The 144,179-nt window shown below is 39.0% G+C and overlaps 1 pseudogene; it reads right to left on the reverse strand.

Moving 5' to 3' along the window:
* Positions 1-82,142: 82,142 nt before the first annotated feature.
* On the reverse strand, positions 82,143-82,996 carry LOC149990765 (protein SET-like; annotated as a pseudogene).
* Between the last annotated feature and the right edge of the window lie 61,183 nt (positions 82,997-144,179).

A 144,179-nucleotide genomic window follows, 5' to 3' on the forward strand; every position in this document is an offset into this window, starting at 1 on the left:
TTGTGGTAGAGCTGAAGTTGGGTCTTGGTTTTTTTGTCTGTTTGCTGAAAGCCCAGGAGAAGAAAGATTTATTGATTGAGAGAGTTGCAGCAAACAAAACAACCCTCAGTCAGGAAACATAATATAGTGGGCCTGAACATGGCATTTGTAGATATTTTCATGAATGTCTAAAGTGTAGTGACAATAAGAGATGTAAGATATATCTGGTTACTGACATGGTATGTTTTTGAGTTGGACAAAATAAATATTGACTCAGATTTTTATCTGGCATTTGCTTTTGAGGCTGAGTAGCAGGGTGTGGTGTATAAGATGCCAATGAGATGCATGGAATTCAGGGCACCCTTTTTTTTGTCAGGTACTATAACAGGGTGCAGAGAGAGGGTCCCCTAAAAATGGAAAACACCCAAAACCCTTGGTAGGGGGAACTGGGTGACATGGCATTTAAAATACTTTGCATAACAATGGCAAGTTAATAGCTCTGTCCTTTGAGAAGGGAGGTGAACTACCGCCCAGGGTGAAATGTGACTTTAAGAGCATACAGTGACTTGTGAAATAGCCAGGGGAGGAAGATTTCCCTGTGTCATGGGGAGCTCTTGCCCTGACCAAGGATGGCAGCCGAAAGAAGGTAAAAGATACTGGAGAACTGGCAAAAGTAGCACATCATAGGAAAGGCCAGATATGAGGTCACATAGGAAGTTCTAGGCCAAGCATTTAAAATAAGGGCGGGCTGAAAGAGAAGGAGGTAGAAGCCATGTGGGCTAAAAGGGTGTAGACAGGAGTTGGTTCAAGGTCTTGAGCAAGAAAGAGACCACAGCAGAACTGATGGAGCTGTGCAGGGACCTGCCTAACCAAGCATGGATTTATGGGTGATGATTGGAGCTGAGCTCTGACCAGAAATGTTAAACTTCAGACTTCTGCTTCTCTGAAGTATGTATGGAGAAGCCACTCTCTTGGGACGTGTGCACTCTGGACTCCACCATGATCCAGTGGAACATGGCACATGTTTTCCTGAACTACTACATGGAGGCTGAGAACAATGTACCCCTAATCCTGAAGGGAAGAGCTGCTGCAAGAGGATGGCAATTCTGAATACCACAGGTGCACATTTCAGAGAGGATGGAGACTTGTTTGCACAGCCAGTTTAAGAAAAAATAAGGATTTGGAAAACAACTGGGCATGGTTTTGGCTTATAGCCTTTTGCGGAGCAAGGAATGAACTGATTCTTGGTGGGAGAGAAGGGTTCTAAGCAGGAGTGCTCTCAGCCTCTCCCAACCCCTGAGGTAGAATCCCTGTAAATAAAAACCTATTTCCTGGAGACGATCCAAGATGGTGGAGGAGTAAGTGGAAACTACACTAACCTCCTCCCAGGACCAGTCTGGATTTACAACTTAATTTTGGAGAGATCATCTGGAATAACCAACTGAACACTAGCTGGAAAGAAGTCTTATAACCACAGAGAGACAGAAAAGGCCGCTACATCACAACGTGACTGGTAGGGAGTGCAGAGACGCGGAAGGGCTGGCTGGGCTCCCAAAGATGGCAGCTGAAGGGACTGAGAAACAGCTCAGAAGCTAGGGGTTCTCCCTTAGAAGGGCAGGGTCTAAACCCCCAGCTGGGCTTCCCAGCCTACAGCAACAGAGTAGAAAGTAAAACAGTATCAGCTGTGAAAAGCTAAAAGCAACAGGGTTTCTTGCTAGCTGGAGAGAAACAGTGGGAGAAAAAGAGCTCTTAAGTGGATTACATATGAAAACATTTTGGCCCCTACTTACCCTGGGCTCAAGAAGAGGGAAGGCAGAGAGGACTAGAGACACTTGGGGAGAGTTTGGCGTGGTGGATTTGAGGGGAGAACTGGGGGAGCAGCCAACCGGGTCCCAGTGCTGACTCATTCCCAGTACTGCAGGCAAACCATTCTCCTCCAAGTGGTGTCAGCCTGAGGAGAAGAAAAAGCCCTGCCTATAGGAATTAAGCTGCCACACCCACGGTCCTTAAGCCTGACGGCTAATCACAGATTGAATAGATTAACAACTAAAGAAGACAGACAAAGGCAGTAGATCCCTGGAAGTTTCCAACAGGCTGCCTAGGACCAGACTGGTACATGATCTGATGCCACCAGAGGCAGATGCAGGAAGTGAAGATTATTCTAAAAAGCACCAACAAACAATAGGAGTCATAAAAATGGGGAAAGAGAGAAACAACCCCCCCATCAAAAAGAAAGGTAGAATCCCCAGAGAGAGTGCTAAATGAAATAGAGGGGAGCAAACTATCAGATATGGAATTCAAAACATGGACTATAGAGAAGCTGAATGAGCTTAGCGGAAACTACCAAGAACTCCAGGGAAACTACAAGGAACTTACTGAGAATTACACCAGCATGAAAAAGGATATAGAAGCTATCAGTAAGAGCAAAGAGGAAATGAAGAATACGATCTCTGAATTGAAGAACACAGTAGAAGAAATGAAAAGCAGGCTAGAGGAAGCAGAAGATCAGATCAGCGAGCTGGAGGACAACGTACACAAAAACTCCCAGACAGTGCAACAAAATGAAAAAAGACTGAACAAGAATGAAGAGGCTCTAAGACAGCTGTAGGACAACATGAAACGTAATAATATCCGTATCATAGGCATTCCAGAAGGCGAAGAAGAAGAGCAAGGGATAGAAAACCTCTTTGAAAAACTAATGACAGAAAACTTCCCTCACATGAGGACAGAGTCACGCAAGCTCAGGAGGCACAGAGGGTCCCAATGAAGATGAACCCCAACAGGCCCACTTCAAGACACATCATAATTAAAATGGCAACATTCAAAGACAACAAGAGAATCCTAAAAGAAGCAAGAGAGAAACAACTAATAACATACAAGGGAGCTCCAATAAGGCTATCATCAGATTTCTCAGCAGAAACACTACAAGCCAGAAGGGAATGGCAAAAAATATTCCAAGAGATGAAAAACAAAAGCCTACAACCAAGAATAATCGACACAGCAAGGTTCTCATTCAAAATGGAAGGTGAAATGAGAAGTTTCCAAGACAAAAGAAGGTTAACAGAATACATCTCCACCAAACCAGCATTGTAAGAAATGCTAAAGGGTCTGCTTTAAGAAGATGAAGAAACAGAGAGAGACAGAGAGAAACACGAGTACAAAGGGGGAAAATGACAATGAATAAGTACTTATCGGTAATAACCTTAAATGTAAATGAATTAAATGCTCCAATCAAAAGACACAGGGTAGCTGAATGGATTAGAAAGAATGACCCACATGTATGCTGTCTACAAGAGTCCCATCTTAGAACAAAAGATCTACAGACTAAAAGTGAAGGGATGGAGAAAAGTATTCCAAGCAAATGGACATGAAAAAAAAGCTGGGGTAGCAATACCTACATCAGACAAAACAGATTTCACAGCAAAGTCCATAAAAAGAGACAAAGAAGGACATTTCATAATACTTAAGGGAAAAATCCATCAAGAAGATATAACCCTTATAAATATATATGCATCCAACTTAGGAGCACCCAGATATGTAAGGAAAATTTTGAAAGACTCCAGGAAAGATATAGACAGTAACACACTCATAGTATAGGACTTCAACACCGATTGTCAACAATGGACAGATCTTCGAAGCAAAGAAACACCAAAGATATTGAGGCACTGAACAACACTAGATCAAATGGACTTCGTCGATATATATATATAGAACTTTTCAACCCAAAGAAGCAAAATATACATTCTTCTCAAGTGCACATAGAAAATTTTCAAAGATAGACCACATGGTAGGACACAAAACAAGCCTCAACAAATTCAAGAAAATTGAAATTATATCAAGCATCTTCTCAGATCACAATGCCTTAAAATTGAAAATCAACCTCAAAGAAAAAACTCAAAAACATTCAAACTCATGAAGAATGAATAACATGCTATTAAATAATGAATGGGTTAACAATGACATCAAGGAAGAAATCAAAAAGTTTCTGTAAACTAATGATAATGAACACACCTATGGGATACAGCGAAAGCAGTCCTGAGAGGAAAGTTCATAGCAATACAGGCCTACCTAAAAAGCTAGAAGAATCTCTAATAAAAAATCTAATCCTAAAGCTACAAGAATTAGAGGAAGAACAACAAGCAAAGCCCAGATCAAGTAGAAGGAAGGAAATGATCAAGATCAGAGCACAATTAAATGACATAGAGACTAAACTAACAATTCAAAAGATCAACATAACTAGGAGCTGATTCTTTGAAAAGATAAATAACATTGACAAGCCTTTAACAAGGCTCATCAATAAAAAAAGAGAGAGGATTCAAATAAACAAAATCAGAAACGAAAGAGAAGAAATCACAACCGATAACACAGAAATACAAAGTATTGTAAGAAATTATTACAAACAACTGTATGGCAAAAAATTTGAAAACCTGGATGAAGTGAACAAATTTCTGGAAACATAATCTTCCAAAACTGAATCAAGAAGAAGCAAAAAGCCTGAACAGACCAATAACAACTAGTGAAATTGAAGCCGTAATCAAAAAACTCCCGGCACACAAAAGCCCTGGAATGAATGAATTTACAGGTGAATTCTACAAAACATTTAGGAAAGAACTGACTCCTATCCTTTTCAAACTATTCCAAAAGATCCAAGAAAAGGGAAGACTCACAAACTCGTTGTATGAAGCCAGTATAGCCCTAATTCCAAAACCAGGTCAAGACTCAACAAAGAAATAAAACTACAGGCCAATATCACTGATGAACATAGATGCTAAAATCCTCAACAAAATATTGGCAAACCGGATCCAGCAACGCATTAGAAAGATCATAAACCACGATCAAGTGGGATCCATCTCAGGGATGCAAGGATGGTTTAATATTCGAAATCAATAAATATAATACACCACATAAACAAAATGAAAGAAAAAACCACATCATACTATCAATAGATGCAGAAAAAGCATTTGATGAAGTGCAACAACCACTTATGATGAAAACTCTCAGCAAAATGGGAATAGAGGGAGCATGCCTCAACCTAAGAAATTCCATATATGAGAAACCTGAAGCCAACATCATACTCAATGGACAAAAACTGAGAGCAATCCCCCTGAGGTCAGAGACAAGACAAGGCTGTCCATTATGTCCACTCCTATTCAACATAGTGTTGGAAGTCCTAGCCACAGCAATCAGAGAAGAAAGAGAAATAAAAGGCATCCAAATTGGAAAAGAGGAAGTAAAACTGTTATTATTTGCAGATAACATGATAGTGTACATAGAAAACCCTATAGACTCCACAAAAAAAAAAAAAAAAAACTACTCGAACTCATAAATAAATTTGACACAATCTCAGGGTACAAAGTCAATATTCAGAAATCAAAGGCATTTCTTTACACCAACAATAAAATCTCAGAGATAGGAACTAAAAGAAAAATCCCATTTACCATAGCAACAAGAAAAATAAAGTACCTAGGAATAAACTTAACTCAGGAAGTAAAAGACCTGTACTCAGAAAAATACATAACACTGAAGAAAGAAATTAAGGAAGATACAAGTAAATGGAAGTATATACCATGCTCATGGATGGGAAGAATCAACATCATTAAAATGTCCATACTACCCAAAGCAATTTATAGATTTAATGCACTCACTCTCAAAATACCAATGACATTTTTCACAGACCTAGAAAAAATACTTCAGAAATTTATATGGAACCAAAAAAGACCCCAAGTAGCCACAGATATCTTGAGCGAAAAAAACACAGTAGGAGGAATCACAATACCTGATATCAAACTATACTATAAAGGCACTATAATCAAAACAGTCTGGTACTGGCATAAGAACAGAGATATAGATCAACTGAACAGAATAGACAGCCCAGAAATAAACGCAGGTCTATATTGTCAACTAATATTTGACAAATGGGGAAGGAACATCAAATGGAGTGAAAAGAGCTTCTTCAAAAATGGTGTTGGAAGAACTGGACAGGGACAGGTAAAACAATGAAACTAGACAACCAACTTACACCATACACCAGAATAAACTCAAAATGGATCAAAGACTTAAATGTAAGCCGTGGCACCATAAAAGTCCTAGAGGAAAAAATAGGCAGGAAATTTTCAGATATCCCACGTAGCAACATTTTCACTGATATATCTCCTAAGGCAAGGGAAATAAAGGAAAGAATAAACAAATGGGACTACATCAAACTAAAAAGTTTCTGCTCAGCTAAAGAAAACATCAGCAAGATGAAAAGGAAACCATCCATATGGAAAAATATATTTGTCAATGACATCTCAGACAAGGACTTGATCTCCAAAATATATAAAGAACTCATATGACTCAACACCAAGAAGACAGACAACCCAATCAAAAAATGGTCAAAGGACCTAAACAAACACTTCTCCAAAGAGGACATATGGAGGGTCCATAGACATATGAAAGAATGCTCAACATCACTAGCCATCAGAGAGATGCAAATAAAAACCACAATGAGATACCACCTCACACCAATCAGAATGGCCATCATCAACAATCAATAAATAACTTGTGCTGGAGAGGATACAGAGAAATGGGAACCCTGGTGCATTTCGGGTGGGAATGCAGACTGGGAAGCCACTATAGAAAGCAGTTTGGAATTTCCTCAAGAAACTAAAAATGGAACTGCCTTTTGAACCAGTAATTCCATTGCTAGGATTATATCCGAAAAATCCTGAAACACCAATTCAAAAGAACCTATGCACCCCTATGTTCATAGCAGCACTATTTACAATAGTCAAGTGCTGGAAACAACCTCAGTGCTCATCTGTAGATGAGTGGATCAAAAAACTGTGGTACATTTACACAATGGAGTACTATGTAGCAGAAAGAAAGAACGAACTTCTACCCTTCGCAACCACATGGATGGAACTAGAGAGAATTATGCTTAGCGAAATAAGCCAGGCAATGGAAGAAAAATACGTTATGCTGTCACCTATTACAGGAAAGTAATGAACAACACAAACAAATGAGCAAAATTGAACCAGAGGTATGTAAACAAGGAGTAGGCTAACAGTAACAAGGGGGTAGGCGGGAGGGAAAGAAGGGGGTAAGAAGGGGAAGGGTCTAGTCAAAGAACATGAATAAATGACCCATGGACATGGACAACTGAGTGGGGACTAAATGTTGGAGAAGGAGGGGACAGGGTGCAAGGAAGCAAAAAGGGGGAAAAAGGTGGGACAACTGTAATGGAAAAACAAAAAAAATTTACTGGGGGAAAAATGAAAATATGATGAATGGAAATGCCAATTCAGTGAATATTAGAAAGACAAGGATTTTCCTTCATGCTGTATATTTTTCTCCCTATCTGATCTCTCCAAGTTTGGCATTCTAAAGAAGTAAATAATCACATAAGTTTCCTTGCATAAAACTAATAAGACCAGTTGTTAATAGAGGTTTTTTTTTTTTTTTTTTGACCAAGACTTTGACTGAAATGTCATGCCTAAAGAAGACATGCTTGGTCTCTGGTTGTTACCAAAAAGCCCTGAGCAATTGCAAATGACTTTTGAAGGTAATAAAAGCCCATGAGATAAAAGACCTGGTACCATGGTTGGTTGTGCGGCCCACAGCAATATTTCCAGGGAAGGAAAAAGGTTGTTTTCCAGAAAGATGGCTAGAAGGGACCTTAAGGCACAATGGAAAAGCAGAATGACTTGGAAAAAACAGGTGTGTAATGGCAAGGCTGAATGCCAGGTATGTGGCTCAGCTTCTGTGCCCTGAAGAGCAGACTGAAGGTCACCCTAAATGTTCCTTGGGTAAGTTCCAGCAAAGAAGAACTAAAGATCATAAGTGATCATTTCCAGCTCTTGTTGTATTTATGCAAATGAACAGGATAAGTTAAATATGGACTTAATGCAGTCCTTTTAATTACAAGAAGGGTAATCTTAGGGAGAAAAAATCATTATTCAAGGAAAATCACTAAGATCAGTGGTAGACTATAAAGTAGTGCAGCTAACCATCTTTAAAGTTTCTTCTCATTTAAAATATGTTTTCACTTGAAAGTTAAACTGTGTCTGTGGTATCATCAAAGATATTTAATTTACAGGCAAGAAGAATGTCAAATGCCTTGCAACTGTATGTCTTTCCAATAAGACAGTCTTACAGATGTAGAGACTTGTTTGTGGGTTATGTTACATAAAGTAACATGTGTTTTCTGTTTTCAAAGGGCATAAGCCTATGATTTCATTACCTGAGTGATTGTCTGTACGTTTAGGCCTCACTTAATCCTGTCTGCAGCACTGCCTCCTGAGACTGAACGGTTTGGCTGAACTAAGTGGCTGGGTTGGTGAAGAATGGAGTGCTCTGTGGGCTTCACTTTAAAACTGGTTTCTCTTTTCTATCCTAATGGCTTGGACCGAAAGGGCCCAGAGGTCTGAGAGGAAGGAAACCTAAACTATTTCCCTCAGCCCAAACTAAGTATAATGGGCAAGAGGATTTTGGACAGGTGAGATGTGCCTGGCACACCTTCCTTCAAAGAATCCTTTTTTTTCCTATCCCTAATGTGGGACATTGAATAATTAATCCCTACCTTTTTCATCTAGTAGTTATGGATTGAATGAAGTCTTTTAACCCTTTTGCCAAATCTGTTGCCCCCAGAATACAACAAGGATGCCATCCTGTTAAACCAAGCACGCCATTGTCTGGGGACAGTCAACTGACATTGAATCTGCACGATCCTTCCCCATGTGGGAAGGCCACCCTCCCCTCCACACCCCCACTGTTATTAGGGATTTCTTGACCCAAGGGTAGGTAGGACGACGACCATGTCCAGCTTGAAGCAGCTAGAGGAGCTTGAGACCTTTGCCCTTTGTCCTTTATAAGATTATAAAGTGTCTTAATATCTGAGAGGGAGAGATTGTTATTTTTTATTGTGAAAATAATTAATCATTTATTTATTAAAAGAAGAAGAAGAATATATGAAATGGTGAAGCAGGAAAGCTTGTATGTACGAACCATGGGCATGGATTTGGTGGGGGATTGCTGGAGGAGGTGGGTTTCTGGGTAGAGGGGAGCAAAGGGGAAAAATTGGAACTATTGTAATAATAAAATTAATAAAATATAATTAAAAAAACATATTTCCCTCAACACTAATTGTCTGATCATGTGGCAAGGCACCACGTGGCTGAGTTCCAATTTGCTTGATTACAGTTACCACTATGGAGCCTATTTTGTGGACAATAGAAAGCTTGCACTAGTATTTTTTCCTTCTCTTTCTAGAATACCCACCATTCGTTTACTGATAAGTTAGAAAGCAAAAGCCACTTCCAGTCAAGGTGGAAGCCTAGATAAACATGCTGTATCTTCCTCCACAACTAAGAAGGAATATAACTACCTCAAAACTAGAGACAACCAGAAGTTACAGAAAATAAAACTGCATGGGAGTCCAACAAAGATATAAAGAAGAAATACTCATCCAGAGAGGTAGGAGGGGTGGAGCCAGGGAGAAGAAGACGCAGTGTGGTGGCAGCAGCAATGGTGGCAGCAGCGGCAGGCCAGCAGAAAGCGCAGTCACACGTTTTAAAAAGTCAGGAGGGACAACTGGGGAGTGTTCCCAGCAGCATACCAGCACCGGGAAAAATGAAGCATCATTGCTCAGTACTGACGAATACCTAAAGCTCCGCCCTTACAACATGACAGGTGCGATAGCTCTACCTAACCCACAGAGGCAAACAAACACGGGAGCCTGTCAAGATGAGGAGACAGAGAAGTAAGGCCCAAAAGAGGGAATGGATCAAGATTCCAGTGGGAGAACTAAGTGATGAGGAGATAGCCAACCTAACAGATGCAGAGTTCAAAGCACTGGTGATAAAGATGCTCACAGATTTGACAGATATGCTTAAGTATGTTGAATGCATAAGGAAAGAAGTGAAGGCTATGCTAAATGAAATGAAGGAAAATCCACACAAAACCAATGATGAAGAGAAAGAAACCGGGGTTCAAATCAATGATTTGGAACATAAGGAAGAAATAAACAGTCAACCAGTATAAAATGAGAAAACAAGAATTGAAAAAAATGAAGAGAGTCTTAGGAACCTTTGGGACAACTTTAAATGTACCAACATCCAAATCATAGGGGTGCCAGAAGGACAAGAGAAAGAGCAAGAATTTAAAAGCTTATGTGAAAAAATAATGAAGAAAAACTTCCCAAATTTGGCCAACGAAATAGACATACAAGTCCAGGAAGCACCGAGAGTTTCAAAGCAGCTAGACCCAAGGAGGACCACACCAAGATACATCATGATTAAAATGCCAAAGCTGAAAGATAAAGAGAGAATCTCAAAAGCAGCAAGAGAAAAGCAGAGTTACCTACAAAGGGGTTCCTATAAGAACCTCAGCTGATTTCTCAAAAGAAACTTTGTAGGCAAGATGGGACTGGCAAGAAGTATTCAATGTGATGTAAAGCAAGGACCTACAACCAAGACTACCCTATCCAGCAAAGCTGTCATTTAGAATGGAAAGCAGATGAAGTGCTACCCAGACAAGGTAAAGCTAAAGGGGTTCATCATCACCAAGCCATTATTATATGAAATGTTAAAGGGACTTATTTAAGAAAAAGATCAACACTGTGGACATTAAAATGACAACAAACTACAACTATCAACTGAATCTAAAAAATGAAAACAAAACAAAAACAAACTAAGCAAACAACCAGAAAAAGAACAGAGTCATAGGTCTAGGGATCATTTGGAGGGTTATCAGCTCAGGTGGGGGGGAGTGGAGGGAAATGGAGGAATGGTGCAAGGACTAAGAAGCATAATTGGTTGGTACAATATATACAGGGAGAAGTTAAAAATAATATAGGAAAGAATGAAGCCAAAGAATTTATATGCACGACTCATGGACATGAACTAAGAGGGTGGGATTGCTAGAGCAAAGGGGGGTAGTGGGAAGAGGGAGCTAAGGGAAAGTAAATTGGGACTACTGTAACAACATAATTAATAAAAATATATTTAAAAAAAGAAAAAGCCTGGGTGTGGTCTCTCCAAAGGACACCACTATATAATCATAGTAATTTATATTAATAATGCTGTTTTATAAAAATAATAACCATAATATAATTAATAGAAAAGTCAAATATAAAGATAGAGTTAACAGTGAGGAGGAAGGGTGCAGAAAACTTCTAAATATTGCTTCCAGTACCATTCTCTGTCAGGATCCTAATCACAAAGTCAAAAAGGCTTTGAATGACCATCGGTCTATAATTTCTCTTTGTTTCTTTCTTTCCAATCTAATTGAGTGGAAATTCCTGTATCACACACTCATGGCTTGAATCCTGTTTTAAACCTGTAAACCAGCGAGCGGTTCTGAACTTGTGGGTCGCGACCCCTATGGGGGTCGAACGATCCTTTCACAGGGGTCGCCTAAGACCATCAGAAAACACATATATAAATTACATATTGTTTTTGTGATTAATCACTATGTTTATTATGTTCAATTTGTAACAATGAAAATACATCCTGCGCATCAGATATTTACATTATAATTCATAACAGCAGCAAAATTACAGTTATGAAGTAGCAATGAAAATAATTTTATGGTTGGGGGTCACCACAACATGAGGAACTGTATTAAAGGGTTGCAGCATTAGGAAGGTTGTGAACCACTGCTGTAAACAAAGGTAAAGGTGGAAAAGAGAATTTATAATTCTCTATGGTACATAAAAATCTAGAATTGAGGATTTCTGATGTTTGTCATGGGTTACAAGGCATCCTCTCATGGCCTAGTTTGAAAATCAATGGATGAGATAAGACATTGGAAAAGATCGTATCAGAGACAATTAGGGGCAATTATTAGAAGTTGTGACTCCAATTAATTTATATTATTTTTTGTGATCTTTCCTCTGCCACAACCCCTTGGTCATATACCTATTGTACCTGGGAGGAGGATATATATAATGGAAGGTGCCTGGGGAAGTGGAGCTTATAAAAACTTTGTGAAAACCTCTCAAAACAGGCTTAAAGTGCAGATGTTGACATTTATGTTGTGGTGTTTGCCATGTGTTGATAATATTGTCATAGATTCTTCCATTTCAATGTCTTTTCAATGATTGCCTTGTATTTATTATGCCAGGATTTTAGATATCATGGGCATCTATAGGGGGGAATGGCTCCTGGTTATGGTAAAACTAAATGACTCTGGATCCTCTCTCATTGATTAATTTTATTTTTATTTCTTTTTTTTTGGATTTTCAATTACAATTGTCCCATTTATTCCCCATTTCTCTCCCCCACCCAGCCCACCCCTTCTCCCACAATCATATCCCTCCCCGTTGTCCATGTCCATGAGTCATTTATACACGTTCTTTGACTAAACCCTTCCCTTACTTATCCCCCTTCTCTCCCTCCCCCCTCCCTCCTATTGACTACTATTCTGCTCTTTGTCCTACTTAGTTCGTTTGTTTGTGTTGTTCTTTAGTTTCCTGTATTAGGTGATATCATATGGTATTTTTCTTTCTTTGCCTGGCTTATTTCACTAAGCATAATTCTATCTAGTTCCATCCATGTTGTTGCAAATGGTAGAAGTTCCTTCTTTCTTTCTGCTACATAGTATTCCGTTGTGTAAATGTACCACAGTTTTTTGATCCACTCATCTACAGATGGGCATTTAGGCTGTTTCCAGCACTTAGCTATTGTAAACAGTGCTGCTATGCACATAGGGGTGTATAAGTTCTTTTGAATTAGTGCTTTAGGATTTTTCAGGTATAGTCCTAGCAGTGGAATCCCTGGTTCAAAAGGCAGTTCCATTTTTAGTTTTTTGAGGTAATTCCATACTGTTTTCCATAGTGGCTGCACCAGTCTGCATTCTCACCAACAGTGCAGTAGGGTTTTCTTTTCTCCACATCCTCTCCAGCACTTGTTGTTTGTTGATTTGTTGATGATGGCCATTCTGACTGGTGTAAAATGGTATCTCATTGTGGTTTTTATTTGCATCTTCCTGATGGCTAATGATGTTGAGCATTTTTTCATGTGTCTATGGACCTTCTGTATGTCCTCGTCGGAGAAGTGTTTGTTCAGGTCCTTTGCCCATTTTTTAATTGGGTTGTTTATTTTCTTGATGTTGAGTTGTATAAGCTCTTTATATATTTTGGAGATCAGTCCCCTGTCTGTGATGTCATTGGCAAATATGTTTTTCCATATGGTTGGTTTCCTTTTCATCTTGCTTATGTTTTCTTTTGCTGAGCAGTAACTCTTTAGTTTGATGTAGTCCCATTTGTTTATTTTTTTCTTTATATCTCATGCCTTAGGAGATGTATCCATGAAGATATTGTTACATGAGATATCTGAAATTTTCCTGCCTATGTTTTCCTCTCGGACTTTTATGGTATCATGACTTACATTTAAGTCTTTGATCCATCTTGAGTTTATTCTCATGTGTGGTATAAGTTGGTGACTTGATTAATTTTATTATGAAGAAGTAACCCAAGATCAGAATGTCGGTTATTTAAATCATTTTTATTTTTCAATTACAGTTAACATACAATATTATATTAATTTCAGGTATATATCTCAGTGATTATACATGCAACTTACTAAGTGATCATCTCAATAAATCTTATACCCATGTCACACCACACATAGTTATTACAATATTATTAACTATATTTCCTATGCTGTACTGTGACTCTCCCCATGACTATTCTGAACAATTATTTTGTACTTCTTAATCCCTTCACCATTTTGCTCCTCTCCCATTCCCTTTCCATCTGTCAACCATCAAAATGTTCTTTGTACCTTTAGATTAAATTGTTGATAGATATGTACTTAATACCATTTTATCACCCATATTTTAAAATTTTTTTCCTTTTTCTTCTTAAGGTGACCCTTTAACATTTCATATAATACTGGTTTTGTGGTGGTGAACTCCTGTACCTTTTTCTTTTCTGGGAAAATTTTTATATGCCCTTTGATTCTAAGTGATAGCTTTGCTTGGAGAGTAATCTTGGCTGTAGATATTTACTTTTCATCAGTTTGAATATTTCTTGCCAATCCCTTTGGTCTGCAAAATTTCTTTTGGCAAATCAGCTGACAGTCTTATGGGAGCTTCCTTGTAGGTAACTAACTGTTTTTATCCTACTGCTTTTAAGAGACTCTCTTTGTCTTTAACCTTTTGCATTTTTAATTATGATATGTCTTGGTGTGGGTCTCTTTGGGTTCATCTTGTTTAGGACTCTCTGCACTTCCTGGACTTGTATATCTTTTCCTTCATCAAGTTATGGAAGTTTTTTGTCATCATGCTTTCAAATAGATTTACAATTATCTTGCTCTTTCTCTTCTCCTTATGACACCCCCATGATGCAAATGTTGGCATGCCTGAAGTTGTCCCAGAGGCTCCTTACACTATCTTCGTTTTTAAATTCTTTTTTATTTTTGTTCTTCTAATTGGGTATTTTTTGCTTCCCTGTATTCCAAATCACTTATTTGATTATTGGCTTCATTTACTCTACTGTTGATTCTGTGTAAATTATTCTTCATTTCAGCTAGTGTAGCTTTCATGTATAATTGGTTATTTTTATGGTTTCCATGTCCTTTTTATGCTGTTGAAGTTCTCTCTAACTTCATCTGCCCTTCCCCTAAGTTCACTGAGCATCCTTATAACCAGTGTTTTGAATTTTGCCTCTAGTAGATTAGTTTACTTATGTTGAAGTGACCCAGTTCAGAATGTGGGTGGTGTGTTAAATTCAAGCTTGAGGGATACCCCTGAATAGTTATTAATACAATGGTTAGGCTTCTGTTCCCCACTTTGTGACACCAGGTTTTTCCTGAAAGGGCCATTGATCCCTTCATCTTAAAGGCACAATGTCTTCCCTCTAGAATATATGTCCCTTCTGATTCCCTCTTTAATTTTGGTTCTTGAGTGTTTATAGTTCACTTGTTTATCCATATTTCCCATGTGAATATCCTGTATCACACTAGTCTCCGCCAGCTAATCATTCTGATATACAAGGTTTAGGGCATTTCTTGACCCTTCCCCCAGAGTCGAAGTTTAATTAGATACCTAATCAGCTGCTGCACAAGTAGTCTAACATGTTAAAAATGCATATAGTACCATTGGTATAAGGGCTGTCTAAGCATAGATATTGCATTGGACCTTTAAACTTTCTGATTGATCTATAAAGGGATTTCTTGTACAGTACTAGTTTATCCCCAACAGATGGTTTATTAAGTAAAAATCAGCTTTAAACAAACATGTCACAATTATTTTGTTCTTTGAAGCAGAATTCTTACTGTTGATGAACTCATAATTGGAATTTGGTCTGGCAAGGAATAAAAAACAGACATACTGTGAGGAAAGAGTGCCAAAAGTAGCATACTTAAAAATACAAAGGACAAGAGCAGCTGTGCCTTGTGTTTTCTTTAGGCCTGCTTCCTTTCTTTTCATATGGAGAGGACCATTTAGCCCCAGTATAATTCCATTTTGGGTTTAGGAGATGGAAACACTGAGAGGCACAATTCAAGCCACCAGTGAGAAAAGATCCAGGATGTTTGATGAGTCCTTCTCTGGGTGTGCTGGAATAAACAATGTCCTAAGCTCAACTTCTCTTAAGTGCCTCTTCCTAGTACCCAGCATTACCATTGCTAAGATGTTTCAAGAACTTCCCTGCTGAAATGCCTACTATACAAGAGAGGGGTGACATCAACAACAACATTAAATGACTAAAAATTACTGGACATTTACTATATGATGGTTTTTGTGCTAAGTGATATACATACATTATCTCATTTAATACTGGCAAAATCCTTGTGAAATTTATACTGGCAAAACCCTTGTGCAATTTGTACTGTTATTCCCTGTTCTTTAGATGAGAAAATGAAGGCACATTGTGGTTAAATGACTCACTCAAGAAGTGGCAGCTAATAGGTGACAGAGCTGGCATCAGAGCCCAGCTCTGCTTGATTCCTAACCACTGTGCTACTATCTGGCATATTTGTGTGTGATCATTAGGCAATTAGTGCACATTAATACATTAGGCTGGACTCAGTTGTTTGATTAGCAATTACTCACCACTGTGCCTGATTCAATGGTACATAGTATAGGGGAGTTTTAGAATGGGGTCTGAGTGTGTGTGTGTGTATGTGTGTGCATGTGCGCACACATGCGCACAGAAGGGTAAGTCCAGAGCAAGGTTACACACCTCATCTATTGAAGTGTAATATTAGAATATCCAAAAGAGTTGCAATGGAAGACATTAGCAGGGGAATTATGAATATCCCTGGAATTAGGTTTTTTTTATAGTGATTTTTGATAAAATAGCTTTTCTGGTTTAAAGACTAAAATCAGTGCAGACTCTATATTGACTGCCTCATTGTTGGCTGCACTAAAAAATTTAGTTTGAAAAATCTACCTATGCTTGACATAGCCATCAGCCCTTGCTGGGGGAAGCAATGCAGTCTCAGGTCCCAATGGATGCTTCAGCATGAGAACCCCAGGTGGTCTGCAAAATTATCAGCTACTGAAAGGTAGCCTTTTCTATGCACTGGGGGTACCAGGCACACTTGGCTTCTAAGTCACCATATGGCATGAGTTATTGGACCAGGCTGTTCCACTCAGTCTCTGGTGCAATGTGGCACTTAATGCTGTGGAATTATTTTCTTACTCAATTAAAATAAACCTTGCTCTAAATCCTCATCTGTTTCTCCTCACAAGCTCCCTTCCCCATCAATCCCGTAGGCACTGAATGCATTTCCTGCTCTGCTCCTTGCTTGTCTTCTTTTTGCTTTTTCTAAACCTTTTCTACTCTTGACTTAAAAGTGCAGCAGGAGAAGGAAGCATCATTGCACACATTGGGCCTGGATTCTCACAAGGCTGCTGATCCCTGAGCTCTGGCCATTCCTTTTCTGAGGAAGGCTTTTGGTTATTTCTCCACTCTCATATTTTTCAGAATCCCACTCTCATCAGTACTCTTGAAGGCAATAAACAAACAAACAAAATGAAAAACAAACAGAAAAACAAAACTAAGTCTAATAGGAGACCTATTAATTTTATTTCTATAGCTTCTCACCTTCTGCTTAGTTTTTGTGAGTATGTAATCTGATCTGCACTCTGGTTGTGCTCACATGTAGTTGCTCAAGAAATCACTTCCAGTGGGCTTTAAAAAAATCACATTGCTTGTCTACTCAGGAACCTTCAGGTGTGTAGGATTTGCTGAAGTCAGGAAGATTCTCAGGCCCAAACATCTCCCCTATGTTTCTACCACATAATTTGGAAGTCCTAATAATTGAAGGGTGCTTCCTGAAGGGCCAATTAACAATGCAAATTGTTACTGGGATAGATCCTGCATGCATTTATGAGCATTCAGAGTGTACATCAGAACTACTTGAGGATCTTGTTATAAAAGTATATTCCTGGGCCCTACCCTAGACCTACAAAATGAAAATTGTGTGTGTGTGCGTGCTCACATGTGTGTGATGGGGAATGCACAAGGATATGCATTTAGAAATAAGCTCCTAAACAGTACACAGAGAAATTTGAGAAGTATTGTTATAAGGTTCTTCTTTTTATACTCACCTGAGGACATTTTTTTCATTGCTTTTAGAGAGAGAGAGAGGAAGAAAGAGAGAGCGAGAAACATCGATGTGAGAGAGAAACATCAATTGGCTGTCTTCTTGTACGCATCCCAACCAGGGATTGAACCCACAACCTGGGTATGTGTTCTGAATGGGAATAAAACCCGTGACCTTTTTGTCTATAGGATAATGCTCCAACCAACTAAGCCACACCAGCCAGGACTGTTATAAGGTTTTTAAGCAAGGAAAAACAATGATCATATTTTAAAAAGAAATAACTAATGATGATATGGAGGTTTTCTTGGCTTGGAAAAAAAGTAAATTTCAGATAGGAAAAGCAACATAAAAAGCTGCTGTAGAGGGGGAAAAATAACAGGTCAAGTATGGGAAACCAGTAGAAGGTTCTGCTTTTAGTTATTAAGATAAAAATAGGAAGTCTGGGATAAATGGCTATAGTCTCCGAAACTCTACCTCGTGTCTCCCTTGAAAGTTACTATATTTAAAAAATCACTTCAGAGGGCTCTTCATTCACACTCATTTATCATGAGAAAGAGCTCACTTATCTCATTTAAACCAGAGATCAGAGGTATAATGTCACATCTGTGTGAAGAAGGATAGCACTGTTGAAGCTGTAGATCCAAATAGTGGTTCTCAAAGTGTGGTCCTCTGATCACCTGCATCCAAGTCAGCTGAAATACTGGTTAAATGCAGATTCCTGGGCCTCATCTCAGAACTACTGAATCAGAATGGGAGCCAACAAATCTGCATTATAACCAGCTTTCCAGGTGACACCGATGTGTAATAAAGTTTGAAAAGCAGTGTTCTACAGTATTTGTGCTGCTCTTACTGGGGAATTCTTTGCCTCCATCTATACCAGTGGAAATCTTGCTTATTTTTATAGTCTCAGCCTTCCCCGATCCAATCACCCTAGCTCCAACAGACTCAACCTCTTCTGTTGTTGTGTAGATGGAAATTATGGGGAGACATCGTGGCTAGGGTTAAGGGGAGAGTTGAGTATCACTGAAATGCAGCAGCTTGACTGAAGGTAGTTGGAGTGAACCAGGGTTTATACACTAAGAACTTGTGCACTTGAGTTGAGCTTGCAAAAAGGCAGGAGGCCCAGGGCAAGCCAACAACAAAATTATGCAGACCAGTTACCTGCTGGGATGAGCTATGAATTCCACCCCCACAAAATTCTTTGTTTGGAGCTGAGAATTAGAGGTCATATCAAGGCAGGTGTCTGGAGTGGAAAATGAGACCAGATGCCCGCCAACCTGACAACTGCACATGGAGGAAAATGATAGGCCAGTCTGGATTCTCCTTTCCCTCTATTTTTACTTGTGGGAACTCTGCCTTGCCTAGGCTGTTTGTGCGGTCCCACTTTGATGGTAACAACTGACCCCTAATGTTCTTCTGCCCCTTCTATTTGAGGACTATGTGAGTACCATGAGGATGCACCTTCCTGGGATATTTTGCTGAAATACTCAGAGAACCTAGGGTAGAAGATACAAAGAGGTAGTCTACATTCCATAGGAGGCCCAGGATACAGCAAGGTTCAAGGCAAAGTGAGGTCTGGGGACCACCTACATCAGCTCAGGCTGCTATAACAAAATTCCAAAGAGTGGGTGACATAAACATTTATTTTCCCACAGTTCTGGGGACTGGAATTCTGAGCTTAGTGTGCCAGCATGGTTGGGCTCCGGTGAGAATTCTCTTCTTTGGTTGTTCACATCTGCCTTTTCCTCACATGGCCTTTTTCTGAGCATGTGCTAAAAGAAAGAGATTGATCTCTCCCTCTTCCTCTTTTTATGGGGCCAGTAATCCTATAGAATTAGAGCCACTCTCCACATGACCTCATTCAACGGTAATTACCTTCTAAATGTCCTATCTCCAGATATAGTCACACTGGGGTTAGGGCTTCAACATATGGATTTGGGGGACACAATTTAATCCACAACACTCAGTATCACGAGTATGCTTGTTTAAAAGGTACCACCCCACATCTCTTCAAATCAGCATCTTTGCTAGAGTAGAGCCAGAGCATCTGCAATCATTTCAGGTAATTCTGATGAACACTGATGTTTAAGAGCCACTGCTTTTAAAGGATACACTGTATTTAGTTCATATGATCACAACATTTTTGAACTGGTTTAATTTTCACCCTGTATTATCACTTGGTAGATAGCACAGTCCCTTTAGGCTGAAGTAGGGCTTTCTTTTTTTTTTTTATGTGTCCTAAACCAGTAGTTATCAAACTTCAGTGTGCATAAAAATCAACTGAAAATCTTAAAATTTAGATTCTGCTCTGGCCAGCGTGGCTCAGTTGGTTGGGCATCATCTCACAAAGCAAAAGGTTACTGGTTCAATTCCTTGTCAGGGTACATGCCTGGGTTGTGGGCCTGGTCCTGGGTTAGGGCACGTGTGAGAGGCAGCCAATGGATGTTTCTCTGTGACATCAATGTTTCTTTCTCTCTCTTTTTCTTTCTACCTTCTCCTCTCAGTAAGTAGGTAAGTAAGTAAATAGATAAAAAGGTAAACAAACAAACAAACAAACAAATAAATAAATACCTTAGATTCTGATTCAACAGGTCTGGGATGGAGCCTTATGTACTGCATTTCTAAAAGCTCCCAGGTAATGCTGTTTCTGCTGGTGCTTGGGCCAGAACATTGAGTAGCAAGACCCCCAATCATTTTTGCAAGTTTTAAAGGTGTGCCTCTAATTCAGGGATAGCAAATTCAAATGTAATCACTGCCCAGACCAGTAAGGAAATGTAAATGTGTGAAACTACTGGGGGTGATATGAATAAGGCTTGATAGAACCTGTAGGCACTTAAGCACACAGTTCTAAAACACACTGGGCTGGCCAATTAGCCTACTGCTTCCATGTGAGGCAACTAATTTGCAACCCCTTTGCTAATACAACTATTTTAAGATTTGTCAATAAGTATTTATTTTTCCATCTAGGTACTTTATGGATTTTCAGATTTCAACCCCAATTTCTTTCACTCTTTCTCTCCCTACTCTTAATTGGTACTGCTTCAGTTGTTTTGTAAGCAGTTTTAAAGGTTATTATTATTTTAAAATGTGTGTCCTATATAAATAACTTAGGTTATAAAACCTCAAGGGTAGGTACTGGTTCTTGCTTCTTCTGTCTCCCCTCAATAATGTTTAGTTCAGTTGTCAGCTTATAGTGGGTCCTCAGTAACCAATGACTAATTGATTCACTGTTAGGGCCAGGACAGCACTTCAGCAAAGAAATGAGCTCAGTAGGATAGTGAGATTTGGAGATAGGGACCACATACTATGTGATCAGCATGCAGTTCCTCCTAGTTGCAAGATAGAAAACCAGGATTTTTTTATTTAAGAAGCATTGGACTTTTCCAATATTAGAACACAAACCAGGTTTCAATTGCTATTGTTTTGAATTTAACAGGATGTATTGTGTGTGCAGCTTCTGGACTTAACTTGATCTGCTATTTTTGGTGCTCTTCATTAAATGGATTATTGATATGTAAATACACAAGTTACTATGAAAAATTACCCTAATTTTCTTGTGAACTTTCTTCCTGCAGCTTGTGGAAAGTCATTATGTTACTTTTTCACATTCAAGAATATTTAAGTACTTGCAGCTAAATTGTACTAAACCAATTGTCAAAACTTGGGAGTGCACCATAAAAGAAAATTGATACAGATATAAACAAATCCATTTGCATGGTCTCCTGTTTATTTATATGCATTCAAATATATCTTTATGTGGCATAGATATATATACACACATTGTGTTGTGGCTAAAGTTTCAACTGGAGTTAATTATCATATAAAGAGAAGAACTATTAGCAAATAAATTCAGAACCTGTCATACTATTATATAACAAAGTTATTTTTTAGCCTAAAGAGAAACTCTTTCCCAGACTTAAAATTGTGATTCTATAGATTAGCTGACTTCTGCTAGAAAAGAGATTTCTGTTTTAATACATAAAAGGTTGTAGAGGACTAGTCAACCAGAGACATGTAAACATGCACTGAATTGAATATTTTTTAAATTATGGTTCCCTACATTTTCTTTTTTTTTCTTTTATTTTTTGGTTTTTCAATTACAGTTGTCCCATTTTTCCCCCATTGCTTCCCCCCACCCAGCCCATCCCTTCTCCCGCAATCATATCCCTCCCCGTTGTCCATGTCCATGAGTCATTTATACACGTTCTTTAACTAAACCCTTCCCTTACTTATCCCCCTTCTCTCCCTCCCCCCTCCCCCCTATTGACTGCTATTCTGCTCTTTGTTCTATTTAGTTCTTTTGTTTGTGTTGTTCTTTAGTTTCCTGTATTAGGTGATGTCATATGGCATTTTTCTTTCTTTGCCTGGCTTATTTCACTAAGCATAATTCTCTCTAGTTCCATCCATGTTGTCGCAAATGGCAGGAGTTCCTCCTTTCATTCTGCTACATAGTATTCCATTGTGTAAATGTACTACAGTTTTGGATGCACTCATCTACAGATGGGAACTTAGGCTGTTTCCTGTACATAGCTATTGTAAACAGGGATGCTATGAACATACGGGTGCATAAGTTCTTTTGAATTAGGGTTTTAGGATTTTTTTTAGTATAAGCCTAGCAGTGGAATCGCTGGTTCAAAAGGCAGTTCCATTTTTACTTTTTTCAGAAAATTCCATACTCTTTTCCATAGTGGCTGCACTAGTCTGCATTCCCACCAACAGTGCACTAGGGTTCCCATTTCTCCACATCCTCGCCAGCACTTGTTGTTTGTTGGTTTGTTGATGATGGCCATTCTGACAGGAGTAAAGTGGTATCTCATTGTGGTTTTTATTTGCATCTCTCTGATGGCCAATGATGTTGAGCATTTTTTCATGTGTTTATGGACCTTCTGTATGTCCTCTTTGGAGAAGTGTTTGTTCAAGTCCTTTGCCCATTTTTTTAATTGGGTTGTTTGTTTTCTTGATGTTGAGTTGTATAAGCTCTTTATATATTTTGGAGATCTGTAATATCATTGGCAAATATGTTTTACCATATGGTTGGTTTCCTTTTCATCTTGCTGATGTTTTATTTTGCTGAGTAGAAACTCTTTAGTTTGATGTAGTTCCATTTGTTTATTTTTTCCTTTATTTCTCTTGCCTTAGGAGATGTATCCATGAAGATAGTTACGTGGGATATCTGAAAGTTTCCTGCCTATGTGTTCCTCTAGGACTGTTATGGTGTCATGGCTGACATTTAAGTCTTTGCTCCATCCTGCGTTTATTCCCATGTGTGGTGTAAGCTGGTGGTCTATTTTGATTTTTTGCAGGTCCCTGTCCAGTTCTCCCAGCACCATTTGTTAAAGAGGCTCTTCTCACTCCACTTTATGGTCCTTCCCTATTTATCAAATATTAGTTGACCATAGAGGCCTGGGTTTATTTATGAGCTCTCTATTCTGTTCCACTGATCTATATGTCTGTTCTTATGCCAGTACCAGACAGTTTTGATCACAGTGGCTTTGTAGTATTGTTTGCTGTCTGCTATCGTGATTCCTCCTGCTGTGTTCTTCTGTTTCAAGATTGCTTTTGCTATTCGGGGTCTTTTTTGGTTCCATATGAAATTTTGGAGTATTTATTCTAGGTCACTGAAATATGTCATTGGTATTTTCATAGGGATTGCATTGAATCTGCATATTGCTTTGGGTAGTATGACCATTTTGATGATGTTGATTCTTCCCATGCAAGAACATGGTATTTGCTTCCATTTATTTGTATCTTCCTTAATTTCTTTCTTAAATGTTGCATAATTTTCAGTGTACAGGTCTTTTATCTCTTTGGTTAAGTTTATTCCTAGGAACTTCTTGTTGCTATAGTAAATGGTATTTCCTTTTTTGACTCTGTCTCTGATATTTTATTGTTGGTGTACAAAAATGCCTTTGATTTCTGTATATTTATTTTGTACCGTGCTATTTTTCCAAATTCACTTATTATATCAAGTAGTCTTTTAGTGGAGTTTATAGGGTTTTCTAGGTACACTATCATGTCATCTGCAAATAATGACAGTTCTACTTCTTCTTTTCCAATTTGGATGCCTTTTATTTCTTTTTGTTGTCTGATTGCTGTGGCTAGGACTTCAAACACTATGTTGAATAGGAGTGGAGAGAGTGGGCAGCCTTGTCTTGTTCCTGATTTCAGGGGGAATGCTTTCAATTTTTGTCCATTGAGTATGATGTTGGCTTCAGGCTTCTCATATACAGCCTTAATTATGTAAAGGTATGCTCCCTCTATTCCCATTTTGCTGAGTGTTTTCATAATAAATGGATGTTGTACTTTATCAAATGCTTTTTCTGCATCTATTGATATGATCATGTGATTTTTATCTCTCATTTTGTTTAGGTGATGTATTATATTTATTGATTTGCGAATATTAAACCATCCTTGCATCCCTGGGATAAATCCCATTTGATAGTGGTGTATTATCTTTTTGATGTATTGCTGGATCCTGTTTGCCAATATTTTACTGAGGATTTTAGCATCTATGATCATCAGTGATATTGGCCTGTAGTTTTCTTTCTTTGATGTGTCTTGACCTGGTTTTGGGATGAGGGTAATACTGGCCTCATAGAAAGTTTGGGATTTTTCCCTCATCTTGGATTTTTCGGAATAGATTGAGGAGGGCAGGAGTTAGTTCTTCCCTAAATGTTTTGTAAAATTCGCCCGTGAAGCCATCCAGTACAGGGCTTTTCTATGCTGGGAGTTTTTTGATTACTGCTTCAGTTTCTTTCTTTGTTATTGGTCTGTTGAGACTTTCTACTTCTTCTTGATTCAGTTTTGGAAAGTTATATGTTTCCATTAAATTTTCCATTTGTTCTAGGTTGTCAAATTTCTTGCCATACAGTTGCTTGTAGTAATTTCTTACAATTGTTTGTATTTCTGAGGTATCGGTGGTGATTTCTCCTCTTTCATTTCTGATTTTGTTTATTTGGGTCTTCTCTCTTTTTTTCTTAATGAGCCTGGCTAGAGGCTTGTCAATTTTGTTTATTTTTTCGAAAAATCAGCTCCTAGTTTTATTGATTTTTTGGATTGTTTGTTTAGTCTCTATGTCACTTAATTCTGTTCTGATCTTGATGATTTCCTTCCTTCTTATTGCCCTAGGCTTTGTTTGTTGTTGTTGTTCTAGTTCTTGTAGCTTTAGGATTAGATTTTTTATTTGAGATTCTTCTATCCTTTTCAGATATGCCTGTACTGCTATGTACTTCTCTCTTAGGACTGCTTTTGCTGTGTCCCATAGGTTTCGGGCTGTTGTGTGTTCATTGTCATTAGTTTCTAGAAATTTTGTGATTTCCTCTTTGATATCATTGTTAACCCATTCATTATTTAATAGCGTGTTATTCATTCTCCATGAGTTTTGGTGTCTTTGATTTTTTTCTCTGAGATTGATTTTTAGTTTCAAGGCATTGTAGTCTGAAAAGATGCTTGATATGATTTCAATTTTCTTGAATTTGTTGAGGCTTGTTTTGTGTCCTATCATGTGGTCTATCTTTGAAAATGTCCCATGTGCCTTTGAAAAGAATGTATATTTTGCTTCTTTGTGGTGAAAACTTCTGTATATATCAGTTAAGTCCATGTGGTTTAGTGTGTTGTTCAATGCCTGTATATCCTTGGTGTTTTTTTGCTTGGATGATCTGTCTATTGTTGATAATGGAGTGTTGAAGTCCCCTACTGTGAGTGTGTTGTTGTTAATATCCTTCTTGTGGTCTTCTAGTATTTGCTTTATGTATTTGGGTGCTCCTATGTTGGGTGCATATATGTTTATCAGTGTTATATCTTCTTGATGGATTGTTCCTTTAAGTATTAAGAAATGTCCTTCTTTGTCTCTTTTTATTGCCCTTGCTTTGAAGTCCGTTTTGTCTGATATGAATACTGCTACCCCAGCTTTTTTTTCAGGTCCATTGGCTTGGAATATTTTTTTTATATCCCTTTACTTTCAGTCTATGTAAATCTTTTGTTTTGAGGTGTGTTTCTTGTAGACAGCAAATATGTGGGTCCTGTTTTCTTATCCATTCCGTTACCCTATATCTTTTAATTGGAGCGTTTAATCCATTTACATTTAAGATTATTATTGACATATATTTATTCATTTCCCTTTGTACCTCTGTTCTTCTACTCTTTTTTGTGTTTTGTTTTTTCTCTTCCTTTTTCTTATAGTATTCCCTTTAGCATCTCTTGCAATGCTGGTTTGGTGAGGATGTATTATTTTAGTCTTCCTTTGTCTGAGAAACTCCTTATTTCATCTTCTATTTTGAATGAGAGCCTTGCTGGGTAGAGTATTCTTGGTTGTAGGCCTTTGTTTTTCATTGCTTGAAATATTTTTGACCATTCCCTTCTGACTTGTAGTGTTTTTGTTGAGAAATCGGTCGATAGCCTTATTGGAGCTCCCTTGTAACTTATTTGCTGTTTTTCTCTTGCTGCTTTTAGGATTCTCTTTGTCTTGGAATGTTGCCATTTTAACTATGATGTGCCTTGGAGTGGGTTTTGGGGGGTTCCTCTTCATTGGCACTCTCTGTTCTTCCTGAACTTGCATAACTTTTTTTCTCATAACGTTGGGAAAATTTTCTGTTATTATTTCTCCTATCAGTTTATCTATTCCTTGTTCCTCTGATCCCTTCTTGATTCCAATTACTCTTATATTGTTCTTCCTTTTGTTATCCTGTAATTCCCTTAACTCTTCTTCATACTTTTTCAGTCTTTTTTTATTTTGCTGTATCGTCTGAGAATTTTTTTCTACGTTATCTTCTAACTCACTAACATGATCCTCTGCTTCATTTAATCTGCTTTTGACTGATTCTACTGTGTTTTTTAGTTCAGAGATTGCATTCTTCATTTCTCCCTGGTTCTTGTTGATAGTTTCTATGTCTTTTTTTATGCTGGTGTAGTTCTCTGCATGTTCCCTGTAATTTTCTTGGAGCTGTTGGTAACTTCCTTGGAGGCTGTCATAGTTGTTTTTAAGGTTGTCGAGTATATTGAGGTTCTTCACCACCATTGTTTTGAATTCCATGTCTGACATTTGTGCTATGTCTATTCCATCTACCTCTCTTTCTGGGGATTCCTCTTTTCTTTTCATTGAGAGGTTGTTTCTGCATCTTACGATGTTGGATTCTTCTTATTTGTTTTTGTTATTTGGATTTGTCTGCTTTGCCTTCCCACCTTTGTGGTATGAGATTGTTTATGGGAGATCTGGGGCTTTCAGGATGCAGTCTCTTTGATCTCCTGAGCCTGATGTTCTTGGGGTACCCTTTATGTCATTTGTTTATGCTGTCTGGTTATATTTCAGATGCTGTTTGTTAGGATATTCCTTCTGGCTAGTTGACTAAGAGTCACTCTGTCCACTTTGTCTTGAATTCTGTTGTGGAGATGTCAGTTCAGCCTTTGTGTGTTGTCTTGTTTTTCTGTGTCCACATCTGGTCTAGCGAGGTGGGTCAGAGGTTCCTGTTCCTTGCAGCAGTGGTGTGCCCTCTCATGGCATGTTCCTTTGGTGCCTGTTGGAGCTAACCAAGGTGCCCTTGCACGCACGCTTGTGAGCCCTTAAGGCAGCCCAAGAGCTTGCCTAAGGCCTGCCGCACCGCGATCCGGGAAAGCTGGGGAGATGCTTTTGCCCTCGCGCACCGGTGGGCGCCCAAAGCGGCCGGGGAGATAGCCTGAGGCCTGCTGCACCACGCTCCGGGAAATGGTTTTCTACATTTTCATTTGTTCAATATCAATTGACCATAAAGCTTTCTATGTGTTAGACATAGTACTATGCACAGGGTGGACAAGGGGTTATAGTAGTGAACAAGACATGTGCGGTCCTTGCCTTCTTAAAACTTACATGCATTCTACAATCTATTATCAGTGTATGTATGTGTGTCTTCGTTCTTTTGGGCTACTATAACAAAAATATCATAGACTCAGTGGCTTAAACAACAAATGTTTCTCACAGTTCTGAAGGCTCAGAAGTCCAAGTTCAAGGTGCCATCAGATTTAATGTCTGATGAGAGCTTTCTTCCTTGTTCATAGATGGCTGCCTTCTTGCTATAACTGGGAAGACTTTTTCTTTGAGAAAAAGTAAAATTCTTTTACAATTTGGTTAATAAAACCCCACTTTTGATTGGGTAATTTCATGGTTTTGTGTAGAGGAATTTTCAGAAAGTTACTCAGTACCTTTTAAGATTATGAAATCTTATTTTATTTTTTAAAAAACTTTAAAGTATATTTTATTGATTATGTTGTTACAGTGATTCCAATTTTTCCTTTTTTCTCCCCTCTGCCCAGTACCCCCGTTCCATCCAGCAATCCCAACCCTCTCAGTTCATGTCTATGGGTTGTGCATATAAATTCTTTCGCTTTACCTCTTCCTATATTATTATTAACATCTCCCTCTTTATTTTCTACCAACCTATTATGTTTCTTAGTCCCTGTACCATTTCCGCATTTCTCACCCTCCCCTCTCCCAGCTGATAACCCTCCAAATGATCCCCACACCTATAATTCTGTTCCTATTCTGGTTTACTTAGTTGGATTTTGTTTTTACTTTTTTAGATTCAGTTGTTGATAGTTGTGAGTTTGCTGTCATTTTACTGTTCATTGTTTTGATCTTCTTTTTTTAAGTAAGTCCCTTTGACATGTCATATAATAATGGCTTGGTGATGATGAACTCCTTTAGCTTTACCTTGTCTGGGAAGCACTTTATCTGCCCTTCCATTCAAAATGATAGCCTTTCTAGATAGAGTAGTCCTGTTTGCAGGTTGCTTTTCATCACATTGAATACTGCTTGCCAGTCCCTTCCTGCTGGAAATGTGTCCTCTGAGAAATCAGCTGATAGTCCCACAGGCACCCCGATGTAGGCAACTCTCTGCCTCTCTCTTGCTGCCCCTAGGACTCTGTCTTTATCTTTCACCTTTGGCATCTCAGTCATGATGCATCCTGGTGTGTTCCCTTCTGGGTCCAACCCGCCCGGGACCCTCAGTGCTTCCCAGATTTGTATGTCCATCTCCTTCGCAAATTTTGGGAAGTCTTCCTCATTTTTTAAAAAAATTCTTGCTTCCTCATTCTGCACTGGTTGACTGTTTTTTTCTTCCTTAGGTTCCAAATTATTAATTTGAACCTTGGTTTCCTTCCCTTCATCATTAGTTTTGTGTGAGTTTTCTTTCGTTTCACTTAGCGTAGCCTTCACTTCTTCTCATGCATTTGCTGTACTCAAGCATATCTGTCAAGCCTTTGAGCGTCTTTATCACCAATGTTTTGAATTCTGTGTCTATTAGGTTGTCTATCTCCTCATCTGTTAAGTTGGCTATCTCCTCTTGCCTTAGTTTTCTCACTGAAATCTTGATCCATCTCTCCTTTTGGGCCATACTTTTCTGTCTCCTCATTCTGACAGGCTCCTGTGTTTGTTTGCCTCCATGTCCCAGGTGGAGCTGTTGCTCCTGTTATGTTTTAAGGGGCGGAGCCTTAAGAATTGTTCAGTACAGGGTGACCTGTTTCAGCACATTGTGACGCTGTATGTGGGGGAGGGGTCCAAGAGGGAACAATGCCACCTGCCCAGCACTTGCCCCTTTTCCAGGTATGTCTTCCACTTCCGCCCTGGACTGGCGCCCCTCTAGCTGCTGCCCTTGCCATAATTCCCAGAGGGGGTGGGTCTGTGGACTCTGGGGGCCCTCTAAAGAAGCAGGCTCTACTGAGAGACCGGCTGTTTCTGCCTCCGCCCCAAACCCCACTGGTCTGCACAGCCAGAAGCAATGAGACTTGATTTTTTTCCAGTGCTAGGACCCTGAGCTGATAGGTCTGGTAAGGAGCTGGGAACACTCCCCAGGTGTCCCTCCTGACTTTAAAATGTGTGACTGCACTTTCTGCCAGCATGCTGTTGCCACCGCTGCTGCCGCCACCACACCGCATCCTCTCCGCCCTGGCTCCACCCCTCCTACCTCTTTGGATGAGTGTTTCTTCTTTATATCTTTGTTTGCTGGACTTCCATGCAGTTTGATTTTCTGGAACTTCTGGTTGTTTCTAGTTTTGAGGTAGTTATATTCCTTCTTAGTTGTGGAGGGAGATGCAGCGTATCTGTCTATGCCTCCATCTTGGCCGGAAGTCTGAAACCTTGTTTTAGAATCTGGCTACCTTTTTAAATCTCTTCCCACCCTTTTGGCTCACAACCCAGGAGTTCCTGGGATAACAGTGTTGGGCTGGATGGATAGAACATAACTTAAAGCTCACCTCGTTTTTTGTTTGTTTCATTTTCTGTTGCTTTTGGTAGCTGTTTTCTCTCACCCACAGCCTATGTCTATTTTTCTCTATCTTAAATGGGAATTTACCCCTAGTTTTATAGACACAGTATCCAGAATTTCCCCTTGCAGTCTCATAAACACGCTGCATGTATTTCCCTTTATTGGTGGTGAGCAAGTCATCTGATTTTTATTAGGCTTAGAGTATTCTAGTCTATGAATAATATAATGAGGGAAATGAAAACAGGCGTGCAACAAAACTGTTGGGCTCATGGGCAAGACTGAAGACTGATAACATGAATTTTTTATACTTGTACATTTTATGTATGTATAGTAAGATTTATGTACTTCTCTTATTTTAATGTTATTCTTCCCTTCAATTCTCTGTAACTGTTAAGATTCTTTCATCTGTGCCCTTGAGGACAGCCATTCTCAGGGCAGGAAGAATAGCAGAAGCCTCATGATTAGAAAGGGGGACTTGACTTCAGTTACTTAAGCCACTGTGTTGTTAGTACTCCATGTTTCCTGCCCCAGTAGCTTGTCTGGACACTTGAACTCTTGCCCTTTTCTACATAGTTATTTGTTCAGGATGTTTGCTTAGACTTTAGACTTTGGATTCCTGTCTTGTGTTTATTTTCTATATTCAATGTCTATTTTTAACTCACTACCTGTAATGAATTCTTGCACATAGTATTGAATAGGTATTCCTTAATATAGGTTATATTCCCTGATTCCTCCTTGCATGCTGCTGCTAAGGCTTATAAGACCTGAGTCTCTGATACTGACTCTAAACCTTATCCTGAACTCATACCCCTGGGTAATTTCTCAGCGCAGGCAGACTCTTCTGCCTACAAGTTCTTTACTCCCAGCCCTACTGCAATTCATTGGAGTTCTACTTCCTTATTTTGTGCCATGATTTGCTGATTTGCTGGCAGTTCAATAAAAATAATGTAACTAGAATGTTCACAATAAAGGAGCAATTTAACAAATCTGAGATACACAATCCTGTTTGCACTTTTATTTTAAAGGATAATTATGTCGTTGCTTAAGTAAGACCCTATGCACTGAGTGCAGATGTCAGAGCAAGAAATTGTTAACTAAGACTAGGTTCCTGCTGTGAAATTCAAGAAGCGTAAAATTCTAGCATATGTGCAGAAATCCAAACCCATCATTTTCTGACAGGCAATAATTACTTTAATGAAGTCAGGATACTATTTCAAACAAGCAATTATAGTTAACAATAAAACTGTAAACAGGACCATAATTAATGAATTTTCAAACTGCACTTCCTCCTCTGTCAAGGCTATGAGCTATAAAAAGAATGAGAAGAATAACTCATATTATTGAATATGTATGTCATACTGGGCACTGTGCCAGGCTCTTTACATATATTGTCTTATTTAATCCTCACAAACTCTGTGCAGTAAATACAAGTATTATTCCCACTTTGTGGATGGAACTGAGGCTCAGAGGTAGAACAACAACAAAAAAAAAACATTGCTCAAAGTCATACAGGTTAATAAATGGTAGATCTGTTATTTAAACATTTGTTAAACTCTAGGACCCAACTTTTTAACCATGATACCTAGACTATCTAGTATATATAACATATATGTAAAACCCACTTGTGTTCATATGTGCTAATAAGAAAATATAGTACATTTAGATTAGGGAATTTGAAGAGAGTCTATTTATAAATGGACTAGTGACAAGGGTGTAGGTATACAGGGCCCCAAGGCGTAGCATAGTAATAACAAGTGGAGCTGTTATTATATTTAAGTTGAAGGAACAAGACGAAGGAGCAGTTATAAATCCCCAGAAAGGAGAGACTCATGTAGAGGAGGCTGATATAAGGGTCCAGTTATCTTTGTTTAGAGGCACAATGAGACCAAGTCAACATAACAGGAAGTAATCCAGGGGAATAAATAACCTCACCTTACCGCCTTCTCTTCTTTTAGTCTCTTTTTTGGGCTCTCCATTGGTCAAACCTAAATCAGACACTGGTCTTATGGGTGACCTGGTAAATGTGTTGCAACAGCACATAAAATATAGAATATGTATATTTGCCTTTGAAATCAAAGAAACCTGCCAAGATTGTGTCCCTTTCTTCATGGTGAGCAGTACAAGGTATAATAACTTATCTCTTTAGAAAGGATATCCAGACATATCCAAGATCACTGAAACTTCTAAAAACACCACCAATGTGGAAAGCCCCTATCTTCTACCCTCTGACATTATATATGTAAGCATGTAGGATCCTTGCTACTTTCAGCTCATCAGGTCATTAGCCATATATTATGTAATGGAGCAGCATGAGATTAAGGCAGCTCTGGACTATAGTATAATATGATGGAGAACAGAATTGACACAACCCTGGGGTGTGATAGTGAAGACACAGTATTGTTTCTACCATGTATTTAAACTGCTTGTAATTTTCCTACTGATTGATATGGAAATGAAAGCAGTTTCTAAGTCAATACCTATATACCAAGTGCCAAGGAGTATTTTGATTTTATCTAGTAAAGATACCATATCTGGAACCACAGTTGTAGATGGCATCACCATGTGATTAAGCTTATGCTATTTGCTATCATTCACAAAGATTCACCTGAGCTTTTATACCAGCCAAACGAGAAAGTTAAGTGGGGATGTGGTAAAAATCACCATCTTTGTGTCTTTCAAGTATTTTCAATTTCCCCAGGGATCAGGGATGCAGTATGTCATTTGGTTTACTGTCATGTTGGGGGAGAGGCAGTTTCAGGAGCTTGCATTTGGCCCATCCCAGCATAATAGCCCTTACCGCATGGATCAGAGAAAAAAGGAGAAAAAGCTTTCAATTACTAACTGTAGTACTCCTACCTCACTCCCCTGAGATTGAGAAAATAGCCACATGATGGAGCCCCTCTATTCCATTGGACTCTTATAAACAGGCCAAGACTGCAGTTACTACCTGACTTCCAGAAGCTTTCTTTTCTGACAGGTGGACCACAGTGGCATTTTGGTTTCTGGGGACCAGGGTATATTAAGAGTCTATATCTAGTAATTCCCAAAAGACCAGGGTATTTTTATTTCCCTAGTACATTGCCACAAGTACCTCTGGGTATGTAAATTGACTTAAGTTTGGGAATTGCCACTATAGTGAGCTGAGTTAGGTTTCTTCTTAGTAGACCAAGATTGTTTTTCTGCCCATATATGCCAAGAAGTATATTTATACCCTGGCTGGTTTGGCTCAGTGGATTGAGCGTCGGCCTGCGAGCTAAGTGTCGCTGGTTCGATCTTCCAGTCAGGGCACATCAGAGAAGGAAAACTCTGACTCCAAAAAACCTCCGCTGCCTTGCGGCATACCTCTTCAGGGGAAAGGCTAAGGGAGTAAACCCCGACAGAAAATCCGGAGCCGGAGTCCCTAAGGCGGTTTGACGTTGTAGTCAACACCGGCAACTCCTGTGGTGCACCTGAAGCCAAGCTGTATTGACTCCGTCTTTCCCTTGGACCCTTCAGCTGCGAAGAGAGGGGGGGTCTGCTGCATGGGCAACAGCAGACCCTCCATATCACCCTGCCCAGGCTCTGTAGCTTCAGCTCCACTGGAGAGGACACTCCAGCGTCATCGCAAGATGTCGATTCAACACGGGAGGAGACAGATACCGTGTCACTCCCGAGTCGGACTGCACAACCATTCTCGGCGGTGCAGATGGACTCTTAAGAAGCTACACCATCGTCTCTCGAGACGGACGGCTGCTGACGACGACGATATTTGTATGCTTCGTGTATTTCATTTTTAGAACTCCATGATCAATTAACCATTACCATAAATTCATGCACGTCAAAACTCTGATTAACATTTTATTCCTGGGTCTTATTGTGTAACTTGCACCTACCATGTCATTGATTATTAAATGACACCATCCTGCCATCAGCACTTCAGTATTACATTATTCCCACTGAGAATAGGACACACAATTCCAAGATAGCATCTCCTATCATCATCTATCGGAACTCTTTGAGGTTGATGGCACTCTGCCTCATCAGTGCTTGTAATTCTGTGATGAAGGAAATGTTGTCCAAACCCTCATGGACTAATTACTATGGCCATTTGATATCCCAAGATATTGCCCTTTATCTGTACTTCATTTCATGCTGTGATAAGTCATAATCGGAGTGATTATGATGCAACTGCATGTTATAGGTTACCTGTTCAATTTTTTTCTCAGTAAGGAGGCTATCTGGGTACTTCTCAATATAACCAAACTAATCTTAGAATCTCACTTTGAAAGTCTGTTTCTGGGACCACATAAATAATAATTACTGTATCGTTAAGATCTTAACTGAAATAAAGTAGAAAATCAGCATAATTCATGGAATATTTATTTCTGAAGAGATTATTTATAGAGGTATACAGTATTCCCTCACTTAGTGTGGTTATTACATTCTAGACCACCCCGCGATAGGTGAAAATCTGCGAAGTAGAAACCTTACACTTATTTTAGTATTTATATATATTTTAAGGCTTTATAAACCCTTCCCACAAAATTGTAAACCATTCCCAGTCCCCTATTAACCTTTCCCACTCCCTTAGTAACCTTTTCCACACTTTTATAAACATTACTTATGTTCTTAGAAGATATTCTACACTCTTAAAACTACATAACTTTAACAACATACGTATACAGTACAGCAAAATCTTGTGATATAGTGAAAAATCCGTGATAAATAATTAAATATAATATTTTTTAAAGTCCCGCAATACAATGAGGCCACAATAAGTGAACCATGATATATAGAAGGACTACTGTAGTTGTAGAGAAACTTCAAGGGATTGTGTAGTAACAAAGGATAGTAGAAGTGAAGAATTTACTGTATTTAGACTCATGAAATGAAGGGAGGGAACAATTACCAACACTTGGAAGGGGAGAGTTGGGTAAAGGATACCATACGGAGAGGAACAGTGGCCTTTGAGTTAGGGACACAGCCAAGCTAGAACAAACTTGTAGAGAGGAAGCGAGAGGATTAAATATCCCAACCTTCCTCCATCCTTCTGATCTCTGATAGATATCATATTTGCAATGTCTATCCAGAAGCCAGAGGCAAAGAAACTAATTAATAAGGTCCATCTATGTCACCTTCCAAAGGCAGAGAGTAGGATAAAGGATAGAGAGTAGATCTTGGGGGATGAATGGAAATATCCATCATACCATATATCAATAAAACTTTCTTATATACAATGTGTCATGCTTAGGTTCATATAGTTTTTCACAATATTCAGCTAAGCAGAAAAATAAACTCTCGACCAAGTGTAGCTTGATACCTTTCTAAATGGTTATAGCAAAGTTATCACTTAATATCTCATGATGCAGTAATGCAGTTACAATTTTCTTTATTCTGTTTAAGACAGAGACTAGTCAAAGAACATGTATGAATGACCCATGGACATGGACAACAGTGTGGGGATTGACTGTGGGTGCTGGGGTGAGCTGGATGGAGGAGGGCAAAGGGGGAAAATTGGGACAACTGTAATAGAATAACAATTAGAAGTTAAAAGAAAATCAGGGTCACATCACTTACCATGGATTTCAGAGCCCCCCCCCCAATTCTGTTTCCACCTTCCTTTCCAAACTTCTCTCTTAATAGTTTTACTAGGCAATTCTCCTCCAGTAAAATGAATCAACTCCTTGTGCCCTGAACATGCTAAATGCATTTCCCATTCAATATGTTGCTGCTAGTTGTTCCTTCTTTTTGGAGTGGCCTATATCTTTCCTTTCAATTATCTAAATCTCATTCTTCACTTGAAAGTCAGTTCCTATTTTAATTTTTTTCAAGACTTCCTGTACGAAATGCTCACTGAGATATTCTTTTGCACCCTAGTCATACTTGCTATTTATGAATAGACATAGTAAAACTAGTATCTATTTCTTAAAGCTTTAAAAAATAATACTTCTCTCATAGGTCTGTTGTGAGGCTTTATTTTATTTTTTTAAGTATTTTATTGATTATATTGTTACAATAGTTCCAATTTGTTCCCCTCTGCCCAGTACCCCCCTTCCCCCAGCAATACCACCCCCCTTAGTTCATGTCCATGGGTCATGCATATAAATTCCTTGGCTTCACCCTTTCCTATATCATTGTTTTAAATCAATTAATTAATTTTTATAACAATAAAAAATAACAATTTCCCCCTCTCAGACTTAAGACCCTTTATAATCTTACAAAGGACAATGGGTGAAGGTCTTGTGCTCCTCTAGCTGCTTCAAGATGGACATGGTCATCAACCTACATACCCTTGGGCCCAGAAATTCCTAATAAGAGTAGGATGTGTAGTGGGGAGGGTGGCCTTCCCACATGGGGAAGGATATTGCAGACTCCAGGTCAGTTGGCTGTCCCTGGACAACAGCATACTTGGTTTAACAGGCTGGCATCCTTGTTGTATTCTGGGGGCAACAGATTTGGTAACAGGGTTAAAAGGCATCATTCAATCCATAACCACTAGATGATAAAAGGCAGGTATTAATTTTTCAATGTCCCACATTAGGGGAAAAAAAGGCTTCTTTGGAGGAAGGAAGGCAAGGCACGTCACAGGTATCCAAAACCGATTACGCACTATACTTAGTTTGTGCTGAAGGGAATATTTTAGGTTTCTCCTCTCTCAAACCTCTGGGCCCTTTCTGTCCAAGGCATTAGGATAGAATAGAGAAACCAGTTTTAAAGTGAAGCCCACAGACCACCCCATTCTTGACCAACCCAGCCACTTAGGTCAGCCAAACCATTGAATCTCAGGAGGCAGCAATGCAGACAGGATTAAGTGAGGTCTATAGATACAGACAATCACTCAGATAATGAGATCACAGGCTTATGCCCTATGAAAACAGAACACACATGTTAATGTATGCAAAATAACCTATAAAAAAGTCTCTAAATATGCAAGACTGTCTTATTGAAAAGACATTCAGTTGCAAGGCATTTCACATTCTTCTTGCCTGTAAATTAAGCATCTTCGATGAGGTCACAGACCTAGTTTAACTCTCAAATGAAAACAAACTTTAAATTAAAATAAACTTTAAAGACAGTTAGCTGCACTACTTTATAGACTACCACTGAGGATTGTGATTTTCCTTGAATTGTGATTTTTCTCCCTACGATTACACTCCTTGTCATTGAGGGGACTGAATTAAGTCCAGTTTTAACTTAACCTGTTCATTTGCATAAATACAACAAGAGCAGAAAAGGATCACATATGATCTTTACGTCTGTTTTGCTGGAACTTACACAAGGAACATTTAGGGTGGCTTTCAGGCTGCCCTTCAGGGCACAGAAGCTGAGCCACATACCTGCCATTCAGCCTTATCTGTAAACATCTCTTTTCCAAGTCCTTCAGGTTTTCCATTGTGCCTTAAGGTCCCTTCTAGCCATCTTTCAGGAAAGCAACCTTCATTCCTTCCCTAGAAAGTTCGCCGTGGACTGCGCAACAGACCAAGGTACCAGTCCTTTTTTTCCCGTGGGCTTTTATTACCTTCAAAAGTCAATCCCAATTCCTCAGGGCTTTTCGGTAACAACCAGAGCCCAAGCATGTCTTCTTTAGGCATGACATTCCAGTCAAAGTTTTAGTCAATAAAGCCTCTATTAACAACTGGTCTTATTAGTTTTATGCAAAGAACCTTATGTAATAACTTACTTCTCCAGAATGCCAAATTCTGGCGGGATCAGGTAAGGAGAAAAATATACATTCTGAAGAATAATTCTTGCCTTGTAATATTCACTAAAATTGCATTTCCATACTTTATATTTTCATTTGTTCACTTCCCTACTTGTGAGGTTTTCTTTCCTTTTCTTTATTTGAGGGCGTTATTTGCTGGCTCATATATTAATTTATTTTGCTTTTATTTTTCCCCCACTAAAATTTTTGTTTGTTTGTTTTTCTATTATAGTTGTCCCACTTTTTTCCTTATTGCTTCCCCTCACCCTGCCCACCCCTTCTCCCACAGTCAGTCCGCACCCAGTTGTCTATGTCAATGGGTGATTTATACACATTCTTTGACTAGACCCTTTACCTTCTCACCCCCCTTTCTCACCTCCCCCCTTGCCACTGTTAGTCTACTCCTGGTTTACATACTTCTGGTTCAATTTTGCTGGTTTATTTCTGTTGTTCATTAGTCTCCTGTATTAGGTGATATTATACGGTATTTTTACTTGAGTGCCTGGCTTATTTCACTAAGCATAATTCTCTGTAGTTCCATCCATGTTGTTGCAAATGGTAGAAATTTCTTCTTTCTTTCTGCTACATAGTATTCCATTGTGTAAATGTACCACAGTTTTTTGATTCACTGATCTACGGATGGGCAGTTAGGCTGTTTCCAGCACTTGGCTACTGTAAATAGTGCTGCTATGAACATAGGGGTCCATAGGTTCTTTTGAATTTTTGTTTCACAATTCTTTGGGTATAATCCTAGCAATGGCATTGCTGGGTCAAAACGCAGTTCTATTTTTAGTTTTTGAGGAAATTCCATACTCTTTTCCATAATGGTTGCACCAGTATGCATTCCCACCAACAGCGCACTAGGGTTCCCTTTGCTCCACATCCTCTCCAGCACTTGTTATTTGTTAATTTGTTGATGATGGGCATTCTGACTGGTGTGAGGTGGTATGTCATTGTGATTATAATTTTCATCTCTGATGGCTAGTGATGTTGAGCAGTTTTTCATATGCCTTTGGACCCTCTGTATGTCCTCTTTGGAGAAGTGTTTGTTCAGTTCCTTTGCCCATTTTTTAATTAGGTTGTCTGTCTGCTTGGTGTTGAGTCGTATGAGTTTTTTATATATTTTGGAGATCAATCCATTGCCTGAGAAATCATTGGCAAATATATTTTCCCATATTGTTGGTTACCTTTTCATCTTACTGATGTTTTCTTTTGCTGAGCAGAAATTCTCTAATTTGATGTAGGCCCATTTTTTAATTTTTTCATTTATTTTCCTCGCCTTAAAAGATGTATCAGTGAAAATGTTTCTATGTGAGATATGTGAAATTTTCCTGCCTATGTTTTCCTCTAGGACTTTTATTGTGTCATGGATTACATTTAAGTTTTCTGGTGTATGGTGTAAGTTGGTGGTCTAGTTTCATTTTTTTACCTTTCCCTGTCCAGTTCTTCCAAAACCATTTTTGAAGAGGCTCTTTTCACTCCATTTGATGTTCCTTCCCCATTTGTCAAATATTAGTTAACAATAGAGACCTGAGTTTATTTCTGGGCTCTCTATTCTGTTCAGTTGATCTATATCTCTGTTCTTATGCCAGTACCAGACTGTTTTGATTATAGTGGCTTTATAGTATAGTTCGATATCAGGTATTGTGATTCCTCCTACTGTGTTTTTTTTCCCTCAAGATTTCTGTGGCTTTCTGGGGTCTTTTTTTGTTTCCATATAAATTTTTGAAGTATTTGTTCTAGGTCTGTGAAATAGGTCATTGGTATTTCAATCGGGATTGCATTAAATCTATAAATTGCTTTGGGTAGTATGGTCATTTTAATGATGTTGATTCTTCCCATCCATGAGCATGGTATATGCTTCGATTTATTTGTATCTTCCTTAATTCCTTTCTTCAGTGTTATGTAATTTTCAGAGTACAGGTCTTTTATCTCTTTGGTTAAGCTTATCCCCAGGTACTTTATTTTTCTTGTTGCTATAGTAAATGAGATTTTTTTCTGTCTCTGATATTTTATTGTTGGTGTACAGAAATGCCTTTGATTTCTGAATATTGATTTTGTACCCTACTATTTTACCAAAATCACTTATTAGGTTTGAGTAGTTTTTTTATGGAGTTTCTAAGATTTTCTATGTACACGATCATGTCATCTTCAAATAATTATGTTCTTCTTCCTCTTTTCCAATTTGGATGCCTTTACTTCTCTTTCTTGTCTTATTGCTGTGGCTAGAACTCGAAGACTATGTTGAATAGGAGTGGGGAGAGTGGACAGCCTTGACTTGTTCCTGACCTCAGGAGGAATGCTTTCAATTTTTCCCCACTGAGTATGATGTTGTCTTCAGGTTTCTCATATATGGTCTTTATTATGTTGAGGTATGCTCCCTCTATATCTAGTATGCTGAGTGTTTTCATCATGAATGGGTGTTGTACGTTATCAAATGCCTTTTCTGCAACTATTGGTATGATCATGTGGTTTTGTCTTTTATTTTGTTTATGTGGTGTATTTTTTTAAGTATATTTTATTGATTATATTGTTACAATAGTTCCAATTTTTTCCCCTTTGCTCCTCTCCGCCCAGCACCCCCCTTCCCCAACAATCCCCTCCCCAAGTCCATGCCCATGGGTCGTACATAAAAGCTCTCCTGCCCCACCCTTTCGTATATTCTTCTTCTTTTTTAAAAAATAATTAATGAATTAGTTAAATATTTTAACAATAAAAAATAACAATCCCTCCCTCTCAGACTTAAGACCCTTTAAAATCTTATAAAGGACAATGGACGAAGGTCTCGAGCTCCTCTAGCTGCTTCAAGCTGGACATGGTCGTCGTCCTACCTACCCTTGGGTCAAGAAATCCCTAATAAGAGTGGGGGTGTGGAGGGGAGGGTGGCCTTCCCACAAGGGGAAGGATCGTGCAGACTCCAGGTTGGTTGGCTGTCTCTGGACAATGGTATGCTTGGTTTAACAGGCTGGCATCCTTGTTGTATTCTGGGGGCAACAGGGTTAAAGGACATCATTTAATCCATAACCACTAGATGACAAAAGACAGGTATTAATTTTTCAATGTCCCACATTAGGGAAAAGAAGGGCTTCTTTGGAGGAAGGTGTGCCAGGTACATCTCACCTGTCCAAAACCCTTTTGCCCATTATACTTAGTTTGGACTGAGGGAAATATTTTAGGTTTCCCCCCTCTCAGGCCTCTGGGCTCTTTCTATCCAAGCCATTAGGATAGAAAAGAGAAACCAGTTTTAAAGTGAAGCCCACAGACCACCCCGTTCTTCACCAACCCAGCCACTTAGTTCAGCCAAACCATTGAGTCTCAGGAGGCAGCAATGCAGACAGGATTAAGTGAGGCCTATACGTACAGACAATCACTCAGGTAATGAGATCGTAGGCTTATGCCCTTTGAAAACAGAAAACACAGGTTAATTTACGTAAAATAACTGACATACAAGTCTCTAAATCTGTAGGACTGTCTTAACGGAAAGACATTCAGTTGCAAGGCATTTGACATTCTTCTTGCCTGTAAATTAAACATCTTTGATAATGCCACAGACATAGTTTAACTTTCAAATGAAAACATTTTAAATGAAAAGAAACTTTAAAGATGGTTAGCTGCACTACTTTATAGTCTACCACTGGGCATTGTGATCTTCCTTGAATCGTGATTTTTCTCCCTAAGATTACCCTCCTTGTCATTAAAGGGACTGCATTAAGTTCATTTTTAATTTATCCTGTTCATTTGCATAAGCAGCAAATGATCACTTATGATCTTTAGTTCTGCTTTGCTGGAACTTATGCAAGGAACATTTAGGGTGACCTTCAGTCTGCCCTTCAGGTCACAGAAGCTGAGCCACATACCTGGCATTCAGCCTTGCCTGTACACACCTATCTTTTCCAGGTCCTCCTGGTTTTCCATTGTGCCTTAAGGTCCCTTCTAGCCATCTTTCAGGAAAACAACCTTCATTCCTTCCCTGGAAAGATTGCTATGGACCGCTCATCCATCCAATGTACCAGGCCTTTTATCTCGTGGACTTTTATTACCTTTGGAAGTCAGTCCCAGTTGCTCAGGGCTTTTTGGTAACAACCAAAGCCCAAGCATGTCTCCTTTAGGCATGACATTCCATTCAAAGTCTTAGTTTAAAAAAAAACAAAAAACCTCTATTAACAACTGGTCTTATTAGTTTTATGGAAAGAAAGTTAGGTCATTACTTACTTCTTTAGAATGCCAAATTCTGGAGGGATCAGATAGGGAGAAAACATATACAGTGTGAAGGAAAATCCTTGTCCTTCTAATATTCACTGAAGTTGCATTTCTATTCTTTATATTTTTGTTTTTCCCCCCACTAAAAATTTTTCTGTTTGTTTGTTTTTCCATTACAGTTGTCTCACTTTTTCCCCCTCTTGCTTCCCTGCACCCTGCCCCCCTTCTTCCACATTCAGTCTCCACCCAGTTGTCCATGTCCATGGGTCATTTATACATGTTCTTTGACTAGACCCTTCCCCTTCTTACCACTTCTCTCCCTCCCATCTCCCCCTTTGTTACTGTTAGTTTATTCCTTGTTTACATACCTCTGGTTCAATTTTGCTCATTTGTTTGTGTTGTTCATTAGTTTCCTGTAACAGGTGATAGCATAAGGTAATTTTCTTTTGTTGCCTGGCTTATTTCACTAAGCATAATTCTCTCTAGTTCCAATCATGTTGTTGCAAATGGTAGAAGTTGCTTCTTTCTTTCAGTACTTATTCATTGTCATTTTCCCCCTTTGTACTCGTGTTCCTCTCTGTCTCTCTCTGTTTCTTCATCTTCTTAAAGCAGACCCTTTAGAATCTCTTCCAATACTGGTTTGGTGGAAATGTATTCTTTTAGCCTTCTTTTGTCTTGGAAACTCCTTATTTCACCTTCCATTTTGAATGAGAGCCTTGCTGGGTAGAGTATTCTTGGTTGTAGGCCTTTGTTTTTCATTACTTGGAATATATTTTGCCATTCCCTTCTGGCTTGTAGTGTTTCTGCTGAGAAATCTGATGATAGCCTTATAGTAGCTCCCTTGTATGTTATTAGTTGTTTCTCTCTTGCTGCTTTTAGGATTCTCTCTTTGTCTTTGAATGTTGGCGGTTTAATTATGATGTGTCTTGAAGTGGGCCTGTTGGGGTTCATCTTCATTGGGACCCTCTGTGCTTCCTGGACTTGCATGGTTCTTTCTCTCTTCATGTTAGGGAAGTTTTCTGTCATTAGTTTTTCAAAGAGGCTTTCTATCCCTTGCTCTTCTTCTTCTCCTTCTGGAATTCCTATGATACGGATATTTTTACGTTTCATGTTGTCCTGCAGCTGTCTTAGAGCCTCTTCAGTCTTGTTCAGTCTTTTTTTTTCTGTTGCACTGTCTGTGAGTTTTTGTCTACATTGTCCTCCAGCTCGCCGATCCGATCTTCTGCTTCCTCTAGCCTGTTTTTAATTCTTTCTACTGTGTTCTTCAATTCAGAGATCATATTCTTCATTTCCTCCTGGCTCTTATTGATAGCTTCCATGTCCTTTTTGATGCTGGTATAATTCTCAGTAAGTTCTTTATAGTTCTTCTGGAGTTCACTGTAGTTTTTCTGGAGTTCTTTGTAGTTTCCGCTGAGCTCATTCAGCTTCTCCATAATCCATGCTTTCAATTCCATATCTGATAGTTGGCTCCCCTCTATTTCATTTAGCACTCTTTCTGGGGACTCTACCTTTCCTTTCGATGGGGGGTTGTTTCTCTGTCTCCCCATTTTTGTGACTCCTATTGTTTTTTGGTGCTTCTTAGAATGATCTGCACTTCCTGGATCTGCCCCTGGTGGTGTCAGATCCTGTACCAGTCTGGGCCTAGGCAGCCTGTTGGAGACTTCCAGGGATCTACTGCCGTCAGGCTTAGGACTCTGGGTGTGGCAGCTTAATTCCTGTAGGCAGGGCTTTTGCTTCCCCTCAGGCTGATGCCACTTGGCCGGGAATGGTCTGCCTGCAGCACTGGGGATGAGGCAGCACTGGGACCCAGCCGGCCGTTTCCCCAGCTCTCCCCTCAAAGCCACCACACCAAGCTCTCCCCAAGCATTTCCTGTCCTCTCTGTCTTCCCTCTGCTTGAGCCCAGTGTAAGTGGGAGCAGAATATTTTCATATGTGATCCGCTTAAGAGCTCTTTTTCTCCAGCTGTTTCTCTCTGGCTAGGAAGAAACCCTGTGGCTTTTCGCTTTTCTCAGCTGGATACTATTTTACTTTCCACTCTGTTGCTGTAGGCTGGGAAGCTCAGCTGGGGGTTTAGACCCTGCTGTTCTCAAGGGGAATCCCCACCTGCTGAGCTGTTTCTCAGTCCCTTCAGCTGCTACCCATGTGACGCCAGCCAGCCCCTTCTGCGTCTCCACTCTCCCTACCGGTCACGTTGTGATGTAGTGGCCTTTTCCATCTCTCCGTGGTTATAAGACTTCTCTCCAGCTGGTGTTCAGTTGGTTATTCCAGATGATTTCTCCAAAATTATGTTGTAAATCCAGACTAGTTCTGGGAGGAAGTTAGTGTAGCTTCCACTTACTCCTCTGCCATCTTGTTTCTCGAAAACTATGTGGTGTATTATGTTTACTGATTTGCGAATATTAAGCCATCCTTGCATACTTGGGTTGAATCCCACTTGATTATGGTGTATGGTCTCTCTAATGTGTTGCTGGATCCGGTTAGCCAATATTTTGTTGAGGATTTTATTATCTATGTTCATCAGTGATATTGGCCTGTAGTCCTCTTTCTTTATTGTATCTTGACCTAGTGTTGAAATTAGAGTAATACTGGCTTCATAGACAGAGATTAGGAGTCTTCCTTCTTCTTGGATTTTTTGGAATATTCTGAGAAGTGCACAAGTTAGTTCTTTCCTAAATGTTTTGTAAAATTCACCCGTGAATCCATCCAGTCCAGGGCTTTTGTATGCTGGGAGTTTTTTGATTACTGCTTCAATTTCACTAGTTGTTATTGGTCTGTTCAGGCTTTCTGCTTCTTCTTGATTCCCTTTTGGAAGATTCTATGTTTCCAGAAATTTGTCCCTTTCATCTAGGTTGTCAAATTTCTTGTTGTTTGTAATAATATCTTACAGTCCTTTGTATTTCTGTGGTATCGGTTGTGATTTCTCCTTTTTCATTTCTGATTTTATTTATTTGGGTCTTCTCCCTTTTTTTTTTGATGAGCCTGGTTAAAGGCTTGTCAATTTTGTTTATCTTTTTGAAGAACCAGCTCTTGTTTTCTTTTTTTTTATCTTTTGAATTGTTTGTTTAGTTTCTATGTAATTTAATATAGCTCTGATCTTAATGATTTTCTTCCTTCTACTCTCACTGGGCTTTGTTTGTGGTTGTTCCTGTAGTCCTTGTAGCTGTAGGGTTAGATTTTTTATTAGAGATTCTTCTATCCTTTTTAGGCAGGCCAGTATTGCTATGAACTTTCTCTCAGGACTGCTTTCACTGTATCCCATAGGTTTTGGGTTGTTGTATGTTCATTATCATTTGTTTCCAGAAACTTTTTGATTTCTTCCTTGATATCCTTGTTAACCCATTCATTATTTAATAGCATGTTATTAATTCTCCATGAGTTTGAATATTTTTGAGTTTTTCCCCTTGCGATTGATTTCTAATTTCAAGCCATTATAATCTGAGAAGATCTTAATATAATTTAATATTTTTGAATTTGTTGGGGCTTTTTTTGTGTCCTACCATGTGGGTATCTTTGAAAATATTTCATGTGCACTTGAAAAGGATGTATATTTTTATTCTATGAGGTGGAAATTTTTATATATATCAACTAAGCCCATTTGATTTATGGTGTTGTTCAATGCCTCGATATCTTTGGTGTTTCTTTGCTTCGAAGACCTGTCCATTGTTGACAATGGCCTCTTAAAATCCCCTTCTATGAATGTGTTGCTGTCTATATCCTTTCTGTCATTAGTTTTTCAAAGAGGTTTTCTATCCCTTGCTCCTCTTCTTCTCCTTCTTGTACGCCTATGATAAGGATATTATGACATTTCATGGTGTCCAGCAGCTCTCTTGAAACCTCTTCATTCTTTTTCAGTCTTTTTTCTTTTTGTTGCACTGTCTGCGAATTTTTTTCTATGTTGTCCTCCGGCTCACTGATGGAGTCTTCTGCTTCCTCTAGCCTGCTTTTAATTCCTTTTCATTCCTTCTACTGTGTTCTTCAATTTAGAAATTGTATTCTTCATTTCCTCCTGGCTCTTATTGTTAGCTTCTATGTCCTTTTTCGTGCTGGTTGTAATTCTCAGTAAGTTCCTTGTAGCTTTCCTGGAGTTCTTTGTAGTTTTCTTTGAACTCACTGATCTCATTGAGCTTCCCTATAATCCATGTTTTTAATTCTATGTCTGATAATTTGCTTTCCTCTATTTAATTTAGCACTCTTTCTGGGAATCTCTCCTTTCCTTTTGATCGAGGGTTGTTTCCCTATCTCCCCATTTTTTGACTCTTTTTGTTCATTGCTGCTTCTTAGATTGATCTGCTCCTCCTGGATCTGCCCCTGGTGGCATCAGGTCGTGTATCAGTCTGGGCCTAGGCAGCTTGTTGGAGACTATCAGAGATCTACTGCCTTTGTCTCCTTTAGTTGTTAATCTTGTGAGGTTTTATATAACTTAATATATCTGAAACTTTTAGAATAATGTCTGGTATATATATGTATGTATAATATTTCCCTAATTAAATTAAAGTACCATCCCTATGATGGAAGGGTATAAGTTTTTTTATTTTATTTTATTTTATTTTATTTTTTGGTTATTCAGTTACAGTTGTCCCATTTTTCCCCCATTTTTTTTTATTTTTTATTATTAATTGTTTATTCTCAACATGTATCAAAGAACATGTCCGGATGAGCTTGAATAAATGCTTACTGCGTGGTAGATGATCTGATGATTATGATGCCTGCTACTCTATTCTCTGCTGCTGTTGGAAAGTGGCTGCAATATATATCAATTTATAAAATAATTGATTGAATTATAAAGTTGATAAGCATCTAACAGATAATTTAATTCCACCACATCATCTTTTGGATGATAAAACTGAGGTTCAAGGGAGAGGAAAGGAATTTCCCAAAGCCAGAGTTGCCATTTAATGACAGAAGCAGAGCTAGAACTCAGAATGCATCCCAGATCATTGAAATGAATAAATATTTATTGAGCACTTACTATGTGTCAAGTACTATGCTATTTTGGGGGGATATACATATGACCAGAACAAGGTCCCACCCTTTCATTCCATTTACTTTTTCTGAAAATTATATTTTATTAATCATGCTATTACAGTTGTCCCAATTTTATTCCCTTACTCCCTCACCCAGCACCCCACACACCCTCAGGCAATCCCCAAACCATTGTTAATGTCCATGGGTCATACATATAAGTTCTTTGGCCACTCCATTTCCTATACTGTATTACATCCCAATGGCTATTCTGTAACCGCATATTTGTACTTCTTAATCCATTCACCTCTTCACTCATTGCCCCCCACACCCCTTCCATCTGGCAGCCATCAAAATGCTCTCTGTATTCATGATTTTTTCTCTGTTCTTCTTGTTTGCTTGGTTCGGTTTTTAGATGCAATTGTTAATAGATATGTATTTATTGCCATTTTATTGTTCACAGTTTCGATCTTCTTATTTTTCTTAAATCAGTCCCTTTAACATTTCATATAATAGTGGTTTGGTGATGATGAACTTCTTTATCTTTTTCTTATCTGTGAAGCTTTTTATCTGCCCTTTGATTATAAATGATATCTGTGCTGGGTAGAGCAATCTTGTCTGTAGGTCACTGCTTTTCATAACTTTAAATTTTTCTTGCCAATCCCTTCTTACCTGCAATATTTTATTTGAGAAATCAGCTGAAAGTCTTATGGGAACTCTTCTGTAGGTAACTCTCTTCTTTCTCTTGCTGTTTTAAAGATTTCCTCTTTATCTTTAAACTTTAGTATTTTAATTATGTGTGTTGGAGTGGGCCTCTTTGTATTCATATTGTTTGGGACTCTTGGTTCTTCCTGGATTTGCATGTCTATTTTCTTCACCGAATTTGGGGAGTTTTCCTTCATTATTTTCTCACATAAGTTTTAAATTTTTGCTCTTCCTCTTCTCCTTCTGGCATCCCTATGATGCAAATGTTGGAATGCTTGAAGTTGTCCCAGAGGCTGCTTACACTATCCTCACTATTTGGGATTCCTTTTTCTTCTTGTTCTTAATGCTATTACTTTCTTATGTTCCACATTATTGTTTTGATTCTTGTGTTAGTCCACTGTACTGTTGTTTCCCTGTCAATTGTTCTTTATTTCAATTAGTGTATCCTTTGTTTTTGACTACATCTTTTTATGCTGATGAGGTCCTCACTGAGTTCCTTGAGCATCCTTATAACCAGTGTTCTGAACTCTGCATATGATAGGTTGTTTTTCCCCATTTTGTTTAGCTCTTTTTCTGGAGTTTTATTTTTTTTAATTTTTAAGTATATTTTATGGATTATGTTGTGGCAGTAGTCCCAATTTTTTCCCCTTTGCTCCCCTCTGCCCAGTACCCCTCTTCTCTCCAGCTATCCCACCCCCCTTAGTTCATGTCCATGAGTCATACATATAGATTCCTTGGCTTCACCCTTTTCTATATTATTCTTAACACCCCCCTGTCTATTTTGTACCAACTGATTATGCTTCTTAGTCCGTACACCATTTCCCCATTTCTCCCCCTTCCCCTCTCCCAGTTGATAACTCTCCAAATGATCCCCATATCTATGATTCTGTTCCTATTCTGGTTTGCTTAGTTGGATTTTGTCTTTACTTTTTATATTCAGTTGTTGATAGTTGTGAGTTTGTTGTCATTTTACTGTTCATAGTTTTGATCTTCTTTTTCTTAAGTAAGTCCCTTTGACATTTCATATAATAATGGCTTGGTGATAATGAACTCCTTTAGCTTTACCTTGTCTGGAAAGCACTTCATCTGCCCTTCCTTTCCAAATGATAGCTTTTCTGGGTAGAGTAATCTTGGTTGTAGGTTGCTTTTCATCACATTGAATACTGCTTGCCAGTCCCTTCCTGCCTGCAATGTGTCGTCTGAGAAATCAGCTGATAGTCCTATAGGCACCCCCATGTAGGCAACTCTCTGCCTCTCTCTTGCTGCCCCCAGGACTCAGTCTTTATCTTTTACCTTTGGCATCTCAGTCATGATGTGTCCTGGTATAATCCCCTCTGGGTCCAGCTCACCTGGGACCCCTTGTGCTTCCTGGACCTTTATGTCCTTTTCCTTCGCAAAATTTTGGAAGTTTCCCTCATTTTTTAAAATTCTTGCTTCCTCATTCTGCACTGGTTGACTGTTTTTTTTCTTCCTTGGGTTCCAAATCATTGATTTGAACCCCTGCTTCTCTCCCTTCACCACTGTTTTTGTGTGGATTTTCCTTAGTTTCACTTAGCATAGCCTTCATTTCTTCTCTTATGCATTTGCCATACTCAAGCATATCTGTCAAGCTTGCGAGCATCTTTATCACCAGTGTTTTCAACTCTGTGTCTGTTAGGTTGTCTACCTAATCATCTGTTAGGTTGGCTATCTCCTCGTCAGTTAGTTCTCCCACTGGAACCTTGATCCATTTCCCCTTTTGGGCCATAGTTCTCTGTCTCCTCATTCTGACAGGCTCCTGTGTTTGTTTGCCTCCGCATCCAAGATAGAGCTGTTGCTCCTGTTACATTGTAAGGGGCAGAGCCTTTGGGATTGGTCAGTACAGGGTGACCTGTTACACCACGTTGTGGCACTGTATGTGGGGGAGGGGTCCAAGAGGGAACAATGCCGCCTGCCCAGCACTTGCCCCTTTTCCAGGCATCTCTCCCACTTCTGCACTGGACTGGCATCCCTCTCGCTGCTGCCCTGGTCATCGTTCCCAGAGTGGATGGGTCTGCGGATGTTCTAGGACCATGGGGGCCCTTTAAACAAGTGGACTCTGCTGAGAGATCGGCAGTTTCTGCCTCCACCACAAAACTAGAAACAACCAGAAGTTGCAGAAAATCAAACTGCATGGAAGTCCAGCAAACAAAGATATAAAGAAGAAATACCCATCCAGACAGGTAGGAGGGGTGGAGCCAAGGCAAAGAGGACACAGTGTGGTGGTGGCAGCAACAGTGGCAGCAGCAGCAGCAGCAGCGGGCCCTAGAAAGCACAGTCACACATTTTAAAAAGTCAGGAGAGATACCTGGAACCATTCCCAGCTCCTCACTGGACCTTGTAGCTCAGGGTCTCAGCACTGGGGAAAATCTGCCTCATTGCTCTCCACCCTGGCTCCATTAGTTGTATTCCTTCTTAGTTGTGGAAAGAGATGCAGCGTGTCTGTCTACATCTCCATCTTGGCCGGAAGTCTTTTTCTGGAGTTTTGTTCTGTTTTTTCATTTGAGCCATTTTTCTTTGTGTCCTCATTTTGGCAGACTCCTTGTGTTTGTTTTTATGTATAAGTACAGCTGTTATTACTCCCTGTCTTGGTAGTGTGGTCTAATGTGGGTGTCTTGTAGTGTTCAATGGCACAGCCTCTCCTATCACCCAAGCTGGATACTTGAGGTATGTCCTTTGTGTAGGCTGAGTACACTCTCCTCTTGTAGTTGAACCTTGATTGCTGTTGGCAGGTCAATGGGAGGGATTTACCCAGACCAGTCAGCTACAAGGACTGGCTGTGACCACTGACCACCAAACTCCATACTCTGTGGAGGACAGCTGCGCAGGGGCAGGGTGGTTGTACTTGGATGTGGTTTATATCTGTTCACTGTGTGCTCAAACTCTTGGTTTCCTGGGTGGTGCGGGCCAAGGTCAGCCCCCTCGTGTGTTCTGCCTGGGGCCACCGTGCATGAGCTATAAATCAGTCTGAGATGGTTGCTCCTTGTACTGTGTTTTTAGATTCCAATGGAAGCCAGTCTATGAATGTAGGCTGACTGCTGCTAGTTCCAGGCCTGGGACCACTTAGGAAGGGTATGGGTGATGGGGGCTTACTGAATCTTGCTATTGTTTCTTTGATAGAATTTAGGAAGTTTTGAAGCATGATCCAAGACCGGCCATTCATATGGAATAGTCACTGTCAACAGTTTGTATGGGACCCTAAGTTGGATAGGTGGAGTCTAAGGGAATCTTCAAAACAGGGAAAGCCGTGTTAGCCAGGTTGATGGAGTCTCAGATATCGCACTCACTTGTTGGCTCTGTGGTTCTGTGGGGGGAGGGCTCAGAAAAGGGACAATGGCCACTACTTCCCTTTCCATTAGGGAGAATGCTATCTCTTGCTCCTGCCTCGATGCCAGGAAGCTCTGTTTCTCCCTGTATGCCACTGGTGACTTTCAAGCTACTACTCAATATTGGAGCTCAGAGGGAGTGAGTCTGAATATAGGAGTCCAAGTGTGGGTTCTTTAAGAGGATCTACTTAATTTTCTTCCACCAACTCAATCCCTGCTGGTTTTTGCAGTAAAAAATTATGAGGACTTATCTTCCTGGCACTAGAACCCTGGGCTGAGGGGTCTGGCATGAGACTGGGACTTCTCACTCTTGAGATATCCCTTCCAATTTTTTATTCACTACATGTGGATGTGAGACCAGTCCATTCTGCATCTCTTCCCCTCCTACCAGTATGGATGGATGTGGTCTCTTTAATTCCATAGCTGTCAGACTTACATTATACTTGATTTATGATGGTTCTGAGTGATGGTTGTTCTATATTTTAGTTGTAATTTTGATGTGGTTGTGGAAGGAGGTGAACCATGTTTACCTATGCCACCATGTTGCCTGGAAGTCCCTCATTTACTTTTTAATAGTGGATAATGACATAAATAAACATATAGACAAACAAAAAGCACAGTAATAATTGCTAGGACTAATAAAAGAGGGCAATGTGAAAGGCAAACAGTGAAGAGGTAGGTAACTTAGGTCTTAGAGGTGATAGTTAAGCTGAGTTCTGCTTGATAAGAAGACAGCAATAAGCAAAGAGGAAGTAAGGGAAGGAGGAAAGGAAGGAGAGAGGGAAGGAAAGGGAGGGATGGAGGGAGAGACAGAGAGACAGAGATTATAAGGAGTTGGCTCACATGATTTTGGAGGCTGAGAAGTCCTAAGATCTGTAGTTGATTAGTCCAAAAGCTGGAAGCCTCAAGACCCAAGAATAGTCAATATTTCAGTTCAACAACAAAGGCAGGAAAAAACAAATATCCCAGCTCAAGCAGGAAGGCAGGAGAAATTCCCTCTTCTCAGCAGAAGGGAAAGACTTTTTGTTCTATTTGGGCTTTCAGCTGACTAGATGAAGACCACCATGTTAGGGAAGGTAAACTGCTTTACTCAGTCTGACAATTCAAATGTTAATATCATTTAAGTATACCCTCATAGATACACTCAGAAATAATGACCAAATATCTGTACACTCTATGTCACAGTAAACTTGATATATAAAATTAACCATCACAAGGACTATCTTTATTAGTTAAATCTCTCTTTATTCCCCTGTGCTGTTCTTAAATTATATCATTACCTTGTAACACTGAGGTGGTGATATTTTTAAAACTTTGTAGATCTACTAGTAGTATGTGCAAAGCCACACTCTATGTCCTGGGCTATTATATTCTATACTTTTAAGTGTTTTTTATATATTTAGATTTATGAACCTTCTTTTATGTCAACCAACATTTTTTTGTTGAAGCAATCCTGTTCTTAAAAAAATCAGTGCATAGCTAATGAATGTAAGCACCTTGGTACAGTTTTGAAATAAAATAGAGAAACTTGGTCTAAGAGGAAGTACATATTTTAGAAACTTTAATTTCCTCTTTATATTTGCTTAAAATGGGAGCCATACATCAAGCTGATTGCTTGTTTGCCCTGATTAATGAAGATTTCTCCTTGTTAAGTAAGGAAAATTTCTAATTATGTTTATTTTCTTGTGTGACATTTTGTTGAAGTTGGATGAGTTTGAAGGCTAAACTACTTGGGGGTCATGTGTCCTTTTTATTCCCCCCTAAAAACTTTTATTAACTGTGGCTCTGACTCTGTTTGTTTTCTATAAGATGTACAGACAAGAGAAAAGAGAAAAATACTAGAGAAAGGTCAGCGTGGGTGGGGGCTTCTGATCAGAAGTGCTCTTCTCAGTTTCCTCTGGAGTCTGGAAAGTGGGGAGGAGTGCCACTTTTGCCAGGTGCATCAGAGCCCCAGAGCTCTAAGGCTATCAGAAGGAGACAGGGTCAATACCAGAGAAGATAATTAGACTCAGCCTGCTATCTTCTATTCCCACAGTCCCCTGTTTCCTGCTTCCTGTATATAAAACAAGTCTCTGGGGTGTGCAGGTGGCTGAGGATAGAGGAAAAGAGGTCTCATAGAATGTGTTTGGCCCTAGGTGTCCCAGAGGAGAGTTCTGTGAAGGTTTCTCTAAAAATCATGGAAGGGAAGAGAGGATATTTGAAGAATGACAAGTAGTAGAGCTGTGCCAGGGAAGTAAAAGTCTGAAGGAAGATGAGATCCTGAACTCCCAAAATGTTCTGAACATATGTCATTTGACACAACCAGTCCTCCACTCAAAGCTGCTGCTCAACTCTATCTCTGTACCATTAATTTAAAGGCAGTTGGGTTGTTATACACTGGAAGCCCATAGTGCCAGTGGAGAAGAGGATACTGCTAGAAGAGTCTTCAAGAGGATCCTACAATGTAGAATTTTTAAAATAGAAATAAACTAAGAAAACAACAGAAAACCAATTATATGGATTGGGGTAGAGCAAAGGAACACTGCGTCATTTTGAGAGAGATGCAGGAAACAACCTATAAAGTGGTGTAGTTTCTCTAAAAGGGAGCTTTTGTTTTATTTTTCATCTCTCAAAAGGTGTCAACTTGGGAAAACCTTACAGCTCCTGTGGGCTGCCTGCTTTCAAAAGAAAATTAATTATTTAGGAGTGTCGTCGTCGGCAGTCGTCCGTCTCGAGAGACGATGGTGTAGCTTCTTAAGGGTCTATCTGCACCGCCGAGAATGGCTGTGCAGTCCGACTCGGGAGTGACATCGTATCTGTCTCCTCCCGTGTTGAATCGACATCTTGCGATGACGCTGAAGCTACAGAGCCTGGGCAGGGTGATATGGAGGGTCTGCTGTTGCCCATGCAGCAGACCCCCCCTCTCTTCGCAGCTGAAGGGTCCAAGGGAAAGACGGAGTCAATACAGCTTGGCTTCAGGTGCGCCGCAGGAGTTGCCGGTGTTGACTACAATGTCAAACCGCCTTAGGGACTCCGGCTCCGGATTTTCTGTCAGGGTTTACTCCCTTAGCCTTTCCCCTGAAGAGGTATGCCGCAAGGCAGCGGAGGTTTTTTGGAGTCAGAGTTTTCCTTCTCTGATGTACCCTGACTGGAAGATCGAACCAGCGACACTTAGCTCGCAGGCCGACGCTCAATCCACTGAGCTAAACCAGCCAGGGCCATTTAGGAGTGTGATGAATAGTTTATCTAACTTTCTTTCAACAGGGTTATTGCGTAGGCTCAGATTAATTAGCCAGGAGCAGGAGGGGGGCAGGCCATTTCCTCAGGGATTTTTTCCTTTCCCACTTTCCCAGGGGGCCAAAAGTGGACAAGTGAGTATGACAGCCTAGGGTGGGTCTTTCATACCAGGTGGAAAAGGACAGGCAGGGTCCAAAACAGGTCATTTTTAGGATGGGCCTGCAGGAGGAGCCAGTGTCCTTCAGTGGAACAAGCCCTCTTCCAAACAAAGCACTCTTATTCAGGAGGACTTTAAGAAGTCTCTGATTTTGCCCTGAATACCAATATCTTTATTTGGTGGAGAAGGCAGCAGGTGCTTCCAGGCTATTTCAGCCTCCTCTTTTCCCTATTACAAGTCCTGGGGGCTTTTAGATTTTGTAGGTTGAAGGTTGCCTAACAGAAAGAGAAGTACAGTGCAGCATCCAGCCACAAAGCAATTTGTCCAAGTCATTCTCTAAAGAGCCTGTTTTACCACCATCTTCCCTGCCTCCCTCATTTCCTTTCTTTCACACATAACACAACCTACACACACCCACACAGCTATACACCTAATGAAAATAGGTGAAAAAGATGAACCCAATCTGATGAAAACATACTCATATTTCAGATTAAAGAAACTGCATCTTTTTAAAAGCAAAGAGAGAAAGGGCATGATCAATGTTTATAAAATCACTAACCTATTTGACCCTGGACCCTTTGCATAACATCTCTGAGCTATAATTTTCCTGTCTATAAATTGGGGATGATAATACTTCTCTCAAGAATATTGTGAGGATTGAATGAACTAACTTTTGTAAAATGCTTGGCCTATAGTAAGCATTTGATAAATGCCAGCTGTTGCTATTGCTATATTACTATTATACTCCCACATTTTTGGAAAAGGCAAAAGGAGTAAACCCCGACAGAAAATCCGGAGCCGGAGTCCCTAAGGCGGTTTGACGTTGTAGTCAACACCGGCAACTCCTGCGGCGCACCTGAAGCCAAGCTGTATTGACTCCGTCTTTCCCTTGGACCCTTCAGCTGCGAAGAGAGGGGGGGTCTGCTGCATGGGCAACAGCAGACCCTCCATATCACCCTGCCCAGGCTCTGTAGCTTCAGCTTCACTGGAGAGGACACTCCAGCGTCATCACAAGATGTCGATTCAACACGGGAGGAGACAGATACCATGTCACTCCCGAGTCGGACTGCACAGCCATTCTCGGCGGTGCAGATAGACTCTTAAGAAGCTACACCATCGTCTCTCGAGACGGACGGCTGCTGACGACGACGACTCCCACATTTGTTATAGATTACATGGGGAACTGGACAGAAGAATTTGAATGTCTCTGGGAAAATCCAGTCCTTATTGTTGGAGAAAACCATTCATGTAGTTTCTAGGTCATACATTCTATCTTATCTTCTAGGCACTGGCTGGCCTTTTTCATCAAACTGTTGCCATTCTAATGCTCTCTCTCTCTCTCTCTCTCTCTCTCTCTCTCTCTCTCTCTCTCTCTCTCTCTCCTCTCCTCTCTCCCCTCTCCCCTCTCCACTCTCCCTTCCCTTCCTTTCCGCTCCCTTCCTCTCCCCTTCCTAATACTGTCTTTGGGCTTTGTTTGTTGTTCTGTTTCAATTTTCTTGAAGTGTAAGGTTTTGTTTTTATTTGATATTTTTCTTGCTTCTTGAAGTAGGCTTGTAATTCTATGAATTCCTCTCATAGGACTGCTTTCTCTGTCCCATAGATCTTGTGTTGTTCATTTTACTTTTTCTTTTTGATATTTTTTTCATTTTCCTTTTTTGTATGTTTTCTTGAATATGTGGTTATAGTTGTCCCAATTCCTTTTCTCTTTGCTCCCCTCCACCCGGCACCATCCCCTCCCTCCGGCAGTACCACCCCCAACCTTAGTTTGTGTCCATGGGTCATGCATATAAGTTCTTTGACTTCACCCTTTCCTATACTATTCTTAACAGCCCCCTGTCTATTGTGCACGCTCCTACTTTGCTTCTTAATTCCTGAACAATTTCCCTCCTTCCCCTTCCTTCCCCCTCCAAGTTGACACCCCTCCACATGCTCCCCATACCTATGATTCTGTTCCCACTCTGGCTGTCTGCTTAGTCTGTTTTTATTTTTATTTTTTAGATTATGTTGTTGATAGTTAAGAGTTTGTTGTCATTTTAATGTTCATAGTTTTCATCTTCTTTTTAATAAATGTGTCCCTTTAACATTTCATATAATAATGGCTTGGTGATGATGAACTCCTTTAGCTTAATCTTGTCTGGGAAGCACTTTGCCCTTCCCTTCTAAGTGATAGTTTGCTGGATAGAGTAGTTTTGGTTGTAGGTCCTTGCTTCTCATCACTTTGCATATTTCCTGCCAGTTCCTTCTGGCCTGCAGTTTCATTTGAGAAATCAGCTGAAAGTCTTATAGGTACCTCTTTGTAGGTATCTCTTCTTTTCTCTTGCTGCTTTTAAGATGCTCTCTTTATCCTTAACCTTTAGCATTTTAATTATGATGTGTGTTGGTGTGGTCCTCCCTGGATCTAGTTTTTTTGGGACTCTCTCTGCTTCCTGAATCTGTATGTCCATATCCTCCCACAAGTTAGGGAAATTTTCCTTCATTATTTTTTCACACAATTTTTCAACTTCTTGCTCTTGCTCTTTCCTTCTGGCATCCCTATGATTCAGATGTTGACATGTTTAAAGCTATCCCAGAGGTTTCTAAGCCTCTCTTCATTTTTTTTTCAATTCTTGTTTCCTCCTTCTGTACTGTTTGTTTATTTCTTCCTTATGTTCCAGTCCATTGATTTGAACCCTGGTTTCCTTTTCTTTACTGCTAATTTCATGTGGATTTTCCTTCATTTCACTTAGTATAGCTTTCATTTTCTCTCTGTCATGCTTAATCTTTTCTGTCAAGTCCATGAGCATCTTTATCACCAGTGTTTTCAACTGTGCATCTGTTAAGTTGTTTATCTCATTGTCTGTTAGGTTGGCTATCTCCTTATCATTCAGTTATCCCACCGGAACCTTGATGTACCCTCCCTTTAGGGCCATACTTCTCTGTCTCCTCATATTGACAGCTTTCTGTGTTTTCCTCTGTGACTTAGATAGAGCTGTTGCACCTGTTACACTGTAAGGGGCGGAGCCTTAGGTATTTGTTAGTGTTGATGACCCACTTCACCATGTTGTGGCACTGTATGTGGGGGAGGGGTCTGAGAGAGAAGAATGCAGCTTGCCCCGCACTTGCCCCTTTTCCAGGTACTTCTCTCTTTCCCCATACTAAACAAGCTGCCTCTGCTGAGAGACCAGTAGTTTCTTTTATGCCCCTATCTCTCACTGGTTTTCACAGTCAGAAGCAATGTGGCTCTATTTTTCCTGGTGCTGGAGCCATGACCTGCATGGTCTGGTCTAGGGCTGGGATTACTTCCAAGGTTTAAAATGTATGACTGCACTTTTCACTGTTTCTATAGTCCCTGTGCCACTGCCGCTGCCACAGCCAAGCACCACCCTCGCAGCTGCTGCTGCAGTGCTGCACCTCATTCTCTCGATCCTGGCTCTGCCCCCCACCCCATCTTTGTGGTTGAATATTTCTCCTTTATTTATTTGTTGAGCTTTTATGTAGTTTGATTTTCTGGATCTTCTGTTTTGTTTTTTTTTGTTTTTTAGTTTTGAGGTTGTGGTAAATTCCTTCTTGGTTGTGAGGGAGACACGGCATGTCTACCTATGCCTCCATCTTGGCTAGAAATTCCATGTGTTCATATTTGTTATGGTGCATTCACAAGAATGGAGTCTGAGACAATTTGAATTTCAAATTGTGGCATTTATTTTAGCTGGCCAGTGACTGTCCACCTATCCACAAGCCAGACTTAGGTGAACAGCCCCAACACCCTTCAGACTGGGGGGCTTATAAAGAATTTCAGGTGCATTCCTGTTCCTGCAGGTGCAGGAACTTGGACAGAAATACAGCTTGTATAAACAGAAGAATTTTCTACTATTCCCCAGGTCATTGCTCAAAGGAACAGGTCAGTGCTTAAAGGAGTAACAGTTAGGTTAAGTCCCTTGTTCTGCTTGGTTGGAGCATGCAACCGTGGGGGTCTGGTTTCCAGGACCCAAGTCCAGCTAATTACCCTACTGCTGGACATCTGAAAATTACTCTCTAATAGTATTAATTTGTTTCAAAGTAACTTTTGATTTTTTCCTTGATCTAATGGTTGACCCATTCATTGTTTAGCAACATGTTATTTAGCCTTCATGTGTTTGAGTGTTTTTTCTTGTATAATTGATTTCTAGTTTCATACCATTGTGGTCAGAGAAAATGCTCGATATGATTTTAATATTCTTGAATGTATTAATACTTGTTTTGTGTCCTAACATGTGATCTATCCTAGAGAATGTTCCATGTGCCCTTGAAAAGAATGTATATTCTGATGCTTTTGAATGGAATGTTCTGTAAATATCAATTAAATCCATCTGGTCCAATGTGTCATTTAAGGCTGCTGTTGCCTTATTATATTATTTTTTGCCTGAAAGATCTATCCATTGATGTCAATGGGGTGATAAAATCCCCAAATATAACACTATTTCTGTCATTCTCTGTCTTTATGTACACCAATATTTTTTTTTAAACACTTAAGTGTTCCTATGTTGGGTGCATAAATATTTACGAGAGTAATCCTCTTGATGAAGTGATTCATTTAATATTATGTGTAATGTCCATTTTTGTCTCTTTTTATGATTTTTGCTTTTAAGTCTTTTTTTTTTTTACATATAAGTATTGCTACCCTAGCTTTTTTTTGGCTTTTATTTGCAAGGAATATCTGTTTTCACCCCTTTTCACTTTCAGTCTGTATGTATCATTTGTTCTGATGTGGGTCTCTTGTAGACAGCACATATACGGATCATGTTTTCTTATCCTCTCAGTCACACTCTACCTTTTGATTGCAGCATTTAATCTGTTTAAGTTTAAAGTTTTTATTGATTGATATTTATTGTTATTTTATTATTTATACCTATGTTCCTGCCTCTCTCTCTCTCCCACACACCCTTGCTTTTTTCTTTCTTCTTCTGAAAGAAGACCCTTTAACATTTTTTGCAATACTGGTTTGGTGGTAATGAACTCCTTTAGGTTTGTTTTTTGTTAGTGTTTGGCTACAGGTTCTTTATTTCACCTTCAATTTTAAATGATAGCCTTGCTGGGTAGAGTAGTCTTGGTTGTAGCTCCTTGCTTTTTATTACTTTGAATACTTCATGCCAATTTCTTCCTACCTTAAGACTTTCTGTTCAAAAATGAGCTGACAGCTTTATGGGAGCTGCCTTGTAAGTAATTTTCTCTTGCTGCTGCTAAGATTATTTCTTCTTTAACATTTGTCATTTTATTTTATTATTTTTATTTTATATTATTTTTTAAAAATGTTTGATTATACTGTTACAGTTGTCCCGATTTCTTTTCCCTCTGCTCTCCTCCACCCAGTGGCCACCCTCCCTCCAGTTGTCCCCCCCTTTTAGTCCATGTCCATTGGTTGTGCATATAGTTCTTCTCAACCTCTTTCCATCTACTCCATTACCTCCTACTATGCTTCTTAATTCCTGTACTATCTCCCTCCCTTTCTCCCTTCCCCCTCCCTGCTGACCTCCCCCCAATATGTTCCCCATACCAATAGTTCTTTTTCCACTCTTGTTGCCTACTTAGTTTGCCTTTGTTTTGATTCCCTAGCTTCTGTTGTTGGTTCTCATGATGCAGTTTTCATTTTAATGTTCATAGTTTTGATCCTTCTTCTTCTGAACCAGTCCCTTTAACATCTCATATAATAGTGGTTTGCATCTAATGAACTCGTTCAGTTTTACTTTGTCCTGGAAGCGCTTTCTCTGTCCTTCTATTCTAAATGACAGTTTTGCTGGGTAGAGTATTTGTGGCTGTAGGTTTTGGATTTTCATTACTCTGAATATTTTTTGCCAGTCCCTTCTTGCCTGTAGGGTCTCCTTTGAGAAATCAGCTGATAGTCTAATTGGGATTCCTTTGTACATGATTCTTTTCTTCTTTCTTGCTGCTTTTAAGATTCTCTCCTTATCTTTAATTTTTAACAGTTTGATTATAATGTGCCTCGAGGATGAAGGTAAGATAGCGGAGGAGTGAGGAGAGGCTGCGGTTTCAGGCTCCTGAGACCCGTCTGCAGTTTGGGCTAATTGCAGAAAGAACATCTCAGTGAACAGCTGGACACTGGCAGGAGTCGAGCCATGGCACTGCTGGATTAGAGAAAATCCATCTGGGAACAACCTGTTTAGTGAGGATTGCCGAGGAAAAGGGGACGAAATGGGATTCCTGACTGGGGCAGCTGCACGAGCTGCGGCGGGAAGCACACGAAGGCTTTTTGGCGACCACAGGCTGCCCTGGAGAGGAGTCGGGAGGAGAGCAGATCTCTGCCCACTGGCAGAGATGGGACTCGACCAAGTGGCATTGGCGCCAAAGGACAGGAGACAGCGTGCTGCCAGACAAGTGAGAACATAATCCTCCTTTATATTTTTCTCTAGTGGATGGTGGAGAGGGGAGGAAAGTTTGGGGGGGGTAGGCCATTCTTGAGGAGCGCAGGCACAGAGGCGTGCTCATCCACTCCCCAACCCTACCCTTGGGTCGCGGGGCACACATAGGGAAGTGCTCTCACTCACTGGCCCAGGTGCGCAGGGCCGTGAGTCCAGGCGTCCCTCGGACACTCCCCAATGGACATAAGATCAGTGCCCCAACGGGCACAGGGAGGGCCCACTGAACACGCAGAGGACCATGCGCAGATACCCCTAGACAGCTCCCGTGGGCGCCGGGCCCCAGACCGGAAAGCAGACCACAAGCGCAGGCTCTGTTTGTGCCCGCCCAGACGGGTGAGGGAAGGTGGGCGGCTGAAGCACGGGAACAGCAGGCAACAACTCACAGATGCTCACTTCCACTGAGCACAAGTGTCCGCGGCCCCGCCCTAAGAAGCGAGAGACCAACTCCCGGAGCTCGCTCAGCGGGACTAAGGGCACGGGCAGCGGGCGAGCTCGAAAACACCTCAGCCTGGGGACAATAGGCGCCAATCCCGGGGCAAGCTCTCGGGCTGCCCACGCGTGCAGGGATGCTCGCAGGGACACCTCGGCACGAACACGGAAACACCTCGGCCCGGCAACAATAGGCTCCAACCTCGGGGCAAACTCTCGGGCTGCCCGAGCGCACAGGGGCTCGCACGCAAGGGCACCTGAACTGGCTTCAGCAGGCAGTAAGGGAGCGCGCCGTGCTGGCAACCACGGGCGCGCACCATTGAGGCAACTGCAGGCGTACACCAGTGCTGCAAGAAAAGAGAATCTCTGAACTGCCACACTAGACCAGCTACGGACGACGAAAAAGAAAGCAACACACCAAGGCTTAAAAGGAGTAAAAATATCGCTTTTTTTTTTTCAATTTTTTTCTCCCTTTCCTCTTTCTTTCTTTCTTCTTAATTCTTTCTTTTCTTTCTTTCTTTCTGTATTCTTTTCTTTCTTCTCTTTTCTTGGGTTTTTTGGGGGGGTATATTTTTTTCAATTTTTTTTCTCTCTTCTTTCTTTCTTCTTAATTCTTTCTTTTCTTTCTTTCTTTATACTTTTCTTTCTTCTCTTTTCTTGGGTTATTTTTGGGGGGGGCTTGGGGTATTTTTTTCAATTTTTTTCTCTCTTCTTTCTTTCTCTCTTCTTTATTCTTTCTTTCCTATCTTTCTTTGTTCTTTTCTTTCTTCTCTTTTCTTGGGTTTTTTTGGGGGGGTTTTGTGGGTTTTTTTCTACCTTTCTTCTTTCTTTCTTTCTTATATATTCTTTCTTTTCTTTCTTTCTTTCTTCTATTTTCTTGGGTTTTTTTGGGGGGGTGTTTTGTTTTTCTCCCCTTCCAAAAAGAATAACAAACTTTATCTTTAACGTGTTGCATATAACCTCTCCTTCTCATCCTTTCTCTTTATTCATTGTTTATTCATTTGTGTGTCTAGTTTAGCCCCCCTATCACTCTAAATAATAGAATATAATTACCATATAAACCCAATACAATACAATCCCACTTCCTTACTATATTATGCATTTTTCTATCCCTTTCTTCTATTTTTATTAACATACAATGTAAATATTACCTACTGGCTTGCAAAGTCTCAACTATTATTAATCTATCACCTCCTCTATCAAAAATTATATTTTTCCTCCCCCAAAACAACTCTTATCTATTCTTTTTATAGTACAAAAGCTCTAATCTCTTTACATTTATATTAATACGGGCTCGTTGGCTGACGATAGCAGGATAGAGTGGGGGATACTTTTTGAGGGTGTGGGTCTCCTGCCAGGGCTGTGTGTTTATGTTTTTAACAGCATGTCCACAAAAGAACTCATGAGAAAGCGGATAGAGTGACTCTCAACCAACTAGCCAGAAGGAAGATCCTATCAAAGAACATCAGAAATATCACCAAACAGCATAAACAAACGACATGAAGGGTAACTAAAATAACTCAAGAACATCAGGCTCAGGATATCAAAGAGACTGCACCACTGAAACCCCCAGATCTCCGATAAAGAATCTCACACCACAAAGGAGGGAAGTCAAAGTAGACTACCCCCACCAAAAAAACAAACAAACGAACAAATAAATAAATAAAAACAAAAAGAATCCAACATGGTAAGACGCAAATATAACCCCTAAATGAAGAGAAAAGAGGAATCCTCAGAAAGAGAGATAGATGACATAGCCCAAATGTCAGACATGGAATTCAAAACAATGGTGGTAAAGAAGCTCAATATGCTCGACATCCTTAAAATCAACTATGACAACCTCCAAGGAAGTTACCAGCAGCTCCAAGAAAATTACAGGGAACTTTCAGAGAACTACACCAGCATAAAAAAAGACATAGAAACTCTTAACAAGAACCAGGAAGAACTTAAGAATGAAATCTCTGAACTGAAAAACACAGTAGAATCAGTCAAAAGCAGACTAAATGAAGCAGAGGATCGGATTAGTGAGTTAGAAGATAATGTAGAGAAAAACTCCCAGACAATACATCAAAATGAAAAAAGACGGAAAAAATATGAACAAGATGTAAGGGAATTACAGGATAGCATCAGAAAAAATAATTTAAGGATCATAGGAATTAGAGAGGGAGAAGAAAAGGACCATGGAATTGAAAAACTGATAGGAGAAATAGTGACAGAAAATTTTCCGAACCTGATGAGAGAAAAAGTTATACAAGTTCAGGAAGCACAGAGAGTTCCAATGAAGAGGAACCCCCCAAAACCCACTCCAAGGCACATCATAGTTAAAATGGCAACATTCCAAGACAAAGAGAGAATCCTAAAAGCAGCAAGAGAAAACAGCAAATAACATACAAGGGAGCTCCGATAAGGCTATCGACCGATTTCTCAACAGAAACATTACAAGCCAGAAGGGAATGGTCAAAAATATTTCAAGCAATGAAAAACAAAAGCCTACAACCAAGAATACTCTACCCAGCAAGGCTCTCATTCAAAATAGAAGGTGAAATAAGGAGTTTCTCCGACAAAGGAAGACTGAAAAAATACATCTCCACCAAACCAGCATTGCAAGAGATGCTAAAGGGAGTGTTCTAAGAAAAAGAAGAAAAGAACAAGAGAGGAGAGGAACCGAGGTACAAAGGGAAATGAATAAATACATGTCAATAATAACCTTAAATGTAAATGGATTAAATGCTCCAATTAAAAGACATAGGGTAACGGAATGGATAAGAAAACAGGATGCACATATTTGCTGTCTACAGAAACACACCTCAAAACAAAAAAAAATATTCCAAGCAAACGGACCGGAAAAAAAGCCGGGGTAGCAGTCCTCATATCAGACAAAACAGATTTCAAAGCAAGGACAATAAAAAGAGACAAAGAAGGACATTTCATAATACTTAAAGGAACAATCCATCAAGAAGATATGACTTTGATAAACATATATGCACCCAACATAGGAGCACCCAAATACATAAAGCAAATACTAGAAGACCACAAAAAGGATATCAACAACAACACACTCATAGTATGGGACTTCAATACTCCATTATCAACAATAGACAGATCATCCAAGCAAAGAAACACCAAGGATATACAGGCATTGAACAACACACTAAACCACATGGATCTAACTGATATATATAGAACTTTTCACCCCAAAGAAGCAAAATATACATTCTTTTCAAGTGCACATGGGACATTTTCAAAGATAGACCACATGATAGGTCACAAAACAAGCCTCAACAAATTCAAGAAAATTGAAATCATATCAAGCATCTTTTCAGACCACAATGCCTTGAAACTAGAAATCAACCTCAGAGAAAAAAATCAAAGACACCAAACTCATGGAGATTGAATAACATGCTATTAAATAATGGATGGGTTAACAATGACATCAAAGAAGAAATCAATAAATTCCTAGAAACTAATGATAATGAGCACACAACAACCCAAAACCTGTGGGACACAGCAAAAGCAGTCCTGAGAGGGAAGTTTATAGCAATACAGGCATATCTGAAAAGGCTAGAAGAATCTCAAATAAAAAACCTAACCATAATGCTACAAGAACTAGAACAACAACAACAAACAAAGCCTAGGACAAGAAGAAGGAATGAAATCATCAAGATCAGAGCAGAACTAAATGACATAGAGACTAAACAAACAATCCAAAAGATCAACAAAACTAGGAGCTGATTCTTCGAAAAAATCAACAAAATCGACAAGCCTCTAGACAGTCTAATCAAGAAAAAAAGAGAGAAGACACAAATAAACAAAATCAGAAATGAAAGAGGAGAAATCACGACTGATACCTCAGAAATACAAATGATAGTTAGAAATTACTTCAGACAACTGTATGACAAGAAATTTGACAATCTAGAACAAATGGACAAATTTCTAGAAACATACAACCCTCCAAAACTGAATCAAGAAAAAATGGAAAGTCTCAACAGACCAATAACAAAGAAGGAAATTGAAACAGTAATCCAAAATCTCCCTGCACACAAAAGCCCTGGACCGGATGGCTTCACAGGCAAATTCTACAAAACATTCAGGGAAGAACTAACTCCTATCCTCCTCAAACTGTTCCAAAAAATCCAAGAAGAGGGGAATATCCCAAACTCTTTCTATGAAGCCAGTATTATCCTAATCTCCAAACCAGGTCAAGACACAACAAAGAAAGAAAACTACAGGCCAATATCACTGATGAACATCGATGCTAAAATCCTCAATAAAATATTGGCAAACAGGATCCAGCAATACATCAAAAAGATCATACATCATGATCAATTGGGCTTCATTCCAGGGATGCAAGGATGATTTAATATTCGCAAATCAATAAATATAATACATCAGCTAAACAAAATGAAAGACAAAAATCACATGATCATATCTATAGATGCAGAAAAAGCATTTGATAAAGTACAACACCCATTTATGATGAAAACACTCAGCAAAATGGGAATAGAGGGAGCATACCTTAACATAATTAAGGCTATATATGAGAAGCCTGAGGCCAACATCATACTCAATGGACAAAAACTGAAAGCATTCCCCCTGAAATCAGGAACTAGACAAGGTTGTCCACTCTCTCCACTCCTTTTCAACATAGTGTTGGAAGTCCTAGCCACAGCAATCAGACAAGAGAAAGAAATAAAAGGCATCCAAATTGGGAAAGAGGAAGTAAAACTTTCATTATATGCAGATGACATGATAGTATACTTAGAAAATCCTATAAACTCCACTAAAAGACTACTCGATATAATAAGTAAATTTGGCAAAATAGCAGGGTACAAAATAAATATACAGAAATCTAAGGCATTTCTGTACACCAACAATAAAATAGCAGAGACAGAGACAAAAAAGAAAATACCATTTACTATAGCAACAAGAAAAATAAAGTACCTAGGAGTAAACTTAACCAAAGAGATAAAAGACCTGTACTCTGAAAATTACATAACATTGAAGAAAGAAATTAAGGGAGAAACAAATAAATGGAAGCAAATACTATGTTCTTGGATGGGAAGAATCAACATCATCAAAATGGCCATACTACCCAAAGCAATTTACAGATTCAATGCAATCCCTATTAAAATACCAATGACATATTTCACAGACCTAGAACAAATACTCCATAAATTCATATGGAACCAAAAAAGACCCCAAATAACAAAAGCAATCTTCAGACAGAGGAACACAGCAGGAGTAATCACAACACCAGATATCAGACAATACTACAAAGCCACTGTAATCAAAACAGTCTGGTACTTGCATAAGAACAGACATATAGATCAGTGGAACAGAATAGGGAGTCCAGAAATAAACCCAGGCCTCTATGGTCAACTAATATTTGATAAAGGAGGAAGGAACATAAAATGGAGTGATAAGAGCCTCTTTAACAAATGGTGCTGGGATAACTGGATAGGGACCTGCAAAAAAATGAAACTAGACCACCAAATTACACCACACACGAGAATAAACTCAAGATGGATCAAAGACTTAAATGTACGCCGTGACACCAGAAAAGTCCTAGAGGAAAACATAGGCAAGAAAATATCAGATATCTCACGTAATTATCTCTTCACAGATACTTCTCCTAAAGCAAGAGAAATAAAGGAAAAAAGAAATAAATGGGATTACATCAAACTAAAGAGTTTCTGCTCAGCAAAGGAAAACATCAGCAAGATGAAAAGGAAACCAACCATATGGGAAAACATATTTGCCAATGACATCACAGACAGGGGACTGATTTCCAAAATTTATCAAGAGCTGATACGACTCAACATCAAGAAAACAAACAACCCAATTAAAAAATGGGCAAAGGACCTGAACAAACACTTCTCCAAAGAGGACATACAGAAGGTCCATAGACACATGAAAAAATGCTCAACATCATTAGCCATCAGGGAGATGCAAATAAAAGCCACAATGAGATACCATTTTACACCAGTCAGAATGGCCATCATCAACAAATCAACAAACAGCAAGTGCTGGTGAGGATGTGGAGAAACGGGAACCCTACTGCACTGTTGGTGGGAATGCAGACTGGTGCATCCACTATGGAGAACAGTATGGAATTACCTCAAAAGATTAACAATGGAACTGCCTTTTGAACCAGCGACTCCACTACTAGGATTATACCCGAAGAATCTTGAAACACCAATTCAAAAGAACTTATGCACCCCTATGTTCATAGCAGCACTGTTTACAATAGCTAAATGCTGGAAACAACCTAAGTGCCCATCTGTAGATGAGTGGATCAAAAAACTGTGGTACATTTACACAATGGAATACTATGTAGCAGAAAGAAAGAAGGAACTCCTGCCATTTGCAACAACATGGATGGAACTAGAGAGAATTATGCTTAGTGAAATAAGCCAGGCAAAGAAAGAAAAATACCATATGATATCACCTAATACAGGAAACTAAAGAACAACACAAACAAAGGAACTAAATAGAACAAAGAGCAGAATAGCAGTCAATAGGGGGGAGGGGAGAGGGAGAGAAGGGGGATAAGTAAGGGAAGGCTTTAGTCAAAGAACCTGTATAAAAGACTCATGGACATGGACAACGGGGAGGGATATGATTGTGAGAGAGGGGGTGGGTTGGGTGGGGGAGAGAAATTAGGGGAAAAGGGGAAAACTGTAATTGAAAAACCAATAAAATAGTAATAATAATAATAATAATAATAATAATAATAATAATAATGTGCCTTGAAGTGGTTCTTCCTGGGTCCCGTTTTTCTGGAACTCTCTGTGCTTCCTGGACCTGTAAGTCTATTTCCTTCCCCAAGTTTGGGAAGTTCTGCTTCATTATTTTTTCTTCTTCTTCACCCTCTGGCAATCCTATTACCCGAAAGTTCATTCGCTTATACCTGTCCCAGAGGTTTGTGATCCTCTCCCGACTTTCCTTATTTTTTTTCCCTCTTTCTGCACTGGTTGACTATTTGTTCCTTCCCTATGTTCTGGTTTGTTGATTTGATCTCTGGATTTTATTTCCTCACCGCTTGTCTCATATGCGTTTTCATTTGTTTCAGTATGAGTAGCTTTCATTCCTTCCCTGTCTTGTTTCAAATCTTTTGTTAATTCTGTAAGCCACCTTATAACTATAGCTCTGAACTTAGCCTCTGAAAGGTTTTCTATTTGTTCATCTGTCAGGTCCCTCATCTGCTGCCTGGTGAGCTGTGTCACTGGGATTTCAATCATTGTCTGCTTCATTCCAATAGACTTGTGTTTAGCTTTGCTTCTTGGGCAGGCTATAGGGGGCAGAGCCCTGTGCACTCGTCACTACCCTGAGACTGGTGGTGATTGGGGACCTTTTTCACCACACCGTGTTGGTTTGTGTGGGGGTGGGGTCCAAGATGGATTCCTGCTGTTACTCTCCGCTGAGAGACCGGGATTTGTCCCCCCGCCTTCTCGGCCTCACCATCCGAGGCAATGAGGGGGCTGCCTTCCCCAGCATTGGGATCGGGAGCTGTGGGGTTTCGACTGCAGCCGGGATTGCTCCCTTAGCGTTTCTCAAGGTACCGCTGTTATTCCTGCTGCTACCACAGACATGACCGCCCTTTCTCCCCCCTCCTACATGTCCGGATGAGCACCTCTGGTTTATAACTTCATATGTTGGGCTTTTATGTAGTTTTACTTTCTGGAATTTCTGGTTATCTTTTGTTTTGAGGTAGTTGTATTCCTTTTTAGTTGTAGAGGGAGACCGAGCATGTCAGTCTAAGCCTCCATCTTGGCTGGAAGTCCTAACCTTTATAATTTTAATTATGATGTGTCATGGTGTGAGCCTCATTGGGTTCATTTTATTTGGGTGACCCTATGCTTCCTGAACTTGTGCCCTTTTTTTCCTCACCAGGTTAGGTAGGTTTTCAGCCATTATCTCTTCAAACACATTCTGGATCCTTGCTCTCTCTCTCCATCTTCTGATATCCCTATCATGCTTGTGTTGTTAAACTTGATATTGTCCCAGAAGCCCCTTAGACTTTCCTAATTTTTAAAAAAAAATTCTTTTTTTTCTTTTTCTTCCCTGATTAGGTGTTTTCTGCCCTCTTGTTTTCCAAATCACTGATTTGATCCTCTGCAGCACCTAACTTACTGTTGATTCCTTCTAGTGCATTCTTCATTTCAGATAATGTGTTATTCATTTATGAGTGGTTCTTTTTTATAGTTTCTATGTCCTATTTAATGCTTACTATCTCTTGTTTAAGTTCTCACTGAGATCACCCATTCTTCTGCTAAGGTTCTTAAGCATCCTTATGCTGATTTTTAAAAAACTCTGTATCTGATATCTCAGTTGATTCCATTTCATTTAATTATTTTTCTGGGGATTTCTCTTATTTTATAATTTTGGGCATATTTATTTGTCCCCTCCCACAGTGTTTGATTCTGTGCATTAGGTAGATCTGCTATGATACCAAAACTGTTATGATGGCTTTATAATGCAGGTGTCATGTTGGGCTCAGCGGAGCACTCTTCCAGATAACTTGAGCTCAGTGCTCTAGCAATGTTTCTTGTAAGTTATGTGCACCCTCCTGTTGTAGTTGAGTCTTGAATGCTTTGGTCCTTTCACGGGTAGAGTTAACCCTCAGGCTGACTGACTTATAAAGACAGACCTCAATCACTATGTATGAGTTGCTGTTCAGGGGCTGCCTCCTGAGGTTGAGTTGTTCCCAGCACAGTCTGGTGTCTGCCAGAATTCCCCTTTGTGTGCCACTGCCACATGTGTGTCTGGTTTGGTTGAGCTCTGGTGTGATTTGAAGCCCAGCACTGGTTTTGTTGGTTCTGGGTCCACCTGGGTGGTATTTCAGTGCAGGTTGATGTCAGACACTGTGTGTAACAGATCTTGGGCTATGTGTCTGGAGCTGCCACACTATTCAGTATTGGTTGTTCTGTCTACTGGGCCTGGGTGTGCGTGGAAGGGGCCAAGCTGTGTACTAGATTTGTCTTCCTCCAGCTCTAAGCCAGTGGTAGATCAATAAAATGTCCAAGACTTCCTGAGGTCCATCTCCACCTGTCAGCTACTCTGCCACTTTCTGAGATTGTCTGGTCTTCCTCCAGAGCCTTCTGAATAAATATAGTAGAGTGGTCCCAGGATGGCCCTGAATCACATACCCTTCTGCAAGGTGTGAGCACAGTAAGGCAGGGAAACCAGTGTGGTAAGGATGGGTATAGTGGGTCTCCTTCTTGAGGGTTGTGTGGTCAGGAACTCAATGCTGAGAAAATGGCCCCTACTCCAGAGCCATATCACTCAGTCTCTGCCAGTGTCTCCACTCCTAGACCATTCCGGAGGAGTGCATTGCAATTTCAGGTTGGTTATAGCCAGTGGACTTCACTGCAAGAGAAAGATCTGCAGGGAAGAGCCACCGGGACTTGGGAAGACAGATCAGAACAGTCTCCCATTGGGGATGGTACCAGCTGAGCCTACAGAATGGGGGAAGACTTTCTCCTATTCTAAAGCCACACAGCTCAATGATTGTCTAAGAGTCTGCCCAGAGCTTCTTCAGGAAAGGAGCATACCACAGGTCCCTGTTGTGTGTAGCCAACATTCCTTTCTACCAGAGTCAAGCTTGGCAGGATGGTGTTGCCAGTATGTGGAGAACCAAGATAGTGTATTCCTCAAGCTGGTGTTGTAAGAATAAGAGTGCCCAACCCTGGTAAGATGGCACATGAGGACAGTATGGGGTAGGGACTCAGCACAGGGACTTCAGTGGCTGACCATCCAGATCTCTCCTTGGAGCCATGCCACCTATATCTTTTCTTTATGATTCCTGTATGCCCTAAGTCGCCTTCCTTCTACTGGATCCCTGGGTGAGTGTCCCAAGAGAAAGATCCTGTGTTTTGGCTGGTTAAGAGAGCACCTGGGTTTCTAGCAGACTCCCTCCTCTTCCAGATGGGCAGAATACCTGCTTATTTTCGCCACCAGATTCTATGCAGGCTCCTTTTCCTGGCTCTGGTGCTTTGGTTGGGGAATCTCAGCATGTGGTTGAGAGTCCACATTTCTCAAAGAGGACTTTTGCAGCCAAGATATTCCTCTAGCTTCTTAGCTGCCATATGTGGGTGCAGCTGCCAGACCTCTCCATGTCTCCAACCTTCTTACCAGTCTCTATGTGGCTTCTTTGGTAAATCCCTGGTAATATTTCAGTTCAGTTAATTTTCACTTGGTTATTTAGGTTGATTTCTCTATAATTTTGCTACAAATCTGATTTGGCACTAGGAGGAGGTGAATGTAGCTTCCAACTCCTCTGCATGGATCTTCCTGATCCAGTGGTTTAAAATTCAAATGCCCATAAGTGAAGCTGGTGGGTGGAACACACTTTGGGGAAGAAGAGCATATATTTTTAATCAACAATCATTAAAAAAATTAAACACTGCTCAGGCCAAAGAAAATATATTCGTGTGCTCAGTTTACCATACAGGTCTTCAGCTTACAGAATCTTTGTCTAATTCAACCCTCAAATTTATCATTGAGGAAACTAAAGCCTGAGAATTGCAAAGTGGCTTGTCAAAAGGTGCCCAGCTAGTAAATGGCAGAAAGAGACTTGAACTTTGAGGTTTTTTAATGTGAGAACTTCAAGTCCAGTGCTTTGTGTTATTATACTATGCTGTTTCCTTAGGTTGAAATTTATAAATTAGAAAAAAAATAAGAACCATATGAAACCAATGAAGGAAAGTTATGAATCATCATAATCCTCAGTGCTAGTAGTTTTGTAAAGAGAGTACTGACACATTGGCAGAGTATAAAATATGAAAAAGAGGACTGGGCATCAGAATTGAGAAAATGAAAAATAGGGCAAACTCATCATAAGTTGAGGAAGCCACCTTAAATCACTTCCAGACTGGAAGTGACAAAACTAATGAGAGATAGAGTTTAGATGTGAAAAGGGGGAGTGACAGCAACAGGCCCCTCTGAAAAGTTAAGCTAGGGAGTCTGAGACAAATATTTTAGGGACAGTCACTCATAGTTGATATTTGAGTTAGTAGTTTAAAAGCATACCTGGAGTTACCTAGGACAAGAGATGAAGCAGAGAATATTTGCATTCATCTGGAAGCTATTATTTTGAGCAATGTGATATGCACATTTATATGTGCATGCATGTTCCTGTGTGTCTAAAACTATAAGTTAAATACTGCTGCATGTCTGTGATCAGATGTTTGACCGAGTAGAAAAATGAGTTACACTGTATAAATATCTGATGTCACCTCCATATATATAGCTGTGTTTTGACAGACAGATTCTCCCGGGAAAAAGTGTACCACCCATATGTGTTACAGCCCTAATTTAATTGCTGTTTAATTTTCACATGCAGTTAGAAGTTGATATGTGCGTGTATGAGGTGCCATTTTAGGCACTCTGTTTTACTAACCAGATATAATTTTAAGGGTTGACACCATTCAATAACACCCTACAAACAATCAACTTTCAGCTAAATTTAAGGAACACAAAGTTGATTACTTCAGACATAGTCATCTACATATCTTGGTGGTAGGTTCAAATCTCAGTCAACAAGATTAGGTTTCTACAGTACAACTTAATTTCTGTGAGACATTCTATGCCTTGGATGGCAGAATTTATTATTCTAATCAAGGATACCTCCTTTTTTCCCCTAGGGTCATGTATGGGGGAGAGTCATCTGATTTGCAGTGTCACGTACCAGGCAGGTTGCCCCTTTGACATTCCTCTACCAGGACCTTTCCGTTTTAATGATTTTTTTCTGATACTTTCATGCTTCCTTTATTTGAGGAATTTTAAGTCATTCTATTTCTTGCAGGCCAAGATCAGGTTCAGAAACTTCTTTCCTTTGCATTCCCTAAGCTTTTATCCAGGAAGCAGATTGTAAAGAACCTCTCTCTGGATTCCAGTCACATCTAGAGTCTCAAAATTTCATTGTCTCTTCCATTCTCACAGTGAAGAGCCTTTTCCAGTCTGAGGAAATATAAAATACTTTCCTCCTCAATAAATATGTTGACTTTATCCTTTGTCCTCTTGGGTGTCTTCATAACCTAAATTTTAGACTGTAAATCTGACTAACTCTTTTTTCTGCTTTTATTTATTCATATCTTCTCCTGAGGAAATAAACATAGAATTTTTGAACTGATGAAGTTGGGAAAAGGGTGTTGGTCATTGAGACAGAGACTGAAATCCCAGGAAAAAGGAGATTTCAAATAATACTATCCTGATATAAAACCAAATAATCTAAAATCATCACAATCATCAGGAGCAGCATGGACATTTATTCTTTGATATCTAAATATTCCTCTTGATATGTTATGTACAATTTCAGTTACTTCTCAAGGACAAATATTAAACTTTTTTGGAGCTGGTCATACCATTCTTATTTGGAGGAACTGCTGGGATTCTGGGGTGTGGTATCAGGGGCCATCTGTGGTCTGGGAACTAGACAAAACAGCCCCCAGGGCAATTGAATAATACCAAATTTGCACCCTAGGGTCATGTATGGTCATCTCTCATTTTAGTGTCTAGTGCAGTCATTGCCCACATGAAGATGTTGTTTAGTGAATTATTTTTTTGAAAGAGCTAAAGTACCCTTTAACCATCCTGAAGAAGCAGTGTCTGTACTTCTTGGATTGCTTAATATTTCTAGTTGAGTATCCAGATATTGTTGCACATCTTTTCAAGCCTTAACACTGCTGCTTCCAATTGTGTGTGTACACATGCATGCATGCATTCACATAGAGGGGTAGGTTGAAAAGGAACACAAAAAACAGAGAGGAAAGAGCCAATTAGGGAAGTATAGTAAAGGGGCAATAAAAAGATATTCAGATTTCATAAAATCAATAAGAACTCACATTATGGGTAGGAGCAACAGAAAGGAGCTGATGCTAGGAGGGTTAAAATGGGAAGCTTGGCTTTGTTTTCAATAAGAGAAAGAGACTTGCAAGTCAGGGGATAAAAGAAGCTGCAAATGTTAATTCAAGCTCGTTTCCCCTTCCTTGCTCCCCCTTCCCACCCACCTCCTCATCATATGGTGAGAAATAATAATTGTGTTCCTCACTTTGAAGATTGGGTAATGGGAAGCATGCTGAGAAGAAACTACTTTCTGAGCTAATTGTCAGCAGAAGTTGAAGGATTCACAAGTAGGGTCTCCTAAAATGTTCTCTCACATGCTCTTCCAAAGGTACTGGTCAGTCTTGTGCTAATGAGACCAAGGTTGTGGGTTTCTTCTAATTTGGGCTAGGTAGATTTATACTACTCCCAGCTACAAACTAGACCTAGGATATAAAATTTAACCCTAAGGGTAGTATCAGTCTGAGGCCTTAACCATTATCATAGGCTGAACTCTAAACCTTGCCAGAGATTGAGTCCCTAACCCTGGCCAGGTACCTCTGGTATGTAAATGAGGGTTATAAAAGGAACCAGGAAGGAAGGTAAGGGTGTCCATTACTTTTACTAAAAATCTAAACTTACCCTGCTAATAGGACATGACTGTCCTGTTTTCATATGGTAACAAATGCTGTGTATTTATACTAGAAGCCACTGGGCTGTTGCCATTATTTCTTTATTTTTTTTTTATTTTTTGGTTTTTCAATTACAGTTGTCCCATTTTTCCCCCATTGCTCCCCCCTCCCAGCCCATCCCCTCTCCCACAATCATATCCCTCCCCGTTGTCCATGTCCATGAGTCACTCATACACTTTCCCTAACTGGACCCTTTCCTTACTTATCCCCCTTCTCTCCCTCCCCCCTCCCCCCTACTGACTACTATTCTAGTCTTTGCCTATTTAGTTCGTTTGTTTGTGTTGCTCTTTAGTTTCCTGTATTAGGTGATATCATATGGTATTTTCTTTCTTTGCCTGGCTTGTTGCCATTATTTCTGAGGATAAAGGCAAGGATAAAAGTGACAAGGTCTCTTTGAAAATATTTCTGGCATTTATTTATATTTTTTACAGTAGAATTTTATTTTATTTTTCCATTACCACTTAATTCCCTTCTATCCCTCCCCCCAGCAATCATCACACTGTTGTCCATGTACATGAGTCCTTTTTCCTTTATGTGCAATCCCTCCACCCCTAACCTTCCCTCCCTTACCTGTCATCTGCTCTCCATCTATGAATCTGTGTCTGTTTTGCTTGTTAGTTCAGTTTGTTCATTAATCACACATATGAGTGAAATCATGTACCATTTTACTTTCTCTGACAGGCTTATTTCACTTAGCATAATGTTCTTCAGGTCCGTATATACTATTGCAAAGGGTAAAATTCTCATCTTTTTTATGGCTGAGTAGTATCCCATTGTGTAAGTGTACCACAGTTGTGTTAGTGAGCAAAAAGGTTTATTTTTCACGTGGCACCTTGGTGTAAAACCCAGTGACTGGTGTTGAGGAAAATAGGACTTTATTTACAGTATTCCAACCTGGGGCGGGCAGTGAGCACTTCAGCTCAGAGCCCTGTTCTCCCATGGGACTTAGCACTTCCCTTGCTCCCCAAAAGGCTATAAACCAAAACCATACCCAATAGTTCCCCATACCTTACTTGTCACCTCTCTCCTTCAGGATCTGGGGTATGACATCATCAGCCTCTGTATAATAGTCCAGCAAAACATGTACCATATTTCACTGGATCATGCATGGTTCTCTCTTTTCCCTTTCAAAACCACACAGAGCTCCCTCTCCTTCTAAAAGTGAACAGTGCTCTCCTTGCAAATGTCTGCCACCTTATTTTTAAAACCCTGACCAAGGCCTGTGATGCAGTGGGCAGGTTAAAGAGTTCTTACCATTTGCAGAACCTTGAGCAGGCCCATATGCTAATTTCTCACCATTCTATGGTTAAATATCCTCCCATCTCCTTGGAGCCTTGGAAGAACCAAACCCATTTGCATAACTAAGACACTAGCTACCAGCAATAGATATGCAAAGACATCTTGAAAGCTGTCTCCTTCCCCTATCCCCCAACTCCAGCTCAGGGGAATTTTGGGGACCCCACTCTGAAACAATTGCTTTATCCACTCATATACTAATGGACACTTGGGCTGATTCCACATCTTGACAACTGTAAATAATGCTGCAATGAATATAGGGGTGCTTATGTTCTTTCAAATTAGTGTTTTGTGTCCTATTGGATATATTCCCAGAAGTGGGACTGGTGGGGCAAAAGCCAGGTCCATTTTTATTATTTATTTTTATTGTTTTATTAAAAAAATTTAAAGTATATTTTATTGATTATGTGGTTACAGTAGTCTCAATTTTCCCCCTTTGCTCCCCTCTTCCCAGCACCCCGCTTCCCTCCATCAATCCCACCCCCTTAGTTCATGTCCATGGGTCGTGCATATAAGCTCTTTGGCTTCACCTTTTCCTATTTATTCTTAACTTCCACCTGTCTATTTCATAACAACCAATTATGCTTTGTCTCTGCACCATTTCCCCATTTCTCCCCCTTCCTTCTCCTGGCTGATAACCCTGCAAATGATCCCCATACCTATGATTCTGTTCCTGTTCCGGTTGTTTGCTTAGTTAGATTTTGCTTTTATTGATTTTTAAAATTTAATTGTTGATAGTTGTGAGTTTGTTGTCATTTTGGTGTTCATAGTTTTGATCTTCTTTTTCTTAAATAAGTAAGTCCCTTTAACATTTCATATAATAATGGCTTGGTGAAAATGAACTGTTTAGTCTTACCCTGTGTGGGAAGCACTTCATCAGCCCTTCCATTCTAAATGACAGCTTTGCTGGATAGAGAAATCTTGGTTGTAGGTCCTTGCTTTTCATCACCTTGAATACTTCTTTCCAGTCCCTTCTTGGCAACAAAGTTTCTTTTGAGAAATCAGCTGAAAGTCTTATAGGCACCCCTTTGTAGCTAACTCTGCTTTTCTCTTGCTGCTTTTAAGATTCTCTCTTTATCTTTCACCTTTGGCATTTTAATCATGATGCGTCTTGGTGTGGTCCTCCTTGGATCTAGCTTGTTTGGGACTCTCTGTGCTTCCTGGACTTGTATGTCTATTTCCTTCATCAAATTGGGGAAGTTTTCCTTCATTATTTTTTCACATAAGCTTTCCATTTCTTGCTCTTCCTCTTCTCCTTCTGGCAACCCTATGATTTGGATGTTGGGCTGCTTATGGCTATGCAATAAGTTTCTGAGCCTCTCCCCATTTTTCTCAATTATCGTTTCCTTTTTCTGCACTGGTTGACTCTTTCTTCCCTATGTTCCGATTTGTTGATTTGATCCCTGATTTTCTTGCCCTCACCACTAGTTTCGTATGTGTTTTTGTTCATTTCAACAGAATAAGCCTTTATTCCTTCCCTGTCTTGTTTAAGATCTGCTGTTAGGTCTGTAAGCGCTTTTATAAGCAAATCTGAACTGTGCCTCAGAAAGATTTTCTATCTGCTGCTTCCTTAGATTAGAAATTTGCTGTCTTGTCAGCTGTGCCACTGGGATCTCTATCATGATCTGTGCCATCCTGAACAGTTTTGTGTTTATCTTTGCTTCTTGGGCAGGGCTGTCACACCTCTTATGCTATGGGTGAGGGAGCCCTGTGCACTCATCACAACCAGGCATTTTCTGTGATGATGGGGATCCAAAATGAATTCCTGCCATTCAATCTCCGCTGAGTGACTGGGAACAACCTCCTCCATCCCCAACCCCACCGGGCCTCACAGTCCAAGGCAATGGGGGTCTGCCTTCCCTGGCTTTGGAATCGCAAGCTGACGGGTCTGGTCTGCAACTGGGGATGCTCCCCAGGCGCTTCTCGCCTCCCCTTAAATATGGGTGTCTGTGCTTACCACTGTCCTGCTGCACTCACTGATGCCACTGTGGACAGCACAGCTTAACCTCTCCTCCCCGTATTCATCCCTCCTACCTGTCTGGATGAGCACCACTTCTTTATAACTTCATACATTGGATTTCCATTTATTTTCTGGAACTTCTGGTTATTTCTGGTTTTGCAGTAGTTGTATTCCTTCTTAGTTGTGGAGGGAGATGGGGCATGTCAGTCTAGGCCTCCATCTTGGTGGGAAGTCTCCCGTGTTTGTTTGCGTGTCCCAGGGAGAGTTGTTGCTCCTACTACGTTGTAAGGGGCAGAGCCTTAGGGAATCGTCCGTAACGGTGACCTGTTTCAGCACGTTGTGTGTTGTATGTGGGGGAGGGGTCTGAGAAGGAACAATGCCGCTTGCCCAGCACTCGCCCCTTTTCCAGGCACTTCTCCCACGTTCGCACTGGACTGGCGCCCCTCTAGCTGCTGCCCTGGCTGTTGTTCCCAGAGTGGGTGGGTCTGTGGATGTTCTAGATCCATGGGTGCCTTTTAAACAAGCAGACTCTGCTCAGACCGGCAGTTTCTGCTTCCGTCTCAACCCCCACTGGTTTGCACAGTCAGAAGCAATGAGGCTTGATTTTCCAGTGAGCTGCTCTGGTCAAGAGCTGGGAACACTCCCCAGGTGTCCCTCCTGACTTTTTAAAACGTGTAACTGCACTTTCCACCAGCTTGCTGCTGTTGCCACTGCTGCCACCACCACGCTGTATCCTCTCCACCTGGGTTCCGCCCCTCCTACATGTCTGAATGAGTCTTTCTTCTTTATATTTTTGTTTGCTGGACTTCCATGCACTTTGATTTTCTGGAACTTCTAGTTGTTTCTAATTTTGAGGCCGTTGTATTCCTTCTTAGTTGTGAAGGGAGACGTAGCATGTCTGTCTATGCCTCCATCTTGGCCAGAAGTCCTCAATTCAGCCATTTGGAAATCAGAAATTTAATTACCTTTAGATCTCAGCTCAACTGAACCACTCTCCATGTAATTATTCAAAACTATTATTACTCTTGCCCTTGCCTGTTTCTATACAATGTTCATAGGAAAAGAAAAAGTATCATAATCATGAGGAATGGTAAAAATATGAATGATATTCAATATTACTCCCAATTAAAAATAGCACATTAAAATTTAAATAGTTGAATAGCTCTTAAAATGACATGTGTGTATTTCTTATATATGTGTGTGTGTGTGTATATATATATATATATATATATATATATATATATATATATATATATATATATATATATACCGCCCTGGCTGGTTTGGCTCAGTGGATTGAGCGTCGGCCTGCGAGCTAAGTGTCGCTGGTTCGATCTTCCAGTCAGGGCACATCAGAGAAGGAAAACTCTGACTCCAAAAAACCTCCGCTGCCTTGCGGCATACCTCCTCAGGGGAAAGGCTAAGGGAGTAAACCCTGACAGAAAATCCGGAGCCGGAGTCCCTAAGGCGGTTTGACGTTGTAGTCAACACCGGCAACTCCTGCGGCGCACCTGAAGCCAAGTTGTATTGACTCCGTCTTTCCCTTGGACCCTTCAGCTGCGAAGAGAGGGGGGGTCTGCTGCATGGGCAACAGCAGACCCTCCATATCACCCTGCCCAGGCTCTGTAGCTTCAGCTTCACTGGAGAGGACACTCCAGTGTCATCACAAGATGTCGATTCAACACGGGAGGAGACAGATACCGTGTCACTCCCGAGTTGGACTTCACAGCCATTCTCGGCAGTGCAGATAGACTCTTAAGAAGCTACACCATCGTCTCTTGAGACGGACGGCTGCCGACAACGACGACGATATATATATATAATTTTAAGAACTATTAAATACACACACATGCATACATCCATACAAAAGTTAGTATTGTGCTAAAAGGTGAAACACTAGAAGGACTTTCATTAATGTCATTAAGAGGGTAAGAATCAACTTTGATCTGAAAGTTTTAGTCAATGTAATTAGAGAAGAGAAAGAAATAGAAAGCTTAGAGGATCCAAGATGGCAGCAGAGTAGCTGGAAATTACACTCACCTCTTTCCAGGACCAAACTGCAATCACAACTAAAATACAGAACAATCAACCTGAATAACCAAACAAACATAGCTGAACAGAAGTCATATAATCGAAACCATGTTATTGTCCAGCAGGTCCACTTCTGGGTATATATCCAAAGAAATACAAAATGTTAATTCATTCAAAGTTCTGGCCAAGATGGAGGCTTAGTTAGACACACTGCATCTCCCTCCACAACTAAGAAGGAATACAACTACATAAAGCCAGAGACAACCAGAATTTCCAGAAAATCAAGCTGTATGGAAGTCCAACAAACAAAGATATAAAGAAAAAATACTCATCCAGACAGGTAGGAGGGATGGAGTTGGGGCAGAGAAGACTCGGTGTGGTGGTGGCAGCAGTAGTGACAGCAGAGGCAAGCTGGCAGAAAGTGTAGTCACACGTTATAAAAACTGGGGATGGACACCTGGGGTGTGCTCCCAGGAACGCTCCCAGTACCAGACCAGACTGCACAGCTCATTGTTCCAGAGCCAGGGAAAATAAAGCCTCATTGCTTCTGACTGTGCAAACCAGTGGGGGTTGGGGCAGAGGAAGAAACTGCCAGTCTCTTGGCAGAGTCTGCTTGTTTAAAGGGATCCACTGTCCTGGAACGTGTGTGTACTCACCCACCCTGGAAACGATGGCCGGGATGACAGCTGGAGGGGCACCAGTCCCATGCGGAAGTGGGAGACGTTCCTGGAAAAGGGGTGAGGGCTGAGCAAGTGGCATTGTTTCCTTAGACCCCTCCTCCACACACAGCACCACAACATGGTGAAACGGGTCGCCCTGTACTGATGAATACCTAAGGCTCCACCCCTTACAACATAACAAGAGTATCAGCTCTACCTAAGACACACAGGCAAACAAACAGAGGAACATGACAAGATGAGGAAACAGAGAAGTATGGCCCAAAAGAAGGAATGGATAAAGGTTCCAGTGGGAGAACTAAGCGATAAGGAGATAGCCAATCTAACCAACAAGGAGATAGTCAACCTAAAAGATATAGAGTTCAAAACACTGGTGAGAAAGATGGTCACGGGCTTCACAGATATGCTTAAGTATGACAGATGCATAAAGGAACATGTGAAGGCTATGCTAAATGAAACAAAGGAAAATCCACACAAAACCAATGGTGAAGGGAAGGAAACCAAGGTTCAAATCAATGATTTGGAACATAAGGAAGAAAAAAACAGTCAACCAGTACAGAATGAGAAAACAAGAACTGAAAAAAATGAGAGGCTTAGGAACTGCTGGGACAACTTTAAATATACTAACACTCAAATCATAGGGGGGCTAGAAGGAGAAGAGGAAGAGCGGGAAATTGAAAGCTCATGTGAAAAAATAATGAAGGAAAACTCTCCGAATTTGATGAAGGAAATAGGCATACAAGTCCAGGAAGCACAGAGCGTCCCAAACAAGCTATACCCAACAAGGACCACACCAAAACAAATAATAAAAATACCAAATATTTAAGGTGAAGGGATAATCTTTTGTGTGTGTGTGTGTGTACACACTTAGTTTTATTGTAACAAAGCAACTTGTATGCTGGGGGAGGGGGGTGCTGGGTGGAGGGGAGCAAAGGGGAAAAAGTTGGAACTGTTGTAACAATATAATCAATAAAATATACTAAAAAAAAACTTGTACACCTTTAATGTTTAAAACTGAGCATCATCTCTCCTTTCCAGTGAAACAAAAAGAAACTTTAAAAATAAACAAGAACAAAATTACAATAGAGAATATCAATTCCAAATAAGAGCCTACAAGTTCTGCTGATTCTCCCATCGAGTGGCAGGGCTCAAGTCATCATCAGGAGAGAGTTTTATTTTAAAAGTGTCATCCTCAGTTGCAAGGATGTCTGTTAAATATCACAATTAAAGATGCCAAAGGAGAAGCTGTGTTGTCAAAATGCCCACTTAACCCACCCAAACATCTCAAACCCAGCCTTTGCTGACCTTCTATACCATCCCTTTTTAAAAGTTTCTTTTCTTTTTTTAAACAAGAGAAAGTAGACAGATACATATTGGTAAATGCTAACTGTTCATATTCACATAGAGACACAGTGCGATCTCTGAGCCCAATATACAGAGAAAGGAAGAAAAAAGCTAGAATTCTATGCAGTACTACAGAGGGGCCTAGCACCCTCCAGCTTCCAGCAGAGCTAAGGAAGCACAAAGTTTGTTTTTTTTCCACAGAGCACGGTAGTGTTGATTCCATATTTTTTGTCAAGAAAGGAAAGGATAAAAATGAATTTGGAACAGAAAGGGGCCAAGATTCTTTTCCCACTGTATTCTGCTCAAGATATATCCCCCCTCAAATAAAGAGAGAACCATGGTGTAAAGGAGAGAAAAGAGACCTCAAAAACAGAGAGACTGAGCACAAGAGGAGGAAAAACAAACAACAACAACAACAAAAAGACTGCAACTTGCTCCCAGGGACTGGATAAAATTAAATAAGAAGGTTGGAATCCATCAGTGTTCCATTAGTCATCTTCTACTTCATCTTCCTCTCCTTCCTCCCCCTCATCATCATCTTCATCTTCTTCACCTTCATTATCATCCTCTTCTTCATCAATATCTTCCAACCCTTCTTCTTCTTCATCACCACCATCATCTTATTCTCCTTCCCCCTCTTCATCATCCATATCAGGGACTGTAATGGATTTGGCCAAATATCATCTTTGATGACTTCTCCTAACTCATCTGCACCTGCATCAGAATAGTCAGTAAACCAGGTAAAAAAGCTCTCTGGTTCCTCATGCTGCCTCTTTCTGCTGGCTTTATTCTGTGTTTGACTTGAATATTTCATCAAATCCTTTCCAGATTTCCATTTGATTTTAGTGGACTTGGAAGATGGATCACAACTCTCATTCAGATGAAATTCTTTGGAGAAAAGTTTATTTTCGAAGTAAGGATTTTCATCAGAATAAAAATCTATTCTTTAAGCTGATTTAATATCTTCAAATTCTGTCACTTCAACTCTTGTCAAATAATGCAGTGCCTCTTCATCCTCTTCCCCAAGCAGGGCAGACACTTGTGGATGGTTGACAAATGTTACCCCAAAATTTGGGATTTTGGTGATCAATTCTGACCTCTTCTGAAAAAATGGTTGGCGGAGTTTGTTATATTTCTGTTCTACTTTCAAAATCTTCTCACTGGTTTGTTCATTAAGTCTGTCTATTTAATTTTGTACTTCATCAATATGTTCAATTGCTTCTTGCTGTTCTTTTTCTTCCTTTCGGAAGACGTGAGAGGTTGATTTCTTGGGCTTGGGGGCTGGAGGAGGTCTCGGTTTCTTCATCTGGGGTGAGAGCAAAGACTGGTGCTTTGGGGCCATGCTGTGAGATGAAGGGAGAATCTTAAAGGCAGCATGAAAAAAGTAGAGGGTTACCTACAGAGGGGTGCCTATAAGACTCTCAGCTGATTTCTCAAACTTTGCCAGCAAGAAGGGACTGGCAGGAAATATTCAATGTGATGAAAAGCAAGGAATTACAACCAAGATTACTCTATCCAGCAAAGCTATCATTTGGAATGGAAGGGCAGATGAACTGTTTCCCAGACAAGGTAAGGCTAAAAGAGTTCATCATTACCAAGCCATTATTATATGAAATGTCAAAGGGACTTACTTAAGAAAAAGAATATCAAAATTATGAACATTAAAAGAACAACAAACTCACAGCTATCAACAACTGAATATAAAAAGTAAAAACAAAATCCAACTAAGCAAACAAGAATAGGAACAGAATCATAGGTATGGGGATCATTTGGAAGGTTATCAGCTGGGAGGGGGAAGGGGGTGAAATGGTGCAGGGATTAAGAAGCATAATTGGTTGCTACAAAATAGACAGAAGGAAGTTAAGAAAAGTATAGCAAAGGGTGAAGCCAAATAACTTATATGCACAACCCATGGACATCAACTAAAGAGGGTGGGATTTTAGAGGGAAGGGGGGTAATGGGCAGAGGGATGCAAAGGCAAAAATTTTAGGACTACTGTAACAACATAATAAAATACACTTAAAAGATTATATGCACCCCTATGTCTATGGCAGCATTATTTACAATAGCCAGTATATGGAAGCAGCCCAAGTGCTCATCAATAGATGAGTGGATAAAAAAGTGGTGGTGTATATAAACCATGGAATATTACTTAGCCATTAAAAAAAGAATGAAACCCTATCATTTGCAATAGCATGCATGGGCCTAGATGGTATTATGCTAAGTGAAATAATACAGAGAAAGAATAATCTCACATTATTTCACCTATAAGTGGAAAATAAAGAATAATACAAATGAACAAAGAGAGCAGAAACAGACTCATAGATACAGAGAACAGACTGATGGTTGTCAGAACAGAAGGGGGTTGAGTGATGAGTGAGAAAGTTGAAGGAATTGAGAAGTACGTATTTGTAGTTACAAAACAGTCATGAGAATATAAAGTACAGCATAAGAAATATAGTCAATAACATTGTAATAACGAGGTATGGGACCACATGGGTACTGGAAATATCAGAAGGAATACATTGTAAAGTGTATGATTGTCTAACCACTATGCTATATACATGAACCCAATACAAAATAATATTGAATGTGAACTGTAATTAGAAAAAATTAAAATATGATTTAAAAAGTGAAAAAATATAAAAGCTGGAAAGGAAAAGGCAACATTTTTGATATTATTCTATGATATACTTGAATACTTAGAAAAAAACCGGGTAGTTAATTTAAAAATACAGCAAATAATAAGATAGTTTAGACAGACTTCTCAGAACAACCTTAATATACAAAACTGAGGAACTTTTTTTATGTACAAATAACCATTTATAATATATGAGTATAATGAAAGAATTCCCCTTTTTTCTCTAAATTTTATTTTTTGGTTTTTCAATTACAGTTGTCCCATTTTCCCCCATTGCTCCCCCCCCACCCAGCCCATCCCTTCTCCCACAATCATATCCCTCCCCATTGTCCATGTCCATGAGTCATTTGTACATGTTCGTTGACTAAACCCTTCCCTTATTCCCCTTATCTCCCTCCCCCTCCCCCCATTGACTTATTCTGCTCCTTGTCCTACTTAGTTCTTTTTTTTTTATGTTGTTCTTTACTTTCCTGTATTAGGTGATATCATATGGTATTTTTCTTTCTTTGCCTGGCTTATTTCACTAAGCATAATTCCCTCTAGTTCCATCCATGTTGTTGCAAATGGCAGGAGTTTCTTCTTTCTCTCTGCTGCATAGTGTTCCATTGTGTAAATGTACCACTGTTTTTTGATACACTCATCTACAGATGGACACTTAGGCTGTTTCCAGCACTTAGCTATTGTAAACAGTGCTGCTATGAACATAAGGATGCATAAGTTCTTTTGAATTAGGGTTTTAGGACTTCTTGGGTATAATTCTAGCAGTGGAATCACTGGTTCAAAAGGCAGTTCCATTTTTAGTTTTTTGAGGTAATTCCATACTGTTTTCCACAGTGGCTGCACCAGTCTGCATTCCCTCCAACAGTGCAGTAGGGTTCCCGTTTCTCCACATCCTCGCCAGCACTTGTTGTTTGTTGATTTGTTGATGAATGCCATTCTGACAGGTGTAAAGTGGTATCTCATTGTGGTTTTTATTTGCATCTCTCTGATGGCCAATGATGTTGAGCATTTTCTCATGTGTCTATGGACCTTCTGTATGTCCTCTTCAGAGAAGTGTTTGTTCAAGTCCTTTGCCCATTTTTTAATTGGGTTGTTTGTTTTCTTGATGTTGAGTCATATAAGCTCTTTTTTAAATGTAACAAAAATTATAAAAGACTTAGGAATAAATTTATCAGTGGCATGCAAGATCTTGTTTTAACATTAAAATTTTCTTCAGTCATAGTTTACATTCAGTATTATTCTGTATTAGTTTCAGATTTACAGCAAAGTGATTAGAAACTCGTGTAACTTACAGAGTAGTCCTCCTGCCATTTCAAGTATCCACCTGTCTGCATACATATTTACCACAATATTATTGACTATATTTCCTATTCTGCAATGTACATCCCTTTTATTAGTCTGTAACTAACAATTTGTACTTTTTAATCGTTTCAACTTTTTCACCCAATTCCCCCAGTACTCCTCCCCACTGACATCTCTCCATCTGTTTTCTGTATCTGTGAATAGGTTTTTGTTTTGTAGGAACATGCAAGATCTTTTTGGAGGAAGCTTGAAACACTAGGAATGATCTAGCTGGAGACTTGAACAAATGAAAAACCCACACCATATTCTTGGTTTTGAACACTCAACTCATCATAAAAATATGGAATTGACAAATTTGATATGCTCTAAATGAAGATACCTTATAGGAACTGGAAGTTTACATACAAAAGTAAACATTCAAGAATAGCATGGAAAAGTCTGAGAAAAGTAATATTGGAGAGATAGATTTACCAGATATTAAAATATAACATAAATCTGTAGTAATTAATACTGTAAGATACTGGCCCAGGAATAGACCCATAAATCAATGTAAGAATATACATAATCCAGAAATCTACTCAGAAACATAGGGGAAATTAATATATAGTAAATATGGTACATATTTCAAATCAAAGGAAAAAAGGTGGTTTATTCAATAAATGATGTTGAGTAAGTTCGTTATCCACCTAGGGGAAAATAACATTGGTTTCCTACTTTTTTCTGTCTATGACAATTGAACAGAGCCACCTTCATTAAGTTATCATTAACAGTGATTCCCACTGTTATAAGTGATTTTCACCACCAGAGCCATGATACATCTACCACACATACAAGTAACTGCCATGCCAACCAGCAGCCAAAATCACTGTTCAGATGTAACCCCACACTCCATGCCTGTCACCAACAACTATCCATTGGCATACCATACCAATCAGCAACCATACCTACCAGCTATACCTACTGCAACCAGCCTCATTAACATCTATTAGTAGTGACACACCACTGGTTCCACTTAGTATGATCCATATTCAGCATCCTTTCTTGCTGCTGCCTCTCCCTTACCATGAACCCTTTATGTTTTGAGCTGCTTTATCTCATATTCATTCTTTGCTTAGAGGGTTTCTACATTCTTGTCTCTCCAAGCTTCACTCTTCACCCAGATAATACCCACTCACCTTTCATTCCTCAGCTTAATGATTGGCCTCTCAGGCTAGGTTAGAACCGCATTTTATTCATCATTCATGGATTATTACATGTTTTATTTATTTAATAAATTAATTGCAGTCATTTATTTAAATTCTGTTACAGTACATTTATATTTTGTTCACCACTGTATCCCTCAGGGACAAGCATAGTTCTTGGCACATAATCAGCTTTCATAAATATTTGTTGACTGACTCACTGACAGGCTTAGTGACTATTTACTCTTGGGCTAGTCCTTCAGGGTGCTCAGGTGGTGTAGATTGCATTGTAACTTGAGGCATTTCTTTTTCTACTGTCTCCCCAGCCATTGACCAGAGACCTGAAATTTCTCATTATTCTTTATACCTCCATGTTGGTAATACTTGTGAGAATGCAAAAGTAATGGCCATTGGTTATAACCAGAAGAAAGGCCTTACTCTAGATCATAGGGCTCTTTGGAATGGATATTATTGGTAGAAGAGGCTTGGTAGAGAAATCCAACAGCATAAGCTCTTGGAAGGTATTATAGGGCAGTGGCCAAGCACTCAATATGAATGTATTGATGAATCAGTGTGGGAGTTGTGATAGAGCGAGGCATTGGTGCCACAAACCAGGCTCCACTTAGCTTATGTTAAAATCTGTGTGCCTTATTTTGATTTCTTCATGAGAATTTTTTGGCAGAAATTGTTTGTGTGTGTGTGTGTGTGTGTGGGAAAAAATTCCTAACCTTTTATCAAATGACACTGTGAGATTTATAATTAGATAATAGTGGCTGTCTCCTGAGGGGACTGTCAGTTTGCAAATGATTCTCACCAGATTATGGTGGATCAATAGAAGCTGAATAATTAAAATTCAATACTACTATGTCTCTCTCAATAACGCTATGGAGAATGATGTATGACAGATTTAATTAAATATGTTATACACCAAGGCTACATGCATAGATCATGGGGGATATTTTTAGAGTTATGTATTTGATTTTCTGATGAGACTTGCAATGGGCCTTTTAACATTTGAGGTCCTTCCTGAGCCTTGTGCTGTTATGCTCTGGGAGTGCTGACAAGGCCAGGGAACACTGACCTAACTGTGCCAAATGTCAAAAAGTCTAAAAGTGCTGTGTTGGAGGTTGCTGCTAAACTGAATGTATGGAGAAAGTTGATTTAGTGGGAGGGTTATAAAAGAAAAAAAGCTCCTATTACCTAGTGATTTTTCTTTCTCAGATCATTTGGTTAGCCACAGGAGAGATAATGCTGGGCTATCTGAGGCTACTTGAGTTCTAATTCTAACTGATTTACTAGATTTGTGACTTTCAGAAGTCACCTAAGTCTCTCATATAAATAATGAGGTGATGCCATTTGTTTTCATTTTCTGCCTCACAATATTACTAGAGACAAATAAGGAAGGTTAAATTGCCTTTGTTAACTGTGATGCACTCTGAACATGCAATGTGTTGTTATCTTATTTTTGCTAGTATTGACACCATTTGTTCATCATTTATTTGCTCATTCATTCATTTGTCCATTAATAGTGAACTATGCCAAATTCTGTGCATAGTCCTTTTCCCTGAGGGGCACATCTATTCTAGTAAGGGAACAAACCTATATAACAATTAAGTGCTATAGGTATTGCAATATAATCTTGTATGGGTTGCGGGGCACAAATTAGGTCATGATGAGGACATCAGGAAAGGCTTGAAAGAGAAGGCAAATGTGATATGAGTTGTAAATATTAGGTACACATTCAATGGAGGTGAAGGAGAGAGCACTTTAGGTAAAGGGAACAGCATAAAAAGGCACAAAAATACAAAATGTTCTAGTGTTCTCTGGGAACTCCAAGTAGTTTGGTGTGTTTTTTTAAATTATATTTTATTGATTATTGTCTTATAGTTGTCCCAATTTTCCCCCTTTACACAGCTCCCCCACTTCCTACAGCACTGTTCATGTCAATGGGTCATGCGTGCAAGTTCTTTGGCTACTCAATTTCCTAGACTCTATGTTACACCCCCATGGCTATTCTGTAACTACCCATTTGTACTTCTTAATCCCATGACCTCTTCACCCATTTCCCTACACCCCTCTCCCATGTGGCAACCCTCAAAATGCTCTCCGTATCCATGATTCTGTCTCTGTTAAAGTTTTAGTTCGTTTTTTAGATTCAATTGTTGATAAATATGTATTTATTGCTACTGTATTATTCATAGTTTTGATCTTATTTTTCTTAAATAAGTACCTTTAATATTTATTTTTCTTTTTTAAATTGTTTTTTTTTAATTAAAGTTGCCCCCCTTTCCCACATTGCTCTCCCCTACTCCCCTCACAGTCAATCCCCATCTTGTTGTCCATGCCTATGGGTCATTTATACTAGTTCCTTGACTAGACCCATCCCCTTTTTTCCCGCCTTTTCCCCCTTCCATATCCCCACTGGTCACTATGAGTCTGTTCCTGTTTACAGGCCTCTGATCCTATTTTGCTCATTTGTTTGTTTTGTTCATTAGTTTCCTGTATTAGGTGAGATCATATGGTATTTGTTTTTCACTCCCTGGCTTATTTCACTAAGCATAATACTCTCCAGTTCCATTCATGTTGTCAGTTTGGTGATGATGCACTCCTTTAGTTTTTTCTTGTCTGGGAAGCTCTTTATCTGCTCCTTGATTCTAAATGATATCTGTCCTGGGTAGAGCAATCTTGGCTGTAGGTCCCTGATTTTCCTGACTTTAAATATTTCTTGCCAATCCCTTCAAGCCTGCAAAGTTTTTTTTATTTTTATAAATCAGCTTTATGTACCTAACAGCTTTTCTCTTGCTGCTTTTAAGATTCTCTATTGGCTTCTGGTCAAGATAGAGGCATAGGTAGACACACTTTGCCTCCTTGTGCAACCACAGGAAGAACTATGGCTATATCTCAAAACAAATGACACAGAGAAATGTCAGAAAATCAAGCTGTATGGAAGTCTGACAATCAAGGATTTTAAAAAGCCACATTCATCCAGACAGGGAGGAGTTGTGGAGATGAGCTGAGAGGTGCAGAGTGGCAGTGTGGCATGGAGAGGCAGTGGCGGTGGCAGAATGGGTGGTCCCACATTCGTGTGTGGTGGATAAAAATTGGGAAGGATACCTTGGGAGCAAGTAATCCTAGCCCAGAGTCAGACCACACAGCCCAGTGTTCCAGTACTGGGAAGATAAATCCCCATAACTTCTGGCTGTAAACACCAGTGGGGGTCGGGGTAGAGGAAGAAACTACCAGATTTTGAGGAGAGTACATTTAATGGGCCTACACAGACTTAGAATGTGTGCAAACCCACTAACTCTGGGATTTACCACCAGGGCAACAGCTGGAAGGATGCGAGTAGCATATAGAAAGTGGGTGAAGTGCCTGGAAATGGGGTCAGTTCAAGGCAAACCTCCAGAAACCAGACACGGCATTGTCCCCTCTCTGAGCTCTACCTTCACACAGAGCCACAAAGAGGTGAAGCAGGTTGCCCAGCACTGGTAATTACCTAAGGTTGCATCCAACATAATTTACAGGTGCCTTTTCTACAATAGGCCACACTACTAACAGGGAGTCAAAGCAACTCTACTGAATACACAGAAACAAACACAGGGAGGCTGCTGAATTGAGTAGACTAAGAAACATGGCCAAAATTAAAGAACAGAAGAAAAAACTCAGAAAAAGTACTAAAATAAATGGAGATAACCAACCTATCAGATGCAAAGTTCAAAACACTAGTGATCAGGATGCTCAAAGAACTCACTGAATACAGAAACAACATAAAAGAATAAATGAAGTTTACACTAAGTAAAATAAAAAAAAAATCTACAGGAAACTGACAGTGGAGAGGATGTAGCCAAGAATCAAATCAATGATTTAGAACACAAGGAAGGAAAAAGCATTCAGTCTGAATAGCAGGAAGAAAAAAAAAATTGAAAAAATCGAGGACAGGCTTAGGAACCTCTGGGACAACTTTAAACATACTAATATCCAAATCATAGAGATGCCAGAAGAAGAAGAGGAAGAACAAGAAATTGAAAACTCATTTGAAAAAATAATGAAAGAAAACTTTCTTAATTTGGCAAAGGAAATATACATACAAGTTCAGAAAGCACAGAAAGTTCCAAACAAGTTGGACCCAAAGAGGACTACACCAAGACACATCATAATTAAAATGGCAAAGGTTAAAGATAAAGAGAGAATCTTAAAAGCAACAAGAGAAGAGAGTCACATATAAAGGAGTTCCCATAAGACTGTCAGCTGATTTCTCAAAAGAAACTTTGCAGGCAAGAAGCAACTGGCAAGAAGTTTTCAAAGTAATGAAAAGCAAGGGTGTACAACCTAGATTACATTACCCAGCAAAGCTGTCATTTAGAACGGAAGGACAGATAAGGTGCTTCCCAGACAAGGTAAAGCTAAAGTAGTTCATTATCACCAAGCCACTATTACATGAAATGTTAAAGAGCCTTATTTAAGTAAGAGAAAAAGCTCAAAACTGTGAACATTAAAAGGGCAACAAATTCACAATTATCAACAACTGAATCTTAAAAAAAAAAAAAAAAAAACTAAGCAAAGAACTAGAACAGGAACAGAATCACGGATATGGAGATCATTTGGAGGATTATTACCTGGGAGGGGCAAGGGAGAGAATGGTGGAGAAGGTACAAGGTTTAAAAAGCATAATTTGTAGGTACAAAATAGGGAGATGTTAAGCATAGTATGGGAAATGGAGAAGCCAAAGAACTTATATGTACAACCCATGAACTTGAACTAAGGGAGGGGATTTCTGGAGGGAATGGGGGTACTGGGTTGAAAGTAGTAAAGGGGGAAAATTGAGACAGCTGTAATAGAATATTCAATAAAATATATTTTAAAAGATTCTCTCTTATTTTTAATTTTGGCATTTAAATTGTGATGTGTCTTGGAGTGGGTATTTTTGCATCTGTCTTGTTTGGGACTTTCTGGACCTCCTAGTCTTGCATGTCTATTTTCTTCACAAAATTAGGAAAGTTTTCTTTCATTATTTTTTCAAATAGATTTCCAATTTCTTGCTCTTTCTTTTCTTTTCTGGCACCCCTATCACGCGAATGTTGATGCTTACACTATTCTTGTTTTATTGGATTCTTTTTTCTTCTTGTTCTGATTGGTTGTTTTTTGCTTTCTTATGTTTCAAAATCATTGATTTGATTCTCAGCTTCATCTACTCTACTATTGTTTCCCTATAAATTGTTCTTTATTTCAATTAGTGTATCCTTCCTTTCTGACTGGATATTTTATTTGCTGTTGAGTTTGTTGCTCTCAGACATTTATTATCTATTCTGCATATAAATATTTACTTCGATGAATATCCTGGCACTGTGGGTTGGGTCAGTTCTTATTTTTTAAATATGAGCAGAGTCAAGGGTATATCAGTAAACACAATAAAAAACACATATTCATGTTATTGACCATGAGGCTTTGAGGTCTAGGTGGAGTAGTCTCTGCTTAATTCACTTTTTTTACCTATACTAGAGATTCTATTGTTGTTCCTCTCTACCTCCTCCCTCATATTTTACTGGTGGATTAGCAATTACAGTTGATAACTTGGTATCCTCCCTATAGTAACACTTCTGATTTATAATCAATTAGACAGGATGTATCCTTTATCCTCTGAATTGTGTCTCTAATGGTGGAGCATGGGGTTTTTTCTGAGTCAATCATCCATTTTTTAGTCCTCTTAGTGTCTAATCATAGATAGCTCTCAAATTACCAGGGTTAGAGATCAGTATGTGGTAAGTGTTAGGGGCTTAGTGTGGGACCCAGGTTAGCTAGATGCCAGGGGATACAGTGAAAGTAACTGTGTAACTTACCACTAGTGGAAAGGTTAGTTCAGATTGGCCCCTAACTGAACTTGTCCTAAAACTCCAAAGGACATTTACTTATGATACAGCACCTACCACATTCCACTAAGGGAGAGCACAGCCTTGCAGGAAGAAGACCAGAACTCATTGGAAGAGGTCAATGGTAGAAAGAAGGGAAGGTCAGAAGCAAGTTCAGGCTAGGGAAACACATGGGTCAGCTGCCAATGTTGGATGCCTGAGGATATCAGGCCCTGTCAGATGGACTGTGGAGGAAAAGAACAAGGAGACTGAGGGGCCCTGGAAACAAACATCATTTACTTCACAACTTTTCCTTTCACACTTTCTGTAGAATCCAGCACTTCTGTCTGGAGGGATTTTAAAAGGAGTCATTTTGGAATATCACATGTGTAGTGACAACTGTGATGTTTATTCTCTCTACCCTTGAACCCATGGGCTACCTTTAAAGTGTTAACAACCTTGAGAAATCTCCCAGTACCATTGGTAGTCAAGACTTTTGCATTCAGGGACTTCCAATCTGGTCACATAGGATGCTCTTTGACCTGGAGGTCTGAGTATGCTGCCAGGCCTCTCACCTGGGAGAGGACAAGTCTTTCACTGGCTGCTGGATGTGCTGCTGGATATTATAATCAGAGAAGGTAAAAGTCCTCAGAGGAAAATCCTTTTAAAAGCATTCAAATTTAATGTCACCACAGATGCCTACTGCAGCTTTGTAAAGAAGACAAGAAATGCCCTTGGTGTCTGCTAGGGGACATATACTAGAATGTAGTTACATGGCAGCCAGTTTAACAAGGCTCTAATGAAGAATTATGCAACCCAAGAGGACTATGACTTAGGAGAGCACTAAACCAGTGGTTCCCCAAACCACTGGAAAGCTTTTTAAACATGGGAATTCCACATTTTTAAATGTGAATGTTTTGATTCATTTCATCTAGGGTGGGTACAGGGCATATATGCATTTAACATGTACCTCAGTTAGTTCTGATGCTAATGGTGCTGGAAGCTACTGTAGTAACAATTGACTAGTTCAAATTCTTTGAATTGGACTTTGTGGTTTTACTGATGTGAATTGAGCTGAAACTTCTGTTGGGGTTTGTGATGAGAAGGTCACATTGAAAACAAGTTCAAAATAGGGAGAATGGGTCACCTGCATAGGACAATACTCTGATTCTAGAAAAATCAGGCAAATTAGTGCTTTACATACATTTTTGATGTCTTTTTTTTCATTTGTGATAAATTTAATAAGCACTGCTATACCATGACAGTTGATCTAATAAACTAGTTGACTAAGTGACTAACAGGCAGATAGCAGATACAACATGTACATGTCCTGGGAAGAGTGGAGCATGATGGTATGAGATTTCATTACACTACTCATAATGGTGCACAATTTAAAATTTACAAATTCTTTCTGTCTGGAATTTTCCATTTAATACTTTTGGACTTCAGTTAAATTGAAACTTCAGAAAGCAAAACCATGGATAAGGGGGCACTACTGTATAGTACATTAACCTGGCTTGCTGACTATTTCTCTGTCCCTAAACCAAGGCTCACAGGTCTAGTCAGCAATTTGCTATGCCTTTGTGGCAAGGAAGCCTGATGTAGACAAGTATACCTATAATTAGCTAGCAACAAAATTAATTATATGAAAATCTGATCCAAGAGTAGGGAAGCCTAATTAAACCAAAACTAGGGAATTTGGGTCCTTAAATGGCACAAAGATGGTGGAAAGGACAGCTTGTGGGGTGTAGCTGGTTGGAAAGGTAAAAACCTTTCCTGTAGCTCTAAAAGCTAAAAGAAATACATAGAGGAGGGACTTCTGGCCAGATGGAGGCTTAGACGGACATGCTTGGTCTCCCTCTACAACTAGAAAGGAATACAACTACCTCGAAACAAAAGATAACCAGAAATTCCAGAAAATAAAACTACATGGAAGCCCAACATATAAAGTTATAAACCAGCGGTGCTCACCTGGATGGGTAGGAGGGGCGAAATCAGAACTGAAACGAAAAGGTCGGGCAGGGCTGTTTGCAGTAGCAGTGGGAAGAGCGGCAGAGGGAGCAATCCCAGCTGCAGTCAAGCGCAGGCAGCTCGCAACCCCAACGCTGGGAAAGGCAGCACCCCCCCCCTTGCATCTGACGGTGAGGACCAGAGGGCGGGAGGACAGATCCCAGTCTCCCAGCGGAGAATAACGGCAGAAATCCATCTTGGACCCCCGCCCCCACACAAAGTGCCACAACACAGCAAGAAAGGTCGGGATCCCCGCAGTCGCCAGGTAGTGACGAGTACACAGGGCTCTGCCCCCCACAGCCTGCCCAGGAAGCAAAGCAAAACACAAATCTGTCAAAATGAAGGAGACAACGATTGAACTCCCCATGACATAGCTCACCAGGCAGCAGTTGAAGAACCTGACAGATGAGCAAATAAGAAACCTGTCTGAGGCTCAGTTCAGAGCTATTGTTATAAAGTGGCTTACAAAATTAACAAAAGATTTGGAACAGGACAGGGAAGGAAAGAAAACCACTCATACTGAAAAGAATGAAAACACATACGAGACAAGTAATGAGGAAATTAAATTCAGAAATCAAATCAACAAACCGGAACATAGAGAAGGAACAAACAGTCAACCAGTGTGGAAAGAGGGAACAGAAAACAAGGAAAGTGAGGAGAGGATTAGAAACCTCTGGGACAGCTTTAAGAGGTTGAACATTCAGATTATAGGATTGCCAGAGGGCGAAGAAGAAGAACTAGAAATTGAAAAATTATGTGAAAAAATAATGAAGCAGAACTTCCTGAACTTGTGGAAGAAAATAGACTTACAGGTCCAGGAAGCACAGAGAGTTCCAGAAAAACTGAACCCAGGGAGAACCACTCCAAGACACATTATAATCAAATTGTCAAAAATTAAAGATAAAGAGAGAATATTAAAAGCAGCAAGAGAGAAGAAAAGAATCATGTACAAAGGGGTCCCAATTAGACTATCAGTTGACTTCTGAAGGGAGACCCTGCAGGCAAGAAGGGACTGGCAAGAAATATTCAAAGTAATGAAAATCCAAAACCTACAGGCACGAATACTCTATCCAGCAAAAGTGTCATTCAGAATAGAAGGGCAGAGAAAGTGTTTCCAGGACAAAGTAAAACCGAAGGAGTTCATTAGATCCAAACCACTATTATATGAGATGTTAAAGAGACTGGTTTAGAAGAAGGAGGATCAAAACTATGAACATTAAAATGAAAACTGCATTACAAGAACCAAAAACAGAAGCTATGGAATTGAAACAAAGGCAAACTAAATAGGCAATGAGAGTGGTAAAAGAACTATAGGTATGGGGAACATACTGGGGGGAGTTCAACAGGGAGGGGGAAGGGGGAGAGTGAGAGAGATGGTATAGGAATTAAGAAGCATAGTAGGAGGAAATGGAATAGACAGGAAGAGGTTGAAAAGAACTATATGCACAACCAATGGACATGGACTAAAAGGGGGGGACAACTGGAGGGAGGGGGGCCACCGGGTGGAGGGGAGCAGAGGGAAGGGAAATTGGGACAACTGTAACAGCATAATCAATAAAACATATTAAAAAATGAAATACATAGAGGAAATAGGGTAGATTGAGAAAAATAGGAAAAAAGCAAAGAAGAGTTTGATTGTCATAATTGGAAATCATAGGTATCTTCAGCTCTTTTATTTTAATGGTACAAATTATAGTGTTTTTTAGGACAGTGCTTCTCAATCTGTAATCTTAGGATCTTGTTAAAATAAAGGTTCTGATTCTGTAGGTTTGGGAAGGTGTCTGATATTCAGCATTCCTAACACTGCCCATGGTAAGGGTGAGGACTATTGGGTAAGGCTTCAAGGAAAGGTATGCTTTGAGCAGTGCATTGAACAATAAGGTTGGGTTTGGATAGAGAAGAGAATTAGGGGACATTCTGTGGTGCAGGGGATAGGAGAAACAATCTGTAATAAAGACACTTAGGATGGGGTAAATATGATATATGCCCAGGACAAAGAAAAGCTGATCTTTTCATGATAGAAGTCTCATTAGAGGAAGTTGGTAAAGATAGGGTTGGGTAGCTTGGGTAGGGGCATTACGTGGAGGTTCTTGAATGCTGGCCTCAGGAGTTTGGGTTTTGTCCTGTAAATAAACAAATAGTAAATGAAATATTTTGAAGAGGATTAACACACTAAAAACTGTCTTCAAAATAACTAATTTTACAACAGCACATAGAATGAATTAAAGGAAAGAGAACATTGGATGAAGATAAATGTCAACTGCAGTAAGACAGGTGTGATGGGGTGAGGCGCTGAATCAGGGTGGCTATGGAGTTTAGAAAGCAAGTCATCAGACTGGGAAATAGGAGGACTCTCAGACTGCCTGGAGGTCCCCCTGTGTCTTTTTTCCCCTCTTTAAAATCACCTCATTCAGAAGGGCTAAAAGGCTTGGGGCCAAGGTTTATCTCATATTGCATTTTAAAGTTCTTATTAAATTCCTGAAAATCAGACTGTGAAGTGAGATAACAGCTGTGGTCTTGTGTGTGAACTAATCCTCTCTTATATTGCCAGAGGGTCTCAAAGGTGATATTCTAAATGGTTATATAAAAGTCTGAAAGGATGGGACAAATGGTTGTCAACAAGCCTTGTGACATAGTAATTACCACTGAAACACAAGGTGATATACAGACCTTGGAGAAGCTAGAAGTGAAGCAAGAAATTTAGGCTAGATTTTGTTTACAATGTACATTGTAACTGGAGACCACACTGACAAGAGCTCGGCTATAAATATAGGTTTCATCCAGAAGCCTAATGTTCTGTGCAAATGAAGGGTTAAGAGAAAGAAGTAATTGTTTTGTCCTTTCAGGAATTTTGAGGCCCTTGCCTTATTGTTCAATGTTCCTCTGCTCTTTTCAATAACTACATTATGTCCACACAACATGTTTATAATCGTCCCATTTCATTTCATTGTTCAGAAAAGTGACATATGTGCCCTATTCCTTGGCGGTGAATTGAACATGGCAGTTAAAAGCCCTTCTCCTATCTGTAAGTTTCTCCCATCATTAGTTTGCCATTGTGCCTGAAATGCCTAATATGCAAATTAACCTCTAAAGGCACAAGGCCCTGTGAAAAATGAAGTATGTTAAACCAAGAGGAGTAACTTCAGTAGAGATTATTTTTACTACTTACTTAGCATAGAGAAGGACTCAAGGGAATGGGGATATAAAGCAGGTAAGCTGTAGTAAGAGAAAGCAAAAAAGTTTTGGTTGATGAGGTAGTGTTGAGAGAAGGCTCCTTAATATGCATGTGGGTTGTATACATAAGGTAACTAAAGGTCACTTCTGGGTGTGGAAAGATGAGAGTCTTGCATCAACTTCCCAGGTGTTCCTGGATAAACTCACAGGAGCCCCACAGCTAAGGAACAGCAATCTTCAGAAAGTCATAAGTTTGAAGATCTTGTAAGTGACAATTTTCTATTGAGGAGGTATTGGTGGTACATGCTGTTTGAGAGGCACCTTCCAGGCATTTATTAGGATTTTGTGAAAAGAACATTGATTATTATCATAAATATATGTTTTTCCTTGGATAAAAAATAACCTGCTAGTCTTTAATAGAAGAGATTTACTGCGACTGGGATGAATATGTGCAGAGAAACACATCTCTCTTAGATTCCTTTGTAGCACCAAGAGGGGATCAGAAGAGACATTCTAGACTGTGAACAACGTGAGTACTCCCATTACCTAGTATAGAGTCAGCATTTGATCAATATTTGTTGAACGGATGAATAAATGACTGAACAAGTGAACAAAATACAAATATTGTGAAGAAAGAACTCAATTTACAGCCACCAGGTCTGGGTTCAAATGACTGGGTTCTTGACTGCCATTTATAAGCTGTTAGAACTTTGGTAAATTTTTTTTCTCTCACTGGTCCTCATTTTCTTAATATTTAAAATGAGAATAATGATACTTGCCCTACCTTCCTTACACAGTTGTGGGAAAAACAGTATATAAAAAAGAAATATTATTTTGGAAACTAAAATCCATGGGGATATCATGGGCTGACCAAGTACAGCCATTTAAAGGTGTCTCTGGAGGTCATAATAGAGGGTCACTACAGCTGGCCTATGTCACCAGATGTATCCTCCTACAAAAACTAAAACAAAATATAACAAAACTTCTGTGCTGTCCAACGCCAATCCCAGACCCCTGCGTAATCAGTATAAACATCAGATTCCTGTTCTGCCTGGACAGCCTGCCTTCATGATGACAGAGAGCACAGGAAACATTATAGACTTGGTATGCAACACCTTAGGAAATCATCAACCAGAGGCCTGCACTGGTCATAATCATACCTCCAGAGATAAGATTTCTATCAGGACTTTTTTTTCTGTATACTCAACTGTCTCCATAATGGTACTGTCCTAAGATAGGGGAAGACCATTCTCCTCCTTTCTCCTCCTCCTCCTCCTTCCCCTCCCCTTCTTCTCTCTCTCATATCTTTGGCTCTGTCTCTCTCCTTACCTTGTGATTCAGTGCAGCTGTTGATCTGACTTTTAATCAATCTCCTTTTTGTGTTTCCTTTCATCTGAGGGCCCACACCTCACTTGATGGCAAAGGAAGTTCCCTCACACTCTCTTTAGTGGACACATTGTGCATGGTCCCTATTTATATGGATACTTCATTCTTGAAGTTAGGGGAGAGAAGGTAGCATGATTTAAAAATCCTGCAAGGAGTACTTGAGGAACCAGGCTGGAGTACTGTTTGCAGAAGTCAATAGGCTTGTTGTAAGCAGGCATTGTGTGTTCTAGCACAGGCAGCTGAAACAAATCAATTTCAATTTACTTGTCCAACAAAAGGAGCCATTATTTAGGACTGAATAACCAGAGCTTCCATAATATATTGTGAAAACTTATTGTAATTTTTACTGAAAACTAGCTTATGATGAAATTATTTGTTTAGAAGCAAAGTGTGAATGTTTACAGAATATAAATGTTGGAGGTATTAATTAGAGGCAGTTGAAGAATGAGCCACATTTCTTTTCTACATGTGGTGGCCGGGTGATATCCATCTGACATTGATATCAGAGTACATTGCTGGCTGGAAACCTGGTAGGATCCTATTTGACAACAAGCACAATTAACATCAAGGGAGTGTTTTTGCTAATTAGGAAGATATGACAGTTAAAGCTGAAGTTCATTCACCTTTAAAGAGCAAGTTGATTCATAAATTTGGCTCCCTTACATTTTTCCTTACTAGAATGTCTGTCCCTGGCTCTATATTTTCTGTTAGCTATTTGGCTTTGTATATTACCAGTAAATTATCGAAACTCCCTATAGGAGTAACATTTAAGGCTTGATTCATTAAATTTTTATGTTTTCCTTTTTGTACAGTTTACATTAAAATAAAAACAACAAGACATTTAGGCTGGAGTCATGATTTATGCCTCTCCCCCAAATTGGCTGACCATTTATTTTTCTTTTTATCAAGTCTTTTTGAGCCTTTTGTATAACTTTCAATTACTGTTCTTTTGGAAAATGGCTAGTTTTTGCTGCCTGTATATTGTGATTTTTCTGTGAAAAGACGTCTTCCTGTCTCTTCCACATACACAAGTTCTTGTGTTCTGCACAAAGCTCAGACACATTTATCTATTGGAAAACATATCAGTACTAGGCTCTTTTTATTTTTAAATTTTATCTTTATTTTTCCTTTTAATTGAATTAATTTGGTGAAACTAGTTAACAAAATTATACAGGTTTCAGGTGCACAGTTCTACAACACGTCATCTGTACACTGTATTGTGTGTTTACCACCCCAAGTCAAGTCTCCTTCTATCACCATTTATATCCTCTTTCCCCTCCTCCACCTCCCCCCACCTCCCCCAACAATCAAAATATATAAGCTACCAGCTATAAGATTGTTAAGTTCTGAGGATCAAGTATGTAGCATGGTGACAATAGTTATTGATACTATGTTATGTAGTTGAAAGTTGCTGAGAGAGTAGATCTTAGAAGTTCTCACTAAAAAACATAATTATGGGGGATAATAGAGGTTAACTTAAATGTAGTGATTATTTCACAATATACATGTATACCTTAGTTACATATATGATATCAACGATATCTTAATTAATCTGGGGGAAAAATGATTTGTTTGCATGACATGTAGACAATTGATTGACCTTTTTTCATTTTAGTTTCCTATAGTATTGACACATAAACACAGGAGTTATTATTCTGGGGGCCCAAGAGTAATCAACATAATGAGAAATTCAGTTATCCTTCCTTGAAGTCTTGGTTACAGCAGGTAAAATATACCAGATGATCTCTGGACCTCTTACTCAGACCCTTATTTGCTTTTTTTTTTCTTTTACAATTTAAAATTTATTTATTAATTTTTAATACTGCATTTTTATTGTATTTTTTCCATTACCATTTATCCCTCCATATGCTCTTCCACCTTCACCATCCCCTACAATCACCATATTGCTGTGTCCATGAGTTCTTTTTCTTTTTTGCTTCATCTCTCCACCCCAACCCCTTGACCCCAGAGCTGTCAGCCTGCTCTCTGCCTCCTCTATGAGTCTGTCTCTATTTATTAATTGTTGTTCAATTACAGTTGTTCCAATTTTCCCCATTGCTCTCCCCTCCCCCTTCCCCCCCACCATTCACACAATCTGCACCCTGTTGTCCATGTCCATGGGTCCTTTATACCTGTTCCTTAACTAGACCCTTCCCCTTCTTTCCCCCATTATCCCCCTCCCCTACTCTGGTCCCTGTCAGTTTGTTCCTTACTTCTATGTCTCTGGTTCTATTTTGCTCTTTTTGCTTGTTAGTTCAGTTTGGTTATTAGATTCCACATATAGGAGCCTGATTTGCAGTGGTCTGGTCTGAAGATTGTGTTGGGTCATTTAATGTAAATAAGAATAATCTCATATTTATTAGAGCCTTTAGAGCCTCTTGGTAGTTACATCACTTTTTTTTTTTTTAATTTGCAGAGACATCTGCAATCTTTATTTCAACACAACTTTATCTTGCCACATTTCTCTTGACGACTTATCCGGTCCATTCCCTTGCCAATTATTCAGTTGCTTTTTGACCTTTCCTATATTCCCTTCTTTTGTGGTTAACATTTTTTCATAAGTTTTGTTTCCCTGAACACTAACAAATGTTTCTTTAGGGTTGAGGTTGAGTTAAATTCCTTGTTAATCCTCACAGGCACTAATATTGGTTGAATTAATATTGCATCTGATAACAAAAACATTGTAATAACTTGCATCAGTATTGTAAGATATTAAAATAGATTTAACATGCACAAAATAATATTAATACTCATTAGTGAGTATTTACTATGCATTATTCTAGGAACTTTGCACCTATTATTTAATTTAATCCTTGCAATGATCCCATAAGCTAGTACCAGAATCCAGCTGTTGGCATCTTGATCTGGGACTTCCGAGCCTAAGTACAAAATAAAATTCTGTGGTTTTCAAAAGGCACTCACTTAATGGTATTTTGTTATGGAGGCCCAAGCTGACTAAGACAAATGTTAAGCTTCTTTTTATGTGCTTGTTGGTCATTTGTATATATTCTTTGGAAAAATGCCTATTAAAACACTTTGTCCAGTTTTAATTGGGTTGTCTTTTTATTGTTGAGTTATAATAATTTTTTATATATTTTGTATACAAGTCCATTATGAGAATTGATTTTCAGATATTTTCTCCCATTCTGTGGATTGTCCTTCAACTTCCTTTATTATGTCCTTTGAAACACAAACACTTTTATTTTTGATAAAAAATATGCCTTTGATGTTATATCTAAGATTCCATTTCCAAATGAAATGTTATCAGGTTTATCCCTGTTTTCTATGAGAATTTGATGAGATTTGCTCTTACATTCAGGTCACTGACACATTTACTTTTATTTTTGTTTTTTCTCTCCTGTATTGATTTTTCATTTAAACTTTATTGTATTTTATTCCATTTCCATTCAATCCCATTATATCCTCCTGACCCCCTCAATGACCACACTGTGGTACATGTCCATGAGTACTTTTTCCTTTTTGGTCAATCACCCTACCCCCTAACCTACCCCTCACCACTAGCTGTCATCTGCTCTCCATCTATGAGTCTGTCCCCATTTTCCTTGTTAGTTCAACTTGTTCATTAGATTCCACATATGAGTGAAATCATATGCTATTTGTCTTTCTCTGACTGGCTTATTTAACTTAGCATAATATTCTCCAAGTCCATTCATACTGTCACAAAGGGTAAATTTTTCTTGTTTTTTGTGAACTATTAGTATTCCATTGTGTAAATATCCCATATTTTGATTTATCCATTCACATAGTGATGGACACCTGGGCTGCTTCCATATGTTGGTGAATGTAAATAATGCTGCAGTGAACATAGGGGTGCTTATGTTCTTTTGAATTAGTATTTGGGGTTCCTTCGGATATACTCCCAGAAGTGGGATTGATGGGTCAAAAGGCAGATTCATTTTAATTTTTTTGAGATATCTCCATACTGCTTCCCACAGTTGCTGCACCAGTCTACATTCCCACCAACAGTGGAAAAGTGTTCCCCTTTCTCCACGTCCTCACCAGCACTTGCTGTTTGTTGATTTACTTATGACAGCTATCCTGACAGGTGTGAGATGGTATCTCATTGTAATTTTAATTTACATTTCTCTGAATATTAGTGACATTGAGCATCTTTTCATATATCTATTGGCCATCTGTATGTCCTCTTTGGAGAAGTGTCTATTTAGGTCCCTTGCCCATTTTTTAATTGGGTGTTGTTTTTTTTTAATTTTGAGTTTTGTAAGTTCTATATAAATTTTGGATATTAATCCCTTATCAGATGTATTGGTAAATATGTTCTCCCATTCTGTTGGTTGTCTTTTTATTTTGTTGATGAATCCTTTGCTGTGCAAAAACCTTTTAGTTTGATGTAGTCCGATTTGTTTATTTTTTTCTTTTGTTTCCCTTGTCTGGGAAGATATATATCCAATAAAATATTGCTACAAGCAATGTCCAGAATTTTGTTGCCTATTTTTTCTTCTAGGATTTTTATGGTTTCAGGTCTAACATTTAAGTCTTTGATCCATTTTGAATTTATTATTTTGTGTGGCATAAGAAGGTGGTCTAGTTTCCTTTCTCTGCACATATCTGTTCAATTTTCCCAACATCATTACTGAATAAATTATCTTGTTTCCTCTGTCTAACATTAATTGACTAAAAAGTGTGGGTTTATTTTTGGCCTCTGTATTCTGTTCCATTGATCTATGTGTCTGTTTTTATGCCAGTGCTATGCTGTTTTGATTACTATGGTTTTATAGTATAGTTTGATATTAGGTAGCATTATTCCTCCAACTTTGTTCTTTCTCAGGACTGCTGTTGCTGTTTGGGGCCTTTTGTGGTTCCATACAACTTTTTGAATTATTTGTTCTAGTCCTGTGAAATATGTTATTGTAGTCCTGATAAGACTTGCACTGAACCTATAGATTGCTTTGGGTAGTATGAACATTTAATGATGTTAATTGTTCCTATCCATGAACACAGTATGTACTTCCACTTGTTTGTATCTCCTTCAATTTCTTCAGTGTCTTATAATTTTCTGAGTATAGGTTTTTCACATTCTTGGTTAGATTTCTTCTTAGATATTTTATCTTTTTGTAGCAATCATGAATGGGATTATTTTCTTAATTTCCCTTTCTGGTAGTTCATTATTGTCATATAAAAATGCAACTAATTTCTGGATATTAATATTGTATCCTGCTACTACACTGAATTCATTTATTAATCTGGTGGAATCTTTAGGCTTCTTTATGTAAAGTATCATGTCATTTGCAAGTAAAAGTTTTACTTCCTCCTTTCCAATTTGGATGCCTCTTATTTTTTCTTCTTGTCTGATTGCTGTGGCTGGGACTTCCAGTACTGTGTTGAATAATAGAGGTGAAAGAAGACATCCTTGTCTTGTTCCCAATCTTAGGGGGAACACTTCTGGATTTTGCCTGTTGAGTGCGATGCTGGCAGTGAGTTTGTCATATATGGTCTTTATTATGTTTATGTATGTTCCCTCTATTCCCACTTTGCTGAACATTTTTATCATAAATGGGTGATCAATTTTATTAAATGATTTTTTCTGCATCTATTGATATGATTATGTGGTTTTTATCCTTCATTTTGTTTATGTGTTGAATCACATTTATTGATTTGTGAATGTTGTACCAACCTTGCATTCCTGGAATAAATCTCACTTGATCATGGTGTATGATCTTGTTGATGCATTGCTGTATTTACTTTGTTAATATTTTATTGAGGATTATTGCATCTATGTTCATCAGGGGTTTTGGCCTATTACTTTTATTTCTTTTGTAGTGTCTTTAACTGGTTTTGGAATCAGGATAATGCTGGCCTCATAAAATGAGCTTGGGAGCCATCCCTCCTCTTGAATTTTTTGAAATAGTTTGAGGAGGAGAGTGTTAGTTCTTGGAATGTTTGGTAAAATTCACGTGTGAAGTCATTCAATCCAGGGCTTTGATTTGTTGGGCATTTTTTTTTTTTATTAGTGCTTCAATTTCACTAGGTGCATTCTATCTATTCAGATTCTTTGATTCTTTCGGATTTAGTTTTAGAAGATTGTATTTCTAGGAATTTATCCATTTCATCTAGATTGTCCAGTTTGTTGGCATCCAGTTCATAATATTTTCTTACAATTCTTTGAATTTCTTTGGTGTCAGTGGTTATTTCTCCTCTTTCATTTCTGATTTTATTTATTTTGGTCCTTTCTCCTTTTTTTTTTTTTTTTTTTTGATGAGTCTGGGTAAAGACTTGTCAGTATTGTTTTTATTTTCAAATAATCAGCTCTTGGATTCATTAATTTTTGTATCATTTTTTGACTCAATTTTATTTCTGCTCTGATCTTTATTATTTCTTTTGTTCTACTCACTTTGGGCTTTCTTTGTTGTTCTTTTTTCAAGTTCCTTTAAATGTAATATTAGATTATTTATTTGAGCTTTCTTTCTTTCTTTCTTCCTTCTTTCTTTCTTCTTTTTTTTTACATAAGCCTGTAATGCTTTGAATTCTCTTCTTAAGATTGCTTTCACAGTGTCCCAGAAATTTTGTATTGTTGTGTCCATTTCAAGTCATCTTTTGATTTCTTCTTCAATCTCATTGTTGACCAATTTATTGTTTACTAACATGTTATTTAGCTTCCATGTTTTTGTGTGTATTTCAGTGTTCTTCTTGTGATTGATTTCTAGTTTCATAGCAGTGTGGCCAGAGAAGATGCATCCAAATGACTGAACAATTCTTTGCTTCATCTACTCTGTTGTTTATTCCTTCCAGTGTATTATTTCATATATTGCATTCTTTATTTCTGACTGCTCCTTTTTTTAAGGTTTCTGCATCTTTTTTTCATGCTGTTGAGTATCCTTATAATTATTACTCTAAACTCTCTATTGGATAAATTGCTTGCCTCCATGTCATCTAGTTCTTCTTCTGGAGAATTATCTCGTTCTTTCATTTGGGGTCTGTGTCTTGTCTTCCCATTTTGGCTGCTTCTTTGTATTTTCACCTTTGTGTTAAACTAATCAGTAGTTAAGTTGTTCAGTTGTTAAACTAATCAATCTGGAATCAGCAGCCAGGTTTAAGCTCCATAAATTGGTGCAGAGTAATTCCTGTGGGTGGGGTTATTGCTTCCTCTCAGGCTGTTGCCACTTGGAGAGGACTGCACTGACTGAGAAAGATGGCTTGTGAAGTATGGGGAATTACTCAGCACAGGGATCCTGGCAGCTGCTCCTTCAGTTCTCTCTCCAGAGCCTCCAGCCCCAGCACCCCCTTTGCTGGAGCCCAGGGTAAGTGGCTGCACATGAAAGTTTGTGCATTTGCCCTTTAAGAGGCTTTTCACAACTCTAGCCACCTCTTTCTGGCAGACAGAAACCCTGCTGCTTTTCACTCTTGGATGCTTTCTGGGTTCCTTTCTGGCTCTGGTGCTGTAGGCTGGGGAACCCAGCTTGGGGTTTAGACCACACACTTCTTAGGGGGAACCCCCTGGCTGCTAAAATATTTATCTAGAACTTCAGCTACTGCCTGTGGGAACCCAGGCAGCCCTCTCAAGCCACCTCCATACTCTCTATGAGTCTTGTTACAGTGAAGTGGTTTCTTCTGTTTGTCCTTGGTTATAAGGCTTCTCTCCAGCTAGTGTTCAGGTGATTATTCAGAATGTTTTCTGTACAATTTGGTTGTAATTCCAGATTGGTTCTTGGAGGATATTAGCTTCCACTTTCTTTTCTGCCATTTTTGATTGATCCATTTTTAATTAATTTTCCTGTACAGTATGAAGAAGTGGTCCAGCTTCAATTTTTCATGTGTATATCTAGCTGTCTCAGCACTATTGTTAAAAGACTACCTTTCCCCACTGAATTGTCTTGAAACCCTTGAAGGAAATCAACCATAAATGTAAGGGTTTATTTCTAGATTGTCAATTCTATTTCAGTAATTATATTTCTAAGCTTACCAGTACCTTAATCTTTTAACAGTGTTACTGAGGTATAATATATACTTAAAAAACTGCCCATATTTAATGTGTAAATTTGATGAGTTTGGATATATTCACAAATATGTGATACCATGAGCATAATCAAAGTAGCAAGGATATTGAATTCCTTCCATAGTTTTCTTTCTTTTTGTATGTGTGTAGTAAGAACACTTAACATGAGATTTATTCAGTGTTATCTGCAAACAGATAATTTTACTTTTTTTCTTTTCCAATTTGTATTATTTTAAATTTCTTTTTCTTACCTGATTATTTTGACTTGAACCCCTAGTAAATTGTTGGATAGAAGCTGCAAAAGTAGATATCCTTGCATTTGTCCTGACCTTAGGGGGAAGGTATTCAATTTTTCAACATTCATTATTATCTTAGCTGTGTGTTTTATATAACCCCCCTTTATCAGTTTGGGCAATTCCTTCTATTCTTGTTTGTTGTTGTTGTTTTCTCATAAAAGGGTATTGGATTCATCAAATTGTTTTCTGTATATATTGAGGTGATCATATGGGTTTTGTCCTTTATCAATATGGTATATTACAATGACTTTTATATATTAAACAAAACTTGCATTCCTGGGATAAATCTCATTTGGTCATGATTTGTAATTCCTTTTATATGTTACTGAATTTACTTTCCTAGTGTTTTGCTGAGGATTTGTACATCTGTATACACAAGAGATATTGGCACGTACTTCTCCAATCTTATGATGTCTTTTTCCTCTTTTGGTGACAGGTTAATGCTGGCTCCATGGAATTAATTGAGAAAAATCCTGTTCTTTTATTTGGAATTGCTGTGAAGGACTGGTATTAGTTCTGCTTTGAATACTTGACAGTCACCAGTGAAGCCATCTGGGTCTGGGCTTTTATTTGTGGGAAGTTCTAAAAATTATTATTTCAATGTTTTTACTTTCACAGGTATAGGTTTTCAAATTTTCTATTTATTTTTGAGTCAGTTTTTGTGGTTTATGTTTTTCTAGGGATTTGTCAAATTCATATAGGTTATTGTAATTGTTGACATAAACTTGTTGATAGTATTCTTTTATAATCTTTTTTACTATTGTAAATTTATTAGTAATGTCCCCTCTTTTTTCTTTATTTTCAAAATTTAGTAATTATTCTTTCTTTTCTTTGTCTCAAGTGCTTTTAGAATAATGGAAATTAGATATTCATTGAGTCAGTGAATAAAGATAATTCAGTTACAATGGTATTTATTTTAGTTATAATTAGGGTTAACTTTTGTAGTATTGTTTCTGATACAGTGAAACAGAGTTTTTGTGGCCTTTTACAGGTAAAGACAGAAATATTCTTAACTTTATTTCTTGGTTACCTGAGGTCACAAATGTCATCTAGGGTTTCTTTGGTTGTTTGGCCAAGTTTGAAGAATCTGTAAAGGTTATAAAATATTTCTATTTGGGAGCACTTAGGAAATAAGGAACTCAACTCTACATTTAGGGACAGAGTAATGTGGAAATATTATTTCAGGTACTGTTGTCACTATATGTTATTCCCATTTTCCAAGGGAGAATATTGAGATCAAGGGAAGTAAAGTGGCTTTCCCAAGGTTTTATAGAAATGTAATGAGAAAGATTAAATAAGAACACAAGCCTTTTATGTGTCTAGTCAAATAACCACATCTAATTGCAAGGGAGATTAGAAAATGTATTCTTTCCATGTTACCAGAAAGAAGAGAATAGATGTTGGTGGATAGCTAATAATATCTAACATACTCTGTTAATTCAAGTTGGGAATGTAAGATTGAAGACATATGGAGACAGTAGATAAAGCATCAAGAAAGTGACTGTAAATAGTCCAAGGTCCTCAAAAAGTTGTTGTATTGTTGTGAGGGCATGCATACAATAATAGCTATTGCTCATTTAGTCCCTGGGTTAGTGCCTTCTATGAATTGTTCTGTTTAATGCTTACAGCTTTGTGAAATAGTTAGTGTTGTTATCTGCCTCTTAAAAACGAGGAAAATAAGGTCCAGATAGATAGTCTACTTATCCAGGTTCACAACTTTTATAGAAAATATTAATTATAGAGGATGCTGATGAAACCAAACTTTTCCAATTCCAATTACTGTGTGGCATTGTATTTTCCTGTACTTTAGTTATAATGCAGGAATGTGAATAAATATTTAGCAAAAAATTAATTTTGTTTGGGATATTCAGGGAATATTTTATAGAGGAAGTAGGATCTGAGCGCTGGGCTTTAAAGGAGAATATAATGCTTAGTGAAATAAGCCAGGCAGCAAAAGACAAATGCCATATGATCTCACCTAATAAGAACCTAAAGAACAAAACAAACAAACAAGCAAAATAGAAGCAGAGGCATGTAAACAAGGAACAGGCTGACAGTGACCAGAGGGGAGAGGGGAGAGGGAGAAGGGGGAAAAGTAGGGGAAGGGTCTAGTCAAGGAACTAGAATAAATGGACAACAGGATAGAGATTGAGTGGGAGAAGGGAGAGGTGGGCAGGGCAGGGGAGTGCACTGGGTGTAAAATGGGATGACTGTAATATAACGACAATAAAAAACGACTGAGTGAGGTTGAAGTTGGAAGAATTTAGAGATGCAGGGGATTTCAGGAAGAAGAATCCTCATGAGAAAAATAAGTAAAGGGATGTTTGGGAGGCAATGAGTAAAGTGAAGAAGATTTACAGGAAAACATTGGAAGATAAGTCTAGAAAGATTGAAATATGAATGTTAGACTAAGGAGCATGGGCTTGATCCTGTAGATGGCTGAGACAAATCAAGTACTTTGAGACTATGTCAACATTATGTTATTTTTACAGTTAGGCAAAAAAGAAAATTATTGGTGTAATTTGAGGGCTACTGGAAAGCTCCCTCCATGCTCTTTTTGTGAGAATTTACCAACTGTTGTATTTCTGAAAATCCACTACCATGGATTCATTTCTTGTGGTTATATTCTCTGCTTTCTTTTGAAATGCTAACATCCCTGGAAAGAGTACCATGTTGTTATTAACTTTTCAATATGAAAGTCTTAGTTCCTTTAATTACTCCCAACAGAGGCCCACCTAAGAGCACAGAGGTCCTGAGCAGGAAGGAGTAAGGGTTTCTGGAGGAGGAAAGAGAGGGGGACCCTTGCCAAGAAGCCTCTGCCTGCTTTTGGCTTTGAATTTGAGCCAGCTCTTAGCTCCAGACAATTAAATTACTAACAAATTAAATACCTGCAACTTCTCTTGAAGAGGAGTCTTCAGAGTTGTGCTTTTCTCTCTGCACAAAGGTTTCCCCTGAGAATAACTCCATATGCACTGTGATAATCCAAATACTCAGGTTGGCCTGGCCTTATTCTCTCTATGAATCAATTTCTAATTTATTTGTTATGAAATAGCCATAGAAATAATGACTACATGTGTGTGTGTACATTCACACAATCATTATTTCTATGGCTATATTTCTATGATCATATGTATTTATATATTTGGGGGGAGAGAGTGTTGCTAGAAGTCTGTCTATTTTTCTTTCAACCTTGGTGCTGAGTTAGCTGCAGATTTCTCTCCATTGTCTTTTGAGAGGAAACAGCTCTTCTGCTGAGAGAGATCCATTTTAGCTTGGAAAGTTTATAGCAGTATGCAGAAGGAAAGGAGTAACTAGAGGTGGGATAGTGGAAGTTGGGGTGGATAGTGTGGAAGGAAATTTTTTATTTTAATCACAGGTTGGTAGCCTTCACTGGGAAAGAAGAAAAAGTAGGGTAAAAAAAAAGACCAATCAGTCATGGAATTGGACTCTGAGGTAATTCCTCAGGATGCTATTCCAGAAAATGGTTACTTTACAGACCACAGACTGTGCCAGCCTTAAAAACTCTGAGGGGTTCCACATGAAGGCACTTTCTGTGACAGTAAATGCCAGGCGCTAACTTTGGATGACCCTCAAGTGTGTCTCTTGAGTAGTAAACTTTAGTAGCACTCTGCGTTAATGCTTTTTCTCAAATAAATTGTTGTTCTGTTAAGAGTGTGAGAGAAAAAGAACATAAATGAGATCTTGAAAACTTTTCTGTCAGGGGAAGCTAGAAGAGCAGATTTGCTTTGCTAAAACAGTTTTACAAATGGTAACTGTCACTGAATGTGTTAGTTGACAGGATTGGGAGGATGACAGGAGAGTGTTGTGCACTCAAAATGATTTCTACAGGCATGATCTGGGCAAATGTTACCTCAATCTATATCAACTTCAGTTGCATTGCTCCCATTTTCTTGTTACCCACTGTAATAAATTATCATTAATGAGGGAAGTGTAGGGCAGTTTGCAGGCTACTGGGGTAGATGTAGTGGTTGTTGGTATGGGAAGGAGAGATAGAAAGATGTCTGAGAATGCACCTATGAAGTGCCTGGAGAAGGCAAGTCATGGGAATCTTGTGGCTTTTTATACACAGTCCTACCAGGTGACCTGACAAACTTCTTTGAAGCCCCAGGCTAACTGGTCCTAATTTGAATTTACATTAATCCAGGATAGCACTTCTTCCTTAAGCCCTAATTTCCTTATTTCTGATAGTTATGCCTTTGTCTTGCCTCATGGAAGTCTCCAGAACAGCCTGGAATCTAAAATTGGTGACTCAGGAGAAGATGGTGGAAGAGTGAGGGGAGACTGCGCTTTCTGGCTCCTGAGACTCATCTGTAGTTTGAACTAATTACAGACAGAACATCTCAGTGAGCAGCTGGACACTGGCAGGAGTCAAGCCTTGGCACTGCTAGATGAGAGAAAACCATCTAGTAATGACCTTTTTGGTGAGGATAGCGGAGGAAAAAGGGACAAGACGGGATTTCTGATTGGGTTGGTTCCCCAAGTTGCAGCTGGAAGTACACAAAAGCTTTTTGGCAACCACAGGCTTCTCCAGAGAGGAATTGGGAAGAGAGCAGATCTCTGCCTGCTGGCAGAGCCAGGAGTGGGCCAGGTAGCATCTAGCGCTGAAAGACAAGAAACAGCATAGTGCTGTGCATGTGAGAACGTGATTTTCCTTTATATTTCTCTCTTGTGTACTGTGGAGAGGGTAGGAAAGGTTGGGGCTGATAGGACATTCTTGAGGAGCACAGGCACAGAAGTACACTCACCCACTCCCCAACGCTCCCCTTGGGTCACGCGGGCGTGCACAGGGAAGTGACCTCATTCACTGGCCCAGGTGCTTGTCCAAGTCTCTGGCCATGTGTCTGGGTGCCCCTTGGACACACCCCAACAAACATAATATCAGTGCCCCAACGGGCGCAGGATGGGCCCCCTGGGAATGCAGAAGATTGTGCGCAGACACCCCTGGCCAGCCCCAGTGGGCGCTAGGCCGGATCTCAGACCACTTGCGCTAGCTCTGCTCATGCCTGCCCAGGTGGGTGCGGAAATGGTGAGTGGCTGTGGAAACGGTGAGTGGCTGCGATGCAAGAACAGTGGGCAGCTGCGGCGAGGGAACAGCGGGCGGCGGCGACTGACAGATGCTCACTTCCACCATGCACAAGTGTCCTGGGCCACGCCCCAAGGGGTGAGAGACCAATTTTCGGGGTGCGGCACGGCAGGCCTGAGGCTAGTACCCAGGCCATCTTGAGCGCGCACGTGCATGCACGCACGCAAGCACCCCAGCCGGCTCACACAGATACCAAAGGAACGCATTGGCCACAGCGGGGCGCACACCACTGCTGAAAGGATCAGAAAGCTCTAGCCCACCTCATTAGACCAGCTGTAGATCCAGAAAAAGAAGACGACACACAAAGGCTGAACTGAGTAAAAACTTTCTTTTCGTGTATATATATATTTAAATTTTTATTTCTATTTTAGTATTTTTATTTGTATTACACTTTAATTTTTTAAAATTTATTATTTTTTATTTTAATCTTAATTTTTATTTTTATTTGAAAAAATTTTTAGAAAACTATCTCTATAATTTATTTCATAACATCTCTCCTTCCCATCCTTCCTCTTTAATTTTTGTTTGTTTGTTTTGTTTAGCCTCCCTTTCACACTAAATAAATAGAATATAAATACTATATAAATCTAATACTATACAATTCAACTTTCTTATTATATTCTGCATTTTTTCCTCTTCTTCTTTTATTATTATTAATGTACAATGTAAATATTACTACTGTCTTGCATAGTCTCGACACTACTTGCTACTATTATTAATCTATAATCTCCTCTCTCAAAAATCATATTTTTCCTCTTCGAAAACAACTCACATCTATTCTTCCTATAGTATAAAAGCCCTAACCTCTCTACATTTATATTAATAATAGCTCATTTGCTAACAATAGCGAGATAGAGGGTGGGGGATATTTTTGAGGGTGTGGGTTTCATGCCTGGGCTGTGTGTTTCTGCTTTTAACAGCATCTACACAAAATAACTCAAGACAAAGTGGATAGAGTGACTCTCAATCAACTAGCCAGAAGGAATATCCTACCAAAGAGCATCTGAAATATAACCAGACAGCATAAACCAATGACATAAAGGGTATCCCAAGAACATCAGGCTCAGGAGATCAAAAGGACTGCACTACCGAAGCCCTCAGATCTCCTATAAAGAAAGTCATACCACAATGGTGGGCAGTCAAAGCAGACAAATCCAAAAACAAAAACAAACAAGAAGAATCCAACATGGTAAGATGCAGAAACAACCTCTCAATGAAAAGAAAAGAGGTATCCTCAGAAAGAGAGGTAGATGGAACAGACATAGCTCAAATGTCAGACATGGAATGCAAAGCAATGGTGGTGAAGAAGCTCAATATACTCGACAACCTTAAAAACAACTATGACAACATCCAAGGAGGTTACCATCAACTCCAAGAAAATTACAGGGAACTTATGGAGAACTACACCAGCATAAAAAATGACATAGAAACTATCAACAACAACCAGGAAGAAATGAAGAATGCAATCTCTGAACTGAAAACCAAAGTAGAATCAATCAAAAGTGGCTAAATGAAGCAGAGGATCAGATGAGTGAGTTAGAGGACAACGTAGAAAAAAATTCCCAGAGAATACAACAAAATGAAAAAAGATTGAAAAAATATGAAGGAGATGTAAGGGATTTACAGGATAGCATGAGAAAAAAAAAGTTAGGATCATTGGAATAAAGGAGGGAGAAGAAGAAGAACGAGGAATAGAAAAGCTGATAGAGGAAGTAATGAGAGAAAATTATCCCAAGCTGATGAAAAAAAAATTATCCAAGTTCAAGAAGCACAGAGAGTCCCAATGAAGAGCAAGGGCAATAAAAAGGATAAAGAAGGACATTTCATAATACTTAAGGGAACAATCCATCAAGAAGATATAACCCTGGTAAACATAGGACCACCCAAATACATAAAGAAAATACTAGAAGACTACAAGAAGGATATTAGTAGCAACACACTCATAGTATGTGACTTTAACACTCCGTTATCAAAAATAGACAGATCTTCGAAGCAAAGAAACACCAAAGATATACAGGCATTGAACAACACACTAAACCACATGGACTTAACTGATATATATAGAACTTTTCACCCCAAAGAAGAAAAATATACATTCTTTTCAAATGCACATGGGACATTGTCAAAGATAGACCACATGATAAAACACAAAACAAACCTCAACAAATTCAAGAAAATTGAAATCATATCAAGCATCTTTTCAGACCACAATGCCTTAAAACTGAATATCAAACTCAAAGAAAAAAATCAAAGACATTCAAACTCATGGAGAATGAATAACATGCTATTTAATAATGAATGGGTTAACAATGACATGAAAGAGGAAATCAAGAAATTTCTGGAAACTAATGATAATGAACACACAACAGCCCAAAACCTATGGGACACAGCAAAAGCAGTCCTAAGAGGGAAGTTCATAGCAATACAGGCATATCTGAAAAGGAGAGAAGAATAGCAAATAAAAAATGTAACCCTAAAGCTACGAGAACTAGAACAACAACAACAAACAAAGCCTAGGGCAAGAAGAAGGAAAGGAATCATCAAGTTTAGAGCAGTATTAAATGACATAGAGACCAAACAAATAATTCAAAAGGTCAACAAAACTAGGAGCTGGTTCTTTGAAAAAATAAACAAAATCGACAAGCCTTTAGCTAGGCTCATCAAGAAAAAAAGAGAGAAGACCCAAATAAACAAAATCAGAAACGAAAGAGGAGAAATCACAACTGATACCTCAGAAATACAACGGATTGTAAGAGATTACTACAAACAACTGTATGTCAAGAAATTTGACAACTTAGAAGAAATGGACAAATTTCTAGAAACATAACCTTCCAAAACTGAACCAAGAAGAAGTAGAAAGTCTCAACAGACCAATAATGAAGAAGGAAATTGAAACAGTAATCAAAAATCTCCCGGCACACCAAAGCCCTGGACCGGATGGCTTCACAGGCGAATTTTACAAAACATTTGGGGAAGAAATAACTCCTGCCCTCCTCAAACTACTCCAAAAACCCAAGAAGCGGGAAAAATCCCAAACTTTCTATGAAGCCAGTATTACCCTAATTCCAAAACCAGGTGAAGACACAACAAAGAAAGAAAGCTACAGGCCAATATTACTGATGAACATAGATGCTAAAACCCTCAAAAGCATACTGGCAAACAGGATCCAGCAGTACATCAAAAAGATCATAAACCATTATCAAGAGAGATTCATCCCAGGGATGTAAGGATGTTTTAATATTCACAAATCAATAAATATAATACATCAACTAAATAGAATGAAAGATAAAAATCACATGATCATATCAATGGATGCAGGAAAAGCATTTGATAAAGTACAACACTCATTTATGATGAAACCACTCAACAAAAGGGGAATAGAGGGAGCGTACCTTAACATCATTAAGGCTATATATGAGAAACCTGAAGCCAGCATCATACTCAGTGGACAAAAACTGAAAGCATTCCCCCTGAAATCAGGAACAAGACAAGGCTGCCCACTCTCTCCACTCCTATTCAACATAGTGTTGGAAGTCCTAGCCACAGCAATCAGACAAGACAAAGAAATAAAAGGCATCCAAATTGGGAAAGAAGAAGTAAAACTATGATTTTATGCAGATGACATGATAGTATACCTAGAAAACCCTATAAACTCCACTAAAAGACTACTCGATATAATAAGTGAATTTGGCAAAATAGCAGGGTACAAAATAAATATACAGAAGTCTAAGGCATTTCTGTACACCAACAATAAAATATTAGAGACAAAAACAAAAAAGAAAATACCATTTACTATAGCAACAAGAAAAATAAAGTACCTAGGAATAAACTTAACCAAAGAGATAAAAGACCTGTACTCTGAAAATTATGTAACATTGAAGAAAGAAATTAAGGAAGATACAAATAAATGGAAGCAAATACCATGTTCTTAGATGGGAAGAATCAACATCATCAAAATGTCAATATTACCCAAAGCAATTTACAGATTCAATGCAATCCCTATTAAAATACCAATGACATATTTCACAGACCTAGAACAAATACTCCAAAAATTCATATGAAACCAGAAAAGACCCTGAATAACAAAAGAAATCTTGAGACAGAAGAACACAGCAGGATGAATCACAATACCAGACATCAAACAATACTACAAAGCCACTGTGATCAAAACAGTCTGGTAATGGCATAAGAACAGACATATAGATCAGTGGAACAGATTAGTGAGCCCAGAAATAAACCCAGGTCTCTATGGTTAACTAATATTTGATAAAGGAGGAAGGAACATAAAATGGAGTGAGGAGAGCCTCTTTAACAAATGGTGCTGGGAGAACTGGACAGGGACATGCAAAAAAATGAAACTAGGCCACCAACTTACACCACACATGAGAATAAACTCAACATGGATCAAAGACTTAAATGTAAGCCGTTACGCCATAAAAGTCCCAGAGAACAACATAGGCTGGAAAATTTAAGATATCCCACGTAACAATATTTTCTCCGATAAATCTCCTAAAGCAAGAGAAATAAAGGAAAAAACTAACAAATGGGACTACATCAAACTAAAGAGTTTCTGCTTAGCCAAAGAAAACAACAGCAAGATGAAAAGGAAACCAACCATATGCAAAAACATATTTTCCAATGATATCTCAGACAGGGCACTGATCTCCAAAATGTATAAAGAGCTTACATGACTCAACATCAAGAGAACAGACAACTCAATTAAAAAATGGGCAAAGGAACTGAATAAATACTTCTCCTAAGAGAACATACAGAAGGTCCATAGACACATGAAAAAATGCTCAACTTCACTAGCCATCAGAGAGATGCAAATAAAAACCGCAATGAGATACCACTTTACACCAGTCAGAATGGCCACCATCAACAAATCAAGAGACACCAAGTGCTGGTGAGGATGTCAAGAAACGAGAACCCTACTGCACTGTTTGTGGGAATTCAGACTGGTATACAGCCACTATGGAAAACAGTGTGGAATTTCCTCCAAAACTAAAAATGGAACTCCCTTTTGAACAATTCCAGTGCTAGGATTATACCTGAAAATCCTAAAACCATAATTCAGAAAAACTTATGCACCCCTATGTTCATAACAGTACTGTTTACAATAGCTAAGTGCTGGAAACAGCCTAAGTGCCCATCTGTAGATGAGTGGATCCTAAAACTGTGGTAAATTTTCACAATGGAAAGAAGGAACTCCTGCCATTTCCTACAACATGAATGAAACTGGAGAGAATTATGCTTAGTGAAATAAGCCGGGCAAAGAAAGAAAAATGCCATATAGTATCACCTAATACAGGAAACTAAGAAACAACATAAACAAATGAACTAAATAGGACAAGGAGCAGAATAACAGTCAATAGGGGGGAGGAGGGAGGTAGAGAAGGGGGATAAGTAAGGGAAGGGTTTTGTCAAGGAACGTTTGTGGATGACTCATGGACATGGACAACGGGGAGGGGTATGATTGTAGGAGAAGGGGTGGTCTGGGTGGGGGGAGGAATAGGTGAAAAATGGGACAACTGTAATGAAAAACCAAAAAATAAAATTTAATAAAAATAAATAAATAAATAAAATTGATGACTCAGTCACTGGAATACATAAAAAATAAAACCCATCTGCACATTGTGAGAATATACGATGGAGTACCAGTGATCATATAAATGGTGATCTGTTGGGAAATTGTTGGCTGGAAACAATGTAATAAATTGCATTCTTCAACCCGATGTTATTACAGTTTACCCAATTTTGTGCCTTATGCTGAATTGGTAGGCTATGTTCTTCCTCTTCTAATCCATTTTCTACAGAGCTTTCACTTCCAGAGTGATGTAGAACATAAATCAGATTGTTACATCCTATATAGACCTGGTTTTCCTAATAAGTCATTCAAGGCCTTTCATGATTTTGTTCCTACCTACCTGTCCAGTCTCCTTTTAAACATGTGATACCTCTTATTTTATGTTACTTTTAGGTCCTGAGACATATCATTCTGTTTCAACTCTTTCTTTTTTCATGATGTCCCCTTTGCTTGGAATGCATTTCACAACTGTTAACTCTCTTTTTAAATAATATTATCTAATCACCATTTCTCTTTGTTATGCTCTGATAACATAATAAATTTACCTTTTTAAAAAACTTAACCAGAACTTACCGTAGACACACATGTTGCATCTCCCTTCACAACTAAGAAGGAATACAACTACCTCAAAACTCAAAACAACCAGAAGTTCCAGAAAATCAAACTGCATGGAAGTCCATCAAACAAAGATATAAAGAAGAAATACTCATCCATACAGGTAGGAGGGGCAGAGCCATGGCAGAGAGGATGCAGAGTGGAGTCGCCAGCAGCAGCAGCAGGCCCACGAAAAGCGCAGTTACATTTTAAAAAGTCAGAAGGGACACCTGGGGTGCATTCCCAGCTCCTCACCAGACCTTGCAGCTCACTGTCCCAGCACCTGGAAAATCAAGCCTCATTGCTTCTGACTGTGCCGACCAGTGGGGTTGGGGTGGAGGCAAAAACTGCCAGTCTCTCAGTGGAGTTCGCTTGTTTAATGGGCCCCCATGGTCCTAGAATGTCCGCAGACCTACCCACTCTGGAAACCCTTGCCAAGACAGCAGCTAGAGGGGTGCCAGTCGAGTGGGGAAGTGGAAGAGGTGCCTGGAAAAGGGGCAAATGCTGGAGAGGCGGCATTGTTCCCTCTCAGACTCCTCTCCCACATACAGCACCACAACATGGTGAAATAGGTTGCCCTATACTGATGAATCCCTAAGGCTCTGCCTCTTACAATGTAACAGGAGCAACAGCTCTACCTGAAACATGGAGGTAAACAAACACAAGAACCTATCAGACTTCTGGCCAAAATGGAGGCTTAGATTGACACACTCAGTCTCCCTCTACAACTAGAAAGGAATACAACTACCTCAAAACAAAAGATAACCAGAAATTCCGGAAAATAAAACTACACGGAAGCCCAATGTATGAAGTTATAAACCAGCAGTGCTCATCGGACAGGTAGGAGGGGCAAATTAGGCGGTGCTGTTTGGGGTAGCAGCGGAGACAGCGGCAGGGGGAGCAATCCCAGCTGCAGTCAAGCACAGGCACCTCGCGACCCCAACGCTGGAAAAGGCAGCCCCCACATTGCCTCAGATGGTGAGGCCCAGAGGGCGGGAGGACGGACCCCATTCTCCCAGTGGAGAATAATGGCAGGAATCCATCTTGGACCCCGCCCCCACTCGAAGTGCCACAGCACAGCGAAAAGGTGGCGGATCGCTGCCGATTGCCAGGTAGTGATGAGTACACGGGGCTCCGCCACCTATAGCCTACTCAGAAAGCAAAGCAAAACACAAATCTGTCAAAATGAGGCAGACAACTATAGAAATCCCGGTGAGGCAGCTCACCAGGCAGCAGATGAAGAATCTGACAGACGAACAAATAAGAAACCTTTCAGAGGCTCAATTCAGAGCTATAGTTATTAGGTGGCTTACAGAATTAACAAAAGATTTGGAACAAGACCGGAAAGGATTGGAAACCACTTATACTGAAATGAATGAAAACATATATGAGACAAGTGGGGAGGAAATAAAATCCAGAGATCAAATCAACAAACCGGAACATAGGAAAGGAACAAACAGTCATCCAGTGCGGAAAGAGGAAACAGAAAGTAAGGAAAGTAAACAGAGGATCAGAAACCTCTGGGACAGCTATAAGAGATCAAACATAGGGATTATATGATTGCCAGAGGGCGAAGAAGAAGAATTCGAAATTGAAAAATTAAGTGAAAATATAATAAAGCAGAATTTCCTGAACTTGTGGAAGGAAATAGACTTACAGGTCCAGGAAGCACAGAGAGTTCCAGAAAAACTAGACCCAGGGGGAACCACTCCAAGACACATTATAATCAAATTGTCAAAAATTAAAGATAAAGAGAGAATATTAAAAGCAGCAAGAGAGAAGAAAAGAATCATGTACAAAGGGGTCCCAATTAGACTATCAGTTGACTTCTGAAGGGAGACCCTGCAGGCAAGAAGGGACTGGCAAGAAATATACAAAGTAATGAAAATCCAAAACCTACAGCCATGAATACTCTATCCAGCGAAGCTGTCATGAGAATAGAGGGGCAGAGAAAGTGCTTCCAGGACAAAGTAAAACTGAAGGAGTTCATCAGATCCAAACCACTGTTATATGAGATGTTAAAGGGACTGGTTTAGAAAAGGGAGGATCAAAACTATGAACATTAAAATGAAAACTGCATTACAAGAACCAACAACAGGAGCTAGGGAATTGAAACAAAGGCAAACCAAATAGGCAACGAGAGTGGAAAAAGAACTATAGGTATGGGAAACATACTGGGAGGAGATCAGAGGGGGGGTGAAGGGGGAGAGGGAGAAAGATAGTACAGGAATTAAGAAGCATAGTAGAAGGAAATGGAATAGACAGGGAGAGGTTGAGAGGAACTATATGCACAACCAATGGACATGGACTAAAAGGAAGGGACAACTGGAGGGAGGGGGGCCACCGGGTGGAGGGGAGCAGAGGGAAGGGAAATTGGGACAACTGTAACAGTATAATCAATAAAACATATTTTTAAAAGAGCCTGTCAGAATGAGGAGACAGAGAAATATGGCAGAAAAAGGGGAACAGATAAGGTTCCAGTGAGAGAACTTAGCGACTAGGAGATAGCCAACATAACAGATAATTATAAGACAACCTAACAGACGTAGAATTCAAAACACTGGTGATAAAGATGCTCACAGGCTTGACAGATATGCCTGTGTATAGCAAATACATAAGAGAAGATGTGAAGGCTATGCTAAGTGAAACAAAGAAAAATCCACACATAAACAATGGTGAAGGGAAGGAAACCGGGATTCATATCAATGATTTGGAACATAAGGAAGAAAAAAACAGTCAACCAGTGCAGAATGAGGAAGCAAGAACTGAAAAAAATGAGAAAAACTTTCCAAATTTTGTGAAAGACATGGACATACATATTAGGGAAGCATGGAGAGTCCTGGGTGAACTGGACCCAGAGGGGACCACACCAGGAGGCATCATTATTGAGATGCCAAAGGTGAAAGATAAAGACAGAGTCCTGGGGGCAGAAAGAGAGAGGCAGAGAGTTGCCTACAGGCAGTGCCTATAGGACTATCAGCTGATTTCTCAGAGAACACTTTGCAGGCAGGAAGGGACTGGCAAGCAGTATTCAATGTGATGAGAGGCAACCTGCAACCAGGATAACTCTATCCAGCAAAGCTATCATTTAGAATGGAAGGGCAGATGAACTGCTTCCCAGACAAGGCAAAGCTAAAGGAGCTCATCATCACCAACCCATTATTATATGAAATGTCAAAGGGACTTACTTAAAGAAAAGAAGATCAAAACATGAACACTAAAATGACAGCAAACTCACAACTATCAACAACTAAATCTAAAAACTAAAAACAAAATCCAACTAAGCAAACCAGAACAGAAACAGAACCATAGGTTTGGGGATCATTTGGAGGGTTATCAGCTGGGAGGGGGGTGGGGGAGAAATGGGGATATGGTGCAGGGATTAAGAAGCATAATTGGTTGGTACAAAATAGACAGGGCAAAGTTAAGAATAATATAGAAAAAGGTGAGGCCAAAAAACTTATATGCACGACCCATGGACATGAACTAAGGAGGGTGGGATTGCTGGAGGGAAGGGGGGGTACTGGGCAGCGAGGAGCAAAAGGGAAAATAAATTGGACCTACTGTAACAACATAATCAATAAAATATACTTTAAAAAAGAAAAAAGCAAAACAAAAAAACCCACAACCATATTATATTCAAATTAATCTTGTCAGATTATCAGCAGAGTTGTCAGGTTTAGGGATGATCCTGTGATCCCACCTGAGTCAGTGTCCGTGCTACAGGAATTTGAATTGGAACTTTGAGAAAGATCTTGCTTTAGTATGCTGGGTCAGTAATGTTTGCCCAGGGATTACCTGAATCTATATTTTCTACCATGTTGGTCCCCAAAGTAGATGAAACTATTTTGCAAAGAAATATTACAGATTAATCTATGTAAAGAAAGCATATAACATCCATTCCTCTGGTACAGCTATATTTCTCTCATTGGGTTCTATATGACACATATATTCCTATAATTAAGTTACCATTTATGCTTAAGCTACTCAACTGGGTTTCTGTGATTTGTGACCAACATCCTTACGATTAATATAATCTAGAGCATAAGAAGTGCTATATGATATTTGTTAAACTGTGCTGAAATAAGAAGTCTTGATAAGGGAATCTTCTACCACTGTAGTTTGAGAAGAAAAATAACCTACATGAAACATTTGGAGGATAATCGTCGGCAGCCGTCCGTCTCGAGAGACGATGGTGTAGCTTCTTAAGAGTCTATCTGCACCGCCAAGAATGGTTGTGCAGTCCGACTCGGGAGTGACACGGTATCTGTATCCTCCCGTGTTGAATCGACATCTTGCGATGACGCTGGAGTGTCCTCTCCAGTGAAGCTGAAGCTACAGAGCCTGGGCAGGGTGATATGGAGGGTCTGCTGTTGCCCATGCAGCAGACCCCCCCTCTCTTCGCAGCTGAAGGGTCCAAGGGAAAGACGGAGTCAATACAGCTTGGCTTCAGGTGCGCCGCAGGAGTTGCCGGTGTTGACTACAACGTCAAACCGCCTTAGGGACTCCGGCTCCGGATTTTCTGTCGGGGTTTACTCCCTTAGCCTTTCCTCTGAAGAGGTATGCCGCAAGGCAGCGGAGGTTTTTTGGAGTCAGAGTTTTCCTTCTCTGATGTGCCCTGACTGGAAGATCGAACCAGCGACACTTAGCTCGCAGGCCGACGCTCAATCCACTGAGCCAAACCAGCCAGGGCATTGGAGGATAATACACAACACCATATTATCAAGCTTTTAGTCATGGGGTGCAGACTGTTGACACCATAAGAATGCCAAGAAAGGATGTGAAGAAAAGTGGGGTCAATCAGGAAACATTTATTGTAGGTGAAATAAGTTGGACTTGCCTTTGAAGAGTGGGCAGTTTTCTTTAACTCCTCGTATTCCAAAAGAAATGTTCCAGAGAGACCTCAGAAATGTCCTAGATAAGCCTAGATTAATATCCTGGCCGTGATTTAAAGAACTTTGAAATCACTATGATGAAGATAAGGATTCTAAAATGGGCTAGCTCTTGACTGTGCCGTAAGGGCCTTTGAACACAAATTATCCAATGCTGATTGGGCCTAACAATGGTTAATGATTTAGTACACCTTTGTTGGGTCCTAGAAAGATAAAATAAAAATAAAAATAAAAAAAAAACCAAGAAAAAAAAAAAAGCCCTGTGTTTATTATTTTGTTAACCACTTTGTACACCTGTAGGATGACTCTAGTTATTCTTAATAATAGTGGGACCAAATGGCAGTGCTTGGTTAGGCTTTGATAACTTAGAATTGGTATCTGTAAATTTGAAAGCCCCTTTACAGAAGGGAAAGTTGTTTCTGCTCTTTTTTCCTGTCATTAGTTATGCTAGGCCCAATTCTTTCATGCGATCTGAGAAGATGGCATGGAATGATTGCATGGGTACCAAATGGCTGGTTTGTTCACTGCTGTTAAACTGCATAGTATGTAGAGGGCATTTGCTTAGCCTTCTTTGTCACATAAATTTGAAACCTTATATATGAGAGCTGTTTTCCCTAGATCTGGCTGTGTTCCAGGGGAAAAAAAGTTTTACGCAGCCTTTCAATCAGCATCATGAATGTTTACTAGCTATAAAAATATGCATTTGCAATTCTTTCAGGGCAGGTAATGGAGTTACTACATATAAAACCTTGATAAAATTTGCTATTGCCTAGCAATATTATATATAAGCATGGAGGTATTTTAGATATATTATTAATAGTTTATACTTACACACATTCCATGTGCAATTAACCTTAGACATTTAGTGTATACTATGTGCTAATTATGTATTATAAATTAGGGCAAAAAGATAAGTAAGACAAAACCTTACCTGCAGAATATTCACAGTATGATAAAAACAATAAAAACTGAAAACATACAGGTACAGAGGAAGCATGAATGAACTTTAGGAAATCAGGTAAGTCTTCTCTAAAAAGATAACTTCTGGGTGTTTGCTTTTTTTTTAGTGAACGAATGTGTATGTACTAGATATAGATAAGAGAGAAGGAGGGAAAGTTAATTGATATGACAGGATCAGTATACACAAAGGCAAGAAGAAGCAGCAAAGTTTGTTACAGGAATTCTACGTAATACAGAACTGCTAAAACCTGAGATGCAAATACTTGGGCTGGGAAAGATGAGCCTGAAGAGGCAAGCAAGTGTCCAATCATGAAGTACATCATAAACTTTGTTTTTTGCGTGGTAAGGAGCCATGTGAACAGGAGTTATGCACACCAATTTGCATTCATTTATTCATTAAAGTGGTCAGTGAATAAGAATTTATTAATCTACTATTATGCACTAAGCTCTCTTTCTGGCACTGTGAGTATAGTCTTTTTATTGATGCAAGTGTTGAAAACAGATACAGAAAAAACAAACATGGATTTTGAACTTCTTGTTTCACTCTGCTAGTCAGCACTTATGTCCTCTATTGAAAACCAATGCATTTTTATTTAACTAAAAATAGCTCATGATGTAGTAAAATAATTCAAACAGTGCAAATATGTATAAAAGGAAACTTGAAATCCCCTCCCCATAATTCCTACTCCATAGCTTCAAAGGTAACCTCTGTTAATAATTTCTTCCAGAAAAATATTGCGTGCACATACTAGCGTACATATGTTGTCTTTGTAAATTTACACAAATAGAATGTTACAGACCATTATGCACCTTGCTTTTTTCAATTTAATATATCTTAGAAATTATTCCATATCAGGACACACCTTATTCTTTTTAATGGCTGTTTAATGCAGTGTTACATTATTTGGACATTAGGGTAGTTTCTAGTTTTTTGCTGTTACTCATTCCTTAAATATATACTTATTGAGGGACTTCTCTCTGCGAGACAACATAATCTTAGCTTCTGTGAAGTAAACAGTCCAGTGAGGAAGATGGCCATTAATTAATTTAGAGATATGTAGAATTGCAACCATGACACGTGTTTCAATTGTGCTTTGAAACTCTACACTGGGCATTTGACCTAGTCAAGGAGGCCAGGGAAGGCTCCTCTGTGGAATGCATGCTTGAACTGAGTACTAAATGATGAGTAGGAGTTAAAGTAAAGAGGGGAAAATAATATTCTAGCCAGATTACAAAAGGTAGATGCATTTTAAAATTTGATATGCAACAGGAAATACTTAATTCTTAATATTCATTACACTGGGGAACACAATTTTTGATGAGTTAGATCTGACTTATTTTTTACTAACTTTTAGCATCTGAATCCAAAAATGACCCAGTTTTTCTCTATCATGTCAACATTTTAAGGTGCAGGATACCCTCCCTTTGTCCCAAAAATTATACAAAATATACATACAAAGGAAAATAAAGAAAAAATTACCTGAATATACTTTTTATTTAGAGTTATTTTATTCATATAAAGGCTATATATTGTTACTGTAAGTCAAATTGTGTGCAACTGGTAAAGTTCTGCTACCAAACGTACGTATTAAGGTATTTTATCTTATCCAATGACAGGCTAGGAAATGCCAAAATGAGATACTTGAAACAGCCTCCTTCAGTTGGTAAAGCTTTAACAAATTGCTTCATGAGACCCAGTTTTATGTGCAGAGGTGGGAATATAATGTTCTTTCTGTCAACAAGTGGCTCATGTAGAATGTTTGGATCACCAGATTTGAGGTCAGATTTTGGAGGCCAATTTGACTCCACCCAATGCTTCTCATGAGTCCTACTGTTCCACATACAGAGAAAAAAGGGATACTTGGTATATCCACATTGCTGACCAAGAAGGAAGTAGACTATTTTAAGGTCAACACAGATGATCCAATAGTGCCTGTGATATTGAAACAGATCAATGACTCTCTTTATGTCTTCATATTCTTCACAAAAACAAACCGAATGGCCAATTGGCACTGCACCAAATAAACTAATGAACAAAAGAATAGAATCACCACCATAAATTTGGATTCTGAATGTAATAAATAGTATTCCATCTTAGACAAGGAAAATAAAGATCTTAATCTAAATTTTACATCTATGGGTCGGTTCCGTATATTATCTTAGAAGAAACTCTGATTACAGACTGCAAGCAGTGATCAGCAATTGCATAATGGAAGGAGAAAATCTACATGAAAACTCTAAGTGGAAGGCTTCGTTTTCTCTTTTGTCCAATTAGTAGTGGCTTCTGGGAAGAACAGAATATAAAGAAGGTAGAGCAAGTTGTAGCCAGCCTACTGTTCAACTTATGATGATCACTGACGTTTTATTAAGAAGAGTCATTTTCAGAGGAAACTTCATAATTTTTGTAGTGTCTGTGCCAGTTTAAATTACCATCAATAGTAAATGAGTTTTCCTCTTTCTCCACAAACTCTCCAACACTTATTACTTGTCTTGTTGATAATAGCCATTCTAACAGGTACACGGTGGTATCTTGTTGCAGTTTTGATTTGCATTTCCCTGATAGTGAAGTTGAGCATCTTCTCATATATATGCTGGAAATTTATATGACTTATTGAGAGAAGTGTCTCAGGAACCCCTCTTCTGGGTATCTAACCAAAATTTTTGAAAACATTCATTCACAAAGATATGTGTACCCCTATGTTCATTGAAACATTATCCACAGTGGCCAAAACAGAGAAACAACTGAATTGTCCTTTGTAGATGATTGGCTAATGAAGATGCGGTACATATATAAATGGAATACTACTCAGCCATAAGAAAGGATTAAGTGCTGCCATTTGTGGAAACATGGATAGATCTTGAGAATATCATACTAAATGACCTAAGTCAGAACAGAAAAAGTCAAGAACCATCTGATTTCACTTACTTGTAGAACATAAAACTGAAAGCAACAAATAAATAAACAAGACAAGAAAACAATTAAAAACTTATAGACACACACAACAGTATGGTGCTTACCAGAGGGAAAGGAGATTTGACTTTGGGTGGTAAACATACAATGAAATACACAAATGATGTATTATACAATTGTACATTTTAAACCTATATAGTTTTATTAACCATTGTCATGACAATAAATTTAATTTAAAAATAAAGAAGAATGGTACTTAAAAAAGAAGTCATTTGCTCATATTTGGATTTTCAGACTGTGGAAAAGATATTCGTGTATGTTTCCCTAAATATTCTGAATTTTATACAATATTTATTAAAATTTCAAAATAGCACAAAATTCAGACACAGCAGCTTATATTCTGGTACTAAAATACCATATCAAACAAGAAACAGATTTTCATGTCTACTGATTCACTAAAAAAATATATATTTTCATGACTCTAATATAATGTTAGCTAGTTCTTCCCTAGCTATAAAGCTACAAAAATCGATGATATAAACTTGATGCTCAACCTTGACATTTGATAAGAGTAATTTAAGTTTGAAGCTTTTCAAAAGACTGGCAGTTTCTCTTTAAAAATAAATTGCCCAGAATATCAAATGTTTTATGTATAGGTACATTCAATTGAATTTAATTTTTGAAATGTCATACAAATCACCAAGCATGATGTTGGAGTTTTTAGGGGAAAATACTTTCAATATTTATTCTGAAGTTGGATTTTCAACTTCTGAGGGTGGCTCCTTTTGAAAATCTCTCCAGTTATAAAGGTCTTAAAGGCTTCATTAATAACTCTTCTTTGAAAGTATAAAAGGTCTTCCTCTAGCCTTGAATCTATTAGGTGCTCAAAAAATTATTAAAATGTGCTGTGACTTCGTCTCCTTTTGAAGATCCATTATATGGAGAAACATGAAGGAGGACCTCTTGGCTCCAAAGAATTAGAGATCCAATAAGAAGCTTTGACATAGTTTTTCTATTGAACAGTTTGTTGAAAGAAGCAAGCTCACCATGAAAGAAACAGTGATGGATCTGACAATATGTAGCATTAATGTCAGAGTTGGTGAAGCAGATAATTCTCAATGGAAGCCCTTCATAACTGAGGCATAAAGGGAAATAGAGTCAACTGGGGAAACACTTTGGAAACCTCAGATTTAGCATTCATCCCCAGGTGATTATTATGAATTATACATTTTGGGAACCACTAAACTGATGTTTCAAAGACATTAGACTAACATTCCAAGATATATATCTTCCAATGCCTCTTTGCATTTGAAGAGGACTTTATGCTCTCATAAAGTAAAACCTGAAAATGGCAGTCAAGACTGTAAAAATACATTTGAATAGAGGCATGGAAGTTGGGGAAGAAACTTCAGTACCACAAGTTTTCACCTCACAATTAACAGAGCTTATTATCCAGTGTATTTTCAAATGTTTCTGTCCATTGTAGCAGAGAATATCAGGACTGTGACTGAAAGTAGTGACCACCATGCCTCTGACCCCAACCACTCACTTAGTGGTCACTTCTGAAAGCTTCAGGTAATAGATTTTGGAAAGTGGGGATTTAGGATAAATTATAACTTCTACAGATTAAGAAGAATTTATATTAAATCTGCAACTTAGAAAATCTTTCCAAAATGTAATTCTTTTTTTCTGTCTGAAAAAGTTGAGACTGGTGAGTATAGCTGAATTTCTCTTTGAGTATCCACAATTCTGTTGAGCCTCAGAGTCTCTGAACATGTGAATGGCCAATAGCACATGATTACATCTGTATCAGAGACAGGATACTGGGTTAAATTATTTTAGCTAAGAGAAACCCATAACAATATATTTTTTGTTTTATTTCAATAAAAAACAATTCTGAATGTTTTGTATTCCCTATCTCAGCCTTTTGTATTACCATTTGCCTCTCTCTTCTCAAAGTGGATTGGGCAGGGTAAAAGAAAGGGCAAGACTCAGCACAGACATTCCCATAATCATGGGCTTCAAAAAATTAAATTTAGTGTTTTTTTAAAAGTATTTCTCTATGTCTGAGACATAATATGGCTACCTTCCCATACTTTGTCCAGTATTTCCTGAAATGCTTCCTTTCCTGGAATATGAATAATACATAAAACTCAAATAAGTTTGAGAAATGCTGAGCTACACAAAGTTAACTAATTTCTTTCCTGCATGACTTCCAAGAGACTTTATTATACTAATCTGCATTGAGAATCTGCAAAAGAAAAATGTCATACAGCATCTCACAAAGTTAGTAACTGTTGATTCCTTTTTACATAGAGCACCTTATGTGAGTAGTTTTCCACCCCCACTTAAATGCTACAACAGTCACACAAGTAAGCCCTGATTAAATGTGACCTACTCACAGAAACTGTCCTGATCTTTTTCTCTAAGCCCCCAATTCTTATCTATTCAATCCCTTTAGTTGTCTTTATTTCCTCCCTAGCACTTATCACTACCTGATGTGGGGGGGAATGTTCTTTTTTGTTTATCTGTTTTTGTCTATCTCCCCTACTACGTCATAAGCTCCAGAACAGCAAGGACTATGTCTGTTTGAAACAATTGCTGTATTTCTAGTGTCTATAACAGCACCCAGCATATAGGAGGCACTCAGTCAAAATTTATGAAGAAATAAACAATAAAAATCTGCTGTAACTCCCTTTTTATCACCTAACACCAAGAAACATTAACCTTTCCCTGGCTGGTGTGGCTCAGTGGATTGAGTGCCAGCCTGTGAATCAAGGGGTCATTGGTTCAATTCCTAGTCAGGGCACATGCCTGAGTTGCAGGCCAGGTCGCCAGTTGGGGACGTACGGGAGGCAAACACGCATTGATGTTTCTCTCTTCCTCCCTTCCTGTCTCTCTAAAAATAAATAAATAAAGTAAAATAAAAGAAAGAAACATTAACCTTGAGACTAAATAGCCAAAGCAGTACTACTGACCAATATCATACAGATACAACATATGTCTACAAATTCTTTTGAAGGAGACAGATAACCTTTCCTAACTCTCTTGTGGGCAAATCTGAACTACACTGTTCTGCAACGGCAGTTGGATTATCACATTTTTTCAAATAAAACATTTAGAAGGTTACTGAAATATTTGTCTTACCTGGTACATTGCCATTTATAAAATATGAGAATAAGATATTTCTATGCTCTATAACAGAATACCATACTGAACTGCCTATACTGCTAACTTTATTTCTTGTGACTAATCCTTACAAACCAAGGCCATCCTAACACTGGAGTAAATACCCTAAGCCAAATGACAGATTATAAAATGTAAGTGTTTGACTAACCTAGACCATGGGGATGAATGGATATACAAAACCAAGAATTACAGTACTTTATAAATAGAAATAAAGCCACACAAACAAAAGATAATACAAATGAATTATAAGGGTAATATGGTAGAATAAGGCTTGTCCACCTAAAATTTGTTCCCAAAATTCAATGAAAAGATGAACAAACATAAATTATGAAAAAAGCAGCAATTAAACAAACAAACAAATAAGAAGACTCATATCCATGCCATAATCTTTGAAACATTGCAGTAAAGGGAAATGAGAAACTGTAGTCTCCCAATTAATACAGCTCTCATCAACCCCTCTCTCTCATGAATTATTAGTACAGTGGAAAGAATGTGGGTGGATGAAAATCCTGAAAATACATTGAAAGGGAAAGATTTGGAAAATCTCGCCAGGAAAGTAACTCCTTACCTCTTCGGTATCTTGCCAGGACTCTAAGGAAAGCCAGTGAGGCTACATTTTGGTTTTGTAGGCTGAGACAGAGGCTGAAGTGTAAAGACAAAGCACTCATAATCACCTATAGCTAACTTTTTCTGGAAACAACTAAGAGTAGGCACAATAAAAAACAAAAAACAAATTAAGAGAAAATTTTCTGAAGGAGTGAATGGCTCAGAAAGAAGAGGGTCATGGATATGGTCTGATAAATCCCCCCACCAAGCACACAGGATGATACTACTGTGGCCAAAATCCAAAAGTTTTGTGTATTTTTTTCTCTTCTCCCTATAAGGGGAGGATGAAGTAGCAAAAGTTGGTTTCTGTCATTGATTGCATTTGTTAGGAGGGAAGATTCTGGGCTTCACCTTGAGTCAGAGGACTATCTGAAGCTGAAGTTGTCTATCTGGAATAAATGGTGTTTCCACTTCGGTCAGTGGTTCCCAGTTTCAACTGTGCATTAGAATAACCACTTAGGGAGCTGCTAAAACCTATGAAATTCTGAGCCTCAGGCCATACCATGTGAATCAAAGTCTGGAAGTAAGTCCCAAACATTAGAACTTTCTAAGTTTCCCTAAGATTGTTGTGATGCCTAGTGAGGATAAATAATCACTGAACTAGGTGGAATGAATCTTGTTACAGGTATTTATTTTAAAGTACAGATAAGAAAGTAGGGGTCAGCTAACTGCAATTGCACTTGGGCAGGAAAATGTGACTGGAATAAAGAATGCCAAGTCTGCAAAGTGAAGCTCTTAAAGAGATACAAAGTAATAAGGGAGTGAAGAATTCATCACACTATATATAGAATTAGAGAAGTATTTAACTTAAACAAGAATATAATGAAAAGATGTAGAATTACAACTCTGCAAAAATACTACAGAAAAAAAAAAGAGGGGGAGAAAGCAAAGGAAAGAAATAAGGAGAGAAGGGAATACAAATAATGAATCCATGCTTGAAGAAACCATTCCCCACTAAAGAAAAAACATTTCAAGAGCACATAGAATTATTGAAACAAGACATCAAAGACAAATAAAATAATAGAATAAGCAGAATGAGATGAAAAGGGAGTCTACAGAGCTAAGAAAACAACTTGAAAACATAAAGATCATTAGTGAACTATGAAACATATTATATACCATGAAAATGAGGAAAGAAGGAAACAGGTAACAACATTAATACCAGAGAAGACTGAATTCAAGGAAAAGTGTTTTGATAAAAAACACATTCCCCAATAAGGATATAACTGCCATAAATATTTATACACCAATAACAGAATCAGAATACATAGAACATAAACTACATAAAATGAAAGCAAAGTCTTCAAAACACAGTAGTAGGAATAGATCTTAAAATACTTTTGTCATCTAGGATAGATGAGGTAGACAAAGTAATAACAAAAGAATAGCCAGGAAAATTCTGAAAAAGGAGCAATAAGAATCAGAATTAAGACCATTATGAAGCTGCAAAGATTGAGTGTAACAATGGAAAAAATAAGTACAATAGAGTCCCAAATTAGACTGATATATGTATAGAAACTTAGTATATGACAAAGCTAGTATTTCACATCAACAAATAAAATATGGATAATTAATGATTTTGGACATGTGACAGTTTCAGGAAAAAAGTTGAAATTCTTTCTCATTTATTATAATAAAATCAATCTTTAATGGATCAAAGATTTCAATAGTAAAAATCAAAACCATAAAGTTACTAAATTAAAACATGGGAGAATTAATTTGTAAACTTCAAGTTTGAAGCACTTGCCAAGCATGATACAAACCACACAATAACCCCCACAAAAAAAACCCACAATAAAATTGCCTACAAGTAAGTGTAAAATTTTTATTGAAAACATAAAAAACAAAACAATACAGACTGAAAACATATTTGCAGCATATATGACAAACAACTATGTTCTTTTATTTACAATAACCTTGTACAAATCCATAATGAAAGGATGAAAACCCCCCAGAAAACCAGGCAAAAATAGTAACAGGCATTTCTCAGGGAAAGAAATATAAATGCCCATTAAATACGTGAAAAGATGCTCAATCTTATTCATGATTAATGAAATGCAAATAAAATAGCAATAAAGATGCCTTTTTCACCCATCAGATTGTCAGTAATTCAAAAGCTCACCAAGATGAGAAGTACATAATATATACTCTCATACATTGTTGGTGGAAATGCAAATGATTTTCACCTCTGGAGTGAATAACTGGGCAACAGAGACAGTCCATGTATCCAAAAATAACCACCACTACTGGAAAAGAGATCACTTAAAGGAATTCTACCTAAAAAAAGAGCCAAAAAAATGATACAAGTATCATTGTATATTTTTAAAAGTTTAATTGAAAATTTATCTTAAAAAATAAATAAAACTGCAAAAGCATATTTTATATTCTTTTAAGATGTTTTTTTTTAATTTTATTTTTTGGTTTTTCAATTACAGTTGTCCCATTTTTCCCCCATTGCTCCTCCCTCCCAGCCCATCCCCTCTCCCACAATCATATCCCTCCCCGTTGTCCATGTCCATGAGTCATTCATATACGTTCCTTGACCTGACCCTTCCCTTACTTATCCCCCTTCTCTCACTCCCTCAATGGGAACATTCCTCAATGTTCCCAAGGATCTCTTTTGATTCCTAATATTCCAATTATTCTCTTTCATCCTATTTTGTCACTATCTGTGTGAATTTGTTCCTTTTCCTCAAAAGTTAACCTTGCCAAGTCCTCACCTGTCAATGACTTTGTGGAAGTCAAGCAAATCTCCATCACTTTAATCAACTTTATTACGTTTTGTGTCTTGCACAAAATTTGAAATTTGACTTTGCAATTTGTTTGTCCTCTCTTTCAATTCTAGAGACTGTCAAAGACATTCATATGATTGACAAGGATAGGGTCCCATGCTAAGTAGAAAGATATTTTGAGTGAGAAACTATTTTCTAAGCGGTCATATCCTAAAAAATACTGTTATGCTCTAAGGAGTTTTGATTCTTTTTTTTTTTTTTCTAACAGAATATGGACTCTGTTTATTTTTATTTATTTATTTTTTTTAATTTTTATTTTTTGGTTATTCAATTACAGTTGTCCCATTTTTCCCCCATTGCTCCCCCCTCCCAGCCCATCACTTCTCCCACAATTATATCCCTCCCCGTTGTCCATGTCCATGAGTCATTCATATACGTTCCTTGACCTGACCCTTCCCTTACTTATCCCCCTTCTCTCACTCCCCCCTCCCCCCTACTGACAACTATTCTAGTCTTTGCCTATTTAGTTCGTTTGTTTGTGTTGCTCTTTAGTTTCCTGTATTGGGTGATATCATATGGCATTTTGCTTTCTTTGCCTGGCTTATTTCACTAAGCATAATTCTCTCTAGTTCCATCCATGTTGTCGCAAATGGCAGGAGTTCCTTCTTCCTTTCTGCTACATAGTATTCCATTGTGTAGATGTACCACAGTTTTTTGATCCACTCATCTACAGATTGGGTATTTAGGCTGTTTCCAGTACATAGCTATTGTAAACAGGGATCCTATGAACATACGGGTGCAGAAGTTCTTTTGAATTAGGGTTTTAGGATTTTTTGGGAATAATCCTAGCAGTGGAATCACTGGTTCAAATGGCAGTTCCATTTTTAGTTTTTTGAGGTAATTCCATACTGTTTTCCATAGTGGCTGCACCAGTCTGCATTCCCACCAACAGTGCAGTAGGGTTCCTGTTTCTCCACATCCTCGCCAGCATTTGTTGTTTGTTGATTTGTTGATGATGGCCATTCAGACAGGCGTAAGGTGGTATCTCATTGTGGTATTTACTTGCATCTCTCTGATGGCCAATGATGTTGAGCATTTTTTCATGTGCCTATGGACCTTCTGTATGTCCTCTTCGGAGAAGTGTTTGTTCATGTCCTTTGCCCATTTTTTAATTGGGTTGTTTGTTTTCTTGATGTTGAGTTGTATAAGCTCTTTATAAATTTTGGAGATCAGTCCCCTGTCTGTAATATCATTGGCAAATATGTTTTCCCATATGGTTGGTTTCCTTTTCATCTTGCTGATGTTTTCTTTTGATGAGCAGAAACTTTTTAGTTTGATGTAGTCCCATTTGTTTATTATTTCCTTTATTTCTCTTGCCTTGGGAGATGTATCCGTGAAGATATTGTTACGTGTGATATCTGAAATTTTCTTGCCTATGTTTTCCTCTAGGACTTTTATGGTATCACGGCTTACATTTAAGTCTTTAATCCATCTTAAGTATATTCTCGTGTGTGGTGTAAGTTGGTGGTCTAGTTTCATTTTTTTTGCACATCCCTGTCCAGTTCTCCCAGCACCATTTGTTAAAGAGGCTCTTCTCACTCCATTTTATGTTCCTTCCTCCTTTATCAAAGATTAGTTGACCATAGAGGACTGGGTTTATTTCTGGGCTTTCAATTCTGTTCCACTGATCTATATGTCTGTTCTTATGCCATTACCAGACTGTTTTGATCACAGTGGCTTTGTAGTATTGTTTGATGTCTGGTATCGTGATTCCTCCTGCTGTGTTCTTCTGTTTCAAGATTGCTTTTGCTATTCGGGGTCTTTTTTGGTTCCATGTGAATTTTTGGAGGATTTGTTCTAGGTCAGTGAAATATGTCATTGGTATTTTAATAGGGATTGCACTGAATTTGTAAATTGCTTTGGGTAGTATGGCCATTTTTTTTTTTTTTTTTTTTTTTAGTATGGCCATTTTGATGATGTTGATTCTTCCCATCCAAGAACATGGTATTTGCCTCCATTTATTTGTATCTTCCTTAATTTCTTTCTTCAATGTTGCCTAATTTTCAGTGTACAGGTCTTTTATCTCTTTGGTTAAGTTTATTGCTAGGTACTTTATTTTTCTTTTTGCTATAGTAAATGGTATTTTCTTTTTTGCTTCTGTCTCTGAGATTTTATTGTTGGTGTACAGAAATGCCTTAGATTTCTGTATATTTATTTTGTACCCTGCTATTTTGCCAAATTCACTTATTATATCGAGTAGTATTTTAGAGGAGTTTATAGGGTTTTCTAGGTATACTATCATGTCGTCTGCAAAGAGTGATTATTTTACTTGTTTTTTCCCAATTTGGATGCCTTTTATTTCTTTTTCTTGTCTGATTGCTGTGGCTAGGACTTCCAAGACTATGTTGAATAGAAGTGGGGAGAGTGGACAGCCTTGTCTAGTTCCTGATTTCAGGGGGAATGCTTTCAGTTTTTGTCCATTGAGTATGATGTTGGCTTCAGGCTTCTCATATATAGCCTTAATGGTGTTAAGGTATGCTCCCTCTATTCCCATTTTGCTGAGTGCTTTCAACATAAATGAGTGTTGTACTTTATCAAATGCTTTTTCTTCATCTATAGATATGATCATGTGATTTTTGTCTTTCATTTTGTTTAGGTGATGTATTATATTTATTGATTTGCGAATATTAAACCATCCTTGCATCCCTGGGATGAATCCCACTTGATCATGGTGTATGATCTTTTTGATGTATTGTTGGATCCTGTTTGCCAAAATTTTATTGAGGATTTTAGCATCTATGTTCATCAGTGATATTGGCCTGTAGTTTTCTTTCTTTGCTGTGTCTTGACCTGGTTTTGGGATGAGGGTAATACTGGCTTCATAGAAAGAGTTTGGGATTTTTCCCGCTTCTTGGGTTTTCTGGAATAGTTTGAGGAGGGTAGGAGTTAGTTCTTCCCTAAATGTTTTGTAAAATTCGGCTGTGAAACCATCCGGTCCAGGGCTTTAGTGTGCAGGGAGATTTTGGATTACTGTTTCAATTTCCTTTTTGTTATTGGTCTGTTGAGACTTTCTACTTCTTCTTGATTCAGTTTTGGAAGGTTATATGTTTCTAGAAATCTGTCCATTTCTACTAGGTTTTCAAATTTCTTGCCATAGTGTTGTTTGTAGTAATTTCTTATAATTGTTTGTATTTCTGTGGTATCAGTTGTGATTTCTCCACTTTCATTTCTGATTTTGTTTATTTGGGTCTTCTCTGTTTTTTTCTTAATGAACCTGGCTAGAGGCTTGTCAATTTTGTTTATTTTTTCAAAGAACCAGCTCCTAGTTTTGTTCATTTTTTGGATTGTTCGTTTAGTTTCTACGTCGTTTAATTCTGCTTTGATCTTGATGATTTCCTTTCTTCTTTTTGCCCTAGGCTTTGTTTGTTGTTGCTGTTCTAGTTCTTGTAGCTTTATGGTTAGGTTTTTTATCTGAGATTCTTCTAGCCTTTTCAGATATGCCTGTATTGCTATGAACTTCACTCTGAGGACTGTTTTTGCTGTGTCCTATAGGTTTTGGGCTGTTGTGTGTTCATTGTCATTAGTTTCTAGAAATTTCTTGATTTCCTCTTTGATGTCATTGTTAACCCATTCGTTATTTAAGAGCGTGTTATTCATTCTCCACGAGTTTGTGTGTCTTTGATTTTTTTCCCTGAGGTTGATTTTTAGTTTCAAGGCATTGTGGTCTGAAAGATGCTTGATATGATTTCAATTTTCTTGTATTTGTTGAGGCTTGTTTTGTGTTCTATTATGTGGTCTATCTTTGAAAATGTCCCATGTGCCTTTGAAAAGAATGTATATTTTGCTTCTTTGGGGTGAAAAGTTCTATATATATCAGTTAAGTCCATGTGGTTTAGTGTGTTGTTCAATGCCTGTATATCCTTGGTGTTTCTTTGCTTGGGTGATCTGTCTATTGTTGATAATGGAGTGTTGAAGTCCCCTACTATGAGTGTGTTGTTCTTGATATCCTTCCTGTGGTCTTCTAGTATTTGCTTTATGTATTTGGGTGCTCCTATGTTGGGTGCATATATGTTTATCAGTGTTATAGCTTCTTGATGAATCATTCCTTTAAGTATTATGAAATGTCCTTCTTTGTCTCTTTTTATTGCCCTTGCTTTGAAATCCGTTTTGTCTGATATGAGGACTGCTACCCCAGCTTTTTTTTCAGGTCCATTTCCTTGGAATATTTTTTTATATCCCTTTACTTTCAGTCTATGTAAATCTTTTGTTTTGAGTTGTGCTTCTTGTAGACAGCAAATATGTGGGTCCTGTTTTCTTATCCATTCCGTTACTCTATGTCTTTTAATGGGAGCATTTAATCCATTTACATTTAATGTTATTATTGACATGTATTTATTCATTTCCCTTTTGTATCTCTGTTCCTCTACTCTTTTTTTGTTTTTTCTCTTCCTTTTTCTTAGAATATTCCCTTTAGCATCTCTTGCAATGCTGGTTTTGTGGAGATGTATTCTTTTAGTCTTCCTTTGTCTGAGAAACTCCTTATTTCACCTTCTATTTTGAATGAGAGCCTTGCTGGGTAGAGTATTCTTGATTGTAGGCCTTTGTTTTTCATTGCTTGAAATATTTTTGACCATTCCCTTCTGGCTTGTAATGTTTCTGTTGAGAAATCGGTCGATAGCCTTATTGGAGCTCCCTTGTAAGTTATTTGCTGTTTTTCTCTTGCTGCTTTTAGGATTCTCTCTTTGTCTGGGAATGTTGCCATTTTAACTATGATGTGCCTTGGAGTGTGTTTTTGGGGGTTCCTCTTGATTGGAACTCTCAGTGCTTCTTGGACTTGCATAGCTTTTTCTCTCATCAGGTTCGGAAAATTTTCTGTCACTATTTCTCCTATCAGTTTTTCAATTCCATGGTCCTTTTCTTCTCCCTCTCGTATTCCGATGATCCTGATATTATTTTTTCTAATGCTATCCTGTAATTCCCTTACATCTTATTCATATTTTTTCAATCTTTTTTCATTTTGCTGTATTGTCTGGGAGTTTTTCTCTACATTATCTTCTAACTCACTAATCCGATCCCCTGCTTCATTTAGTCTGCTTTTGACTGATTCTACTGTGTTGTTCAGTTCAGAGATTGCATTCTTCATTTTTTCCTGGTTCTTGTTGATAGTTTCTATGTCTTTTTTTAGGCTGGTGTAGTTCTCTGCAAGTTCCCTGTAATTTTCTTGGAGCTGTTGGTAACTACCTTGGAGGATGTCATAGTTGTTTTTGAGGTTTTCGAGCATATTGAGCTTCTTCACCACCATAGTTTTGAATTCCATGTCTGACATTTGGGCTATGTCTATTCCATCTACCTCTCTTTCTGGGGATTCCTCTTTTCTTTTCATTGAGAGGTTGTTTCTGCGTCTTACCATGTTGGATTCTTCTTGTTTGTTTTTGTTATTTGGATTTGTCTGCTTTGCCTTCCCACCTTTGTGGTATGAGATTTTTTATGGTAGATCTGGGGGTTTCAGTGGTGCAGTCTCTTTAATCTTCTGAGCCTGATGTTCTTGGGGTACCTTTTATATCGTTTGTTTATGCTGTCTGGTTATATTTCAGATTTTATTTTTTGTTAGGATATTCCTTCTGGGTTGTTGATTGAGAGTCCCTCTATCCACTTTATCTCGAATTCTTTTGTGGAGATGCTGTTAAAAACATAAACACACAGCCCCAGCAGGAGACCCACACCCTCAAAAATATCCCCCACCCCCTATCCTGCTATCATCAGCCAACGAGCCAGTATTAATATAGATGGAGAGAGATTAGAGCTTTCGCACTATAGGAAGAATAGATAAGAGTTGTTTTAGTGAAGAAAAAATATGGTTTTTGAGAGAGGGGATAATAGGTTAATAATAGTTGAGACTGTGCAAGACAGTAGGTAATATTTACGTTGTATGTTAAAAACTATAGAAAAAAAGGGGGAAGAGTGCAGAATATAGTAAGAAAGTGGAATTATATAGTATTGGATTTAAATAATAGTTATAGTCTATTTATTTAGAGTGAAAGGGAGGCTAACCTAGGCCCACAAACAAATAGACAACAATTGAAAAACAGGAGTAAGACGGAAAGATTATATAGAACAGATTAGAGATATAGTTTGTTTTTCCTCCTTCCTTCCCCTCCTCCCTCCTCCCTTCCTCTTTCAGGAAGAAAAGAAAAAGGAAAAAGGGAAAAAGAAAAAAAAAAAAAGAAATGTTTTTACTTGGTTCAGCCTTCTTGTGTCGTCTTCTTTTTCTGCGTCCACAGCTGGTCTAATGTGATGGGTCAGAGATTCCTATTCTTTGCAGCAGTGGTGTTCACGAGGTGGCCGGCAGGGTGCAATGCAAGGCAGCCAGGAGCCCACCTCAGGTCTGCCACGCCGCGCTCCAGGAAAGCAGGCCACGCCAAGCTCCGGGAAAGCCCTCCAGGTGTTTTTTTGGCTCGAGCACCGGTGTGTGCCCAAGGTGTCCGGGGAACTAAGCTCCGGCCTGCCGTGCCGCGCTCCTAGAAAGCTGGCTGCGCCACACTCAGAGAAAGCCCTTGAGGTGTTTTTTGGCTCGAGTGCCGGTGTGCACCCAAGCGGCTGGGGAGCTAGCCTCAGGCCTGCAGCGCCATGCTCCGGTAGTTGGTTTTTCGCCTCTTAGGGCAGGGCCGCAGACACTTGTGCTCAGTAGACGTGAGTGTCTGTGAGTCGCTGCTGCCCACCGTACCCACGCAGCAGCCGCCGACTGTTCCCGCACCTCCTGAGCGGGCACACGCAGAGCCTGGGAAAGTGCTCTGCGCTCCGGATTCCTGCCTGGTACTTCGGCCTGGTGCCCACTGGGCTTGCCAGGGGCGACTGCACACAGTCTTCTGCATGTCCAGTGGGCTCTCCCTGCGCCCGTTGGGTCACTGATTTTATGTCTGTTGGCGTGTGTCCGAGGGGCCCCTGGATGCGCAGCCCTGTGCACCTGGGCCAGTGAATGAGGGCACTTCCCTATGCGCGCCCCCCGGACCCAAGGGGAGGGTTGGGGAGTGGATGAGCGCACCACTGCGCCTGCGCTCCTCAAGAATGGCCTACCACCCCCAAACTTTCCTCCCTTCTCCACCGTCCACTAGAGAAAAATAAAAAGGAGAATTATGTTCTCACTTGCCCGGCAGCACGTTGTCTCCTGTCCTTCAGCGCCAATGCCACTTGGTCGAGTCCAGTCTCTGCCAGCGGGCAGAGATCTGTTCTCCTCCCAGCTCCTCTCCCGGGGCAGCCTGTGGTCCCCAAAAGCCTTTGTGTGCTTCCCGCTGCAGCTCGAGCAGCTGCCCCAGTCAGGGATCCCGCTTCGTCTCCTTTTCCTCCGCTATCCTCACTAAACAGGTTGTTCCCAGATGGATTTTCTCTAATCCAGCAGTGCCTTGGCTCCACTCCTGCCAGTATCCAGCTGCTCACTGAGATGTTCTGTCTGAAGTTAGCCCAAACTGGAGACGGGTCTCCAGAGCCTGAAACCGCAGCCTCTTCTAATTCCTCCGCCACCTTGCCCTTCAGGAGTTTTGCTTCTTCATAAAATATTACAACTGTGGAGACTCATATAACACAGGGGAACAATTTTTAACATAATTTCTGTTGAGTTCAATTTTTTCAGCTGTTTTAGACTTAACTAGGCATACTGATTTCAAAGTTGCAGTTAGTTTTCTTCTATAACATCAAGTTGTTTCTGTACAGCTTATCTTAATGTGACCATTCTAGGCTGGATTGAGCCTGGATCGAGGGAGGCACTAGTGCTCTCCTATTGACTGAGAGCAAACCTCCCTCAAGTGGGGAGGGGTGAGGGATGACCTTGGAGACCAGCAATAGGTTCATACTTGTCTTAGGCTATTCAGTTACACATGAAACAGTGTGGTGAGAGGTTGTGTGCTGCTCTATATAATGAATCATATTCAGAAGTGTAGTCTGAGTTCTTTTCTGTTTACAAGGGGTTAGCAGAATTTTTATTTATATACGTATTTATTTCCTTTCCTTCAGATCATGTCTGCCTCTGCTATTTCTCATTGTAAGTGCCTAAACAACTCTGATTCACTTTGTTATATCTGTTGCAGTTTCACCATTCCCAGTCAAAGGACAAACATCAGCACATTTGTCAGGCAAGCCTATTTTGCATATTTTAAAGTAAAACTTGGTGATCAAGATAAGTCTTGGGCACCACACCAGGTGTGCAAGCAGTGTGTTGAAAGTTTATGGATGTGGATGAAGGGAACACGTGATAAACTGCCATTTGGTATACTTATGCTTTGGCGAGAGCCCAGAGATCATTCAAGTGACTGTTACTTTTGTATAGTGCAAACGTCAGAACATAGCAAGAAAAAAAAAAAAGTAAAATAGAGTATCCTAGTCTACCATCAGCTATACGCCCAGTGCCTTATTCAGCTGAAATCCCAGTGCCAATTTTCATTGAACTTCACTCTTTCATAAAACAGGAGTATGGCGAAGAAATAAGTGACAGCAATAGTGAAGATTTTGAAATTGAAGAGGACTTAGTTCATAAGGGATTTGATCATCATGAATTGAATGATTTGGCACAAGATTTGGGACTATCCAAAAAGGCTTCAGAACTTCTAGCATCAAGACTTCATGAGAAAAACTTGCTTGAAAAAGGAGTGAAGGTATGCTTCTTTCAATCAAGAGAAAGTGCATTTCTGCAATACTTTCAAAGTGATGGTGGCTTTGTGTATTGCCACCGCATACATGTTTTAATAGAGGAATTGGGAATTCCAATCTAGAATGCAATTGAATGGTGACTGTTCATCAATAGCTCAAAGCGGAGCTTGAAGTGTGTCCTCCTCCAAAATGGCAATTTATTTGGTGCAGTCCCAATTGGTCATTCAGTTTGTTTTTGTGAAGAATATGAAGACATAAGGAGAGTCATTTATCTGTTTCAATATCACAGGCACTATTGGATCATCTGTGTTGACCTTAAAATAGTCTACTTCCTTCTTGGTCAGCAACCTTGATATACCAAGTATCCCTGTTTTCTGTGTATGTGGAACAGCAGAACTCGTGAGAAGCATTGGGTGGAGTCAAATTGGCCTCCAAAATCTGACCTCAAATCTGGTGATCCAAGTATTCTACATGAGCCACTTGTTGACAGAAAGAACATTATATTCCCACCTCTTCATATAAAACTGTCTCATGAAGTAATTTGTTAAAGCTTTACCAACTGAAGGAGGCTTTTTCAAATATTTCATTTTGGAATTTCCTAGCCCATTGTTGGAAAAGATAAAATACCTTAATATGTACATTTGGTAGCAGAACTTTACCAGTTGCACACAATTTGACTTACAGTAACAATATATAGCCTTTATATGAATAAAATAACTCTAAATAAAAAGTATATTCAGGTAATTTTTTCTTTATTTTCCTTTGTATGTACATTTTGTATAATTTTTTGGGACAAAGGGAGGGTATCCTGCACCTTAAAATGTTGACATGATAGAGAAAAACTGGGTCATTTTTGGATTCAGATGCCAAAAGTTAGTAAAAAATAGGTGTCAGATCTAACTCATCAAAAATTGTGTTCCGCAGTGTAATCAAGCCTTGGGAGGGCAGGAGCCAAGCAGGAAGAATAAAATAGGCATTTATAGCTCATTGTTTCTCAAGTGAAATCGTGGTGAAAATAACTTAAAAATATCTAACAAGAAGTCTCTCCTACACCACTGGCAAATGAGAACTCAATAGGTAATGTTTTCTAAAACTTCCACTGTTGTCCAAAATTCCAAATGCAAAAACCCCTCCCCTCTGTCTTCATCTTCCTCTAACAGGTTTAATTCAACTAACTCTTTTATTTGGGTTGATGCTGATTTTATTACCTTTTCTGGATTTTGCTGCCTATGCAACATAGATGTGAAAAAGACATTGTAGGTAAGATGGTACCTGTCCTGTTTCTTATTTAATCAGAAGATGAAGGCATTATGCTAATAAATGTGTGTACAAGATAGCAAAGCACTCTATCCTGTAACATATAATTTGTTGTTCTGTACCAAGGAAATTGTTATCTGCAATAGAACTCACTCTCTCAGTCTAAACAAAACTTTTATGGTCGCCATATTGGCAAAATACTGCTGACATAAATTTTATGTGGGGATAAAAATATGCTTGGAGGG

Source organism: Furipterus horrens, unplaced genomic scaffold (assembly GCF_987537825.1).
Source record: "Furipterus horrens unplaced genomic scaffold, mFurHor1.1.pri manual_scaffold_17, whole genome shotgun sequence".
In the NCBI taxonomy this organism is placed as follows: Eukaryota; Metazoa; Chordata; class Mammalia; order Chiroptera; family Furipteridae; genus Furipterus; species Furipterus horrens.